The sequence below is a fragment of the Prionailurus bengalensis genome, chromosome A2 (genome assembly GCF_016509475.1).
Source record: "Prionailurus bengalensis isolate Pbe53 chromosome A2, Fcat_Pben_1.1_paternal_pri, whole genome shotgun sequence".
NCBI lineage: Eukaryota > Metazoa > Chordata > Mammalia > Carnivora > Felidae > Prionailurus > Prionailurus bengalensis.
This window is the reverse complement of record NC_057348.1, coordinates 141031736-141175914: the sequence shown is the minus strand read 5'-3', so window position 1 is coordinate 141175914 and position 144179 is coordinate 141031736. Positions and strand designations below refer to the sequence as shown.

The following is a 144179-nucleotide window of genomic DNA, read 5'->3' as shown; positions in this document are numbered from 1 at the left end:
ATGACATAATGCTTCACTGATCCAAATTAACTGGAGAATAGGAGATCTGAATAAATACAGACCTGAGGTGAGTATTCACTTATACAATTCAGGGCTGTATTAGAAATGGTTTTAGACAAGGCTTAATAGTCTAAAGCTCTAATTAAGCTAAAGTAGCCGTATACTCCATCTTAACTTACTCCTGCATACAAATTGCTTATAAGACCCACGTGTAAAACAATCCAACAATCAAGTTAAATTCTGTGAGATGACCTCTTTATATATTTTGACCAATATCTATTAAGCTAGTCATAAAGATTAAAAGCAAATAATATCACATACTAAGGCCTTCCTATAACGTCCTTAGGCATCATGCCAGAGAAGACAAAGTTATAATTAAAGAAAACCCCTTTAGAGCATCTAGATTGCACAAGACCTTATAATTATCATATTCTTTATTGACAAATGCCGGTATGGATTATGTTCACCCTGTTTTTATTTGGAATGTTCCAAGGCATCCTCCCACCATTTGCATAGCCTATCCAATAGGTCGTTTAATACTACCATGCTACCACCAAATTAAAGATTTTCCTTATTATCCTACTCTGGCTAACCTCTTGCTCCTCTCTCCTCTTGAACCGTAAAAGTATTCTCAATACATAAAATAGTGTGAAAGGGCGAAAAAGCTATTTTCTGAGCAGCTGGCACCACTATTTCTTCTGCGAACACTTTCTTGTTAAGGAAATCCTTTAATGCTTGAGAGAGAAAACGCAAGACTATAAGAATAAATATGTGAGGGACAAGGTAAACACAAAAATGAAGCAAAATTGGAGGTGTTGGCGAGGGGAGCCTGAAGAGAGGAGCAAAGAGACCCACAACATTGGAAGAGGCTGCTACTAATGGAAATGGCCTAGCAGATGCCTGAGACTGAATTTTTAGTCATCTTTGTGGCCATGATATAAACTTTTGTCTTCCCAAATATTAAGTGAGTCCTGCTATACATACAAAGGCCTGATGTAAGTGGTTTTCATGGAAATCAAATCAATGGAGGTCTGGGTCAAGGTTAAAGTAAAGCAGAGAGGAGGAAGGAACAACTAGCCATCAGAAGCTGGATGGAAGATTAAGAAGGGAGAAATTAGAGCCAGAGAGATCTGGGAGAAATGGTTCCCAGACATTGATCTTCCCAATGAATGAAGAATGTGGGGTCAACTAATCTTATACAGACCTTGAAAGGTAGGGTGACCCAAGTGGGAATTAGGTCTTATATTTGGTTACCATTTGATGTGATTATCTTATCCTTTTTTTTTCCACTATATTTTAAATTTCTGGTTGTCTTTTTTATCATTAATCATTTTTCTGCATAGTGTATTTTGCACAATGTAGGCTGTTATATATTTATTGAATTTGTGTTGTGTGTACACTAAAGTGAAAGTGTGGTGGATTGTGAATGAAAGTGTCCTAGATTTATGATCTTTAGGTTTTTCTATTGTGAACTCTTTTTTTTTTTTTTTTTTTTTTTTTTTTTTTTGGGAGAGAGAGAGAGAGAAAGAGCAAGCAGGGGAAAGGGGCTGAGGGAGAGAAAGAGAATCTTAAACAGGCTCCACGCTCAGTGAGGAGTCCCACAAGGGGCTCAATTCCATGACACTGGGATCATGACCTGAGCCAAAATCAAGAGTCAGATGCTCAACTGACTAAGCCACCCAGATGCTCCCTTTTTTCCCCTCTTATGGACTTTTAAGCTTCCAGGCTCTTAACTCTTGCAGGAATTCTTAGAAAATAACTTTTCCCCTGACTTTTTCTAGTAAATCTGGGCTATTTAATATTTCTATGGAATAAAATGGTCATTCTTTTAAAATAATGTCTATAAACTAGTTTTCTATGTGAAAATATATGATAGTTTAACTTCTTAAAGTTAGTTTAATTTCTCAGCAAGTATTTCAGACCTCTTATGTATTCTAAAGCTTATGATTATTTTAACTTTGTGAGTTAATCTGTGGCTAAACTCATTAAAGGTTTTTTGGATTATTATTTTTTTTCTCTTTGAAGTTGCATTTTATTTATTTATTTATTTATTTATTTATTTATTTATTTATTTTATTGTCAAATTGGTTTCCGTACAACACCCAGTGTTCATCCCAATAGGTGCCCTCCTCAATGCCCATCACCCACTTTCCCCTCTCCCCCACCCCCCATCAACCCTCAGTTTGTTCTCAGTATTTAAGAGTCTTTTATGGTTTGCTTCCTTTCCTCTCTGTAATTTTTTTTTTCGCCCTTCCCCTCCCCCTTGGTCTTCTGTTAAGTTTCTTAGGATCCACATATGAGTGAAAACATATGGTATTTCTCTGCCTGATTTATTTCACTTAACATAACACTCTCCAGTTCCATCCACATTGCTACAAATGGCCAGATTTCATTCTTTCTCATTGCCGAGTAGTATTCCATTGTGTACATAAACCACATCTTCTTCATCCATTTGTCAGTTGATGGACATTTAGGCTCTTTCCATAATTTGGCTATTGTTGAAAGTGCTGCTACAAACATTGGTGTACAAGTGCCCCTATGCATCAGCATTCCTGTATCCCTTGGGTAAATTCCTAGCAGGACTATTGCTGGGTCATAGGGTAGACCTATTTTTAATTTTTTGGGGAACCTCCACACTGTTTTCCACAGTGGCTGCACCAGTTTGCATGCCTACCAACAGTGCAAGAAGGTTGCCGTTTCTCCACATCCTCTCCAGCATCTCTAGTCTCCTGATTTGTTAATTTTAGCCACTCTGACCAGCGTGAAGTGGTATCTCAGTGTGGTTTTGATTTGTATTTCCCTGATGAGGAGTGACGTTAAGCTCATTAAATTTTTAATGCTGGAAGTATATTTATTTTCCCAAAAGGATTCTAAATATTTAGAGTAATTATACTTGGCAACTAGAATTTTGTTGGAGGATGCATTAGAAAATACTAGTTGGCACCACTTATGGATGAAGAAATCAAAGCATAAATAAGTGGGTATGGCACAGAATGACATTTTATCTTTGGAATTCTGCTCATAACTCTAACAGTAATTTCTGTGCCTGAGAAGTTCCCTTTAAATCTTTTTCATCTGCAAGAGAGCTATTTCGTTGATCTTATATATATAGTTCCATGGTTTATAACAAAGACTTGAAATAAGTTATATGCAAATAAGTCAGTGAGAATATATTTATGTTATGCTTTTATAACCAACCATCTTGTGTGGCAGGCAATGTTATTTCCACTTTATACATAAGTATGGTAGGCAGCTGTTGAGATGGACTCCAACGAGGCATCTGGGTGGCTTAGTCGATTACGTGACTTTGGCTCAGGTCACGATCTTGAGGTTGTGAGTTTGAGCCCTACAACAGGTTCTCTGCTGTCAACGCAGAGCCTGTTTCAGATCTTCTATCTCCCTCTCTTTCTGCCCTTCCCCTGCTCGTGCTTTCTCTCTCTGTCTCAAAAATAAATAAAATTTAAAAAAAAGATGGGGGTGCCTGGGTTGCTCAGTCAGTTGAGCATCTGACTTCGGCTCAGGTTATGATCTCACGGTTTGTGAGTTTGAGTCCCACATCGGGCTCTGTGCTGACAGCTCAGAGCCTGGAGCCTGCTTTGGATTCTGTCTCCCTCTTTCTCTGCTCCTCCCATGCTCATGCTCTGTCTCCCTCTGTCTCTCAATAATAAATAAATGTAAAAAAAAAAAAAGATGGACTCCAATGATCCATACTTCTCTCTCGATGTACCCGAGTGTGGGCAGGACCTCGTGGTTCGTTTCCTAAAGAACAGAATATGGCAAAGTGATTAAGATGTCACTTTCAAGATAAGCTTAAAAAGAGATTGTGGCTGCCATTCTCCATGGACTTCCTTCCCCTCTAAATGGCTTGCTCTGCAGGAAGTCAGCTACCATGTTGTGAGCTTCCCTATGGAAAGATCCATGTGACAAGGAACTAATATCTCCAGTCAGTAGTCAATGAGGACCCGAGGCTGTCAACAGCCAAATAGGTGTTTAAAAGTGTATTCACTGGAGGCTTGAAATGACTACATCCTGGCCTACACTTTGTGAGAAACTCTGAGCCAGAGGCACCTAGCTAAGCTGCACTCGGATTCCTGACTCACAGAAAAGAGACACTAAACATTCACTTTTTTAAGATGATACGTTGTGGGGGTAATTTGTTGTCTTGGTCCATTTCGGCTGCTATAGCATACTACCATGAGCTAGTAATAGTATCTTATAAATAACAAAATTTATTTTTCACAGTTCTGGAGGGGATTAAGAATTAAGAGCCAAACTTTTCTTTAGATTAATTTACAATTTTCATTTGCTTTTACCCTATGCAAACTTGACTGAAGTTAGGTTTTGTTCTCCTTTCATTATCCTTTTGATTAGATTTTTTGGGAGATAGGAGAGAACTCTCTTAACATTCCACATTTTACAATTGTTCTTTTCCTAAGATGGATAGGATAGGGATACATGTGTGCACATACACATACAGCTGAATTATGGCACAATTTATATTTAACATCATTGTGTTACTACAACATTTGTAAATAACATGCAGAGATCATGTACGTTTGGATTTGATTGAGATCCCCAAGGAGCAGAACGTTGGGACTTTTATTTTGAAATCCCCTATTTCTGCCTCATCAGCATTAACCTCCCTCCCATCTTCTTCCCAAAGGTAAATTGGAGTTTTTCACTCCTTACATCTATCTCACTCAGGGGCCTACAGTTGAACACATTCCAGGAGACCTCTTTGTATATGTAATTTTTTCATCAGTTTTATTTTGGAAAAAAAAAAGTAAAAGCTCATCTGGTAATTCTGAGTCTTTTCTATCTTAAAAGAAGAAATTATATGGTAAAATTTCAATAAGCAACAATAAAACATAACTCCCTTTTGATAAGTGTAATTGTCTTTTTTAGTTTCAGAAATTAAGTTTAACATCTATTCAATATAAATGGTATGAAACATTTGTTCTACAGAGTGTGACTCAAATTTCAAGTAAGACATCAGAAAGGCCCACAGATCAACTTCCTCAATAATAAATTCATGTAAACCATGGATTTTAAAAATAAATACATTCTTGGGGAATAAAATAAATGCTGTTTGAGAAGTTGCTGATTATTTATAGAAGACATCGATTATGTTAAATGCAGTTTAAGCAGTATTTTCCCAGCATATCCTAGCTAGGGTATCTCACCCTATTGACCACTTCTTTATCATCTCCTACATTTAATCCACCCCAAATGAATACCGGTCCTGCAAGGCTGGATCTAGCTACAGAATATGCATTGCATGCAGAAAATGTATGTTATTTTTCTTCTCTCAGATTTGAGACACTTTATATCATGATGAGAACTTGAATAAATCCCAAATGTCCTTAATTATAATACATTCCCACTTCAGAGTGGAAGCATCATAATTTATAAACTTCTAGGGAATAAAAAAGGGCCAAATACTCATTTGGTTGTGTGTTAATAAATAGACATATATTATTTGTGCATTTTCTCATTATACAAAAGCAAAGGAATTTTTTTCATTACTTTAGCACAGTTAATTTATTATTTTCAAGCTGGTGCCTAAATTTCTGGAACACAAAATTAATGGGCTCTTGGAAACCCTCTCTGAACTGCCCAAAGTCAATAGTGGTTCTTCCCATCTGTCATCTAAATTTGTAGTGTCTCCTAGGTGCATTAAAACAAAGACATACAGTAAACTTATTTCCATTCCCATTGGCACAAACAAAAAAAAAATAAGAGTAGTCATAAATGGATGCTTTACATGAAAACTCTAAACCTGAAAGCCCTGATTTAAAATAAACTTGGATGACACTCAGCTTTGCCAGCCAACTCTTTCAGATTGCAAATGACACATTTATTTATAGAGCTATTTAAATAATAATGGAGGAAGGTTTAATGACTTGTTTTCTAAACTAGCAACCAATGTCATCTCCATGGGTTTGATGACTGCTTATAAAATGATCTGTCTGCATCTGTTTTCTGTTGAAATAATTAAAATTGGAAGTGGTAAGAATATATTAATATTTAACATTACACCTGCTTTTGGTCATATTCTGAGAGAAGAGTATGTTTTAACCCAGAATTATGGCATTCAAATTCATTGAGAATGAAATAACTCATGGCTCCCATAGACCTTTCTCTGATGAGAGAATACTAGAAAAGTTGGGCAATTTCAGCATTTTCTGTTGTCTTATGTTGGAGTTGAACTCAGTTTAGTCTGGGCAAATTGTGGTTGAAAGGAAACCACATTTGGAGTAAAAAAACAACAACAGAAAAAAAACCGTACTACATAAAGCAAGACCAAAGAATAAGGCAAGGCAAAGAATGGGGAAAAAAGAAACAATGAAGTCAGAAAGCTGGAGAAAAACAGAAAAAGAAGAAAAAGAGAAAGTTGGAATGTGACTTAAGCAGCTGGGCCATTACAGTGGTTTACAAGTGAGGTCAATGGTATCTTCAGAGAGTGCCACACCAGTATTATTTTTGAAGTGATAGCAGCACATCAAAATGAGATTGGGGTTGTAAAATCACACATCTTTACAGTCATAGGGATTGTAAAAGCAAGATACAAACCTTCACTGTATCCACTCCTTACCCATCATTGTTGAAATTCTTTCAGTATTTATTTATTTTGGTACAGGAGAGCTGAAAGTTGAGTGACCATGCACCCAGGTTTCTATGACTGTCCTAGTCAGTGCCTACTTTGTGTATAGTTATGAATAACAACCTATTTTTACTCTGCTGAATGTCCCAGTCTGAGTGATAAAGTTTATGGTCACTTCAGTTAGGACTCAGCATGAGAATATAGGAGCACTTCAGTACTCACTGGATTATTAGATTATTACCCATTTTTTTTCAACCTAGAAAGCCTGTTGAAATCCATATAGAAAAGTAAGATTTGTTTGATTATTCCTTTTGTGGAGAATGGGAAAGGAATGAGATGTATTCTTGGAGAATTAAAAATAAAACTTTGTCAGAGAAATTTGCTTCTTATGTATTCAGGATATCAAAGATCCACAGAGTATTAAGAAAATGGATATAAAGATAAATTACTTATCTCCATTTCATTAAAGTTTTCTTCTCCTTCTGGGGTTTTATCTTATTTTTTTAGTTGGAACATTTTTATTCTATTCTATTCTATTCTATTCTATTCTATTCTATTCTATTCTATTCTATTCTATTCTATTCTATTCTATTCTATTTTTATTTTGCTCAACTCTGTGCTGGTTTCCGTGCATTAGGTAAAACAGCCACCTCTCTCAGTCTTGAAGGAGTGGCCTTGGTGGGGGGGGAGGTTGAATACGGTTCAACTCTGGTCTCCCTCCTGGTTGTCCCTCAAACCTTTGTGAATGTCCCAGGAGCCAGTTTTATCTTTAATGGCTCCCAGTGGTTGAGGATGTGCTAACACCTGTCAGTGACCTGAAGCGGATGATCTCAGCCAGCACCTGGATTCACGCTGATTGGAAGCCAGAGCTCAGGCAGCAGCTTTTAAAGTGTGCAAATATAGGGGCGCCTGGGTGGCTCAGTCCTTAAACCTCGACTCAGGTAATGATCTCCAGGTTTGTGGGTTTTAGCCTCCCACCCCAACCTGCTTCAGATTCTGTGTTTCCCTCTCTCTCTGCCCCGCCCCCGGCTCGCTCGCTCTCTCTCTCTCTCTCTCTCTCTCTCTCTCTCAGAAATAAATATTAAAACATTTTTAAATAGTAAAAAAATAAAGTATGCATATACAGAGCGTCAGTGGGGCTACAAGTAAGTCCTGCTGGCCACCAGTGCTAGGTGATCTACAGGGGTCCCCTGGGCTGCAGCTGCAAAAGCCCTGGCGCCAGACGTAAAAACCAGGCACAGGAGGCATGTAAAAGCTCCCCTCCAAAGACGAAGGCTGGGCGGTCTGCTGGCAGAAGGAAGCTGGATTGCGGCAGAGGGAGAACGCACAGATGGCGCCCACCAGGAAAAAAAGAAAAAGAAGGAAGAGGTCACCCGCTGGCAAGAGAGAGGCAAAGAGAGAGGTAAAGATGCCCACCAGCTAGCAGGCCTCTAGCTGTACGCTAAATTAGATGCCTGCATTTCAGGCCTACACTTTAAGCTTATTAAGCCTCTCAGCGGGCCACGTCTAGGCCAATCCCTGGAGCAGGTGAGTTCCATTCCTGAGCTATTTCTTGGGTCCTTAGAGCCCTGTGCGTCTTGACGAGGCGGAAACCCTGTGGGTTTCAAAGCTGGATGTTTGGGGGCCTCCTCTCTCAAGTGCAGGTCTTAAAAGTTTGGAGGTGCCTGACGTGGGTTCAAGCCCTTCAGTCCTCAGGGACGAGCCCCGGGATTTGAATGCCCTCCTGACTGTGAGTCCCCGCGGTGCCGTGGATGGGGTTTATGGTGAGACAGTGTCCCAGCCTCTCCTACCTGATTCTGTGTGAGCCTTCTGTTGTTGGGAGGCCTCCCAGTTGCTCAGATAACAGTTTTTAGGTGGTGGTTGTTGTTGTGTGTGTGTATTTCTTTTCCAGAGGAAGTTGTTCCCTATATAGCTAGAGACTGTGTGTGGGAGGAGATGAGCCGAGGCTCCTCTTATGTCACCATTTTGAACCAGAACTCATTGATATAAAGAAATACTGACATGCCTGGTAATTTTAAAAGGTTTAGTGGAACTCAGGGTCAGATGAAATGTAGCACAGGCCATAAATGAATCCTTAAGTGAGGGAATGTGAAATGGTTAAGTTAATTTTTCAATGTGGTCCTTTATTATGCATAGGATGTTTTTTATTCAAGGACTATTAATGCCAAAACACAGTTATCACTTAGATCTTGAAAAGGAGAATTCTTTAGGCTTAAAAGTAGATAGGAAAGTAAATCATTCATGGGGATTTGAATTTGAAAGTTGAAATTAATTTATCACTTCTCATTTCGTTATTCAGTGTGAAGTCCATATTCTAGGTGATTCTAAGACCTTTCTCAGAAAGTCACTTAACTGTTCAGCTAGTATGGGACTTTTGTGTGGACAGTGTGACCACAGAGGCATAAGGGAATCACTTGATCCCTTGGGTATTTAGCAAAGAAGTTAAAGTGGTTTACTGTGATCATTTCTGTAATTAGATGACAGCTGATTAGTAAGTGGAACTAATTTGGGAGGAATTAAAAGTTTGTGCATAGTGAAGTGTTAAATAGAACATTTGAGTTCTAAATTTATGTTTTTGTGAAAAACACGTGAGATTTCTTCTCTCTGGTCTTCCCTACTTTAATCTCTCCTCAATATCTAGACAGAGTGGTTTATACATACTCTTCACTTACTTCCCATTTTCTACTTAACCCATTGCAATCCGACCTTGCACCGGATACTCTACAGATACTCTGAAACTTCTTGCAAGTCATATTTTCAATGGTATATTGGACTTTTCTTTTGCATTTAACTCTAAGATCGTTTTCTCCTTGATATTCTATACTTCTTCCTATGTGTCCTAATACCACCTTCTCCTAGTTCTCTATGATTAGCTCTTGTTTGCTTCAAGGATTCCTCCTTTCTGGCATTCCCTACAACTTGGTTCCTGTCATGCTTCTCCTTTCAGTCTTTAAAAAAAAATTTTTTTAATGCTTATTTCATTTTTGAGAGAGAGAGAGAGAGAGACAGACCATGGGCAGAGGAGGAGCAGAGAGCGAGGGAGACACAGAATCTGAAGCAGGCTCCAGGCTCAGAGCTGTCAGCACAGAGCCCGATGCAGGGCTCAACCTGGGGCTCAAATCCACAAACGGTGAGATCATGATCTGAGCTGAAGTCAGATGCTTAACCAACTGAGCCACCCCGGCACCCCTCCTTTCAGTCTTTACATGCTTTTGCTCTCTTCTTAAACTCATGTATTTTCATGGCTCAAATTTCCACCTGTATGTTGAGAATCTATAGCTATCGAATTGATGTCTCTGAGGTTCAGCTTAATTTCCTCAGCTTCCTTCAGGATATCTCTGTACAAATGTCCACAGGCACCTGGCAATCTGCATACCTCACACTAAATTCATCATGTTATTTCTCAGACTTTGCTCTTCCCATGTCCTCTAACTCCATTCAAAAGAGAAAACAAACACAAAATTAGAAACATTGGAAACTTAAAAGACTCTAAGTCAGGTTATTGGTCTCTAATTAATGTTACATTTTTTAAAGAGGCAAAAGTACTTTGCTATGAAATACATAATCAAATGCCATGATAAAAATGAAAATCATTAAAGCTAGCTGTTTTTATTGCTTTAGGTTATATGGTTTGAAAATTAACTAGGAAAGTCATAAATATTAGGTCCTTGAATCTCTTGAACATGTAAGGAATATAAGGACACAAAAGCCAAATGACTTATCCTGATAACATAGACAATAACTTGGATATTCCAAATTCACATTCATTTAATTTCTCACTGCATTATTGGGCCAGCTGATATATAATAAACTGTTTCTAAAGAATAGTGTCTTTCAAATTTGGGGCCTTGAGACCCCTTTACACTCTTGAAAATTATTGAAAACCTCAATGAACTTCTGCCCATGTGGGTTTCCTACATTTCTTGATGTTTCCTATACAAAAAATTAAAACTAAGACATTACAAATACTTATATTTAATTTATTTAAAATTAACACACCTATTATATAGGTTAACACAACATATTGTTATGGAAAAATCTGTTCTTGAAAAAAATTAGCGGGAAGAGTGACATTGTGCAGATATCTTAATGTCTGATTTAATACAAGACCACTGGATTCTCATATCTCCTTCTGCATTCAAACTGTTGCACTATCATATGTCATGTATCCTCTGCAAAGTTCAATTGTACACATGAGAGGAGAGAAAAAAAATAGACAACTAATGTTTTCATATTAAAAGGAAGATAGCTTTGATCTCTTTAACTCCCTGAAAGTACCTGTGGGATTCCCAGAGTTCCAGGACTACCCTTTGAAATCTGCATGAAAACCAGGAAGTCCTATTTTTTCAAAGAACCATTGCATCCTGGTTCCACAGTAATGCTTAGTGAGCATTTTGGATGATTTAACTATTTGGGACCTCATTTTCTTTATAAATAATATCAGGATAATAATTGTTACAGCATAGATTTGTGATTAAAAACATGGACTCTAATACCAGAAGGCTTTGCCACTTGCCTGCAGGTGACACTATGGAAGTCACTTAATCTTTCTCTGCTCTATTGGAAAAATAGAGATAATAACAGACTCTATATAATTGTTAACAGGATCAAATGCATTAGTATTTGTAGAGTTCTCATATAACCACAAAGCAACAGTTGTATTTATTAAATAAAATAAAACAAATATTATATATAAAACAAATATATACATAAATATATTTTATTGGCTTGAGGATTAAAAATAATAGTTTACAAAGGAACAAGAAGAACACGTGGAATATAGTATGTGCTTGAACAGAGACTTAGGAATAATGATTTGTAAAATAAGTTTCCAGATATCATTAAAGGCCCAGAGTCTAATGAAAGGAGATAACAGAATTGGATGAGACTGATAATATTCCATGTATATTCCAATAATATTTAATATATTGACAGATGATACTATTGATGCATTGCAAAGCTCTATTCCTTTGAGGCTTAACACATTATTCATCCCGAATTTTCAACTCAGGGTAATGAGAGATGGTGCTGGTATAAATATGTGCTGTGTCTTACAATGAAAGTATGAACAAGTAACAAATGATTCTGGCTCTCTCTCTCTTTCCTTCTCATCTGCTAATTTTAGTCTTTGGGCCAAGACACCTCAGCGTCACAAACAAGAAAGCATTTCTTAACAGTGAATATCTCAATGTTTTGAGAACCTCATTTTTTAATTCAGTTTATATTATATCATCCAGTTTAAATACATAATATATATCACTTGGTAAAAATTACTGGTACCAAACTTGCAGCAACTTCTATTGGCTCTCAGTCTTTTCTTGAGTTCTAACTCCTGCCTCATCTTTTTGCTACATTTTGACTTTCATCCTATGTGGGTGTTGGAGCCAATCCATGGCTCTCTCCTCTTCTCCTAGTGGTTCTGGTTTCATACTGTTGCCTTTCCTATGAAAGCTCTGCTTAAAGAGTCATTCTTCCTGGGGAACCTGAGTGCCTCAGTTGGTCAAACATCTGACTCTTGGGTTTGCCTCAGGACATAATTTCAGGACTCCTGAGTTTGAGCCCCACATCAGGCTCTGTGTTGGCAGCCAGAGCCTTCTTGAGATTCCCTAACTCCCTCTCTCTCTGCCCCTCCTCTGCTTGCTCTCTCTGTCACCCTCTCTCTCAAAAATAAACATTAAAAAGTCATTTTTCCCACCCAGTGGGAAATATTTCTTGTGAAAATGTGACACCCAAATTCCGTTAACACTAGAGGATTGGTCTCTCTGAGTATACTTATTTAACCCCAAATTATAACCTTCTTCTTTCATGATTACAATGTCTCAGATAGGACCTGCCCATAGTGGGTGTTCAGTAAACTTTTATACTCTTTTCAAATACTCTGGGGATTATTCCTTATTGAAGATAAATATGAAGGAGATAATTATTTGTTTATGTTTATTTATTTATTTTGAGGAGAGAGAGAGTGGGGGAGGGGCAGAGAGAGAGAGGGAGAGAGAATCCCAAGCAGGTTCTATGCTGTCATGCAGACCTCAACGTGGGGCTCAAACTCAAACCGTGAGATCATGATCTGAGCTGAGATCAAGAGTAGGAGGCTTAACCAATGAGCCACTCAGGCACCCCTGAGGAAGATAATTCTATATCACTTTTTAGTATTCATCCGGGATGAGGTATTTGCCCATTGGTTTATCCCTGACCCTATGGGAGTATCCTGTTATTCCAGGAAACTTCTTTGCAAGTCAAAATTTGGAGACAGAGATTAGACACAGTCAAATACTTCTTCCATGTTGGCTCCTGAAAAAAATCTGTATATGACATTTTTAATATATTTATAAACAAGGAACTTCTCAAAGAGATTAAATGATTCTCCTAAAGTTAGTTAGGTGATACTTACAGATCACAGATCCACCTCAGGAGATCTGAATCCATGTCCTATCTACATTTCTCCCAAATTGCAATGTTTTATTGTAATAATGAATTTTTGGAGTTAGCACCTAAGTCTTAAAAGAGTTGCTTCCAAAGTTAAGCATTTCTGGGCTTTTAATTTAATATTCTGTAATTGGAGTTAGTTCAATATAAGCAAATCTGTAAGCTGGAAACTCTATTTCAAATCTATTATGATGAAAAATGAAATAAAACCAGCCTAATTAATTTACCTTATGGGCTCTAGCTAAGGAAGCATAAGCCCATATAATAAATCTCTCCAGGAGTTTGAGAATTTAGTTCAACATGAATAGCTAAATTATTATATTATATTATTTTTCCAATGTCTTTGATTTTTTGAGTATTGTATTAAACCATAAATAAATTACAGTTAAATCTGGAGAAGCAATTAGAAGAATGTATAAATTAATAGAAGCTTTTATGATGAAATGAGCAAAACTTGAAGACAGTAGAAAAGAGTGATACCAAATATCTATGAATAAATAAGGGTAGATCCTAGGGAGACCATGGATCAATTTTATGATTATTCATCTTAAAATAAGGGATTAATCAACTTAAAATTCTAGACAGAAAAATAATTTCTTCAAGTTTTGGTATAAAAACCTGATCATTTTAGGAAGGGTTGAGCAATAGAATAAGCTCTTAGAGAAGAGAAGGGAATCCTATAATGTGAAATCTTTGAAGTCAGGTTAATAGATGGATTAATATTTATGACATCAATCCTATAATGCAGGAGGGTTGCTTGACTGACTTGCTGGGGAATGTTACTGATTTAAATTACATTCATCTTCTTGGAAGTAATACTTTGGGGGAGTCTAGGTTCTAGAAGTATATTAATTCTTGCTTTTTCAAATCATCCAAATAAAAAGATGTTGCCAGAAACTCATCGAGTCAATCAGTCAACAGATGGAAAAAATTTGGTTCTGATTCTCTTAAATTCTCAAACTATATTTACTAAAATTGGATTCCCACCTTGATTTAAGTTGTAGAGACTTCTGAAATATTGTCCTGAGTTTTCTTTGTCAGTGTTTTATCAGTAATACTAAAGGATGGTTTTCATATTTGCTATTTTTTTGACCATAGATTCCTATTTCTTTTTTTTTTTAATTTTTTTAATGTTTATTTATTTATGAGACAGAGAGAGACAGAGCATGAGTGGGGAAGGGGCAGAGAGAGAGGGAGACACAGAATCCAAAGCAGGCTCCAGGCTCCTAGCTGTCAGCACTGAGCCCGATGTGGGGCTCGAACTCACAAACTGTGAGATCATGACCTGAGCCGAAGTCGGTCGCTCAATGGACTGAGCCACCCAGGTGCCCCTAGATTCCTATTTCTTATGTGAGATACATATATTAAAGAAGCATCAAAAATGTGATTTGCAGATCTAGACACATGTCTTTGTTCATGCAAAAGACAAATTTCTGAAAGAATGTTTACAAACTCAGTTTCTGACTTAAAATGGGGTCTTAGTATTCTTTCAGATTTACACCAAGTTACTTATGAAATCAAAGAAAAAGCTAAAAGGCCTGAGCTCTGTATATTGGACTTTTGAAACCATGTAATTAAAAAACCAACCAACCAACTAATCAACCAACAGTTTCAAACTTACAAGAATATTGTAAAGGTATTATAAAGAACACTCACATATCTTTTTTCCAGAGACTCACTTCAACCTTCTCGTGTTGTTTCAGTCATATCCACTATAGCAAAAAAATCCAATCTAGGATTAAATGTTTCACCTGGTTATGTCTTTTTAGTATCTCTTTTGGAAGACCAGTCTTTTCTTTATTTTCATGCCTTTGACATATTTTTTAAGCTTATAGGTCAAGTTGCTGTCTTTGTTATCCCCCAGTTTGAGTTTGTCTAATGTTTCCTTACAATTAGATGTAGATTATGTATTGGGCTGGAATGTCACAGAAGTGTTGCTGTGTTCTTTCCATTGCGTCTTTACTGGTAGCACATGATGTTGATGGTCAGTACTGGTGGTTATGGTTTTGATCACTTGATTAAGGAGGTGTATCTGTCAGGTTTTTTTCACAGTAAAGGTACTTCTTTTTCCCTCTTTAATTGAAGCTTTTTTGAGGGATAGATATTTTCAGACTATGCAAAAGTTCTATTTCTCATCCTGCTTTCACCACGAGTTTTAGCATCCATTGATATTTTATGCATCAATTAATTATTACTGTGATGATGCTAAATACTAACTTTCTGGTTTGCATCATTTCTACATTATTAGTTGGCGTTCTACTGTAAGGAAGGTTTGAAGGTTTTCTTTCCATTTATTTATTCATTTTTTGATTTATGTCAGTGTAGACTTATAGATTTCTATCTTTCCTTAAGGTGCTATGTTTCCCTTAATTATAAAATAAAATCAAAATTTAAAATAACTAAAAATGGAAAGTAAAATAAAATACATGGACCTAGATTTTTACCCAGCGTAAAAGTACATGGTAGGTCTGTACTTCTCTATTCCTCCACCTTCTTGAAACTATTCATGACCTTATGAATTTCTCTAGCCAATGCAGTGTTAGTGCAAATGATGAGTGTTGTTTCCAGGTGAAAACTTTCAATAAATGGTGCATGATTTACTACATTCTCTTTATCCTGCTGTGACAATTATGGAAACATTGTCTAAATAAGCACTAGCCAAATGACATATAATGTGAATCATATTTGTAATTTAAAATTTTTAGTAGTGAAATTCTAAAAGGAAAAGGAAAAAGGAGACATTAATTTTAATAATATATTTTATTTAACTTATATCTCTCAAATATTTCAACATGTAATCAATATAATAATTATAAATGGGATATTTTAATTTATTTTTAGCATTATGTCATCAGTGTCTGATATGTATTTCATATTTATAGCATATTTCAATTTGAACTAGCCACATTTCAAGAGTTCAGTAACACTGTGTGGCCTGTGGTTTCCCTGTGGCAAAATAGAGACTTAGACCAAATATTAGCCAACCTGAGTCCTTAACAGTTATAATGAACAGAGATCCCAGATGACCTGAATTGGACATAGAATTTATGAAAAATAAACTTCAGTGGGTTGAGACCATTGAAATTTGGGGGTTCTTTGTTAGCATGGTATAATGTTGCTTGTCCTGATACAATATGTATTTATAAGAATTACTTTATGGGGTGCCTGGGTGGCGCAGTCGGTTAAGCGTCCGACTTCAGCCAGGTCCCGATCTCGCGGTCCGTGAGTTCGAGCCCCACGTCAGGCTCTGGGCTGATGGCTCAGAGCCTGGAGCCTGTTTCCGATTCTGTGTCTCCCTCTCTCTCTGCCCCTCCCCCGTTCATGCTCTGTCTCTCTCTGTCCCAAAAATAAATAAACGTTGAAAAAAAAATTTTTAAGAATTACTTTAATAACAATGAAATATTTTATATATTCCTGTATTTTTCAAATTTTCTATGATAATTACATCAGTAGGTGAAGGAACAGTCAACAAAAGCTTTAAATACAAAATCTTGTTTTTCAGGAGATTTATATTTTATCAGATATTATTTTCAGGTTAGGATAAGAAGGATAAAATTAGAATAAGTAAAATAACTTTTGTGTTTGGAAATTCACTCACATGAATCTTGCTAGATGATGGCAGTTAGTATTATATTTAATAAAATAGTAACAATTTGAAATTTGTTTTCATTTTGAAATTTCAATTTGAAATTTCATTTCAAAATAGGAAATGAGCTAAGAGATTAAACAAAATCTGTGAGTTAAAAGTCCTTTTGTCTTCCATAAGAAACAATGATAAGAAAACACCATCTTCACTCTCCAGTGTGAAAAGGAAAGTCTCCTTTAGTGTTCTTGTTTGGTATGTGTATAATTTATTTAACAAAAATCCATATGACTAAACTAATAAGAAGCACCTTTATACTCCTGCATTTTACCTGGCAATGATTTGATAATTGACTGTGGTATTAGTTGTAAGGAAATGGAAAAAGAAATTAAGAACTACTTGTTTTGCTTTCAAAAAGATATGAGGTTATTGAGGTGATTTATACACACACACACATATAAAAATAACATATATGTATTTTCTTTCTATCGTGTGTTTATATATGTGTGTGTATATGTATATATGTGTGTATGTGTACATATGTGTACATGTATGTCCATATACCCACATACACAGTTTAGTTACTCAAAACCTAAACTGATAGTTATTAGCAAACTCGCCAGCCTCTCATCTTGAATGGGAATCTTAGTGTTTATATCTTGCTTCTATTAATGTCAACAATTATATATATTATGTGCACATAGTATGCATACATTTATTTGTATGTGATAATTATATATCAGGATAAAATGGGTGTATCATAATAAATAATATATATCAGGATAAAAAATAAAGGAGAAAATTATTGCAGAAAAAAGGAAAACAATAGGAATAAGAAACAAAATTACATGTAAGGTGAATGCACAAAAATGCATGCCATATCATCCTGTGCAACAATAGGTGTGAAGAAAATTTGTTTCCTAATTACCTCCTACTTATGAGCTCAATGAAGGAAACAAAATCATTAACATGTTTCATAATGTTAATAAAATGGAAGCAAACCATTTGTTTTGGATTAAACTGAAAAACATTTCTCTTATGAATCCTCATAAATGAAATATACTATAGTGAAGAATTTTTTAAGAGCTCTAAAATAAATATATCGGCAAAAATTTCATGCTTAGTTTCTTGTTGTATCATGAGAACTGATGGCAAAATATAAAATTGCTTTTGGTAAAACAATTCTATAATATACACAATTTTTTAGATTAATATAAGAAAAGTGCTCATATTAATATTCATGTTCAAGTTTGGTAGCTCATGAATTTGTCAGTGCTCTTCTGTTTAACTTTTGAGTGACTAAAATGCATTTTCAAAATACTGGATCTTCTCTCTTACAAATGAGAAGCAATGATTCAGCAAGGGCAAATCTTCCTTGGATTCCATCCAAAGGATTTTGTTATTGAATGTACCACTAGAAACTCATTACAATTGTGTTTCACCTGAATTGCTGATTGCTCTTCATCTCCTTTACCTTCACCACTACTTGCGTGCTCTGTTCTCTCCATGTTCCAGAATCAATTATTAGTTTATACAGTGAGAGCTCTTAGCTTTCCAGAGCCGTGTTATTAAATCTAGATTTGTCCTCATTTCTCTGCTTCTCCTTCACCAGTCAGCCTCTGGTACTGTTTTCCTCTAGGTGCTAAGGTCTTTCAGGGCATGGTCTAACATATGACCTTAATACATGCCTTTAAAACTACACTTTATTTAGTTCCTCACTGAGGTAATACATTTTAAATGGTGTTTGATGGGGGGAAACCCATTGTATTGGAAGAGATAATGGGGATAACGATTTATCAGTAGGGCCAATCTCTTGAGTGTTGAAGCCACAGAAGCTTTACTACTCACCTGGTGTCTGTAGACCCAGCCATTAGCTAAAACATTGTCCATGGCATGGAATTTTGAAAACCACTTGAGAACAGTGACTCAGAGTGTGGGTAACTATTTTTATTGGTGATTGAGTTGCTATATATTTATTTTATCTTAATCACTCCACTTAAAGATTATTGTTCAGTGCAATCAATGTCTTTTCAGAACATATAAAGCCACTTGTGGAATAAGTTAGCCATCCTTGTTTGAATTACTTAAAAGGGAGATTGTCTTTAAGTTTGTTTCATACAGAACCCTCCAATCCAGGGTTTATGCAGAACTGAGAAGAATATTGAATGTTTGCAAGAATAGAGAATTAAAATTCCTTATAAAAACAATGGAATGTGTTGAAATTATACTTTTTCCTCTTAGGCCATACAAGTTTGATGTTGAATTATTTAATTACAAGAAGTGCTAATTCATCAAAAGTTTAGAAAATTGTCAATATCACTCTTATTTAATTTGAAATTCATCTATCCCTAGTGGAAATCTAGTTTCCTGGATATCAAAAACCTTGGGGGGTGGGGGGGCGGGGATGGCGACAATGGGATGACATGACTTTAATATGCTCCCTAAACCATTTTATTTTTTTTCAACGTTTATTTATTTTTTGGGGGACAGAGAGAGACAGAGCATGAACGGGGGAGGGGCAGAGAGAGAGGGAGACACAGAATCGGAAACAGGCTCCAGGCTCCGAGCCATCAGCCCAGAGCCTGACGCGGGGCTCGAACTCACGGACCGCGAGATCGTGACCTGGCTGAAGTCCGACGTTTAACCGACTGCGCCACCCAGGCGCCCCCCCAAACCATTTTAAATACTAGTCTCTAGTACCAAAAGAGTTCTGATTTATTCTCATAGACTGTCTAATGCTACACAACCTAAGTGATGAGGATGGACTATCATAACCAAATGGCAAAACAATATTAATACGAATGAATATACAAATCAATGTTTAATACAATAAAAAATATAAGCTAATTTTTCTACCTTTCAAAATACTTTTGTACAGATACAGTTGTTGAAAATGTATGAGCTGGATGGGTTAGAGGTTAATTGATCCTGGTTCCTAGTGGATTTCTCATCTTGTCCTGTCGGATGAAGAGCTCTGCAAGATGCAGATTCTTTAACAGGGACAACCCTTCCTGCATGTCTCCATGATTACCATTAAATATGATGTCAGAATCATCTCTACCTCTTTCCACAAACGTCAAAAGTCCCTCAGCACTAAACACTCTTAGGATCAATGGACATTGTGGAGATTTTCTGAGTTGCAAGGCATGGAAGACTGTTTTGTGCCACCCACTAATTTTTGATGGCTTACAAGAGATGTGCCCCTATGCTTCATTCTTTTCAGCTGTCCTGCCTATTAGCATTACAAAGAAAGAGACCTGGGCAAAGCAGACAGGTATGTCTTAGAAAACTCTGGAAGCTTTCTAGCCAATTTAGTAAATTTAGCAGTTCTATTCCTGAGCTCTGCTGTCTGTAATGTAACTTTGTCTGAGGAAGACAAGACTTCCCCACCTGAGAGTTGAGTCACGTCCATGAATTAACAGAAATGACACTATGTCAGATGAAAAGGGCACAGCCTACTCTTTTTTAAATATCCTCCACCATAAAACCTTTTCCAGACTTGTGACCCCCTGAGAGGAAATGCTTTGCTTTGCCTTGTCCTGAATCTCACTTCATTTAATGTATTTTATTAGGGGTCAAAGCTAGTTGCCTTCTAGTTCTGACAGAGTAAAAATTGTGCTAAGCTAGGAACCTTTTAAAAGCCCTGGAGAGCTTTATACAGGACCCAGAGTAAATATATATTCACACAAACAGATACACACCTGCATGTACATATATAATATACACGTATACATGTGTGTACATATATGTATTCATCTCTATTATACATTACCATAAAAGCCCTGTTTTGCCACTATTTTACTGTGTGACCTTGGACATGTTGCTTAGCCTTTATGTCTTCAACTATAAAATAATGTGTTTATGAGACTAAGGTATAAAGTGTCTATTAAAGTGCCTGCTATCAAGAAGGTTTTCAGTAATGATAGCTGCTAACAGTACCTTGCTGAATTTATGCAGTAATGCCAGTGCGGCCTATCTCCGAGGGTTATCATGAGGCTGTGTGAGAGAATTTGTGTGGAAGTATTTTATATACAGGAAAGTGTCATGCAAATGAGATAAAACACTGTTATGGAAGGAGTGTATCAGATGGGGGCTAAAGAAGAATAAAATGAAGAAAACATGACGGGGATGGCACCAGTACTTAGTGTGAATGGGGAGGCGACAAAAGAAAGTCTTGACATCTGCTGCTGTAGTAACCGTTTACGTAATCTACACAGTTTCATGATCTTAGGAAATGATACAACTCCAGTAATGTCCAAAGTGGCAGGAGTAGTGGTTTCGAGCATTATGACATCAATGTGAAGGCAGTACATGCCACGTTATCAGCCGATGACCTTTTTTTTTTAACTTTGCCCCCTTTTCTCTTTCGCGATTAACCTAATGTCTATCACAGTGAAGAGGGATGCACTGTGGCAAGAGAAACTCAGATGGTTTTGTCACATGTGAAGTCAGACAAGTCTCTTCTAGTGAAAAAGGTTGTAAAACAGGCCTGGTAACCTATCATTTGGTGCTGGAGTCTTTTCATTTGATTTCTTATGTGTTATCTAGTATAGCTTTAGAATTGGATTAAAGGAAGATAAAATTGGAGATTATGTAGTAGTTTGGTGATTACAAACTCTCAGAGAGAAGAGAGCATTATAGTTTCCTAAAGGATTTCATTCAGACAGTCTAGTTTCTTAATTACTAAATGGAATACTTTTTGAAGATAAGAATAACCCAGTATGTAAATATATTGTGGTTATTCTGAATTAAAAATGAAAACAAAAAAATTACAAGTTCCTCTCTTACCCTTTACTTTTTCTTAGACTACCATCTTTTCATTTGAATTTGGTTAAATGGTTAAAAAATTTACATGGTCACATAGTTAAATGATTAAGCAGTTAAATGGTTAAAATTTCAATGAATGCCATTCATCTTACATAGTCACACTTAGTATGGTTGATAGTATCATTCAATGGTTTTGAAAACTTGCCGTATGCTAAGCACTGTGCTAAATGCTAAGCACTTAAGGATAAGAAAGATATGTTTCCCATCACTTCCAATGAGCATATGGAATGCTCTCTCAGAGAGAGAGGTAGGCAAATAGATTAAAACTTTAATACAACGTGATAAAAACTGATGTAACAAATGTAAACTCTATAATCAAAATTCTACCGGAGCACAGTCCAGGGGAATAAAAAGTTATTCTTTATAAATTTAATGGGAGTCCAACAAAGTGGTTATTCAGTCAAAGGAGGAGCATCACAGGCAGGTGGTAAAGAGAATTCTACACCGAGATTATCTGAAGCTGAAGGAACAGCAACAAAACGGAGGCATGAGTACACTATTGAGTGAGGAAGAAACAAGAAGTTCAGTGTGGTTAGGTTAGGATCTAGGGTGCCCTTGGAAAAGGAAATGGCAGGAACTGAGACTAGTGAGAACTGAAGAGTAGTAAATGCTTTTCTAGGAAATCTGGTCTTCTTTTGAAGGCAAGGATGGGAAGCCGTCACTGGAGGATTCAAAGCAGTAGTGACACCCACAGATTTTCATTAAGGAAGATTGCTCAAGTCGATATGCAGAGACAAGAGAAGTGGTTGAGAGCTGGATCACACGGTGTCCACTCAGTCACTGTAAGTGCTTCGGCTTTTATTCTGGCTGAGATGGAAAGTTTGAGCAAAGGAATGACATGATCTATATCATTTTCAAAGGATAATCCTACCTCCTTGTAGAGAATAAACCATGTAGGTAAGGACAGCAGGAATACCAGTTAGAGGACTAATGCACTTATCCAGGACAGAGGTATTGGTGACTTGGACAAGGGCGGTAGTGATGGTGGAGGTGAGAGGAATACTTGTTTCAGGATATACTTCGAATGCAGAGCTGCTGACTTTAACATGACTGAAAGAACAGGTCTAAGGTTTTTGCCCTGAGCAATTGGAAGAATGGAGTCCTTAGTCTCTGAGATGCTGAAGAGACCCTTTTAGGAAGTGGGATGGTGATATCAGGTATTCCACTGTGACTTTCAAGATGTCTATAAGCATCTAGGTGTTATGAGTAGAAATTATGAGCAGAAAATGGTTTTTATGAGACCATATTTGGAGGAGAAATCTGGGTTGGGGAAATATAGACTTGAGAATTGTCAGTATTAAACATTTTTTTTAATGTTTGTTTATTTTTTTGAGAGACAGAGAGCAACAGAACATGAGCAGGGGAGGGGCAGAGAGAGAGGGAGACACAGAATCTGAAGCAGGCTCCAGGCTCTGAGCTGTCAACACAGAGCCCGATGCGGGACTCAAACTCATGAACTATGAGATCATGACCTGAGCCAAAGTCAGTCCTCAATCAACTGAGCCACCCAGGTGCCGCTCAGCATTTTTAAACGGAGTAGATGGACCATTTTCCTTGGGAATGAGTGTATATTGAGCAGACGACTGACTCAAGGACTAAGTACTGTAGCATTCCAACATTTGGTGGTTGGAAATAAGAGGATCTGGCAAGGGAGCATGACAAGGAATTGCTAATGTTACTGGCAGGAGGAGAAACACATACTTCACAAATCAAAGAACATGTTTCAGAAAGGAAAGAGAAAAACTACTACGATAAATGCTATTGATATATGAGGAAGAGAAGAAATGAGAAAAAAAATTTGATCTTATACTTGTAGACTGTTTGTGACCTTGACCATGGCACTTTGATAATGTGGTGGGGACAACAGCCTGTTTGAAGTAGGTTCAGGAGAAAATTTAAAAAAAGAGGAAGAAGAGAGAATGTCAAAAGTAGTGGAAGGAGAGCTTTGCTCTTAAGAGAATAGGGACGTTGACTGGAGGAGATTCTAGTTTTTACAATGAAAGTAATAGAGCTTGCTTGTATGTTGATGGAAGTGATCCTTTCAAGAGGGCAAAGTTGATAATGCAATACATAAAGATGATCAAAACCTTTGAGTAATTGGAGAGTATAGGATCCATTGTAAAATGGAATCTGATGTTAGAAGCATAGACAAATTTATCCATTATAACAAGAGGGAAAATGTTCATGGGTACCGATGCACCTATGTTGGTATAGTTAAACAATTGCAATAGTCCAGGTGAGAAATGGTGGCCTACATCAAGTTAGTGCATGGAGGTGGAAGTGCACAGATTCAGAAGATAAGTAAAAAACAGTATGTCCAGGACTTAGCCCTTATTTTGGAGGGCCAAGTGAGAGAAGTCTCCTAAAACTATCTAGTAAATTAATCATCGAGTAAATTGCAATTCAGTTAGCCTAATCTTAGCAAAAGATAAATATTTCTGAGTCATTAACTATAGAAACTAAAGATAGACATAATGGGGGTTAGATTATATATTTTTTAACATGGGAGTTTCTTACATATATTGTATTCAGAAGCCTGAGTCGGTTGAAAGAAACAAAGTTCAGGGGACAAGTGAATGGATAATGGAGTAGAGAGAAGAAATTCTTTCAAAAGTTTGTTTTGAGAGCTCAGATGGATGGATGGATAGTATTTGAATAGAGGAAAGGAAGCCACTTTCTTCTGAGATTGCAGACTTTAGAGGTAGATACACACATATGTCTACTGGGGAGAGAAGAAAGAGCCTTAATGTAATTCTTGACTTATAGTTTCTACTCTGTTTATCACAGACCAGAGATGATTGGACAAAGACGTCCTGGGCAGTGAGAGGTGGATAAGTGCTTGGTATTATTTCTTTGGGAAATGGTAGAAGGAGCAAGCTGAGTAAAAATCAGCTACTATAAATTTCTAGTGATACCGGTCTGTCTATGTAACCATTTTTAGCAGGATTCACAGGCTAGGAATAAGAAAGGAAAACCTGATGGCAGGGAGAGAGGGCTCTTGTGGATATGGATTTTAAGGATAATTGACACATATGGGCATGTGGAACAGGACATGAGAGTTAACGTGTTACCTATTACTAACTTAAATTTCGTGATGCAACGAAGTTATGAGTATCTCACCAGAACTTAACACCCATTTCTGAGCTAGTAGTCATATTTCTGTAGTCATGCTTCTAGGATATAGCTTCATCCATTCCTGTCCTCAGCCAGTTGTTCAGAGGAAGATATCTGGTCCAGAGGGAACTGATCCATGGGCTAGGTAATTCAGAATAATTTCCACATCTCCAAGTCAACTGATAAGCAAATGTAATTACAAATTCAGGCTTAATTCTGTTTTATTATATGAAGTAACATATTCACAAGTTCCAGTGATTAGGGCATGGACATCTTTGGGGACCCTTATTTTGTTCACCACAACATCATAACATGACTACTAGTATACCTCAATATTTAAGATCTCATATAAGATTTAATAAAAACACTATTCCACAACGTGTGAATATTCTAATGTACTCTTTCTTTAAGATTCCTGCAGATTTTTGTACAACTTACATTTTAATGGTTTCTCTAGTGCTGAGTTCTATTTCTACTAAAATGCTTCTGAGTTCAACCCTTTGTGTTTCTATTCTGCATTATGCCAGACAAAATGGGAAATGCGAATTTTGGGATTGAGGGTGGGAGTAAAGGAGAGAGATGGTAGGTAAAATTAAACAAAAATGTCAGTCTCACAAAGCTTATGGGTATAGAAGACTTTACTAAAGATTCAGTAAAATTGAGGGGAAGAGGACATAATGGTGGCAATTATATAGTCAATATCAAATATTTTAAAATTGAACATCTTTAGTCTCAAAAGTTATTTCATTCACCCTATCCCCAGGGATTTTTAATTTTCTCTTTCTTTGTTCACTTGTTAATTTTTAAGAATTTTAACTCCAGTATAGTTAACATACAATGTTTCATTAATTTCAGGTGTACAATATAGTAATTCAAGAATTCTATACGTTACTCAGTGCTCATCATGATAAGTGTACTCTTAATCCCCTTCACCTATTTCATCCATCCTCCCACCCACCTCCTCTATGGTAACCATCAGTTTGTTCTCTATAGGTAAGAGCCTGGTTTTTTTTTGTTTGTTTGCTTGTTTTTGTTTTTGAATTTATATTTTATTTTTTACTTTTTAAAAATATGATTTATTGTCAAGTTGGCTAACATACAGTGTATACAGTATGATCTTGGTTTTGGGGGTAGATTCCTGAGATTCATCACTTAAAAACAACACCAAGTGCTCATCCCAACAAGTGCACTCCTCAATGCCCATCACCCATTTTCCCCTTTCCCTCAGCCCCCCACCAACCCTCAGTTTGTTCTCTGTATTTAAGAGTCTATTTTTTGATTTGTCTCTTTTTTGTTGTTGTTTATTTTATTTCTTAAATTCCACATGAGTGAAGTATGGTATTTGTCTTTCTCTAACTGACTTATTTCACTTAGCATTATACTCTCTAGGTCCATCTATGTTGTGAATGGCAAGATTTCATTCTTTTTTCTGGCTATGTAATATTCCATCACACACACTTGCATGTGCGAGCGTGTGCACACACACACACACACACACACACACCCCAAATCTTCTTTATGCATTCATCTACTGATGAACATTTAATTTGCTTTCATGTCTTGGCTACTATAAATAATGCTGCAATAAAAATATTGGTGCATATATCTTTTGAAATTTCTTTGAGTAAATATCCAGTAGTGGAATTACTGGATCATATGGTAATTCTATTTTTAATTTTTTGAAGAACATCCATACTGTGTTCCACAGTAGTTATACCAGTTTGCATTTTGCCAACAGTGCATGGGGGTTTCTTTTTCTTCACATCTTTGACAACACTTACTGTTTCTTGTGTTTTTGATTTTAGTTATTTGACAGCTGTAAGGTGATATCTTATTGTGGTTTTGATTTGCATTTCTCTGATGTGGAGCATTTTTTCATGTGTCTGTTGGCAATCTGGATGTCGTCTTTGGAGAAATGTCTGTTTGTGTCTTCTGCCCATTTTTTAATTGGATTATTTGTTTGTGTGTTGAGTTTTATCAGTTCTTTATATATTTAGGATACTAAACCTTTGGATATGTCATTTGGAAATGTCTCTTCCCATTAAATAGATTGTATTTTAGTTTTGTTGACTGATTCCTTTGCTGTGCAGAAACTTTTTATTTTCATGTAGTCCTAATAGTGTTTTGTTTGTTTGTTTTGTTTCCCTTACTTCAGGAGACATATCTAGAAAATGTTGCTACAGCCAGTGTCAGAGAAATTATTGCCTGTGCTCTCTTCTAGGATTTTTGTGTTTTCAGGTCTCACATTTAGGTCTTTAATCCATTTTGAGTTTATTTTTGTGTATAGTATAAAAATTGGCTTAGTTTCAGTCTTTTGCATGTAGCTGTCCAGTTTTCCCAACACTATTTGTTGAAGAGACTGTCTTTTCCCACTGCATATTTTTGCCTTCTTTGTCAAAGGTTAATTGACTATATAGTCACGGGTTTGTTTCCAGGCTATTTTGTTCCGTTGATCTATGTGTCTATTTTTGTGCCAGTACTATACTGTTTTGATTACTATAAATTTATAGTATATCTTGAAATCTGGGATTGTGATACTTCTAGTTTTGTTCTTTTTCAAGATTGCTTTGGCTATTATAGGTCTTTTGTGGTGCCATACAAATTGTAGGATTATTTGTTCTAGTTCTTTGAAAAAATGCTATTGGTATTTTGATAGGGATTGTATTAAATCTATAGATTACTTTGGGTAGTATGGTCATTTTAATAATATTTTTCTTCCAATTCATGAACATGGAATATCTTTGTGTCATCGTCACATTTTTTAACCAGTGTTTCATATTTTTCAGAATATAGGTCTTTCAGCTCTTTGGTTAAGTTTATTCCTATTTTATTATTTTTAGTGCAATTGTAAATGGGATTGGTTCCTTAATTTTTCTTTTTGCTACTTCATTTTTAGTGTAGAAATGCAATGGGTTTCTGTACATTGATTTTGTATCCTATGACGTAGTGAATTCATTTATCATTTCTAGTAGGTTTGTTTGTTTGTTTTGGTGGAGTCTTTAGGGTTTTCTATATAGTGTCATGTCATCAACATTCTTCCTTACTAATTTGGATGTCTTTTATTCCTTTTATTTTCTGATTTCTGTGGCTAGGATTTCCAATACTATGTTGAATAAAAGTGGTGAGAATGGAGATCCTGTCTTGTTCCTGATCTTTAGGGAAAATCTTTGTTTTTTACCAATGGAGTATGATATTAGCTGTGGGTTTTTCATATTTGATCTTTATTTTGTTGAGGTATGTTCCCTTTAAATCCACTTTGTTGAGGGTTTTTATCATAAATGGATGTTTACTTTGTCAAATGCTTTTTCTGCATCTATTGAAATGATCATATGGTTTTTATCCTTTCTGTTATTTATGTAATGTATCATGTTGATTGATTTGTGAATATTTTTTTTAAATTTTTTTTTCAACGTTTATTTATTTTTGGGACAGAGAGAGACAGAGCATGAACGGGGGAGGGGCAGAGAGAGAGGGAGACACAGAATCGGAAACAGGCTCCAGGCTCTGAGCCATCAGTCCAGAGCCTGACGCGGGGCTCGAACCCCCGGACCGCGAGATCGTGACCTGGCTGAAGTCGGACGCTTAACTGACTGCGCCACCCAGGCGCCCCTGATTTGTGAATATTGAACCACCTTTGCAGCCAGGCAATAAATCCTACTTGATCATTGTGAATGATCTTTTTAAATGTATTGTTGAATTCAGTTTGCTAATATTTTGTTGAGGATTTTTGCATCTATGTTTATCAAAGATATTGGCCTGTAGTTCTCTTTTTTTGTAGTGTTTTTTTAAATCTGGTTTTGGTATCAGGGTAATGCTGGCCTCATAGAATGAATTTGAATGTTTTCCTTCCTCTTCTATTTTTTGAAATAGTTTGAGAAGAATACATATTAACTCTTCTTTAAATTTTGGTAGAGGGGCACCTGGGTGGCTCAGTCTAACTTCAGCTCAGGTCATGATCTCACAATTTGTGGGTTCAAGCCCCAGGTTGAGCCTTGCATCAGGCTCTGTGCTACAGCTTAGAGCCTGGAGCCTGCATTGGATTCTGTTGTCTCCTTCTCTTTCTGCCCCTCCCCCACTCGCACTGTGTCTCTCTCTGTCTCTTGAAAATAAATAAATGTAAAAAAATTAAAATAAATGAGTAAATAAATAAATTTTTGTAGAATTCAACTGTGAAGACATCTGATTCTGGACTTTTGTTTGGAATGTTTTTTTTACTATGTATTTGATTTTATTGCTGGCAATTGGTCTGTTCAGATTTTGCATTTCTTCCTGATTCAGTTTTGGGAGGTTATATGTTTTTAGGAATTTATCCATTTTATTCTAGTTGGCCCAATTTGTTAACATATAATTTTTGTAACATTCTCTTATAACCCTTTTTGTTTCGGTGGTGTCAGTTGTTATTTCTCCTCTTTCATTTCTAATTTTGTTTATTTGAGCGCTTTTTTTGTTGTTTTTTTGTTTCTTTTTTTTATGAGTCTGGATACATTTTTTTTAAATTTTTTTTATCTTTTCAAGAAACCAGATTCTGGTTTCATTGATCTGTTCCATTGCTCTTTTAGTTTCTATTTTATTTGTTTCTGCTCTAATATTCATTATTTTCTTTATTCTGTTGGCTTTGGGGCTTTGTTTGTTCTTTTTCTACCTCCTTTATTTGTGAGGTTAGGTTGTTTATTTGTGATTTTTCTTGCTTCTTGAGGTAGACCTCTAGTGCTATAAACTTCCCACTTAGAACAGCTTTTGCTGCATCCTGAGGACTTTGGACCATTTTGTTTTCATTTTCACTTATTTCCGTATATCTTTTGATTTCCTCTTTGATTTTTTGGTTGACCCATTCATTGTTTGGTAGCATGATATTTAACCTCCATGTATTTTTACTCTTTCCAGATTTTTCTTGTTATAATTTCTAGTTTCATAACATCGTGTTCAGAAAAGATGCATGGTATGACATCAATCTTTTTGGCACTTGCAAAGAATCTGTATTCTGCTGTTTTAGGATGGAATGTTCTGAATATATCTGTTAGATCCATCTTATCCAAGGTGTTATTCAGAGCTACTGTTTCCTTTTTGATTTTCTGTTTGGATGATCGATCCATTGAAGAGAGTGGGGTGTTAAAATTCCCTACTATTATTGTATTACTATCAACTACTTCCTTTATGTTTGTTATTATTTGCTTTATATATTTGGGTGCTCCCATGTTGGATGCATAAATATTTATAATTGGTATAGCTTCTTGTTGGATTGTTCCCTTTATTTTTATGTAGTCCCCTTCTTCAACTCTTGTTACAGTCTTTGGTTTAAAATCTAGTTTGTCCAATATAAGTATTGCTACCCTAGCTTTCTTTTCACTTTCATTTTCATGGTAAGTGCTTTTCCATCTCTTACTTTCAATCTGCATATCTCTTTAGGTCTGAAATGAGTCTCTTGTAGGCAGTATATAGATGGGTCTTGCTTTTTAATCCATTACATCACCCTATGTCTTTTGATTGGAATGTTTAGTCTATTTATTTATTTATTTTTGTTGTTGTTTTGATTTGGTTTTGGTTTGGGGTTTTTGTTGTTGTTGCTGTTATTGTTGTTTGTTTTTCTTTTGACCAGATCTTTATTCAAAATTAGCTGTTCATAATAATTTGACTTCTACAGAAAAAACAAATGTAAGTTTTTATGCAGCAGGCTTCCTTTCTTCTATGGTGGGTTTCTTTTCAGCAGACTTCTTCTTAGCTGCTGGTTTCTCAGTAGCTGCAGCCTTTTTTCCTACTAAAGGTTTCTTCTGCTTCTTAACACCAACAGCCTTCTTTCCTTTCTTCTCTACCACAGACCTTTTGCCTGGAACCCCCTTCTCATCTGATTTGGCTCCTAAGGCTACTGCTGCCTTATCCATCCGGAGTTTGTGATTCTTGGCCGGGCGAAGAATGGTGTTATGTATAGTGCATGGTCTTTGCATATGGGTTTAGCTTCAATATGATTTTCAGGTTTTCTGTGGACTTCAGGACTCTGTGATGAATCTTCTTGCATGGTACTCAGAGGGCTCTTTCGATCTCTGAGCTTTTCAAGATTCTGCTAAGGTCTGTGTTAAGTGTCTTATGCATGGAAGTAGGCAGCCTTACACCAAGTGCCATACAGATCATCTAACTTGCAGAAAGCACTTTCCAAGTGCAGAAATGTCCTACGTGCCCACCAGGAGCAAGTTGCAAAATGTTCAGTTTGCTTGCATTAAGTAATTCCAGGGATGTTTCTGAAGGTCTTGATACTGTTGTCCTCATTATACATGATATAAGGTCCCCTGCACTGGATATGATGACAGTTTTTCATCTTGCCTTTGCCAGCTCTCATTTGCTGAGAGGCATAGACCTTTTTCATATCATTCCAGGCTTTAAGTTTCTTAAGAAGCAAAACAACCTCTTTGGTCTTCTTGTAGCCTTCACCTTTATCTTTAACCACCAAAGAAAGTTCAGGAACTTCCTTAGTACAATGACTTTTAGAATGACCAGTGCTGGTAAGGTTGAGGCAGCCATGGCAGAGCAGATGGCATATTGCTTCTGTGTTATGTTTACTCTGAGGTGCGAATGGTGGCCTAATTTGGTCGGTACAAACATGTGGCCCCCATGACACATATTTCCAGAAGCACCCTGGCTGCAACAGTGAGTCCCATGCCTCAAACTCTGGGAATTCAAACCATGGTTCTGCCAGTACTGGTTTGATGACCTGCTAATTCATTGACAGCATATGACTGTCTGTTGTTTTTGTGCAAGTTGGTGTGAACAAAGTTCACAATATCGGGTTTAATGGAAGCCTTGAATACAGCAGGCAAAGTAACATTTTTGCCAGATGACATTCCCTTTTCAGAATACACTGATGTCAATGGGCAAGCAGTTGTCATTCTGGGAAGAGGAGAGGGCCACACTCCTCTCAATCCCGAGGCTCCTATAGGAAAAGTGTTTGGTTTATTTAAATTCAAAGTAATTATTGACAGGTGGGTGCTTAAAGTGATTATCGATACGTGTGTGCTTACTGCCATTTTGTTACTTGTGTGGTTGTTTTTGTAGTTCTTCCTTTCTTCTCTTCCTCCCTATTCTTAGGGTTTGCTGGCTGTCTTTGGTGATATACTTGGATTCCTTCCTCTTTATTTTTTGCATATCTGTTACTGGTTTTTGATTTGTAGTTACCACTAGGTTTATATATAACATTTTATGCATATAGCTGTCTATATTGTTGATGGTCACTTAAGTTTGAACCCATTCTTTACTCTCCCCCCTCCCCATTTTAGGTATATGGTGCTATACTTTATATCCTTTTGTAAATTCCTTGACTGATTTCTATAGGTTTACTTAATTTTAGTACTTTCGTGTTTCCTACTTTTCTTACTTCTGCTTATGGTCTTTCCTTTTCACTCAGAGTCCTCTTATTTTTAAAACATTTTTTTTTAACGTTTATTCATTTTTGAGAGACAGAGAGAAACACTGTGAGCAGGGGTGGGGCAGAGAGAGAGGGAGACACAGAATCGGAAGCAGACTCCAAGTTCTGAGCTGTCAGCACAGAGCCCGATGCAGGGCTTGAAGCCATGAACTGTGAGATCATGATCGCTGAGAGTTCTGGTAGCACTAGTTTAGTGGTTATGAATTCCTTTAACTTTTGTTTGTCTGAGAAACTTCTTCTCTCTCCTCTTCTGAATGATATCCTTGCTGAGTCAAGTATTCTTGGCTGCAGGTTTTTTCTATCATCACTTTGAATATATCATGCCACTCCTGTCTGGGCTGCAGTTTCTGCTAAAAAATCTGCTGATAGCCTTATGGGGATTCCCTTGTATATAATTATTTTCTTTTCTCTTGCTACTTTTAAAATTCTACCCTTATCACTACTTTTTACCATTTTAATTACTGTGTGACTTGGTGTGGACCTCCATGGGTTGATTTTACTGGAGGCTTCCTAGATGTGGATTTCTGTTCTCTTGCCCAGCTTTGGGAACTTTTCAGCTATTATTTCTTTAAGTAAATTTTCTGCTCCCTTTTCTCTCTCTTCTCTGTCTGGAATCACTTTAATGTGAATTTTGTTACACTTGCTGGTGTTGCTGAGTTCCCCAAGTCTATTTTTACTTACTTATTGTTATTTTTTGTTCTCTGTCTTGTTCAGCTTGATTGATTTCCAATAGTCTCTCCTCCTCAGGTTGCTGATCCATTCTTCTGCTTCTCCAAGTCTACTTTTTATTCCATCTAATGTATTTTTAACTTCACTTCTTAAGTTTTTCATCTCTGATTGGTTCTTTGGTTCTTTTTTTTAATGTTTTCTATCTCTTTGTTGAGGGTCTCACTGAGGTCTTCCACTTTTTTCTCAAGTCCAGTGAGAATCTTTATGACCATTACCTTAAATTCTCTATCAGACATATTACTTACTTCCATTTTGTTTAGCTCTATTGGTGTGATTTTGTCCTATTCTTTCATTTGGGATGTGTTCCTTGTCTCCTCATTTTGTCTAGCTATCTGTGTCTCTTTCTGTGTGTTAGGAAAGTTAGCAGTGTCTCCTACTCTTGAAAGTAGTGGCTTTATGAAGAAGTCCTGTAGTGCCCTACAGTGCAGTGTTCCCTGTTCACCGGAACCTTGTGCTTCAGGGATGTCTCCTGTGTGTGTTGCATGCACCCTATTGTTGTGGACGAGCTGCATTTACCTTTAGTTCAGTCATCTGCAATTGCTCTCTTTGTTGTGGGCAGGGTTTGGTCTCTGTATTGGTAGCTGGCCAATCTTCCCAGAGCTGTTTTCTATTGGCAGTGTCATGGTATAAGGTTTCTTGGCTTCTGGCAATCTACTAGGGCTTTCCCTTCCCTCTTGTTCCTCCCACCTATTTCATTATCATGAAGAAACAAAAAGAGAAGAGAGAAGGACTATTTTTTCTCTGCTTTTCTTTATACATTTCATTCTGAGGCTAGTTGTCTTATACCCAAATTAGAAAATATTGTTGAAGTGATTCTTAGGGATTATGGTCAAGTTTGAAATCTATCTATCCCATTTGAATAAGAATAAATTTTTGCAGTTCTAGAAGTCTCCAGTTCTCAGTTAACTTGCTGCTAGCATAGTAACCTTCATAAGGTGAACTGTTGTTGATCAATTTCAGTATAATAATTATAGAAGATCTTCTGGAAATATTTAAGAAAAAGGATAATTTCATTTTATTTTATTCCTGTGCAGTGTGCTAGACACTATATTAGCTTTATGTATAATAGACTTATTGTACCTTCTGTGTTCTTTAGTAATACAACAAAAATTGCATCTTCCTAAAGCATTTCATATTACAAAAATAAAAATGTAATTTAAAAAATGACATTAAATATGTTAGGTATAGAAGGCAGTGTTTTGAAGAAACAGTTTTATCTTTGTAAAACTTTCCCCATAATGAAATATTTATATGGTTTGAACATTATAACTTCCATGTCAAGAAACATAGTTAATGAAAGTCAAGTGGAAAAAAATGCAAAGTAATTATTATTCAAAATGTCAGAGTAAATTTATATGCAAAACTAAAATATTTAGGATTAAAATTAATCTTTAAATTGGATTCTAAGTATAAATAAGATTCATATATTATGAACTGCAGTGGGTTAGTAGGGAGAAGTATAAATGATCACAATCTTAGATAATTACCTCAGTAGCGCATACAGTCCTTTTCAGTAACTCAACACTGATACTCCTTTCAATTGTTAAGAAACTCTCTTTGATACATTTATGTTGTTTGGTATTTCTAGGGAATCCTGTCACGTTGTTTAGATCTTTATAAGAACTTTGAGATGTCGTTATTAGTAAGAGAACTATATAGCAGTAAATTTTAAGCATAAACAATATTCCCAGAACTTCATGAAGATTAGAATCAGGCTTCCCAGTAGCCATTCACAGGACTAGACCTAAATGAAACTGTCCTGGGCAACAGTGAGACACTGCAAGTTTGTCTTTGCCATCCAACTTTTTCTTCTTCCCAGGACCCCTACAGACCTGGTTTATTTGAGCCTGTGGCCCCAGAAAGCATCCCACATTGCAGAACTACCACACTTTACCATAGATTCTTGAGTCATACCTCCAGAGCCACCTCAATATAAAACTTCTGCTTTTTCCATGTGTATTTGTGTCTAGAATGGAATTAAGATTTAGGCACACCCAATTGATTTGCTTTCAGTAGTCTGTAAAAACTAATTTGGCCAAGATACAAATAGGTTTGGTGAGTTTCTGCAGCATTGACCATTTTTTCTGCCACTTGTGCCTTTCTTCTTCTTTTTTTTTCTTTTGGAAACAGTTTTATTGAGACAGAAGATAAACCATCCCGCATCCCCTTTCTATTCTGATACCACAAGTTGTAATGAAATATTGGCAATAGGAGGAGCAGTTGGGAATTGTAGTGAATGCCCTGAAGTTTACTTCCAAAGTTACTCAAAATCGTGTTGCACATACATGCCATTCATGAAAACACAATGTGTCCTACTAGAGTGTAAATATGTAATATTCACCCCACTGTATCTTACATTTCTTTTAAGATCACGGTGTCTTGCTTAGTCATCTAATATTTAATACTGGTGTTTTAGAGTAATTCTTCCCAAGAGATTTAAACTATCACTCTTGGGGCACCTGGGTAGCTCAGTTAGTCAAGCATCCGATTTCAGATCAGGCCCATGATCTCACCACTCGTGGGTTTGAGCCCTGTGTCGGCTCTGTACTAACAGCTCAGAACCTGGAGCCCACTTCAGATTCTGTGTCTCCCTCTCTCTGCCCCTCCCCCACCTTTCTCTCTCTCTCTCTCTCTCTCTCTCTCAAAAATAAATAAACATTAAAATTTTTTTTTAAATTGTTGCTCTCAATTTTCCTAGTGAAATCGCCTCTCACCATTCCCTATTCAGATGGCTAATTCTCCCACAGAGGCGTTATATAATTACTTGTAATTTTTACTGATGTTTGTTTTTAACTGTAGTTTAATATATGACCTATACATTTTTAATAATTATGGTGACTTGCATTTATACTCCATCGTTCACCTTGAAAGATCCCAAAGCACCTTTCCAAACTATACACTTCTCACATAAATAAATGCCAGGAAACATTAAGGATGATGGAAACAGCCAGTCACACAATTAACATGCTGTTTACCTAACTCCTGAAAAATATAGATGCTTCCCAAGACCCAAGCTAATATCAATCATAGGAGATGCTTCACTGAACACCATGCCACAGGCTGATATCATCTCTATTGACATAAGCCACTTTTTTATTAATTTATTTTTTAATTTACATCCAAGGTAGTTAGCATATAGTGCTATAATGATTTCAGGAATAGATTCCAGTGATTCATCCCCTATGTATAACACCCAGTGCTCATCCCAACAAGTGTCTTCCTTAATGCCACTTACCCATTTAGCCTCTCCCCCACCCCCAGAAACCCTCAGTTTGTTTTCTGTATTTAAGTCTCTTATGTTTTGTCCCCCTCCTTGTTTTTAGATTTTTTTGCTTCCCTTCCCTTATGTTCATCTGTTTTGTATATTAAAGTCCTCATATGGGTGATGTCATATGATATTTGTCTTTCCCTGATTAGCTAATTTCGCTTAGCATAATACCCTGTAGTTCCATCTAGATGCAAATGACAGGATTTCATTCTTTTTGATTACTGAGTAATACTCCATTGTGTTGTGTGTGTGTGTGTGTGTGCGCGTGTGTGTGTATTGGGAAGACACACCATGGCTTCTTTATCCATTCATCCGTCGATGACATTTGGGTTCATTCCATACTTTAGATATTGTCAATAGTGCTGCTATACACATTGGAGTGCATGTGCCCCTTTGAAACAGCACACCTGTATCCCTTAGATAAATACCTAGTAGTGCAATTGCTGGGTCATAGGGTAATTCTATTTTTAATTTTTTGAGGAACCTCCATACTGTTTTCCAGAGTGGCTGCACCAGCTTGCATTCCCACCAACAGTGCAAAAAGAGGTCCTCTTTCTCTACATTGTCACCAACATCTGTTATTGCCTGAGTTATTTATTTAAGCCATTCTGACTGGTGTGAGGTGGTGTGTCATTGTGGTTTTAACTTGTATTTAACTTGTATTTCATGATGAGTGATGTTGACCTTTTCTCATGTGTCAGTTGGCCATCTGGATGTCTTCTTTGGAGAAATGTCTATTTATGTCTTTTGCCCATTTCTTCACTGGATAATTTGTTTTTTGAGTGTTGGGTTTGATAAGTTCTTTATAGATTTTGGATACTAACGCTGTATCTGAAGGGTCACTTGCAAATATCTTCTCCCATTCTGTTGATTGCCTTTTAGTTTTGCCGATGGTTTCATTCACTGTGCAGAAGCTTTTTATCTTGATGAGGTCCCAGTAGTTCATCTTTTGTTTCCCTTGCCTCTGGAGATGCGTTGAGTAAGAAGTTGCTGTGGCCAAGGTCAAAGAGGTTTTTGCCTGCTTCCTCTTCTAGGATTTTGATGGCTTCCCATCTTATGTTTAGGTCTTTCATCCTTTTGGGTTTATTTTTGTGTATGGTGTAAGAAAGTGGTCCAGGTTCATTCTTCTGCATGTCGCTGTCCAGTTTTCCCTGAACCATTTGCTGAAGAGACTCTCTTTATTCAATTGAATATTCTTTCCTGCCTTGTCAAAGATTAGTTGGCCATACATTTGTGGGTCCATTTCTGGATTCCCTGTTCTGTTCCATTGATCTGAGTGTCTGTTTTTGTGTGAGTACCAAACTGTCTTGATGATTACAGCTTTGTAATACATCTTGAAGTCTGTGATTGTGATGCCTTCCACTTTGGTTTTCTTTTTCAGGATTGCGTTAGCTATTTTGGTCTTATTTTGGTTACATACAAATTTTAGGATTATTTCTTCTAGCTCTGTGAAGAATTCTGGTGTTATTTTGATAGGTGTTGCATTGAATATGTACATTGCTTTGGGTAGCATTGACATTTTTACAATATTTGTTCTTCGAATCCATAAGCATGGAATATTTTTCCTTTTTTTTTTGGAGTTGTCTTCAATTTCTTTCATAAGCTTTCTATAGTTTTCAGTGTATAGATTTTTCAACTCTTTGGTTGGATTTATTCCTAGGTATTTTATGGGTTTTGGTGCAATAGTAAATGGGATTGATTCCTTGATTTCTCTTTCTGTTGCTTCATTATTGGTGTATAGGAATGCAACCAATTTCTGTGCATTGATGTTATACCCTGCGACTTTGCCGAATTCAGTTCTAGCAGTTTTTTGGTGGAATCTTTTGGGTTTTCCATATAGAGTATCATGTCGTCTATGAAGAGTGAAAGTTTGACTTCCTCTTTGCTGATTTGGATGCCTTTTATCCCTTTGTGTTATCTGATTGCTGAGGCTATGACTTCTAATACTATGTTGAATAACCTTGGCGAGAGTGGACATCCCTTCATGTCTTGACCTTAGGGGGAAAGCCCTCAGTTTTTCCCCATTGAGGATGATATTAGCAGTGAGTCTTTCATATATGGCTTTTATGATCTTGAGGTATAATCCTTCTATCTCTACATTCTTGAGGGTTTTTATCAAGAAGGATGCTGTATTTTGTCAAATGCTTTCTCTGTAAATATTGAGAGGATCATGTGGTTCTTGTCCTTTCTTTTATTGATGTGATGTATCACATTGATTGTTTTGCCGGTATTGAACCAGCCCTGCATCCCAGATATAAATCCCACTTGGAATAATTCTTTTAATGTATTGTTGGATCTGGTTAGGTAATATCTTCTTGAGCATTTTTACATCCGTGTTCATCAGGGAAATTGGTCGTTAGTTCTCCTTTTTAGTCGGGTCTTTGTCTGGTTTTGGAATCAAGGTAATGCTGGCTTTATAGAATGAGTTTGGAAGTTTTCCTTCCATTTCTATTTCCTGGAACAGCTTCAAAAGAATTGGTCTTAACTCTTCTTTAATCTTTTGTAGAATTCCCCTGGAAAGCTATCTGGCCCTGGATTCTTGTTTTTGGGAGATTTTTGATTACTAATTTGATTTCTTTACTGATTATGGATGTATTCAACTTTTCAATTTCCTGTTTCAGTTTTGGTAGTTTATATGTTGCTAGGAATTTGTCCATTTCTCACAGATTGCCCATTTTATTGGTGTATAATTCCTCATAATTTTCTCTTATTATTGTTTGCATTTCTTCTGTGTTGGTTGTGACCTCTCCTCTTTCATTCTTGATTTTATTTATTTGGGTCCTTTCCTTTTCCCTTTTGATCAAACTCACTAGGGGTTTATCAATTTTGTTAATTCTTTCAAAGAACCAGCTTCCGGTTTCATGGATCTGTTCTACTGTTTTTTGTTTGTTTGTTTCGATAGCATTGATTTCTGCTCTAATCTTTATTATTTCCTGTCTTCTGCTGGTTTTGGGTTTTATTTGCTGTTCTTTTTCTAGCTCTTTGAGGTGTAAGGTTAGGTTGTGTATCTGAGACCTTTCTTCCTTCTTTAGGAAGGCCTGGATTGCTATATAGTTTCCTCTTGTGACTGCCTTTGCTGAGTCCCAGAGGTTTTGGGTTGTGGTGTTATCATTTTCACTGACTTCCATATATTTTTTAATTTTTTTAACTTCTTGTTTAGCCCATTCATTCTTTAGCAGGATGTTCTTTCGTTTCCAAGTATTTGTTATCATTCCAAATGTTTTCTTGTGGTTGATCTCGAGTTTCATAGTGTTGTGGTCTGAAAATATGCATGGTATGATCTTGATTTTTTTGTACTTGTTGAGGGATGATTTGTGTCCCAAAATGTGATATATTCTGGAGAAATTCCATGTGCACTTTAGAAGAATGTATATTCTGCTGCTTTAGGATGAAACATTCTAAATATACCTATTAAGTCCATCTGGTCCAGTGTGTCATTCAAAGCCATTGTTTCCTTGCTGATTTTCTGTTTAGATTATCTGTCCATTGCTGTAAGTGAGGTGTTGAAGTCCCCTACTATTATGGTATTGTTATCAATGAGTTTCTGTATGTTTGTGAATAATTGATTTATATATTTGGGTTATTCCACATTTGGAGAATAAATGTTTACAATTGTTAGATCTCTTTGGATAAACTACTTAATTATGATATAATGCCCTTCTTCATCTCTTGTTACAGTCTTTATTTTAAAGTCTAGATTGTCTGATATAAGTATGGCTACTCCGGCTTTCTTTTGGTGATCATTAGCATGATAGATGGTTCTCCATCCCCTCACTTTCAATCTGAAGGTGAGTTTAGGTCTAAAATGGGTCTCTTGTAAACAGCATATAGATGGATCTTGTTTTCTTATCCATTCTGTTACCCTATGTCTTTTGATTGGAGCATTGAGTCCATTGACATTTAGAGTGAGTACTGAAAGATATGAATTTATTGCCATTATATTCCCTATAGAGTTGGAGTTTCTGGTGCTGTTCTCTGGTTCTTTCTAGTCATTGTTGCTTTTGGTGTTTGTTTGTTTGTTTGTTTGTTTTCATCTTTTCTCCCCTCAGAGAGTCCCCCTTAAAATTTCTTGCAGGGCTGGTTTAGTGGTCATGAACTCCTTTAGTTTTTGTTTGGGAAAATTTGTATCTGTTGTTCTATTTTGAATGACAGTCTTGCTGGATAAAGAATTCTTGCTGCATATTTTTCCAATTCAGCACATTGAATATATCCTGCCACTTCTTTCTGGCCTGCCAAGTTTCTGTGGACAGATCTGCTACAACATTATGTGTCTACCCTTGTAGGTTAAGGACTTTTTTCCCCCTTGCTGCTTTCATTCTTTCCTTGCCTGAGTATTTTGTGAATTTGACAGTGATATGCCTTGTTGATGGTAGGTTTTTGTTGAATCTAGTGGGAGTTCTCTGTGTTTCCTGGATTTTGATGTCTGTGTCTCTTCTCAGGTTAGGAAAGTTTTCCTCTATGATTTGCTCACATAAAACAGCTACCCTTTTCTCTCTCTTCATCTTCTGGGACTCTTATGATTCGGATGTTATTCCTTTTTTATGAGTCACTGAGTTCTCTAATTCTTATATCGTGCTCTTTTGCTTTAGTTTCCCTCTTTTCTTCTGCTTTATTATTCTCTGTAAGTTTGTCCTCTGTGTTGTTGATTTGATGCTCTGCTTCATCTATCCTTGCTGCTGCAGCAGCCAATCGAGATTGCAGCTCAGGTATAGCATTTTTAATTGTGTCCTGGATAGATTTTACTTCCTTTATCTCCGCAGAAAGGGTGTCTGTGCTTTTTTCAACCCCAGCTAGTATTCTTATTATCATGATGCTAAATTCTGGTTCAGACATCTTGCTTGTATCTGTGTTGATTAAGCCCCTGGCTGTCATTTCTTCCTGTTCTTTCTTTTGGGGTGAATTTCTTCATTTTGTCATTTTGAAGGAAGAAAGAGTTAATCAAATTAAAAAAATTAAAAAATAAAAGTTAAAAACTTAAAACAACACAAAAAATCAAATAAAGGATGCTAGCTCCTAGGTGTATTTTGGTCTGGTTGTTCAAAGAAGCTTGATAGAATAGAGAAAAAAGTGAAAGAAAATAAAAGAAAGGGAAAAAAAAGGAAAATGTTTAGAAGTTTAAAAAGATGAATACAATGAAATGATGAAAGTAAAATAGAATTTAAAAATTTATGAGAAAATAAAAAATGTACAAAAAAAACAAAAATCTTTTAATAAAAATGGAAAATAAAAATAATTTTTTTCTCTTTCTGTATTCAAGAATAAGAAAAGAAAAAGAAAAAATAAAATAAATAGATGGACCAGGAACAGAATGAAATATAATTGTAATTACATCCAGTTTCCCTTAGAAGTCAAACTATGAAGCACTTTATAATCCATAAGCTAAGCAGGCAGAGAAATTTGTGGTGTTCCACTAGAACGTGGTGACCTAGTTGGGCAGATCTTGTGTAGTGGCTCTGTTCTCCACTAGATGGCGCAGCTAGTGGAGATAGCACTAGCACTGGGGTGGATAGTTGTGGCATGTGTATGTGTGTATGCGCATGCATGGGAGGGGTGAAAATGGTGTCACCCAGCTACCCAGTTTCTAGTATCAGAACTCTGTGCTCTCACCAACTGGCAGCAACCAAGCACCCCTCCTTTGTCTCTCTCTTCCATTCACTTCCTGTTTTTACACTGTCTGTGACCAAGCCATCAGCCTGCCAGGTGGCACCTCCCTCCCGAGATTTATCTCAGATGGAGCCGCATTTTCCAACCCTTCACTTCTGAGGGCCCTGCGGCTTTGACCTGCTCATAACCTCTGGGGGAGGGTCTCTCTGAGCAATGGCTGGGTACCAGCCCGCCCCCTGGAACATTCCACGACTGTGCTGCTGCAGATGCCCAGAGACTGCAGCTGCATGCCGATCTGCCCCAGAAAAAGATTTCGAGATTGTGTAGCAGCCGTGTTTCATGGATTATGATAAATCACAACACCCATCTGGCTCCAGGCTTCAGTGAACCCTTAACGTCCTTGTTCCAACATTTGAGGATGTGGCTGTTCTCTGGGGTCTACTGGGACCTTTGCCTGTGGGGAGGCACGCAGCCTGTACCAAATGTCCTCCCAGTAGGGAAACCACCTCTCCCCGTGTGGCCTGAGGACCCCTCAATCTTGCTGTCTACTCCTGGGGATTTGCCTTTCCCACCAGAGCACCACCAGGTGTTGAGCTATGGGGTTTCAGACTCTGCGCTCCCCCTGTTTATACAGTCTTAACGGAATTTAAACCCTCTCGTTCTCTCCTTTCTCCCTTTTTTTGTTCAGTCCTTTGCAGTCCTTTTCTCCTTTCTCCCTTTTCTGTTCAATCCACCCTTTCTCTTTCTCTTTCTCTCTAGCTGCTCTCAGGGTGTAGTGCTTTTCTTGTATTCTCCCTGCCCCTTTACCCCCCCCCCCCCATCTCCATCCTCTCTTTGCAAGCAAAAACAGTTACCTAGGAGCGCCTGGGTGGCTCAGTTGGTTAAGCATCTGACTTTGGCCCAGGTCATGATCTCATGGCTTATGAGTTCGAGCCCTGCATCAGGCTCTGTGTGGACAGCTCAGAGCCTGGAGCCTCTTCAGATTCTGTCTTTCTCTCTCTCTTTGCCTCTCCCCCACTCACACTCTGTCTCTGTCTCTCAAAAATTAATAAACATTAAAAAAAGTTTAAAAAAAACCAGCTCCCTACCCTCCACAGCTTCTCTCTCCCCCAGTTCACCTCTCCATGCCACACACCTGTGGTTCTGTGGTTCAAGTTGTGCAGATTGTTGTGTTAATCCTCAGATCAATTTGCTATGTGTGCAAGATGGTTTGATGTTGATCTAGCTACATTTCAGGGATGAGACACGCAAAAAAAAGTTCCATTCTGCTCTACCATTTTGGCCCTTCACTTGTGCCTTTCTAAAGACTATGAGAAAGATAGAGAAATTCCCTATACTCTGTTACTAGTAACTAAAATGTCACCTCTAAGAAAATAAATAGAAATAAGAATATGTACTTTTATGGCAACTGAAAGAAAACAAGAGACTGAAACTAATATATATTGGATAGTTAGCATGTGTGAGATACCACATCTATCTTATGATAGATGCTATTTAGATTAGGAATCTGAAAATTTGTCTGATTAAATTATTGGCCCAAGGATGGACCATGGTGTTTTGCATAGTTTAAGGCTAGCCCTAGCAAAGCTTCTTTTACTTTGCTCACACCCCTACTCTACTTCTGTTCTTCTGAGATATTTTCAAATATTGAATAAAAATTAAAAGTGAGTAGAATACCATATTTAACTTTAAATTTACAATAATGATTTTAAACTGACAATAACTTATTTTTGCAAATAAGAACTTTTTCTTTTCTCAAACAAGTAGGTCATTCCAGTTCACTGGCTTGAGCATCAAAGTGCTTTAAATAAACGTACATCAACTTAAATGTTTTAAACACGTTCTTGATGTTTTTGTCTGTTTTTGCATTTTGTTTTTGCTTTAGACCACTTTGAGGAACTAGAAAATGGTAGGGACACTCCTGAGAAAAATACCCATTTGCCCAAAATGTGTTTATATATCCCCTAGACCCTTTCCTTATACCCAAATTTTAAAATCTCTGAAAAGAGAAGACTGTGGTAAAAGGGAGATCTAAATAATATCACAAGCATTTGTTTAAAAGAAATCATGGGTTAATTTCTCAGAAAACAGAGTTTTAAAAGTAGCATGAATTGTTGACAATTACTACTGATAGAAGCACACATTGCAAGAGACTTTAAGTATTGATAAATGATGACAAGATTCAATGTAAATATTATGCTGCTTAGGACAGATATAAAATTTTTTTTCAGTAAGGAAATACAGCACATTTGCATTAGAAATTTTATCATGCTGAATTCTTAAGTATATATATGTGAAATCTCCATAGGTAATAATTTTTAATTCTTTGTAAAAGTTGTATTTGTGCTATGCAATGATTTTATTATTCTCTTTTTTCTTCTTTCCTGCAATGTCTGGTTAACGCTTAAATCCCTCTAGACTTCAATTTCTGCTGATGGTAGGCAGCCTTTCTACCAAAAGAATAAGAGTAAATAATAGGAACAGAACAAATAAGCTTCATTTGTCAGTGTTCATTGGTCTTTATTAATCCTCTGGGCCACACTCTATGTCTCCACAGCTAACTGTGCTGTTTTCCTGGATGTGTGAAAATAGTCTTTAATCAAAAGTATGCCAAGTCATCTCTGGGAACAACGCTTCCCATTTGGATGAGGATAACCAGCTGGACATTGGGTGCTATTTAAGTTTGAATAGTAGTTAAAGAAAAACAAACTAATTTGTTCAAGAGCAGCATGAAAGACTCGAGGGAAATTGCTTACTGCTCTTGGCATTAGAAGTATTTAAAACCAATTGTGCCTTGAGTTCAGGGACCATATCGACTAGAAAGCATTAAAATTCCATGCAGTCAGCCCTGGACATGCTTGGAAGGATTCAGGATCCTTCTTCAACAGGATGAGATTTGGAGAGTATAAATATTTTTATTGGATTCAGTTTGAGTTCCCCTCTCAGTAACGTCAGCCAACAAGTAAGTACTTTATAAGTGCATACTAGAATTATTATTCCCTTTGTATTTTTGTTGAATTTTACCAGAAGAAAGAACTGATAAATAACTAATAAACAAGCCAGTCACTCTTTTGAAGTGCCTAGATAAGATTTATTCTACTCATCTGTCAGTGTTTGGATTTTTTCCTGAATGCAATCTGTATTTCCCAAAATATAAAGGAGCAATGTCTACATTTTCTAAAGAAATCCGGGGTATACCTTTTATTTTTAAATTGTCTACTAACTCATGGATACAAAGTTTTTGTATTTGAGAGAAAGAGGAGTATAGAACTTTCTGGGTGTGTTGAATTTACTCAAGTAGATTTCTTTACAAGTAGAACAAATATGTGAAAACTCAGAATCCTTTTAATGTGCAGCTATATTTGGTTAATAACACAATGAAATTTTATATTATCTTTTATGTTAATCTCAGCATGAGTTTATTTAGTCAATTTTAAATTCTATCTGTAAGTTACCTTTCCATTCATTTCTGCTTTTTTTGTTTTTTAAGTAAAACTTTCAGAGGTCAATAGTACACCGGTTTTCTGATGTCATTTTAATTATGTACCTCCCCCTTAATTTGGTCTGGCATATAAGATGTTTGGAGGTCACCACTGTCTAAATAACAAGTAAAAAGCTGAAGAAACTAAAAAAGAAACAACTTTTAGATTCATAACAAAGAGAGGTCATAGGGGAAACTGCTGCCCCCAACACTGGACGAACAGGTGAACAGAGAACTTACTAGAGCAGAACTCATAGGCCAAAATCTCTGTAGGAATCAGTGCCAGGGAAGGAAACTCTGAATTGTAACTGGCAAATTGGTAAAGGGTCATTGTGGACAACTCTGAGACTTAGAAACACCAGGGGCACCCAGTTGTATGGGCCTACACTACTGAGTTCATCACCAGGAATTCCACATAGTTCTCATAGTGATAACTAGAGAAAAAAACTCCTTTCTGATTCCTGCAGAGGGAGGGTAAAGAAACCATTTTGAAATATACCAGAACATTCTGTTCTTGAAAATGTTTGTCCTCAGGAGAAGCGAATTAGCCAGAATCTAGTGTGCTGTGGTCTTACCAGAGCCTTACTGAACGGGGGGAAAGGAAATACCCAACTCCAGTCTATTTAGCCATTCTGTACCCCTAACAGGGGAGGTGAGAACTGAGAAACGTTTGTGTAGTTCACAGTCCAGAGTCCTAATGTCACTAAAAGACTGAGGCCTAATTATAGAACTATAGAATGCTTCCCCTCCCCCAGCATTGTCACTGCCTTACTAAAGGCCTGTTTGTAGCAGTTCCTGTTACCTAGCATGAGACAAACTAAAAGGCCAAAAACAGGATGAAGAGACAGAGCAAGCATCAGACCCAGACTCAGATATGGCAAGCGTGTTGGAATTTTTAGACCAGGAATTTAAAACAACTGTTCTTTTTTAACGCTTTTAAAAAATATTTATTTATTTTTGGGAGAGTGTATGCAAGTAGGGGAGGGGCAGAGAGAGAAGGAGAGAGGGGATCCTAAGCAGGCTCTTTGGTAGCAGGCTCTGTGCTGACAGCAGAGAGCCTGACATGGGGCTCAAACCCACAAACTGTAAAATCATGACCTGAGCCGAAGTAGGATGCTTAACTGACTGAGCCACCCAGGTGCCCCTCTTTTTTGTATTCTTTATTGATCTAAAAAATAATAGTTTATTCAAAATAATAATAGCAATGTATTTGGCTATGTCCATATATATTATGTATATATGTGTATGTTTATCCAAGCTTATATATGCCTATATGTGCTTAGATATAAGTGAAATGAATGACATCGGTGATATAATGGATAGGAGAGAGGAATTAAGATCATTTTGTTATTATAAGGTGTTATACTGATGAAGTGATAGAGTATTATTGGAAGTGGACTTGGAGTACTTATAAATATATATTGAAAACTTTAAAGCAACCACTAAAAAAAGTAAAAAAAAAAAAGTGAAGTAAACCAGACACACTAAGAGTGGAGAGAAAATGGAATTACATAAAATGCACAATTAAAGGCACAAAAGGAAAAGAGTAGAAGACAAGAACAGGAACAAAGAACAAGAGCAACAAATAATAAACAGCAACTGATATGGTAGATATTAGTCCAACTATATCAATAATCACTTTAAACATCAGGGGTCTAAATGCACCAATTAAAAGATAAAAATTGATAGAATGGATCAAAAAATGAGACCTAACCACATGTCTACAAGAAACCCACATAAATATAAAATGCATATAGATTAAAAGTCAGTGAATGGAGAAAGATATACCATGCTAACACTAATCGAAAGAAGGCAGGACTAGCTATATTAATTTTGGTAGAGTAGACTTCAGAGAAAAGGAAGTTATCAGGGATAAAGAGCTACATATCATAACGAGAAAGGGGCCAGTATTATAAGAAGACATAATAATCTTTGACATGTATGTGCCTAACAACAGAGTCAAAGTACATGAGGCTAAACCTGATAGAATTGCAAAGAGAAATAGATGAATCCACTATTTTATTATTTTTTATTTTTTTAATTTATTTTTTATTTTTTATTATTATTTTTTTTAATATATGAAATTTATTGTCAAATTGGTTTTCATACAACACCCAGTGCTCATCCCAAAAGATGCCCTCTTCAGTACCCATCACCCACCCTCCCCTCCCTCCCACCCCCCGTCAACCCTCAGTTTGTTCTCAGTTTTTAAGAGTCTCTTATGCTTTGGCTCTCTCCCACTCTAACCTCTTTTTTTTTCCTTCCCCTCCCCCATGGGTTCCTGTTAAGTTTCTCAGGATCCACATAAGTGTGAAAACATATGGTATCTGTCTTTCTCTGTATGGCTTATTTCACTTAGCATCACACTCTCCAGTTCCATCCACGTTGCTACAAAGGGCCATATTTCATTCTTTCTCGTTGCCACGTAGTACTCCATTGTGTATATAAACCACAATTTCTTTATCCATTCATCAGTTGATGGACATTTAGGCTCTTTCCATAATTTGGCTATTGTTGAGGGCGCTGCTATAAACATTGGGGTACAAGTGCCCCTATGCATCAGTACTCCTGTATCCCTTGGGTAAATTCCTAGCAGTGCTACTTCTGGGTCATAGGGTAGGTCTATTTTTAATTTTTTGAGGAACCTTCACACTGTTTTCCAGAGCGGCTGCACCAATTTGCATTCCCACCAATAGTGAAAGAGGGTTCCCGTTTCTCCACATCCTCTCCAGCATCTATAGTCAGTCTCCTGTGAATCCACTATTTTAATTGGAGATGTCAACACCCTTCTATCAGATACGGACAGATCTAGCAGGTAGAAAGTCAGAAAACACATAGTTGAACTCAACAACACCATCAAGCAACTGGATATAGTGAATGTCTATAGACTATTTGTCTAACAACAGCAGAATATACTTTCATTTCCAGCTCACATGGAATATTTATCAGGATAAACCACATTCTGGGCCATAAAAAAGACCTTAAGAAATATAAAAGAATAGAAATCATACAAAGTCTGATTTCAGACCACAGTTAAATTAAACTATAAATCAATAACAGAAAGACAGCTGGAAAATCCAAGATACTTGGAGATGAAGCAACACACTTCCATAAAACACATGAGACAAGTAAAAGAAATAAATGTAGAGACATCACTATAGATCCCATGGATATTAAGAGAATAACAAAAGAATACCAAGAACAAGTCTATGCTCATAAATTTGATAACATAGATGAAATGAACCAATTCCTTGAAAGACATAATCTGCCAAAACTCATGCAAAAAGAAATAGATATTCCAGTGGCGCAGTCGGTTAAGCGTCCGACTTCAGCCAGGTCACGATCTCGCGGTCCGGGAGTTCGAGCCCCGCGTCAGGCTCTGGGCTGATGGCTCAGAGCCTGGAGCCTGTTTCCGATTCTGTGTCTCCCTCTCTCTCGGCCCCTCCCCCGTTCATGCTCTGTCTCTCTCTGTCCCAAAAATAAATAAATGTTGAAAAAAAATTTATAGAAATAGATATTCTGAATAGGCGTATATCTAATAAAGAAATTGGATCAGTAATTAATAACCTTTCAAAACAGAAAACATCAGGTCCAAATGGATTCACTGGTGAATTCTAACAGACACTGAAGGGGGAATTACACCAATTCTCTATAATCTCTTTCAGAAGATAGAAGCTGAGGGAATACTTCCTCAGATTGGCAGTTTCTTATAAAACTAAGCATAGTTTGGCCATATGATCCAGCAATCACACTCCTTAGTATTTATCCAAATAAACTGAAAACTCACATCCACACAAAAACTTGCACACACGTATTTATAGCAGTCTTTTTCATAATTGCCAAAACTTAAAAGCAACCAAGATGTCCTTCAGTATGTGAATGGGTAAGTAAACTGTGATATATCCAGACTACAGAGTATTATTCAATTTTACTCAAAAAAAAATGAGCTATTAAGCTATGAATAGACATGGAGGAAACTTCAATGCATATTCCTAAGTGAAAGAAGCCAATCTGAAAAGGCTTCATACTGTTTAATTCCAATATATGACCTTCTGGAAAAGGCAAAACTGGGGGATATAAAAGGATCAGTGGTTACTAAGGGTTAGTGGGAAGAAAGAATGAATAGGTGGAGCACAGAGGATATTTAAGGCAGTGAAACTTGTGTGTATGATACTATAATGGTGGATACATGGGAAATTTAATAAGATAGTGCATAAACTATGGAATGTACAACACTAAGAATGAACCCTACTGTAAACTACGGATTACAAAACCTGTGGATTTCCTAAGTGACCTTGGACAACTTATTACTTGTACAAATTATTATCTCTGAGCCTTAGTTTCCTCCTCTGTTAAATAAATATAACTGTATAGAAGTCAAAGTCACTTTTTTGGGGGGGGGGGGGATGATAATGATGTGTCAGTGTAGGCTTATTAATTGTAACAAATGTCCAGTCTGGTGAGGGATGTTGATAATAGCTATGCGTGTGTGGAGGCAAGGAGGTGTGGGAAATCTCTGTACCTTTCACTCAGTTGTGCTATGATCCTAAAATTGCGCTAAAATATAAAGTCTATTTAAAAAGATCCACATTTTCTAATTATAAGTGACATTAATATAGAAGTTTTTTTAGAACATGTTTTATATGGGCATATATATTTCATACTACTTTCAAATTAATTTATGAGGTGAGTACAAGCTTTTTTAAAAGAGGAAGATATTGAAATCTTTCCAAATTGTTATATTTAATATGCGCACCTGACAGTTTTTAGCTTTCTGAACCTAAGTGCACATAAAATATACAAATATTTTATAATCTTACCAATGAAAAAAATTAAACATTCATATGAAATACCTTACAATGCAAGTTGTCATATGTTTTTAGTTACCTTAGTACTTATTAGTTGCTTAATGTTAAATTGGATTTTAACCTATTCCAAAAAAGCAATGCACATATTGAGGTAGGCAAAGTATGGATATCAGTGAGGAAAACGTACCCAGGTCTTAATGGCTGAGAGCTTACTGATCTAATCTTCTAGAGAACTAAGAGTATTTTCCTTCATTGTTGCTCATTTTCTTTATATCTAATGACACATAATGGCTCTAAACACAAAATGTTCTACTTGAAATGAAAAAGATAAGGTAGTTGCTTACCAGTTTTGGGTCTTATTTTTTCAAAAGTTATCTTTTTAAAACGTTCTATGAGTTTACAAAGAAGCAGAGTTTTGTAATCAAAAGATTTATTCAATCATACATTTATACATTCATTCCTTCATACAGCATGTATGTGTTCATTCATCCAACCTATACTTATTGAACACTCCCTCCATGCCAGACACAACACAAAGAAAGCATCAAGAATGTAAAATGAACTACTCACAGCTACGGTCAATAAGGGTCTAACAGAGCAATAGATAAGAACGTCTGGCAAATAGGGAATCAGTAAACATTGTAGCAAGTGCAGTAAGAGGGATATGCATTTTCATACCTTTAAGAAAAGTGTACCGAATTTAGATTGGGGAAGATTCCTCAATTAGGAATCAAAAATCTATATTCTATTCTTAGATTTTCCACTGAGAAAACCTGTGGGTTTCTTAAGTGACTTGGACAATTTATTTACTCACTCTGAACCTTCATTTCCTCTTCTGCAATGTACAATAAAGTCAGAGTCACTTTTTAAAGACATTCTTTTTTAAATTTTATTTCAATTCCAGTATAACTAACATACTGTGTTATATTATTTTCAGTTGTACATTCCGAGTTATTTTTGAGAATAAAATGAACAAGTCTATGTCCATGTGCTCCAGTGCTCTTCAGAACGCTAGTTTTGATTAAAAAAAAAAGACCCAGGGGCGCCTGGGTGGCGCAGTCGGTTAAGCGTCCGGCTTCAGCCAGGTCACGATCTCGCGGTCCGGGAGTTCGAGCCCCGCGTCAGGCTCTGGGCTGATGGCTTGGAGCCTGGAGCCTGTTTCCCATTCTGTGTCTCCCTCTCTCTCTGCCCCTCCCCCATTCATGCTCTGTCTCTCTCTGTCCCCCCCAAAAAATAAATAAACGTTGAAAAAGGTTTAAAAAAAAAAAAAAGACCCAGAAAACCAAAAACACAGCAAATTACCTCCTTGACCAAATTAAATCTGGCTGTTTCTCCTCTTATAGGGTCACAGTGCACCTTAACATAATCCCCATTAATTCTACAGAAAAGAACGTTCTTAATTTAATTGAATCCAGAGTTTCCCTAATTTATTTAGTCTCTGATTTTGCTCATAAAAGTACTGCTAAACATATCTTGGGTATTCTGTTCTTTGTAGTAACATTATTAAAATTTAAAGTACTCTATGGTTGGCAACCATAGAAGTATATAATCTGTTTTATGTTATTTCTTCTATATTTAAATATGTAATATGTAATAATTTATTATTATTAATGCATATATCTTTACTCTTTTAAATTATAAACTCTTTCAGCTGGCACATTCTTTACTATTTATATTCCCCAGAGTTTGGCTTTTAATGTTTACCGAATAAATGTGTGAGTAAGAGTATATAAGAATTTATACATTTTTCTTGTTTAAATTACAAACGCAGGGGTGCTTGGGTGGCTCAGTCGGTTAAGCATCCGACTTCGGCTCAGGTCGTGATCTCACGGTCCGTGAGTTTGAGCCCCGTGCTGGGCTCCGTGCTGACAGCTCAGAGCCTGGAGCCTGTTTCAGATTCTGTGTCTCCCTCTCTCTGACCCTCCCCCGTTCATGCTCTGTCTCTCTCTGTCTCAAAAATAAATAAAAGTTAAAAAAAAAATTAAAAAAATTACAAACAACTGAATTGTGTAGGTGAATATATGATTTTTGTCAGTTTCTTTAAATAATTTTCGTATTGTCTAATGCTCTTTTAACCAGCATTTATTAAGTACCTACTATGTGCTGGCACTATTGTGGACACTGTAGATTCACCAGAAAATAAAACATCCCAAAACACCAGCCCCCATGGAGCCTCCACTCTTACGGACAGAGAAAGACAACTAAAAATAAATAAGTAAATTGAATAGTATGTTAGGAATTAGTAAGTGTTATGAAGAATGTAGGTGGGGAAATGGAAGAGGGGGTGTCAGGCACTGTGGTTTGCAATTTCAAATAGTTGAGCCAGGGAATGGCACACAGGGAAGGGGACACTTGAACAAAGACTACAAGAGAGTGAGAGTGAGCATTTTAGGCTGAGAGAACAAGAATTGCAAAGGCCCTGAGGCATGAGTGTGCCAGGAGTCTTCCAGGAACAACAAGGGAGCAGTTGTACTTGGAGTGAGTCAGAGAGATGATGAGAAACCTGATCATGTAAGGTCTGGTTGGCTGTTGTAAGAATTTTGACTTTTACTATGAGTGAGATGGGAAGCATTGGAGGGTTTGAACCAAGAAACGACATAATCTGAGCTACATTGTAAACAGGATCACTTTGCTTATAATGTTAGTACAGATTGTGGTGGGGCGAGGTGGAAGCAGGGAGACCAGTTAGGCAGGAGATGATGGTGACCTGGATTAAGCGGGTAGGAGTTGTTGTCATGAGATGTGGTCAGTATTTGGGTATAATTTGAGTTAAAGCCAGTATTTGGTTTACTTATGGAAAGTGTGCCAACGACAGGAATCAAGGGTGATAACAAGGTTTTCTAAACTGTACAAATGGAAGGATTGAGTTGCCACTGAGAGGCAAAGGTTGATGTGTAGAGTAGAAGCTCTTTGTAGAAAGGTTGTCAGAGAAGCCTGCTAAACATCTAAGAGGAGAAATCACGTAGGGAATTGGGTCTTTGATCATGAGGTTAGCAGGACAATGTTTTTTTTTTTTTTTTTTTTTTTAATAGGCTTCACATCCAGCACAGGGCCCAGTGTGGGCTCTGAGATCAAGACCTGAGCTGAGTTCAAGAGTCGAACACTTAACTGACTGAGCCACCCAGGCTCTCCAGGACAGTCTTGATTAGAGACATGAATGTGAGAGTCATTAGTGTGTGGATGGTGTTTATGGTCCTGAAATGGAAAAGTGCACCCAGGGAATGCGTGTAGTTGGGAAAGACTGGAGATTCAATGTTTGTGGAATCCAAAGTGTATGAATGTGGGAGTGTGTGTGTGTGTGTGTGTGTGTGTGTGTGTGTGTTAAGGAAGTGAAATGGAAGTATGCTTGTATGTTGATGGAATGGTACAAAGAATCCTTGTCTAGAGAAAGACTTACTAGAGCAAAGTCCTAGAGAGACAATTAGGGTTGGAATCCAGTTTACTGGTGGAGGGATCCAGTCTGTTCCACTTACCATGCTGGGGGCTTTCCCAGGATCTTTGCCTAGTAAATGTTGCTCTAATAGTTTTACAAAAGAGAATACTGAGACTTATAGAATTTAAGTAATTTGCAAATGTAACATTACCAGTCAGTAGCAGAGCTGAAATTCGAGTTGTATTCTACTCCAAATCCAGTGCTCTTTCTACTTTCTCACAGCTGGAGAGCCATTAAAATGGTGACTTTATGAGATATTTAACTTTGTGCATATAACTGGAGAAAAAGTGAAAAAACAAAAGTGCTATGTTAGGTAAATGTATTGCTTACTAATTATCTAGGGTTCAATTTGTACACTGTGTTCTCCATATTTTTCTTATTTATACTCTCTACCTCTTGACCTCCAAAGCACATTTGCCTCCACATAAAGGGGTGGGTGTGATTGGACAGAAGCATGATATAAAATGTACTTTAAAAAACAAAGATTTACTGTGGGAGGAGATCCAAATTACAGTTTTTTTTCTCCTAAATGGGCATTTTTAGACTTTATCAACAGATCTAACATCTTCTCTAATAGAAAAGAGATATTTGAAAATGGATTCTATTTTAACTATAAGTCAGCTTCATAAGTCCTGTAAAATTAAAAGTAATAATGGGATGCTCAATTGGTTGAGCATCTCACTCTTGATTTCAGCTCAGGTCATGATGTCAGGGTCATGGAATCCAGCCCCACATCAGGTTCCATACCGAGCATGGAGCCTGCATAAGATTCTCTCCCTCTCCCTCTCTCCCCCTCCCTCTGCCCCTCTCCCCTGCTTGTGCACCCCCTGCACCCCTCTCTCTCTCTCTAAAACAATTAAAAAAGGATTAAAAGTAATGATATAAAACATGATATTCTCGCAGATAGATTTTAATGAAGACAGCATTAGGACCTTACTTCCCATGTGAGCCACTGAGCTTTGTTGTGATCCTTCTGAACCCATGACTGCTATATTTTCAGAGTTTGGTCATTGGTCAGATGATCTCCGGGTGAGAGGATAGGAATGACTCAGCATAAACTCAGCTCTATGACAGTCAAAGAGGGCACAGAGTGGGGCCCATTGTTGGCTGTGTGGTAACTCCTTTCCATATAGAAAGATAAACATTTTATCATTCTAAAATGTTTTCTAGCATATTGGAGAAAAGTCAGCATAGCAGAACTTGAGTGGTCTTATTTCTTAGAGATGGATTAGTACCAAGAGTGATTTAATATTATTTAATTCGTTAACTTTTTAAATTTACTGAGAACCTTTTATATGCTATTTAGTTCTCCACTGGAGAGGTATCAGTGCACAGAACTATTTTTATGTTTTTTTTTAATCCTCTGCTTTTGTGAAGGTTATATCATCTAGTAGAGACAGACACACAATGGGCAATAAAGATAACTAACAAGTAAATGATATGGTATGTTACAAGCAAATGAGTGCTATGGAAAAAAATACATCAGGCTAAGGGGAATTGAAGATAGGGGGAATTATATTAGTTATAAATCTTCTCTTTGATGCTAACACTTTTAATAAGGACATGAATATTCTCAAAGCAGAGAATGACTCCAAATCAGCAGAAAGAATTTTCTCATGTGTTAGGTATAATATTTTCTGCTTTTAGTCTATAGACAGTAGTACTGAATTTTGATGGCACAGCAGTTATGTGGGAATTGGATGAACTTAACTGTCACCCTTTGAAATCCTGGTTTCTGACAGGTCAAATATTTCAAAATCTCTTGTTAAGAACATTTTGAGCATGTTCCTTTCTTGGGGACATTTTCATCTTTAATAATAACCAACTTAGAGAAAGTAGGACAGAGCAACTAGGATATTTTGAAGACAACAAAAGAAATAGATGCTTCATTGATAATCGCTTGGCACTCTGTAAGTCTAAGTGTTTAAAAAGCATCAGTTGTAGTTCTAAAATTTGAATAAGGTCACAAGCTAACAATACCATTCTGTAAAACTCTGATAATAAAACTAATGAAATTGGAAACTAGTGATATTTTATAAGGCAGTAAAAGGAGGAAAGAAGATCGGATAATTATTTTTGTGTTTCCCCATCCCCCACACTTGTCAATGAGAAGCTCTAGGGGAAAGACTATCTTAGATTATTTCTGCATTTCCAAAGCTGAGCACGGGACCTAACATAAAGTTCATTTGTTATCAGATACTAAGGTTCATTTTTTTAACGTTTACTTCTTTTTGAGAGAGAGACACAGAGTGCGAGTGGGGGAGGTACAGACAGAGAGGGAAACACAGAATCTGAAACAGGCTCCAGGCTCTGAACTGTCAGCACAGAGCCAGATGCATGGGCTCTAACTCACCAGCTGTGAGATCATGACCGGGGCTGAAGTCCAACACTTAATCGACTGAGCCACCCAGGAGCCCCTAGATACTAAAGGTCTCATGAATCACCTGGGATACTTAAATATATAATCTTGAGCTCCATTCTATGGAATATACTTATACTAACTTATACTAACAAAATGTCATTTATGAAATTCACATTTAAATTTGGCAACCCTAAGACATGGTTAAAATTAAAAAGGAGTATCCTATCTGTCTAAGGAGCCTCAGGAGAGTTCATTTTGTTGAAAATTTTGTGTAAAATCAAGGTGGCTTGCTTCTCTAATTCCAGAAAACAGAGTTTCTGACTTCTAGACCCTCTTTTAAAGGGCTCGTCAGATTACGTGAGGCTCACCCAGGGTAATTTCCCTTTTGATTAACTTAAAGTTCACTAATTGGGGACCTGAATTACATCTGCAGGATCCCTTTACCACATAATGTAATGTTACCACAAGAGTGACATCCCATCTCCACAACCTAATGGTTGGAAGCAAGTGTCTCCACCACACAAACTAGAGAGGATTATACAAGGGCTTGGGTCATTGAGGGTTCTTAGAAATCTACCAACTATTTTGCTTATAAAATTAGCATTCAGATGTCAGCAACTTGGGAAAGAAGTGACATAAAAAGAGAATTAAACTTCTCTCTATGAGATATAAATACATAATTAGAGAACTAGCGAGCAAAGAGAAAACGAGGTCAAAAAAGAAAGAAAAGGGAACCTTGACATTATGGTTTCAATAAAAAAAAGATTATAAGTGAAAATTCAGAGTCCAGAGTGTTTAATAAATTTTATGATAAGTACCATCTAAAATTCAATGTAAAATTATTTGCTCACTTGTGTGGAATGATCTGCTCATTTATATGTGGAATCGAAAAATGAGGCAAAACAAGCTCATAGATACACAGAACAGATTGGTGGTTGCCAGAGGCAGGGTCTTGGGGGTAGACAAATGGATGAAGGGTTCAAAAGGCACAAACTTCCAAGTATAAAATAAATAAGTCATGGATGTAATGTGCAGTGTGGTGACTGTAGTTAATAATACTGCATTGCATGTTTGAAAGTTGCTAAGGAAGCAGATCTTAAAAGTTTTCATCAGAAGGAAAAAAATTGTGTATACTGATGTGTGGTGACAGGTGCCAACTAGACTTACTGTGGCAATCATCTGGCAATATGTACAAATAGTGAGTCATTTTGTTGCACACCTGAAACTAATGTTATATGTCAATTATACTTCAATAAGAAAAAAATTACTTGCCATAATGTTTTGGAATATAACTTCCCACAGAGCATCAGAATCTCAGAAAGGTTTGCTGCATGTAGGTTACAGATAGAGACTGAGAAGTGAGTGAAAATATAAACTTGAAGTTATAGAAAATTATGATGCCTTAGATATATCATTAGTACTCTGGGTTTTCTACCATTTATGTGAGCAGGATTTGAGCCCACCTCTATTTGATATTAAAGAACAAGTTGATAGCAGCAAACTGGAAGTCTTGGGAACTTTTAAAAAGTTAACTTATGGGTTCCATATGTTTCTGTCTAAGAGGGGAATAATAAGAAGAAATTATCTTAGAATATATAGGGATGCCTGGGTGGCTTAGTCAGTTAAGCGTCTGGCTACAGCTCAGGTCATGATCTTGTGGTTTGTGAGTTTGAGCCCTGTCTCGGGCTCCATGCTGACAGCTCAGAGCCTGGAGCCCACTTCAGATTCTGTGTCTCCCTCTCTTTCTGCCCCTCCTGCACGCGCGCGCTCTCTCTCTCTCTCTCCCTCTTTCAAAAATAAATAAACATTAAAAAAAATAAATTATCTTAAAATATATAGTCAAACTTATGTCAACGTAGGCCAGGAGAATATGGTTCATTCTGAAAAGAGGGCAATTAAGTAAACTTCAGGGTTACAAAATAAATAAATACTTAAATCTCTGGAAAGAACTTAGGAATGTTTTCACTGTGTTCGCAAGTGGTTGATGTTATATAGTCTTTACAACCTGCTAGCACAATTGTAGATACTACTTACAGCAGCAGAGTGCTGCTGGTCAGACAGATGACGGTTGATTAGATTTTTTAAAATTGCACTTTTCATGATAAAACCACCTCAGGGTTTAAGTACAAAAGAAATGACACTTGTGTATATGAGATTGACTCATAGATTAGAGGATGTGAAATATTAATGTTATTTACAACATGCAACACCTGCTGAATATGAATTTACACAAAGTCAGCATAAAATTCCTTCTCTTTGTGAGAGGATTAGAATCAGACAATAAGAGTTTAATGTATCAAAATTAGGAAAATTTTTGGTGTTCAACCTGGTTTCCAGGTTGGTTGAGTATGGAGGCTACGAGAAGCAATATGTGGAAAGAACCAAAGGTTCTGGATTTGGAAAAAGTTCTTTCTTCCAATCCTCTCTATGTGGCTGTGTGTCATTGGATGAATTATTTAATATATAGGACTTCTGGTTTCTCTTCAGTAAGATGGGGACAGGCTCAGAAGATGAATGCTGAACGTTTAAGGGAGTTGCAAGTTATAAATGACCCTAATAACTTGTGTTATTATTTTCCAATCATTCCAAGCTAGCTACCATCCAAGTATTTACTTCGTAGGGAAGAGGCAGGTTGAAATTGGCTCCAACAGTCAAATCACAGTATGGGATGTGGTAATAGGTTGCAGCAAAAAAAAAAAAAACAAAAAAAGAGTATTTACCAGATGCAATCTGGGATCTCTGAAGTTCCCATTTTGCATTTGTATTTGTTCTCACTTCAGCTATACTCAGTCACAGGAGGTATCTGTCTGTGGGAAATCACTTCATCAGCCTAAATCTTTGTTCTGCATGAAGTAAGGTAAAAACAAACAAAAAACCAAACAAACAAACAAATAGGCTAAAGGATCTCTATTTACTTTGTGTTCTAATGTTTTGCATTGAATAGTACTTTAAAGTGAGGCAGCTTAGATGTTACCCCAATTATACAAAGAAGGAGCTGAACTGTCTTCCAGAAACTTGCTGGCAAGATATTTCTAATGCACAAGATGAAAGGCCAAGGTAGAGACAGAGCCAGTTTCTAGTAGAAATTAGGCTTCACTGCATCACAACACATCACAATCCTTGCATTTTTCCCCCTAGCACCAGTCTCTTTCTCTCCTCTCTCATTTTTAATTTATATATAGAAAAGTTAAGTGAAAGAGTTTTGGCTAAATAAGAGAAAATGATACTAAGAAACACTGCATATAAAACAGAGACTAAAAAGATGCTTTTTGGATTTCTCTCAGAATCTTCAAGAAAATTAGAGTCACTGTAAAAAGACCTAACTCCGTTTGGGAGAGACCTATTTACTTAGTGGCATCAAAACACACATTAATGACAAGAGAATGAGGTAGGGTTTGTGCTTTGGCCAATTATGGCCTCTATTAATAGATTTTAGAGGGCAATTTCAGCAGTCATTTTTATGATTTAGTGTGTCAAAATCCATAATTACTCTATAAATAACATTGTAGAAAAAGTCATTATTGGGATCCCTACAAACATCCCTTCTGCTTAGGTCTTTCACTTTGCATTCTACTCTCCACTGCTGCTAGAACTCTGTTTCTTAAATAATTTATCTAATCATGTTATTTGCTTTTGTTTAAACATCTCTCTGAACTCCAGAGAGCCTTCAGTATAATAAACACTAAAGCCTCTGGCTTGACATTCAATGCCTCTTCTGACGTGGCCAGAAATTACCCCTTTGACCTTATTTTTGCACATGCACCTTAACTCCAGATACTCACACATGGGACTCTATTCTAGTTATTCATGTCTCACTCTTCAATAAATCTTCCATACCATTTCATGAGACTAAGTTGTTGCAAATGCTGTCTCTGTTTAGAACATTATTCCTCCTCTTACGCCTCCAAATTCTTCTAGGATTAAGAATCAAGTGTAACTTTATGTGTAAACTCTCTCTTGTATCCCATGGGTAGGCAACCTTGCTTCCTCTGAGTTCCAGGAGATAATCTTAACTCTATTATACCATGTGCTACGTTGCATTGCAACGTCATTCCATTTCTGGCTTCTCTGTGGACTAGAAGTTCATCTGATACCAGGACTGTTTAACTTATTATTAATTCCACAGCACATGGTATAGTGCTTGTTAAGACCAGCAGATAATCAATAAATGTTTGCCAAAGTAAATCAAGGCTCTAGAAGCTCTATTCTTTGCATTGCAAAAATGGCTTGGATTGATTCCTTTTTCAAAAAAATTCCTTATTTAATTTTACAAATGTTTTAAGAATCTTGATTTCATGTTCTAAGCAGGATATACTAGGTAACAGCAGGCTAGTACTACCCTGTAGCAATGTGAAAAAAGTGGATAAATTACAAAAATCATACTTTTTAAGTTTTGAGAAATCTATGGAATCAATAAGGACTAGATGAAATAAAATCACAGAGGGAAACTCTATACAAATGAGCTTTGAATCACCAGTTCTTTTTTCTTGCAGAGGAACTGCCAATTCTGGTTTGAGCTGAGGGTCAGGGTTAGCCTATGTACAGAACCTTTGCTGGGGAGAGGGAAGACCTTTTGTCATTGTGTAGGTCTGGAGCAACAAATTAGAATCTTGAGAACCTCAAACATAAACAATGAGTAAAAACAATTTAAGTTCGCATGGAATATTTACTAACATCAACCATCTGGTGGGCCATAAAGAATCTTCAGAAATTTGAAAAGACTGGAATAGTTTTGAATTCATTCTCTGATCACAATGCAATAACTAAGAAGTGAGTAATGAGATAACAAGAAAAGCCTCACTGTCTGGATATTAAATAACACATCTCTAAGTCATACGTGAATAATTAAGAAATCAAAATGAGAGGCACCTGGCTGGTTCAGTTGGTAGAGCATGAGACATCTCAGGGCCATGAGTTCAAGCCCCACATTGGGCATAGAGCCTACTTAAAAAATAAAAGAAAAAATAAAGAAATAAGAAAGAAATCAAGATGAGAATTAGTTTGAACTGAATCATAATAAAGATAAAACATATTTAAACTTGCATGATGCAAGTAAAGCATAGTGAAATACATGTTTATAGGGACATGTATATATATTAGAAAAAAGGGGTTAAAATCAAAAAAGCTAAAAAAGAGCAATATATCAATTTTATGAAAAAGAAAAGAAAAGGAAAGAAAAAGAAAAATAAGAGCAGAAACCAGTGGAATAGAATGAGAATAGCAACTGAGATAAAATCTTGTAGAAAAAATTAATAACATTCTGGCAGAATGTTTAACAAAAATAGGGAAAAAGTAAATTACCTTACCAGAAACCTGAAATCCATTATTAAAAACCTTCTCACAAAGAAAGTGCTTTACCAGAGAATTGTTCCAAATATTTAATGAAGAAATTAACATCTAGTTTATGCAATTTCTCCCAGATAATAAAAACAGAGGAAACATTTACCAGCTTTCTTTTCTTTTCTTTTCTTTTCTTTTTCTTTCTTTCTTTCTTTCTTTCTTTCTTTCTTTCTTTCTTTCTTTCTTTCTTTCTTTCGGATGCTCCTTTCTCTAACTAGTTTGCTAAGAGTCTTATCAAGAATGGATATTTAGAAGGGAACATCCTTAATCTGGTAAAGAATATTTACCAAACCACTACAGCAAACATTATGCTCAATGGTAAAATAGAACCGGGAGTTCTATTCAATGCAATAAGATACAAAAAAGAAATAAAATATATCTGACAAAAACCCATATCTGGAACGTGTAAAGAGATCGTAAATATCAATAAGAAAAAGATCATACACTGAAAAACAAATGAGCAAAATGTTGAACATATCTGTAACAAAAAGAGAAATCCAAATAAACATATAGAGACAGGCTCAAGTTTATTATTCAGTTGAGAAATCCAAATTGAAACTATAACACAGTAATTGTACATATATACCAGGAGGCTAAAATCTAAATGAGAGAAAATGCTTAGTGTTGGTGACAGTGTGGATCAGCTGGTATCCTCATATGATGTGGCTGGGAGAATAAATTGGTACACCCTGGAAATCTGTTTGCAGTAATTCCTAAAGCTGAACATAGGTGAACACTTCGACCCAGCAATTCTGTGTGTGTTCACTTAAAGATGTGTGCTAAAATGTTCGTAATCACACTATTTATATTAACTAAGGTTTTAAAACTACAATACTCATCAATAGTGTATTGATATCAGTATGAACCATGTGCAGATTGTTGGTTGTATATGTGAGATAGTTCAAATATTGGTAGCAGTATATTTTTTCAATCTGTCTATTGTGATAAATCAACACAGTGAATACTATATAGCAATGAGAATAAAGATTCATAACCACATGGAACAACATAGATGAAACATATAAACATGAGGTTTAGCCAAAAAAAAAAAAAGCCAGACATGAAAGTACATATTGAATAATCCCATTTAAATAAAATTGTTTTTAATTTAAAACTAAAGTATGCCATTAGAAGTAAAGATAGTAACTATGTTATTCTTGCTGAGAGAGAGTAATGGAAGGAGATATGAGTGAGGCTTTTTGGGTTGTAGGGTTCTGGTACTGTGTTGGTACTTGATACGTATTCTGTTTGCACAGATATGATCAGTTTGTAAAAACTTATTGAGTGATACAATTATGATTATTTATTTTACTTCAATAAAAATTTTTCAAATTAAATCAAGAAGAAGATGCAAGAAAATATGAAAATTACCATTCATGTAGTATTCTGTATATAATGGCATTAGAAAGTTATGTCATGAATGTATTATGTCATTTAACCTCACAATAACTATATGAGGTAGGTATTATTATTTCCTGTCCACTTTTATAGATGTGGAAATTGAAGGTCAGAGAAGGTGCATAGGAAGCCTCAGGTCTTGAAAATAGTCACATGATCCCTCCCAGCCCTGTTGACTCATTAGATGTGCCAGGACTACCCTGATCCCCACGCAAATTCAGCATAATTCAAGCTGGGACCCTGATACCCATGGCTTTACAGAATGATATCTACTTCTCGTTCAGACCACAGACTCCTGGAGGCTGTCGGAGTGGGGAAAGTGCCAATGAGCAGGACAGGAATCAGCCAACACATCTCCCGGTGGGGGCAATGTACTCTGCTCCTGTAAGATACTCAACAAGTGAAAGATGAGAGTTGAACAGAGCAGAAAGATATATCGGCAGAAAGAATAGGAAGAGGAAAAGTGTGGAGTCTGGGAAGCAGAATCTCTTTCCTGGAGAGTAGAGAGTATGGCTGAAGTCAAGTTGGTGGGGTATTCTGGCTAGAGAGCTGGGGAGTGTGGAATTAGAGTGAGCCTTGAGTGCTACCATGAAGGGTGAGTTTGAGGGGGAGAGGAGTCCACACTCATAAAGTCCTGCTCAGGTTGCCCAGAAAGTGTGGCCATTGGATCCCAAACACTAGTAGAAATTGCCTGCATTGAGATTTGCCTGTTTGAGCCATCAGGGGAGCAGATGCTCAGTGTGTAAGAATCGTGAGTGAATCCATCAGAAACACCAGGCTGAACCACTGGGAGGCCTTTGTCTTCATTTGAAGCTTCTCTCTGCATATCTCAGCAGATTGGAGTAGTGTGTCAGTCCATCGGTGGCAGGTGACAGAAAATCCAGCTTAAACCTGCATAAGGGGGTGTTTATGAACTTGGGAAATTGAATGTACAGGCATAGAATTGGCTTCAGGCCTGTGTTAAATAATGTGGGGGTCTTATCTCTCTCAGTCTCCCCACTTAAAAAAAATCAACCACTGACAGGTATTGATCCTGTCTACCATAAACACCCAGTGGGGTTGAGGCCTTTTCAAAACTTTTTCAAAAGATTTTTAATGTTTCCATTTCCATTAAGACATCTTCCAAGGTCTATTTTTGAAATCTGTGAAATGTTGTGCCCAAGAGAAACAAAATGGACTTTAGTATCTGATTAGTTCAACTACTGAGTGAACTTGTCTAGAAGACAGATGGGGAGAAGTGAACATTCCAAGTCCGGTTCTATAAGTTAAGAGTCTCTAAACCATTGGCCCAGGATGTGATGTTCTCTCCTGCTCTAAGACATGCTTCATTGTTTGTCCACAGGGACTTGGAGAGTGATGCTATCAAAGGGCCCCCAGGGAATGCTAATGGCTCCGGAAACTTTGGTACAGTCATTTTGCTATAACACTTGCTTTGAAAACACAAATTTATTCCAGTGTTATTGATATATTGGGGACCAATTTGAGCATAATGCAAATTTCAGATTTTATGTTGGCTTTTGTGCAATTTCATCTGGGTTACACACTAGGTAAGAGCAGAAAACTACAAGCAGCTGAAGTAAGCTATGTTCAAATACAGAAAACCCACATATGCACACATATCATTTCTCAGTTCTCTTTGTGCTATGAGACACAGCCATCCACATCTGCTATTACATTTCCTTTCCAAGTTCAGATAATACTCTTTATGTCACTTCATAAAAATTTACAGGCCGGGAACCCTCCAGTTTCCACAAGTAAACTTCAGATAACTTTCAAAGTAAAGTATCGTATCTATTATGCTACTTATGAATTTCCTAATCATTTAGATTTATTTTTTTTACGTTTATTTATTTTTGAGACAGAGAGAGACAGAGCATGAATGGGGGAGGGGCAGAGAGAGAGGGAGACACAGAATCAGAAGCAGGCTCCAGGCTCCGAGCCATCAGCCCAGAGCCCGACGTGGGGCTCGAACTCACGGACCACGAGATCGTGACCTGAGCCGAAGTCAGACAGTCAACCGACTGAGCCACCCAGGCGCCCCCTAATCATTTAATATACATGAAAACTGTTACCCCTTTTATAAGACTCCCGTTTTTTCATATATGTGTCACTGGTAAAGTTGGTGAATGTTGTGCTCTTAAATCACCACCCCCCCATAAGCCCTGTGGTTTTTATTGTGAGATTTTTGCATAATGTAAGAATTTTCGGGAATGTATATATTGTATTATAGCAAAACTGCACATAAAACTCACTAAAAATCAATCAAGGCTTTTGTGTGAAAAATTTATCTCAAGAAGTTGAAATAAAGTGTGGCTTTGCTTCATATTAGAAATAAAATTAGAAGCTAGAAGTTGCTAGGTATATGGCTCTGAGCTCACATTCACATGTATTCAGGGATTCTTTTACTCTCTGAATATGCTTTTGCCATGTGTAGCACTGCACTTTGCATAAAACATTATAAAGCTTAAAACAATTTAAGCTTTCTACGTGTCTTTCCAGTGGACATAGTAATTGTAAATACAGAATTGTGTTAAATACATTGAACTTAAATTAGTCGTCATGTCACTTCTCACAAGACCTTCCCCTTCCCTTTGCTGATAACAGTGTCACAGCCTGTACTGAAGTGTGTTAACACGGATGTTAGTAAGAGGGATTTCGAGCTGCCTGAAATGCAATAATACAAATAAAGAATATGCTCTCATAGGAGCAAAATGATAGTTTTAAGGCAGTGGTGCAAAACTTGACTGCTCTGGGATGGGTAGATATATGTTTTTAATTAGGTATTTGAAAAATACTCATTCGGAAGAATGAGTTCTCTAAGAGACAAACTCTTACATGTCATCTGATGAGAATATGATGATGAAGAACAGCATTTTTTAGAACAGGCATTATATAACATTGATTGCCACAAAAGGCTTGTCTTGCAAAAAACATAGTATCTGCACCCAAACTTCCTTAGCATTACACAAACGACAGTAATAATTGGATACAGAGTTGAAAAAAGAGCTTGAGGAGCCCTGGTGTCTTATGCATCTAATTACTGCGATGTCACCAGAGATCTGATAGTGTGGGAAAGAGGGAGGTGGGGAGCACTGATGAGATGGCAGTACCCAAAACAAAGAATAAGATTGTCTCTTTGTGTCTGGATCACTGTCCTCTGAGTCATGAGGGAATCTGCAGTGCACATTAACCCTTTGCCGGGTTGTTCCAAGAGGCAAAGTGAGGCTGCTATGTTAGGCATCATCACTTGATGCTTGAGGTGAATGAGACAAATTATTTTTATCTTGTTTTGTTTTGGTTCAGGTTTTAGTGTTCATGAAAACATATTTTAAATTTCAAACCACTTGATTCAGCTTGCTGAAATTTCTACCTGTTCTTTCTGGATACAAATAGGAATGGTGGGACCAAGTTTTATCTTCTCACTCATCTGGCTAACACAAGAACAGAGTCATACAACTGTGGCAAGCACAGGCGGTTTCGCTCCCCGCAATGTGGCCAGGTTCTAGTTCTCCTAAGAATCCAATAGAGGTTCTCAGAACCACCTTTGGGAACCTTTGGTAGGCTGGCTTTTGTTTCCAGGGGAAAAGAGTCAATTAAACAGGCTTTGAAAAAAATGAGCCCTGTATTAAAGGGATCCAGAAATGCCGTAGAATGCTTTGGTAAATCTCCATGGGGATGAAAGAATAGGGTTCTACAGAGTCTCCTCATGTTGCACTATGCAGCTTTGAATTGGCTGCTGAGGTATGCCAACAGAGAGGCAGGTCTGATTTTCCTCCCTGCCCCTAGCAAACCTTAAAAGGTTGGAACTTGAAAAGGTTGGAAGTGAGATTAATATGGGGAGACCTAAGTAGAGTTTCCAAATTACCTCTTTACTCATACATCATTCATACATTATTTATTAACTCTTCTGTGTGCTGAGAGCTGGGATAAGCATGGGAGAGCAAAGGCAAGAATGATGTAGATCCTGTTCTAGTGGAGGATGACAGGCAGGAAAGCAAGTAAGGGCCATAAAGTGTTATGGGGACTCTGAAGAAGACAGTGGTGGAGAGAGTAGTCAAGTTTACCTAGAACATGGGTCATTAAACATTTTTGTTCTTTGAACACATTTGGCCATGAGCGAGATTTAATTCCCCATGCTTCCAATTTCAAGCAAATGCTCAACACAATATATATTGAATGTGAAAGTATTTATACCATAAGTTAAATTACAGAGCTACAGTTACTGCTAGTCTGTGAATATATGAAAAGGAAATTAATTATAATCAAAGTTCTGAGTTACTCTGAAAATACCAAGAAGAAGAGGAAAAAAATCCCAGAACACCAGTTATTGCCTTAGCTTTGCAACTAACTAGTTGTGTGATCTTGCCAAATCACTTAATTTTAGCCTCAGTTTCCTTACACATAAAATGAGAAATTCCCCTATTCTAGATTGTAATGATTACAGAAAAACTCAAAGGCTAAAAATAGAAAAAATCAAGAGTGTAGATTCTTAATAGTATTTTTCCATGTATAAACAGACTTTAAAGAGCAACTGAATGATTTTGGACCTCTGCTGAAATTCAAACCAAATTAGAAGCCAGACGGTTGTTACCCATAATCCCCACATGAGATGAATCCCAGGAAGCCCATCTGCTTGAATTCCCCATTTCCACATGGAAGTTAGGATCTCCAGCTATTCATAATCTGGTGAGTCATTTCATCTTTTTTCTTTTCTCATGTGTGCCAAAGAAAATTTCTGCTGAGGAATATAAGGAATCTAAATTCTGACTGGTGTCTATGGAGCATATAGTAAATGGTCCTTATCATGAATATCTGTAGAAAACTCAGAAGGGTAGAACATAATATTGTGCATGTTATAAACTAAATTCTATTCTCAACTATAGCTACTCAGGACTTCTAATCCTGACTGTTAAAATCAACTTCCCACTTCTAGTCTCCTCCCCTGTCCCATCCCATCCATGCACTACCAGATTAATCTTTCAAAGTAGCTCTGTCCCATAGAATGAACCATAATAATGGAAATGTTATATGTCTATCTTTCCTGTTCAATACAGAAGTTACCAGGTATCGAACCTTGTTGAGAAGTTGAAATATGGCTAATGCAATTGAGAGCTGAAGTTTTCATTTTATTTAATTTTGATTAAGTTAAATTTGAACTTAGGTAACTGCATGTGCTGCTGGCTTCAGCACCGAATATTACAGTTCTCAAGCACGTCCTTGACCATGTCCCCTCTCTGCTCAAAACATTTAAATAGCTTTGCTCTGCCTAAAATGTACCGTTAAAATACCTTAAACTAGTATTCAAGAAATTCCGTGAACTATTCTCAAACTTCACTTTTCATACAAAATCAGTATTTCATTCAAAGGGAAATATTTACTGTTCTCAAACTTGTCTCCTGTTTTCTAGCAGCCTCATTTATTCCTGTAGTTTTTTGAATGAGAATGACCATTTAATTATATTTATTTAGTTATATCTGATATTGAAATATCCTCACTTAAATTTTCCCACCTCTATAAGGTGTTATCTCATTTACAGCAATCAATGACTTGTGCTCATGAAATCCCATAACCCTTTCTTAAGACATTTAGTACGTTGTACTGTACATCTTCACTGTTTATGTATATACGTTAAGTCCACTACTTGATTGTAATCTTTCTGAGACTGTTGTCCATGTCTAATTTAACTTTCTGTATGTCCTGGCTCTTCTCACAAGGAAATACAAACTAAGCATTAAGCAGACACCAACAGCATTGTATTGAAACCCTAGTCACTTGAATTACTACCTGTGTAATTGATTAGCACAATGCCAAGCACATAGCAAGTGCTCAGCAAATGCTAGCTAATTTGTAAGTGCTAATGATACAAGTTCAGGATTTTCATAGGTGGACTGTCGTAAATACTTTTGAAACACAATCAAAAGGCCATATTGTTTTACTGAAAGAAGATGAGCCAATATTCTCCAAGACCGTTACAGAAAGAAACTTGTTCTCTCTCACTGCAGGAATTCTTGATCTATATTCACCTCTCTCTCCATTGATGAAAAATGGAGTTTGGGGCAGAATGTCAAAAAAGAAGCCTTGAAAGTTAGTCCCAGGCAGGACCAACAGCAGGTCTTCCTGAAAGCTATTTCTTGGTAAAGACAGCCCCACATCCGCAAAGCAGGTGGTTTCCTGCCCTCCTGCCATCTACTGTGTTCCCATGCCAGAACCCACTGTTTGCAGCACCAGGCTTGAATGGCTTATTTTCTTTGGTCCTGGGCTTGAAAGGAATTATAAAGATACGTAGGTGAAAATGGAAGAGCACAGACTGAAAGGGAAGCCTCCCTTTTCACATTTGAGGGAATTCTTTGTCCTTTGTTTTTGAATACTGATCTTCAGGTTGATTATTTAGGCTGATTTTTTGCCCCCAGTGATTGAAATCAAATGCTTTCCAAACTATATGTAGAGAATTTTAAAGATTTTGCTCAAAGATATAAAATTCTGCTAAAATATTGGTGATTATGTTTAAATTACCAAATTCCTGACTTTAAAATATTTATGAGAAAATGGCATTATTTTTATTTGCAAAACTCATGTGAACTAACTTCTAACCCACTTTAAGCTGGTGACAGTGGCTGATCTTTAATGAACTCATATATAAATCATCTGGGCTTGAATTCTAGTTTGCTCTTACTCACTATATGGATGATTTTCTTACCGGTTACAGTTAACTCCTCCTAGGTTTGAATGTGAGCTGGTCCACTTAAAAACTTTCCAGTCTCTCACAAGTTACTTGACTTCTCTGAGCCTACGTTTCCTCATTACGAAATATGCTATAAAATGATGATAATTCTCACCTCATAAGAACATGGTTAAATTTGAAATGAATGATATAATAAAGCATTTTGCATTGTACCTGGCATGTAAAAGGCAATGTATTTAACTACCTTCCTGTGTGGTTTGTACTAAAATAAATTTAAGGAATAAATTATTAAGGAACACGTCCTTCTCTTACTGGACTATTTATAACCCCTCCATATAACCTTGACTATAGTATTAGTTAATCTTTTATTTGGAAATAATTTCTAGCTTACTGAAAAGTTGCAATATTAGTACAAAGAATTCCCATATGCCTTTTGCCCAGAATCACTAATTTTTAAAATATTTTGCTCCATTTGCTTTATTATATGTGCTCTCTCCCTGTAATACATACCCATATGTATATTATGTGTATGTACGTATGTGCATATAGTATTATATTGAATAATTAGAGTAGATATTTCAGTGTATATTTTCAAAGAACAAGGACATTCTTTAAGATAACTACAGAGCAGTTATTAACCTCAGAAAATTTGACACTGGTACATTTACCTAATCTACAATCCATACTCCCGTTTTGTCAACTGATCTAATTATATCTCTATAGTACTTTTTTCCATTTGGTACAGGATCTCATCCAAGCTCACGTACTGCATTTAGTTGTCATGCCTCATTAGTCTCCTTTAATCTGAAAACCTTCCTCAGCCTTTTGTCATTTCTTGTAACGTAATGTAGGTGAAAACCTTCTTACAGCGATTTGAACCTAGAATTGAACTCTGTGGGAGGCAGGAGGCGGGTACTTAGATGGTTCTCAATGATTCCTAGTATCTGTGCCCTGTTGTGGCACAAACATGAACTTTGTGACTTGCTTTTGACAAACAGAATATGACTAAAGTGATAAGCTGTCACTCCCAAGATTATGTTACAAACATCCAACTGGCTTCATAAATATGCCAATTCTCAGTATAAAGACACTTGAGATTTAGTTTTGTCCTCCTAAAATATCCAAGGCCCAAATAGCAGTAAAACATTCTCTGAAAATTTCCAAAACCTTCATATCAACTCATCTTAGTTTTAGAATCATGTTAGGTCTTTTCTGCTTTACCATTGTATGTGGCCGATTCTCATCTCAGCTCTTGACTATTAAATAGTAAATTTTATATATATATGCATATATATATATGCATATATATATAACTACCAAACTGAAACTCATGATTATAAAACAGTTCTTCCCCTTTACAAGGTTCTGTCAATGGTATAAAAGTTTTTTTGAGAAGCTGGAATTCATCTTTCTCCATATATCTAGTCGATTCTCAATTCTGGTTAATATGCTATCAAAATTCTTTTTTTTTCCGAAACTCTTTTTGAAATGTCTGCATAATGATCCTTTTCTCTATATTTTTGCTGGGCTCTTAGGCTTGGCTTTTAAAACCACATGTTCAGCTGCCCGCAATAGCAGAAGTTTTTTTTTCCATTCTTGTTATTTATTATTAGTGAAAATATGTGACTATCTTTTATAAACACAAAACCTTAAAACTTTGTAAAAACTCCATGCTTTCAGATATTCCATAATCTGTTTATCCAACATACTATCTGTATATTAAAAACAGAACACCTCAGAACACCCAGAGTGAAGTTTCCCCCTCAGAAAGTGATGGGAGGGCTTAGAGCAGCAGCTTGTAAACTTTTTAGTTTCATGGCCCTGATAACATCTTACAAATTACTGAGTATCTCATAGAGCTTTTGTTTAGATTTGTTATAGATATCAATATTTACTGTATTAGAAATTACACTGAGAAAATTTTGAAATAATATTAAACTCATTACATATTAACATAAGTAACATACTTTTAATGAAGAATAGTAACTATGTTTTCCAAGAACAAAATTATTGGTGGGAAGAATTGTGTTATTTTACTTTTAATTTCATTAATATATGGCTTATTAGATGCTGGTTAGAGTTTTATGCTGTTTTGCTTGAAGAATAAAAAAGAAATCCAGCCATCTGCAGACATGATATTGGAAAGAGAAGTACATTAACTGTCCTTTCAGATAATTCCTCTTTAAAACTATAGCAAAACTCAGTAGGTGACAGTTTCTTAAAGGTTAATTGCAATGTGGATTTGAAGCCCTACTTTTTAATCCACTTTTTATACTCTGTCAATAAACTTTTCTTACTCTATTACTTTTAAATCTATTGGCTTCTTTTGCACTTAAAATGGATCTTTTACCCATGCATGCATGATTTTATAACATCACTCATCGGTCATTTGAAAAAATTGGCTCACTGAGTTTTGCAGACCTTCTAAGCATTAAAACATTTCATAAACATCAAAAAACACATTTCTTAATATCCCCACTAATCTTCATAGAAAAAATCCAACACTGAGAAGCCGTTAAGCAGCACATAAATGTTTTTTAAATTTTAGTTTTTGCTTGGAAGTTTTAATTGTATCACTGGCAACAAATACTGTTGGTTGTTTTCTTTAAAGTGACAGGCTCACTTCATTCATTTTTGAGAAAATGTCTGCCAAATACTCACCTCTTTTCCAACCAGTATTATTGAGATACAATTCACATACGATAAAAGTTACCAATTTAAAATTTTTAAAGGATTTTTTTGCCACCATTAGTGTTTTTGTACAAAAATTTTTAAAGTTTATTTATTTATTTTGAGAGAGACAGAGACAGCACAAGTGGGGATGGGGCAGAGAGAGAGAGACAGAGAATCCCAAGCAGGCTCTGTGCTGGCAAGACCCCAATGGCTCGAAACCATGAGATCGTGACCTGAGCCGAAACCTGAGTCAAAACCAGTCAGACGCCTAACTGCCTGAGCCACCCAGGCTCCCCAATCAATTTAAATTTTAAAATTCAGTGGTTTGCAATACATTCATAGAAGTGAGCAACTACCACTACCGTAAATTTTGGACCATTTCATCAGTCCCTCCCCATTTCAGCACAAATCCTAGATAATCACTAATCTGATTTCTGTCTCTATGAATTTATCTATTCTGAACATTTCATATAAATGGAATCATATAATATGTTGTCTTTTGTAACTGGTTTCTTTCATGGAGCATGATGTTTTCAAGATTCATCAATGTTGTAATATATCCAGTATGTCCTTGAAAAATTTTTTTAATGTTTATTTTTGAGAGAGCCTGAGCAGGGGAGGGGCAGAGTGAGTGAGAGGGACACACAGAATCTGAAGCAGGATCCAGGGTCTGACCTGTCAGCACAGAGCCGGATGTGGGGCTGGAAACCATGGACTGCGAGATCACGACCTGAACCCAACTTGGACTTTCAGCCGACTGAGCCACCCAGGCACCCCTCCAGTATGTCATTTTTTATGGCTGAATAATACTTCATTGTATGGATATTTCATATTTTGTTTATCCATCAATTGAAAGACAATTGGCTGTTCCCACTTTGGGCTACTATGAATAATGCTGCTTTGAACATTCTTGTACATTTTTGTGTGCGCAGACAGACATTTTCAATTATCTTGGGCACACAACTAGGAATGGAAGGCTGAATGTTATACCAATTGAATATTTAAAATATGAGGGACTGGGGCGCCTGGGTGGCTCAGTCGGTTAAGCGTCCGACTTCAACTCAGGTCATGATCTCGCGGTCCGTGAGTTCGAGCCCCGCGTCGGGCTCTGGGCTGATGGCTCAGAGCCTGGAGCCTCCTTCAGATTCTGTGTCTCCCTCTCTCTCTGCCCCTCCCCTGTTCATGCTCTGTCTCTCTCTGTCTCAAAAATAAATAAACGTTAAAAAAAATTTTTTTTTTAATTAAAAAAATAAAAGGGCCCATCCCTTTAAAAAAATAAAATATGAGGGACTGTCCAGATGTTTTCCGCAGTGTCTGTGCCATTTAACATTCTATTCCTAAAGTGAGAAGGTTCAATTTCCTTGCCAACAGTTGTTATTGCCTATCTTTTATTGTAGCTATTATAGTATGTGTGAAGTGAGATCCCATTGTAGTTTTGGTCTGAATTTCCCTAATGGACACTATTGGCATCTACATATCTTCTTTTGAGATATGTCTAATCAGAAGCTTTGCCCTTTTTAAAAATGGGGTGGTTGTCTTTTTGTTGTTTAGTTTTAAGAATTCTTTATATACTCTGGGTACTACATCCTTTTTAGATACATGATTTGCAAATATTTACTCCATTCTGTGAGCTCTCTTTTCACTTTTTTATATGATATCCTCTAAAGCACAACTTTTTTTTTTTTCTAATTTTAATGAAGCTTGGTTTATCTACTTTTTCTTTTGTTAGTTGTGCTTTCGGTGTCATATCTAAGAAACCTTTCCTAACCTATGGTCACAAAGATATACTGCTATAGTTTATTTCAAGTATATTTCAGCTTTAGCTTTTACATTTAAACATATGAACCATTTCAAGCTAACTTTTGTATGTGATATGAGACCCAGTTCCAGATCCAATCTTTTGTATCTGGATACCCAGTTCTCCCAGTACCATTTGTTGAAAAGATCCTTCTTCCTCTGTGACACCCTTGTCGAAATCAAATGACCATGGTTTCTCAGTTCTGTGTCATTGCCCTATATGTTTGCCCTTCTGCCAGAACCATACTGCTTTGATGACTGTAAATTTGTGGTAAGTTTTGAAATCAAGTAGTGTGAATCCTCCAACTTTGTCATTTTTCCAAATTGTTTTCATTCTTCAAATATCTACTTCGGAATAATTGTAGTTTGTTGGTTCGTGGTTTTTCAGGTAAAAATTGTGTCCTGTGATAAAAGTGTCTTGTTTTGGTCTCAACTCAATCACACAACTACTTTTCTCAAGACAGCCATTGTATTTTATAGCATATAAGCAGAAATGCTTTAGACTTACTTCTCATTTTATCATGCAGAATATTAAAGGATGTATACTCAAGGGTCAAGTATTAATATAATTAATACTGCCGTATTAGGACATTCTTTAGAGACTCTGGCTTTTTTGGGTTGTTGGTGTTAAGTGTATGTGTTAGTGAAGAACACAGCTACTGGTACATTGGCCTAAGCTACTTAGATCTTGATTCCTAAGACACCAGCATTTTGCCCACCACTGATTTTGCACAATTGGTACAAACATCAAAACAGTAAAAAAGTAAAAAAATTTTCTGCATATATTTGGTAATCTCAAGTCTGCTATAAAAAAACCCTGCGATGAGTAAACTTTCAAATGCCATTTTACTGGCCTCATAACTTCAGAAAAAAAAATCAACATGTTTTATCACATATATTTTAAAACTATGTACAATAAAAATAATTGTTGAAGTAATCTTGTCATTGTTAGAAATATTTGCCTCTGGTAGAAAATGTGGTTGTTATTATAAATGCTATTATTACTTGGATAAGGATGTTTTAAAGTCTTTTAAAATAATTCCTTGATCCAGAGCAGTCTGATTGTGTAATAAAATATTTTCTATAAGCAATGTAATTTGTGGCTTTTGCATTTCAGATAGCACAAAATATTTTAGACAAAGTGTTCTTTCGGTGAAATTTACAATTTTTCTACTACTAATTACCAAATGTCAGAATTAATTTTCCTCAGATGATTATTCCTCTAGCACAGTTGACAATCCCAGGCATTTAACTCATTCATTAAAATGCAATATGATTTCTCCAATGGTTTTCATGACCAGTAATGACATGCATTATCATGCATCACTAATTTCCATGAAGAACAATGAGATATTATTTTATTGGCATTTACATTTACAGGACTTTACTAGTAGTATGTTTGTGAAGAAAAGGACAAAAGAACCCAAGACAAATTAATCTCATTTTTTTCCCTTATGATTAAACAACCTGCTATATTAGTGTTTGATGTCAGAATTGCTACTGAGCATTTTTATTATTGTGTAGTTTTTGTCAATAATTAGAATAAATATATGGCTAAGAAGAACAATAGTTATATTATTAAAATAAATATACAGTTATAATTATGAGTAAACTTGGAATTAAAATACTTAAAATATTTCAAACTCCAATTTTGAAGAAAATATTTGGATTAAATGTTCCAAAATTTTTTTCTTTAAGGTTTTGCGTTTGTATTTGTTTTCATTACTTTCTCCAGTTATGAAGCATTTAGTAATTTGAAAACAAGTCAATTAACTTACTGAACTATCTACACATACCTCCTTTTTTTAAAATTTTTTTTAACGTTTATTTATTTTTGAGACAGAGAGAGACAGAGCACGAACGGGGGAGGGGCAGAGAGAGAGGGAGACACAGAATCTGAAGCAGGCTCCAGGCTCTGAGCCATCAGCCCAGAGCCCGACGCGGGGTTCGAACTCACGGACCGCCAGATCGTGACCTGAGCTGAAGTCGGACTCCCAACCGACTGAGCCACCCAGGCGCCCCTCAGACATACCTCCTTTTAATGCCCTTCACTTTCTTGCACTTCATAGATATTTTGTTTTTTTTACAAATTGACAGCTTGTGGCAACCCTGTGTCAAGCAAGTCTATCACTGCCATTTTTTTCCAACATTTGCTTACTCTGTGTCTCTGCCTCGGATTTTGGTAATTCTTGCAATATTTCAAACCTTTTCGTTATTATTACTGTATTCCTTATGGTGATCTGTGATCAGTGATCTTTGATGTTACCGTTGTCATTGTTTGGGGGTGCCACAAGCTGTGCCCACAGAAGGCAGTGAACTGAATCGATGAATGTTGTGTTCTGACTGCTCCACTGACCAGCCATTCCCTGTCTCTCTCCCTCTCCTCGGGCCTCCCTATTCCCTGAGACACAACAATATTGAAACTAGCTTAATTAATTACCCTACAATGGCCTCTAAGTGTTTAAATGAAAGAGTCACGTGTCTCTCACTTTAAATCAAAAGCTGTGAGTGATTAAGCTTAGTATGGAAGGCATGTCCAAAGCTGAAAGATAAACTGAAAGCTAGTCCTGTTGAGCTAAACAGTTAGCCAAGGTGTGAATGCAAAGGACAATTCTTGAAGGAAATTAAAAGTGCTACTCCAGTGAACACACAAATGATAAGAAAGCAAAACAGCCTTGTTGCCGATGTGGAAAAAATATTAGTGGTCTGGATAGAAGATCAAACCAGCCACAACATTCCCTTAAGTCAAAGCCTAATCCAGAGCAAGGCCCTAATTCTCATCAATTCTATGAAGGCTGAGAGACTTAAGGAAGCTGCGGACGAAAAGTTTGAAGCTAGCAGAGTTTGGCTCATGAGGTTCAAGGAAAGAAGCTGTGTTGATAATATCCAAGGGCTGATGTACAAGCTACAATGAGTTATCCTGACAATCTAGCTAAGATAGTCACAGATGACTTGGAGAGGTTCAAGACTTCAGTGGAGGAAGAAACTGCAAATATGATGGAAACAGCAAGAGGACTAGAGTTAGAAGTGGAAGCCTGAAGATGGGACAAAACAACTACCCTCTGGATAATAAATAGATGTAATTTCACAATAACACCTGAAGGGGTGAGGAGGTACTTCTTGTGGATGAACGAAGGTGTCTTCAGATGGAATCTACTCTTGGTAAAGATGCTGTGAAGACCGTTGAAATGATAAAGTGTTTATAATATACGAACTAGTTGATAAAGCAGGGGCAGGGTTTGAAAGGATTGACTCCAATTTGAAAGAAGTTCTCCTGTGGGTAAGATGCTATCAAACAGCATTGGATGCTACAGAGAAATCGTTAGTGAAAGGAAGAGTCAACTGATGTGGCAAACTTCCTTGTTGTCTTATTTTTAAGAAATTGCCATGGTCACCCCAACTTCAGCAACCACCACCCTGATCAGTCAGCTACCATTAGCATCCTTCACCAGCAAGATTTTGACTCCCTGAGAGCTCATATGATGGTTAGCGTTTTTTTAGCAATGAAGTATTTTTAAATTCAGGTATGTATATTTTTTAGACCTAATGTCATTGCACACTTAATAGGCTATGGTATGGTGTAAACATAACTCGTATATGCTCTGGGAAACTAAAAATTCAGTTGACATGCTGGGTTTTGGTAGTCTGGAACCAAACCTGCAATATGTCCGAGGCATGCCTATGCCATGCATGCCTTTTTGTGTTAAAGGTTAAGTGTTTTGTGGTGCTAGTATTTCAGTGTTTACATTAGTATTTACTAAAATAACAGTTACTTTTTGACGAAGGTTAATTTCTGACTTGAGCCACTAAAGCAAAACAATTCCAGCTTTTCTCAGGTTTGTCTAGAAAAATCATCTTTAGTTTTATAAAATAAAAAATGTAGTCGGGACGCCTGGGTGGCTCAGTCGGTTAAGAGTCCGACTTCAGCTCAGGTCACAATCTCGCGGTCCATGAGTTCGAGCCCCGCGTCGGGCTCTGGGCTGATGGCTCAGAGCCTGGAGCCTGCTTCCGATTCTGTGTCTCCCTCTCTCTCTGCCCCTCCCCTGTTCATGCTCTGTCTCTCTCTGTCTCAAAAATAAATAAACGTTAAAAAAATTTTTTTTAAAAATGTAGGATTAATATAGTAATCAGAGTTTATATCTGATGGACAATGTATGAAAATGTCCGCATATGCTCATTGACTAAAACAGTTATTCAGTTGGAAATATTTCATCTGTTAAGGTGAACTTCACTAAAAATGATATGATTTCTCTTTAAAATGATGGCTTCTCATTGCAAAGACATGTTATTTTCACCCTATTTGTATGAAGCAACAGTGACATGCAGGGACTGATTAGCTTAAATCACAGATGTGTTTGCCTTCGGGAACTACCAGTAGCCTAGTTTTGCCCATAAAGATAATAGCCAGAATTCAGATAATTTCCAATCCAGAGCCACAACTGTCCCAATTCTCGTATTTCGTTAAACACTATGTTAAATTGGAACATAGTAGAGAAAAAGAAGGTTGAGCCTGCTAACATTTAATGTCTATATGATTTTATCTAAGGCTAAAAATATAATTCTGTGTATTACTAGGGATTTGCTCTCACTAGGCTAACATCAGTAGGCATCTCATTTGTGGAGCACTTGAAAAATTCATTTGCATCCGTCATCAACACATGGATGCATAATGAGGGTGGGTATTTTTCAGGAAGAGAACACACATTTAATTTGACATTTTCTTGTTGAACTTGAGGCAGCCAGCTTCCCTGGCTTTACTCCATCTTTTCATCCCACCAAACTTTCCCTCCTACTCATCAAATAATCACAGCATTCTTCCCCATAAAACATAGGCAGATGGATTCCTGTGTCATTATTTGTAATCCGACTGAAAAGATCTGTTTTTGCTTCTCCTGGCCCTCATTCCGTAGTTCTCTAAAATCAACATTCAGTTCCTTAAATTCACAATCTTTCTTTTTCTTAGCAAAGAAATGAAACTTACCAATAGCATTTTTTCAACTTTTTCATGTACTTTCTAGTCACGCATAATCTGTGGGTGAGAGCTATTCATATAAAATGTTGGAAACCCTTTTCTCAATTCAATAACAACAGCACACTTTTAAAACGAAAAGTATCAAATAAGTATTATCTGATAACAATTTTATTGAAGTCATCTACCCTTTCCTGTAAATGTAAATGTTTCATTATTTAAGCATGCATTCAAGGACCATTATCATGAGTTCTGTTTATTCATTACCATTTATTCTGAATTACATCGTAATTGGATTATTTCTCGTTTTCTTTTAATAACTGCTTGAAGCAGCATCTGAAAAGCACTAAGTGTTAAGAGGTCATTCCTTTAAAGTGGCTGTTGGAATGTCTTGGAATGATTGTCCTGGGTTTCCAGGTTACATTTTTCTTTCTCCATTAGTATGCCTCAAATTCTCTGTTGAACAGGGAAGGATATATAATATTATGTCTTTAAACTGCCCAATCAATATTTTGTACCCATATCCTTGAATTTTTTTAACCTATAAAGAACTATATAAATCTAATGTGTAAAAAAATAAAAGAGCAAGCCCTACTGATGACATCTGAAATATGGAAAAGTACAGTAAAAATAAATAGTTTAAATACTGAGTTTTGAAACAACGTTTTGCCAAAAGGCATTTTCCCAGTCTATGAATTCATAAAAAAAAACACCCTGCTTTGTATCCTGGGGAAAGTGAGGCTGACTTCAAAGCTCATGGCAATTGATTAGACATAGTTAAATCTTTGCATAAGGAATATGAGCATCTGAATTTTTAGCTTTATTAAGGTAAAATTTCATATTCTGTATTTAGTAAGCACTCCTACCTGATTTAATCACAAACTGTAGAAATATCTCAGCAGGGGAAGGGAAGGGGAGAGAGGAAAAGAGAAGGAGAGGGAAGGAAAAGGGAGGGGAGGGGAGGGCTGGCAATTATATGAGAGAACCGGTTCCCCAACTCTTTCACTTGTCCTCTTCATCCTGAATCCATCATCTTCTTTGTTTCTATCTTGCCAACCCACTCATAAACATACTTTAAAAAGAGTGCCTTATAGGAAATACAAAATTGTAGAGACAGGCAACAAAGAGATTAACATTGATCAGTTTGTGATTTTCACCAAAGGACAAATACCCATTCACTCTCTTTCAGTCACATAAACAAAATGCTTGTTATTATATTTGAAGCTGCCTAATGCATCCAGAGCTCAATGTTCATTATTAAGAAAAATTAATTCTGGAAAGGTAAAATTCTTTGCTTCAGAGAGTTTACATCCTAAAAACAACTTGACACAAGCTATTTCTGATAGATAAGTGATAAAAAAAAATGAGGTACGAATGTTATAAAGATTTCTACTCAACTGATAGATTCTTCTTTAAAAGGATTATTATCTAGCATCATGTAGTGAAAAATTCATCATAGTGAGGATTAGGAAATTGTGCTGATTTGGGCTCTGGCTTGTTTGGGTATGACCTTGGTTATGTTATTGAACATCTCTGAGCCTCAAATTTACTGTCCAAAGAAAACAAAATTGATTGAACAATCTAATTCATACTACTCTGTATTAGTTTATATGAAGAAAAATGTTCTCTTTAGTGACTGGTGTTTTCAGTGTTCTCTGTTAATGTCTTTAAAGTCTCGTTTTCTATCATATCTTTTGAATTTCTGTCTGGTGCTTAAGATCCTCATATATATTTCTGTATATCCCCAATACATATATATGCATGTTTCTTTGTTTATAAAATGAACATTGATTTTTTTTTCACATGGTAAAGCACAGATATTAATACAATTATGCTCACTTTCCAGGTAAAGACTTGGAAACAGTGAGATTCAGTTGCTAACCTAGGGTCACATTGACAGTAAATGGGCAACTGAGATCTAAGCCCAAACTGTCCAACTCTGGGGCCACTCCCTGTATCACTTTCTGGCATTGCTGGCTTTGTACTACTCTACATTTTTTCAAGTACTTCTTTTTCTAGACGGATCAATTTTCTAAACGGAAGCCTATGTGCGTGACCCTGACCGCCTCTTTTCATCTTGTCCACCATCTTGATTGACACAGAGTTTCAGGCAGCCATTGTGTCAGTGGATCAGAGTTGACATCTGAGAAGAATCTGTGCATCATCATATGTATATGTAATGGCTCCCAAAACTTTAAGCCTTGACTGTTCTTCTGAGCACCTGTACTGTGCTGTAGACTCCTCAGCTAACATCTTATTTCCCCCAAATTTGCAGTGCCTCTCTATTAGCTTATAGTTAAATTTATCACCAAGTGTCTCCAAGCAGGAGGAACTCTAGATTACTCCCTCTCCCTCATCATCTGCATCCAGTCTTTGCAACCTACTATTTTTGCTTCCTTCATGTCTCTCAAGTCCAATTCTTCGTCTCCATTCTCATAGCCATTGCCCTAAATCATCATCACTTCTTATCTGGTTTATCACAATAGCCTCCTTATCTGCTTCCTATATCTCCTGCCACATCCTATTCCAGTTCATCCAGCATAAATCTGGCACAGTGACCTTGAAAAAAGGTTAATCCTTCAGTTTTTCCCTATCACTTTAAGCAAAAAATCAAAACTCTTTATCATAATTACTAAGGCTTTTCTTGACCTGCCTCTCTACCTCTCTTATATCTTCTGGTAATCTTCACCTCAGATGAGAGAGGTTCAGCCACTCTCCCTATATCTCCAGCCCCTGCTTTGTATTCCTCCATTAGAATTAATAAGTGGGATCACGTCCCCTTGTGCTCAGAGCCCCACCCAGGTAGACAGTTTAATATAATACTTAAAAACTCAGACTTTGAAGCTATACAGACCTGGTTTGAATTCTTGACCCACCACTTACTAGCTTATTTGGGTGAAGTTGGATAAGTAATGTGACCTCCTTGAGTCTTAGTTTCTTTATCTGTAAAATGGGCATAATAAAAGGCCAATCCCACAGAATTATTAGGATTAAATAGATAACTAGGTAAAGCCCTTATTATGATGCCTGGCATATAGTAATTGCTTAATGGATGTTGATACTACAACTAATACATTGCATAAAATCAAAAGAATGAAATAATAATGAAATTTTTAAATGAAAGAAAATGAATGAATAAATGAACACAGTATATACAATTAAATCTATGGAGGAGAGATAAATGCTCTGGTTCAATGATGGAGAGGTTCAGGATGAGGTCAAGTAAATAGGCATTTCAGATTTGTCAGTTTTCTGCCTTAAAATTTGTTTCATGGTTGATAGTATGTTAATACAAAAAAAAAAAAAAAAACCACCACCAACAATCAAAGGCTTGTTGGTCAGGCTTTCATTTTATATTTCCACTGCCATGTTCTTCTTGTCACTTGAGAGGTACTTTGTTACTACTTCCAAAATTGTAGTCTTTGTGAATCTTTAATGAATCAGAATCAGCACAATGCACTTTCTATTGATAGAGCCATCTGAGGTTCCTGGCCTAGAGGGGCGCGGATGAAGGAAAGCTGGTGTCAGCACATTTAGGGCACATCAGAGAACAATTGAGCAGTGTGCAGATTCTGTGCAATCACTCGCTCTCATTAGATACTTCTTAAATGTTTGCATGCTTGCCAGTGGCAAAGAGGGCAAACTTCAAGTAATTGATTGCGAACAAAATTTGTATTGTCCCCCACAGTTCTATAAAAACTGGTGTTTTATGTGTTATTCTTTTTTTATGAATGGCTTTCCACTTAAAACCCTTGGTCAAGAGTCAATGTCTGTCTATGGGTCAGTATCTGGGGTCCTTAACAGATGGAATGACAGGGATTAACAGGCATTTCTGTAGGTGGTAAAGTGTGAACAGCAAGATTATCGTAGCTAACATATTCCAACTCTTTAAAATTTACCCTGTGACTCCCGTATGTGATCTCACTTGGGCTTTTTTCTCATATACGCTCTCATATGGGGAGGGGAAGTATTTTTATTAGCTCTCCTTTACAGTTGAGAAAAACTGAGGGTAATTGACTGTTAGTTGTTCAAATTCACTTGTTAGTAAGCAGTATTATTAGGGTCATTTATAATGAACCACACATCCTTCCCCACTTAACTCCAAATCATTTTGGAGGCTGTTTTTATATAAATCCATAAGTTGAAGTGGTAAGAAATATTTGCGACCACTGGGAGAACAGAAATATGGCAGATGTACTTCACTAGGCAAATTTAAGAAATTTAAGGAAGTGTGTACTATGGGGTGATGTAGTTCATCCAAACAGTTGCTACTTGGAGAAGGTGGAAGGCAAGAAAATTAGGTGGAAAAAGTAACTATAATGAAAACTTTCTCCTATTTTTGCTTCATCCACCATTGTAACTTACCAGCCACAGCCACAGTGTTAACTGATTTGTTAGTGAGACGTTTGAACTTGCCCTGGGATCTATTTTACGTGCTCTGACATTAGTTCCCATCCAAAGGAGAAGGATCTCCCAGAGCAAACAACCTTCACTTAAAACTCATGTCATAGCCTTAATTACTAATACCTTAAAATACTTACATTATTCCTAGATTTTTAAACTATGGCTTCTAACCATTATTTTTAAATCTTTATTGGGACACTCTCAAAGTCTCTCCTATGTTTGAGTGTCATTATTTTCTGAAGTCTTGGCATGAGTAGTTGTGGTTCTCTGAATTCTTCACATCTTACTTCTTTTTCACTTTCAGGGATTTATTCAATAAATAATTTTGGCAGCATCTACAAAGCACTAAAGGCAAAAAGGTGAATGCATAATGTTCTCTCACCTCACCTGTGGTTGAGAGAAATATCAATGTTGTTTCTAAAATAGGGAGGTAAATATATTAATAGTTATGTCAATCCAGATCATTGCTGACTCCTTCTAAGGAAACTTGAGCCTCTCCATCCACTAGAAACAGGGATTTCCTCTGGTAAGCAAGGCCACAGCTGATGATGCAAAAGCCTTCGTACTCCCTATGCCTACACTCCACCTACCAATAGACTGCAGAAATCATTTTTCTTGGAAAGCCTGTGGTTAATTTAACCCACTAGGATTCATATTATTCTTATCTCTGGTCACCACCCAGTATATAGACCCCTCCAGTCATCTCCTGTTTCTTGCATTCTCACTTTTGGAACATTTTTGGCTTCCCGCCCCAGATTTGTCCTTAAGTGACTCCTCTTAGCACTGTCTCCCAGACCTGATCACTATATTCTACTCTGAAACTCTCTGATCATAGTTAAAAAGTTTTCCTATGCTTCTTCCAACTGATGGCCTTAATTGAAACTGAGACTTTCCTTATGAAAACCCTTCTCCCATTTAAGTGGGAAAATCTATCAGGAAGGAGGCATTTGCAAGAGCTTGTATGGATTTATGGCTTACCTACAAGAATTCTCAAAAATAGTTGTTTGCTTTGCTGTTGCTTTTAGAAGCCATGAAGTGAGAGCTCCCCAGACGTGTTCCCAGGATCTTGAAGTCTATCAGTAGTAAGGACCTGAAACTTGGCTGGATCTTCAAGTACCTGAGAAAATAAGAGCATAAGAATAAACCACTTAGTCAGGTCCAAGCTGGTTTATGCAATCAAGTTTTGTTTCTCGGACCAAGGATGTGTCCATCCTGCCTTAAAATCACCTCAGTTAAAATATATATATTTCAAATAGCCTTGGCTCCTAGCACAATGTATTTTTTTCTTTTATGCATGAACTTTTCTATATTTTAAAATTTAATTATTTTTTTATAATCTATTTTTCACTTTTATCGCTTGAAGTAGAGTTTGGAATGTTTGCTTTCTGATGGGTAAAGTGCTACAAGAAATTTTGTGTTATTTTGTATAATTGAGTAATGGTTACAAAAAAAGTCAAACTAAAACACATTCAAGAAATAAAGGCATGATAAAATATATCTAATAAGAGTCCTGTTCTAAGCCTAATTTATACTTTTTGGGGATAACTTGGAAGGCAATTCCAGATCACGCAGAAACCTCAAGGACAACATGGCTTATTGTGATAAACATGAAGAAGTGTTAGTTAACAGAGTTTTCAGATCCTCTGAGAAATATGCTTTAACTTTAAATGTAAAAAAAAAAATGTTAATGTGAAGGGCTCTATAAATAGAATTATATGTGAAGTTCCTGAGAAAATGATAGAAGTAAAAGTCTCAAGGTCATTTTCTTGAACTCCAGAAACTTCTTGCAAAGAATATATCACTAATCTACTTTATAAATTTCATTATCTTTTTTCAAAATCATATTCATATTTTTGCCTATGCCAGTAATTTTGTCTACTTCCACCGCCTACATGCCAACAAGATACAACATTTAAGTAAAAGGAGGCATTGGAGTCACAAACCTAGGAATGAAGTCCTCTTACCAGCTTTGTGACCAAGGGTAACTTAAAAACAGTTCTTTAAAACATATCTTGGTTTTAGTTTCCTAATCTGTAAAACGGAGTTAATTTTTAGCACATTAAGCTCTTGTGAGAACTGTTCCTGACACATACTCTGTACTCAGCAAATGTTTTCTATTAACAACTATCACTTTGTATCTTTAAAATTAGTAGTTCATAGGTGAGGTCCTATTATTTTAAGCTTTAGCGAACACATCTTTGTTAACTTGAAACGGACCATATCATCTTCTAATAGCTGTTTTTCCAGATGGAAGAGGCCTAATCCCTTTAATCTGTGCTTATCACCAATGTCATGGTGCCTGTGGCCTCTGGCAGCTGAGGGCATGATGAAATATTGTGGAGATAGAGGTAGAATTCAGTAGGATACTAGCCTCTCAATCTGAAAGTTTGCTTTCAAGAGTGAAGGGAAGTCAGCTTTTCTAGATCTTTCTTTCAATTTTTCTGTTGCTGGTCTTGGGCTGCATAGAATGTGTAGTCATTCGCATGATTGGACATATCTTTTAATTTAAAATAGGCATTGTATTGCATATAAAGCTTCTCTTTTTCATTTCAACGTTTTCAATTCCTACAATCTTTCCTGATAACTGTTTTTCTAAACATTTATCATCCTGGTGACTATCCTTTGTTCATAGCATCTGAAGGCATTTTTAGCACAGAACATGCTGTTCGAGATATTGAAAAGAATTATGGGATTTGCCTTTTTGTGGACACTGTTTCTATTAATGCAGCATAAGACCATATTTATTTTGGGAAAGCCTTGCTATCCTGTTGGCTACTGGTGTTGGACACCATGACAGTATATGAGTTTTTTTATTGGAACAATTTGCTGTTACAGCAAGTTGTAGGTTTCCTCGTCATACAGTTGTGCTGATGTATGTTAAATCTAATTCCAGGACTTCATATTTTTATCTGTCAAATTTTATTAGTTTCAACTCATTGCTCCAGTATATTGAAAACTGTAAATCAGTATTATATATCAGTATTTGATCTTGGCATTCTGGCATCTGAAAATTTGATAAGTATACTTTAGGATACAACATATAATAATGAAAACCTTATTGATAAAGAGGTAGATTGAGACAAAGCCTAACATGCAAGGGGTTAACATGCTGCACACCTCTATTCAGGTTGTAAGTGATCTAGTAATCAATATACCTTAGTCACTAGCATTTTTTTTTATCTCTCTTATAATTGATAATTACACTCATAAGGTGATTTATTGAATGAGTCTGCAGATTCCTTCATCATGCTAGAGGTACAGTAGTCCCCCTTTATCTCCAGTTTCACTTTCCAGGGTTTCAGTTACCCATGGTCAACTGTGGTCAGGAAGCAGATGATCCTGCATATGATCCTCCTTCTAACATATGGTCGATTCATCTCATCATGTAGGCATTTTATCATCTCACATCATCCCAAGAAGAATAAAGATGAGTACAACAGAATATGGTGTTTCCAAAGAGAAAGATAATATTCAGATAACGTTTTTTTTTAATTCAGGTTAGTTAACATACGGTATAGTCTTGGCTTTAGGAGTAGAACCCAGTGATTCATCTCTTACATATGATACCCAGGGCTCATAACTTTTATTATAATCTATTTTTATAATTGTTCTATTTTATTATCATTGTTGTTAATTTCTTAACATTCCTTGGTTTATAAATTAAACTTTATCATAGGTATGTGCGTATAGGCAAAAAATAGTATATATAGAGTTTGGTCTGGCATCCTTTAGGGGATCTTGGAATGTATCCGCTACCAATAAGGGGGTCTACCATAAATCATTAGGACTGGAATGCCAAACTCAGTTAAAGCATGTATGTATTCTCTATTTCCACATCTTTCCTCAACATCAAAGTTTTGTTCTGTGTGTACATGCATGCACATGCAAATCTTATATAAGATTGAGATAATGTGAAATAATCTATCTTACTCTACTTTTTTTAGCACTTCCCAAAGTCAAGAAATAATGTAAGAGAAAATGAACTTTAATAGCTGCATGATTTTACATAAAATAGACTCAGCATAATTTATGTAACAAATTCCTAGATTAAATATATATCCAAATTTTGGCTATTGTGAATAATCTCATGATAAAAATAATTATAGCCAAGTAATTCTCAACACCTCTGATAATTTCTTCTGGATGAATGCCTAGAAGATATTAATTAAACAGTCATAAATTTACATATACATACATATATATCCATATTTATAGTTCTTTTTCAAAAGGTATATTTTTATTTTAGAAAATATGTACAATACAAAGAAAGATTTAAAACTTAAAAAAATATTGCACATGACTCAGGAAAAGTTATTAGTTTAGTATGTGTGCATATATTTCATGTATTTTTATATACTCACTAAAATACCAAAAGGGAGTTAAATTGTATATGCTATCTTTTAGAATTTTTTTGGAATTAAAAATAGGTGATAGTCATTATTCCATATCACTTATTGCTTTTGTACAATATAATTTTATTTTTTTCAATATATGACATTTATTGTCAAATTGGTTTCCATACAACACCCAGTGCTCATCCCAAAAGGTACCCTCCTCAATACCTATCCCCCAACCTCCCTTCCCTCCCACCCCCCATCAACCCTCAGTTTGTTCTCAGTTTTTAAGAGTCTCTTATGCTTTGGCTCTCTTCCAATTTAACCTCTTTTTTTTTCTTCCCCTCCCCCATGCGTTTCTGTTAAGTTTCTCAGGATCCACATAAGAGTGAAAACATATGGTATCTGTCTTTCTCTGTATGGCTTATTTCATTTAGCATCACACTCTCCAGTTCCATCCACGTTGCTACAAAGGGCCATATTTTGTTATTTCTCATTGTCCTGTAGTACTCCATTGTGTACATAAACCACAATTTCTTTATCCATTCATCAGTGGATGGACATTTAGGCTCTTTCCATAATTTGGCTATTGTTGAGAGTGCTGCTATAAACATTGGGGTACAAGTGCCCCTATGCGTCAGTACTCCTGTATCCCTTGGGTAAATTCCTAGCAGTGCTACTGCTGGGCCATAGGGTAGGTCTATTTTTAATTTTCTGAGGAACCTCCACACTGTTTTCCAGAGCAGCTGCACCAGTTTGCATTCCCACCAACAGTGCAAGAGGGTTCCCGTTTCTCCACATCCTCGCCAGCATCTATAGTCTCCTGATTTGTTCATTTTGGCCACTCTGACTGGCGTGAGGTGATATCTGAGTGTGGTTTTGATTTGTATATCCCTGATAAGGAGCCACATTGAAGCATCTTTTCATGTGCCTGTTGGCCATCCGGATGTCTTCTTTAGAGAAGTGTCTATTCATGTTTTCTGCCCATTTCTTCACTGGATTATTTGTTTTTCGGGTGTGGAGTTTGGTGAGCTCTTTATAGATTTTGGATACTAGCCCTTTGTCCGATATGTCATTTGCAAATATCTTTTCCCATTCCGTTGGTTGCCTTTTAGTTTTGTTGGTTGTTTCCTTTGCTGTGCAGAAGCTTTTTATCTTCATGAGGTCCCAGTAGTTCATTTTTGCTTTTAATTCCCTTGCCTTTGGGGATGTGTCAAGTAAGAGATTGCTACGGCTGAGGTCAGAGAGGTCTTTTCCTGCTTTCTCCTCTAGGGTTTTGATGGTTTCCTGTCTCACATTCAGGTCCTTTATCCATTTTGAGTTTATTTTTGTGGATGGTGTGAGAAAGTGGTCTAGTTTGAACCTTCTGCATGTTGCTGTCCAGTTCTCCCAGCACCATTTGTTAAAGAGACTGTCTTTTTTCCATTGGATGTTCTTTCCTGCTTTGTCAAAGATGAGTTGGCCATACGTTTGTGGGTCTAGTTCTGGGGTTTCTATTCTATTCCATTGGTCTATGTGTCTGTTTTTGTGCCAATACCATGCTGTCTTGATGATGACAGCTTTGTAGTAGAGGCTAAAGTCTGGGATTGTGATGCCTCCTGCTTTGGTCTTCTTCTTCAAAATTCCTTTGGCTATTCGGGGCCTTTTGTGGTTCCATATGAATTTTAGGATGGCTTGTTCTAGTTTCGAGAAGAATGCTGGTGCAATTTTGATTGGGATTGCATTGAATGTGTAGATAGCTTTGGGTAGTATTGACATTTTGACAATATTTATTCTTCCAATCTATGAGCAGGGAATGTCTTTCCATTTCTTTATATCTTCTTCAATTACCTTCATAAGCTTTCTATAGTTTTCAGCATACAGATCTTTTACATCTTTGGTTAGATTTATTCCTAGGTATTTTATGCTTCTTAGTGCAATTGTGAATGGGATCAGTTTCTTTATTTGTCTTTCTGTTGCTTCATTGTTAGTGTATAAGAATGCAACTGATTTCTGTACATTGATTTTGTATCCTGCAACTTTGTTGAATTCCTGTATCAGTTCTAGCAGACTTTTGGTGGAGTCTATCGGATTTTCCATGTATAGTATCATGTCATCTGCAAAAAGCGAAAGCTTGACTTCATCCTTGCCAATTTTGATGCATTTGATTTCCTTTTGTTGTCTGATCGCTGATGCTAGAACTTCAAACACTATGTTCAACAACAGCGGTGAGAGTGGGCATCCCTGTCGTGTTCCTGATCTCAGGGAAAAAGCTCTCAGTTTTTCCCCGTTGAGGATGATGGTAACTGTGGGCTTTTCATAAATGGCTTTTATGATGTTTAAGTATGTTCCTTCTATCCCGACTTTCTCAAGGTTGTTTACTAAGAAAGGATGCTGGATTTTGTCAAAGGTCTTTTCTGCATCGATTGACAGGATCATATAGTTCTTATCTTTTCTTTTATTAATGTGATGTATCACGTTGATTGATTGGCAAATATTGAACCAGCCCTGCATCCCAGGAATGAATCCCACTTGATCATGGTGAATAATTCTTTTTATATGCCATTGAATTCGATTTGCTAGTATCTTATTGAGAATTTTTGCATCCATATTCATCAGGGATATTGGCCGGTAGTTCTCTTTTTTTACTGGGTCTCTGTCTGGTTTAGGAATCAAAGTAATACTGGCTTCATAGAATGAGTCTGGAAGTTTTCCTTCCCTTTCTGTTTCTTGGAATAGCTTGAGAAGGATAGGTATTATCTCTGCTTTAAACATCTGGTAGAACTCCCCTGGGAAGATATCTGGTCCTGGACTCTTATTTGTTGGGAGATTTTTGATAACCAATTCAATTTCTTTGCTGGTTATGGGTCTGTTCAAGCTTTCTACTTTCTCCTGATTGAGTTTTGGAAGGTGTGGGTGTTTAGGAATTTGTCCATTTCTTCCAGGTTCTCCAATTTGCTGCCATATAATTTTTCATAGTATTCCCTGATAATTGTTTGTATCTCTGAGGGATTGGTTGTAATAATTCCATATTCATTCATGATTTTATGTATTTGGGTCATCTCCCTTTTCTTTTTGAGAAGCCTGGCTAGAGGTTTGTTAATTTTGTTTATTTTTTCAAACAACCAACTCTTGGTTTCATTCATCTGCTCTACAGTTTTTTAAGATTCTATATTGTTTATTTCTGCTCTGATCTTTATTATTTCTCTTCTTCTGCTGGGTTTGGGGTGTCTTTGCTGTTCTGCTTCTATTTCCTTTAGGTGTGCTGTTAGATTTTGTTTTGGGGGTTTTTCTTGTTCCTTGAGATAGTCCTGGGTTGCAATATATTTTCCTCTCAGGACTGCCTTCGCTGCATCCCAAAGCGTTTGGATTGTTGTATTTTCATTTTCGTTTGTTTCCATATATTTTTAATTTCTTCTCTAATTGCCTGGTTGACCCATTCATTCTTTAGAATGGTGTTCTTTAACCTCCATGCTTTTGGAGGTTTTCCAGACTTTTTCCTGTGGTTGATTTCAAGCTTCATAGCATTGTGGTCTGAAAGTATGCATGGTATAATTTCAATTCTTGTATATTTATGAAGGGCTGTTTTGTGACCCAGTATATGATCTATCTTGGAGAATGTTCCATGTGCACTCGAGAAAAAAGTATATTCTGTTGCTTTGCCGCCCCTCTGCCCCGGCTCCCTCCCGCCAGTCTGTGGAGCGCGCACAGCCTCGCCGCCCTTCCTACCCTCTTCCGTGGGCCTCTTGTCTGCGCTTGGCTCCAGAGACTCCGTTCTGCTAGTCTTCTGGCGGTTTCTCTATATAATTTTAATATCCATACAGCATTCCTTTGCATGGATTTAATTTTAAAAAAGAAATTTCTTATTATTCGTTAATTATGTCATTTCTATATTCTTAGGTATGTAGACTGTGATGAATATACTTGATGATAATCTTTACATATGTTCACAGTGACCTTCTTAGGACAAAGTCTTAAAGGTAGAATTGATTGTCAAAGAGTATACACAGTTCTAAAGATTTTTATGGAGGTTGTTCATTTGTTCCTTGAAAAATGTACACAAGGGGCGCCTGGGTGGCGCAGTCGGTTAAGCGTCCGACTTCAGCCAGGTCACGATCTCGCAGTCCGGGAGTTCGAGCCCCGCGTCAGGCTCTGGGCTGATGGCCCAGAGCCTGGAGCCTGTTTCCGATTCTGTGTCTCCCTCTCTCTCTGCCCCTCCCCCGTTCATGCTCTGTCTCTCTCTGTCCCAAAAATAAATAAACGTTGAAAAAAAAAGAAAAAGAAAAATGTACACAAATTTTCCCTCCCAGTGGCATAAAATCACATTTTACCAGATTCTTACCAACAGCACTTAGACATTTTGACCTTGTTTTGAGTAAAGGTTATGTGTGTCATGGTTCATAATTGGCATTTCTTTCTTTGTCAGTAAAATTTTATGTTTGACTGTGTGTGGATTGTGTGGTGTGTGCGTGAGTGTGTGTGTGTGTGTGCATGTGTGTGTGAAAAAGAGAGAGAGAATGTCAATTTGTGTGAATTTCCTCTTGAGTCTTTTTTGTTTCCTATGGATGTGTTTTGTATTGATTTAATTTAAAAATATATTTGCTATTAATGAAATTAAACATTTATCTTTGAATAACTAACAAACATATTTTCAACTTTAGAAATGTTGTTTCCTATTCTCCAATATTGTAAAATATCCAGTACATTACTGTTAGTACTGGAATGTTTTCTTAACATTTCAGTATTTTCACCTGTAAAATATTTCTGTGTAAGTTATGAAGTAAGAATATGGCTTACTTTTTCTTTCAAAATTATTAATCAGTCCTTCTAGCACTATTTAAAGAACAGTTATTAATCTTCCTACTGATTTGAAGTAATAAAAGCAAAATATAATTAATTCAGATACATATATGTAAGAGCTGTTTTTACTCTATTTGCCAATTTCCCTATTCTATTTTTAGTTGAAAATTTTGTTTATATTTATATAGCACAAGTAAATGTATATGATTTTCAGTGAGTCTTAATATGATTTGGCATTTGGATGTTTTGAGATTAAATCATATATTTATCACATATGCTTTCTTTTAAGTAAAATCTTTGAATTCAATTTTGAACTTACTTTCATAATTTTTTTACACTGATTCCTATGCTAGATTCAAAGCTTGTTGTAGTTTTGGTATCTTCCCATCTCGGTTATTTGGAATATAGGGTTTTTGTTTTGTTTTTTTAATCCAAGTTAGTTAACATATAGTGTAATAATGATTTCAGGAATAGAATTTAGTGATTCATCACTTACATATAACAACACTTAGTGCTCTTCCCAACAGGTGCCCTCCTCAATGCCCATCACCTATTTAGCCCATCCCCCCACCCAACATCTCTCTAGCAACCCTCAATTTATTCTCTGTATTTAAGAGTCTCCTATGGTTTGCCTCCCTCTCTGTTTTTATTTTTCTTTCTCTTCCCCTATGTTCATCTGTTTTGTTTCTTAAATTTCACATATGAGTGAAATCATATGATACTAGTCTTTCTCTGACTGACTTATTTTGCTTAGCATAATACTCTAGTTCCATCCACATTGCTGCAAATGGCAAAATTTCTTTCTTTTTGATTGCCAAGTAATAGTCCATTGTATGTATATACCACTCCTGTATCCATTCATCAGTTGATGGAAATTTGTGCTCTTTCCATACTTTGGCTATTGTCGGTAGTACTGCTATAAACATTGGGGTGCAGGTGCCCCTTCGGATCAGCGTTTTTGTATCCTTTGGATAAATACCTAGTAGTACAATTGCTGGGTCGTAGGGTAGTTCTATTTTCGATTTTTTGAAAAACCTCCATACTGTTTTCCAGAGTGGCTGTACCAGTTTGCCTTCCCACCAGAAGTTTCTCCACATCCTTGCCAACATCTGTTGTTGCCTGACTTGTTAATTTTAGCCATTCTGACAGGTGTGAGATGGCACCTCCTTGTGATTTTGATTTGTGTTTCCCTGATGATGGGGATGTTGAACATCTTTTCATGTGTCTGTTTGCCATCTGGATGTCTTCTTTGGAAAAGTGTCTATTCATGTCTTTTGCCCATTTCTTCACTGGATTATTTGTTTTTTGGGTGTTGAGTTTGATAAGTATTTTTATAGATTCTGGATACTAACCCTTTATCTGATAGGCCATTTGCAAATATTTTCTCCCATTCTGTCAGCTGCCATTTAGTTTTGCTGATTGTTTCCTTCACCGTGCACAAGCTTTTCATCTTGATGGGGGCCCAATAGTTCATTTTTGCTTTTGTTTCCCTTGCCTCTAGAGACATGTCAAGTAAGAAGTTGCTGTGGCTGAGGTCGAAGAGGTCGTTGCCTGTTTTCTCCTCTAGGATTTTGATGGCTTCCTGTCTTATCTTTAGGTCTTTCATCCATTTTGAATTTATTTATTTTTGTGTATGGTGTAAGTAGGTGGTCCAGGTTCGTGTTTCTGCATGTTGCTGTCCAGTTTTCCCAGCAACGTTTGCTGAAGAGACTCTCTTCCATTGGATATTCTACCCTGCTTTGCCAAAGATTAGTTGGCCATACATTTGTGGGCCCATTTCTGGGTTCTGGGTTCTGGGCTCTTTTCCTTAAATCTATGTGTCTGCTTTTGTGCCAGTACCATACTGTCTTGGTTACAGCTTTGTAATATAGCATGACGTCCAGAATTGTGATGCCTCCAGATATGGTTTTCTTTTTCAACATTGCTTTGGCTGTTTGGGGTCTTTTCTCATTCCATACAAATTTTAGAATTGTTTTTTCTAGCTCTGTGAAGAATGCTGGTGTGATTTTGATAGGGATTGCGTTGGATATGTAGATTGCTTTGGGTAGTATCGACATTTTAACAATATTTGTTCTTCCAATCCATGAGCATGGAGAGTTTTTCCATTTCTTTGAGTCTTCAGTTATTTGTAATGCAGTTTAAATATCTTTCTTTCCAAATGGAACATGCAAGCAGTATTATTTTCTGAAATATTTTATGCCTGTGAAATGGCCCTCTTTATTTCATTCATTAAAGACAACCTAGATTGTTTTAAATTTCTTAAAGGTCATTTTTTTATTCCCTCTGAATCTACAGGAATGATGTTTGGTTCCCCTGTTTTTTCTTAGACACCTGATATTTTACTTTTCTCTTTTCTCAATTCTTTGCAGATTTTTCCCACAGTCCCTCAGCTCTGTCTTCTTTCTTCCTGGGGTGAATGCTGAATCTCTTCCTTAGATCCATGACTAGAGCCTGGGAAGAGATGCATGGCAGACCCATTTCCCATGTCTGAAAAACACTAATCTACTGATTTTAAACTTTCTCCTACTCTGTAGCCTGGTTCTTTGAGACTCTGAACCAATGAGTTATATTAACAATTTATAATTCTTAACATACATTTCCTCAAAGCTCTTCTTAATTATTCCCCTTTCTTGAAGGTTTTGCTCATGATTTCACTTAAAAGCCATAATTTCAGCTTTTAAAGTCTTCTACAATATATGCCTTTGGGAAAAATATTTGAATTTCTATCTGCCTTTTAAAAAATCTAACTTCTGTTTAATGTTCAGATGTACCTTTAGTTTTATTTTGATAATAAAAAAAACCTACACATTTTTTCTCTCCTTTTATTATCACAAAGTGCCTTCTATTTACACTCCAAGGCTTATGTGGTTTTATGTGGTCCAGTTTAATTTCTCTGTATTTGTGGCTCTTATATATCCTACACTGCTTTCAAAGGTAGCTGAATATCCCTTGGGTCTCTACTAAAGGGTTGGGTTAGGTAACAAATGAATCCTTCTCCCTTTGATTCTTCACCCATAACTACTGAATGAGGTGGTTTACCAGGGAAACAACACCCATAATTTTATTCAATGTTTAATGCTTCTGATTTTGTCTATTTTGCATGAATGTGTATGTGAACCATGATTTAATGACTATTCTAGACAGTGGCTCTATAGCTGAGATATGGCTAGAGTTTGCAGTCTAATGGCAAAGACAGATATCAAAGACAATCAGGTAAGGTTGGAGGGTTCTTTGAAGAAATGGATAAGCAGGAAAAAAAAGGACCTCTGACACTGACATTTTACTAATCTGTAACGAAACAGCCTAATGACTTTAAATTTTTGCCTGCCACACAGAAGTTCCAGACCTATCTTTGGTGCTCTTTTGTTGTATGCATGTGGCCTTCTAGATTCCCTAGTATATGTGGGGAGGCATTCAAAGCCTTTATTCCCCCAAATATCTCATTCCACAGCTTTTCTTGATAGACTTTGCAACATCTTATTATTTGCCCCAAATGATATCCTCTGCCTCAAGTGGCAGTAGCTAGTGTATTTTCCTTTCAGTGTTTTTGAGGAATTCCCTTGCATAATGGACTCTCTGTCCTGAGACTTACGAGTTAAGTAACAGGAAAGTAAGCCCTTTGCACTAGTCCTTCCGGGAGCTCCCAGGGTGGTCAAAATAGACCAACACAATTTTTTGAGAACCAGGTCTTCTCTGCTCCCTCCAGAACCAGAACCAATACCAGGAATGTGGGTTGCCAAGCTGGGGAAGGAGGTGGGATAGGTCAAAACACCAGAAAAGTCTACTGTGCTTCAGACATTGATTTCCTGATGAAGCATTAACCTGGTTACTGTAAATCTCTGACAATGTCCTAGATTTCCAATAAGGTTGATTCTGACCATTTTGTCAGATTTTTCTGTGTTTCTAGGGGAGGATGGGCCCCCGGAGTTCTCCACTCTGCCATTTTCACCAATGTTACTCTCAGCTTACATTTTTTACATGAAAATGCATGTCTGAGTGTTCTTTCATATCAATACATAAAAGTTTCTTCATTCTTTTATATCAGTAGTGTTCTATTGTATAGATCTATAAGTACTTAATGAATCTCCTATTGCTATGCATCTATCTTGTTATAAACATTTTGCTATTACCAATGAGATGTAGTGAATAGCCTCTAAGTAGGTTATTTCACATCTCTGCATGCATATTTCCATAACAAATTACGAATGCATTGGTGTGCCAATGGGTATGAACATCTATAATTTTGAAAATATTGCCAAATTATGTTGCATATGCTGTTACCAGTTTACAAATTTACTAACAATGTATGAGAACCCATGATTTACTATAGTCTTTCCACTACAATGCTTCATCAATTTTTTTCATCCTCTCTAATTTGATGAGGTATAGTTTTTATTTACATTTCTCTAGTTATTAATGAAGTTGAGTATCTTTAAATAAATTTGAGACCTTTTATTTTAATTTATATGAAGCCTTTGTTTATTCATTTCTTACTTTTATTGACTTTTGTTAGTAATGTTATTAATGACTTTTGTTATTAATATATTGGGGCAGCACCTATAGTATTTCTGTAAATATTATTACTTTTTGACTTTTTTTATGTTTTAAATTCACCAATACAGAGTAAGCCTGTGAAACCCTAGGCCCGTACCCTGGACCCCTGTAAAAGCAGAACCCCAGGCCCATGCTCTTCCCCTCAGCCCCTGCGACCTCACTGTGTGGTCCCAGGTATGCTGTGTAGTTTCCAGTTTCTATAAGTAATAAACCTTGTCTCTTTCACAGTTTTCTGACGGCTATTGCTGTGTGCATCCCACACTCATAATAAGAACCAACAAGTGATGGTCCAGCCACCACACTGGTTATTGATAAACTGAGACCTACACAACAGGAGGTTTGGATCCAGATTTAATTTCTCCAAATTAGGTTCCACTGGAACCCAGTAGGCCTAACACCTCTTACTGAATAGCCCATTCCTTTCTCCTTGCCACCCCACACACCATTTGAAGCGCCAAATTTATGATTACACCTCATTTCTGTACATATTTGTATATAAACTAAATTTTTTTAAGGGATTTTTTTCCTACAAGTTCTAACAACTGAGATTGCCTCCTATCATTAGCAGAGTGTTTGTGGACCACCTTCCCTCCTGTTTAACTTTAATTTTCTCTTTAATAATCTTTGATAATCTTCTTTTATGGCAGCCCCCAGAGAATGTAGATACATGGTTCAGAAATGTTGCAGACTTACCTATAATTAGCTCTGGCTTTTTATGTTTATATTGGCCAAAATGGTAGAGCAAGTTGCCAAGTATGTCACATCATGAGACAAGTTAACCAGGTATATCAATGCATACATTCTCTTGGATGGAACATGCTCCACCGTATATATCTGCTTTAACTTGCATTTTGAGCTGTAAAGATAAGTTGCCCAATATGTGATGTTGTTCCGGATAGGTGGTGGTTAGTGTCATGTATCTATGAGAAACCTAAATTTTGGGGTATTTGTAGGTCCCTATTCAGGGATTTACACTTTGTAATTTACAGTTCTCTCAGGAAAATTCTTCTCTAAAGCATGAAAGAAAGATGGCTACCTTCATATCCATTTTTTAAAAAGTGAGATTTCTGATGAACTTTAAGGCTCCTAAACCTGACAAACATATTCTAATGATTTTGATTGTATTATCTGTTAAGCTAGTTATAAGTAATGTTTACAGGTGAACTAAGTTTAATGAGCATTGCTTTCCTTAACACGTACCTTTTCTTGGGGATGTACATTTACATTTTATTATCATTTAGCAAATAATGACATTAAAATTTGACTTCTAGATCAATGTTCTTACATATATTTTTCCATGACTCAGATTATTTCAATATACGTGCTCAAGAAAATGAGTAGATTTTCTAAAATATTAGTTACATGCTTTTATTTGATATGTAGTTCTGTTGTATTTAAAGAGTTGTAGTTAAAAATGTGGGATTATGAAAACTAATGGATAATAATTGAGAATTTGTGCATTTGTAGTGTTGAAACATATATTAGGAATATTTTTTTTTAAGTTCTCATATATCTATTACTGAACCAACCTATGCTACAGAAGTATAGTATCAGAGAAAAAACATTTCCCTGATAAAACATGTCTATTGCTTAGGTAGTAGTGATGTTTACAGAGTGATAGGATACAAACATGTGGCCTTAATGCTACATAAATATGTGTGCCATCTCATGCGCCATCCCTTATAGACCCATCCTGGTTCTTCTCCGATGCCTCCTCTTGGATTGTACCTGATTTTATTACCAGTTTTCATCTGAATCCACTGGGGAATGGGATGATTCTGCCTTTGTTTCTTGGCCAGTAATCACTTGATCCTGAAAGTCTTATGAGAAGACATGGTGAGGAACCTTCAACCACACACACCATGATGGAGGGGCAAAGGAGGTATTAGGAGTATTTTTTTTAACAATAAAAGGAGAGAAAAGGCAAGGATAAGTATGATTATGAACAAATAAGTAAGCTTGAAGAGGTGTGATATAAGATTATGGGTTTCACTACTTACTTATATTAATTAACTTATGATCAGACCTCCAGAGAAAAACATTTTTTCTCTTGTATGAATCTTCAATGACACTGGACATGCATTAACTATATTGCTGTGTGATTTACAAATCAAGATGATAAAATTTTAGTACTTCCATACTAGAGATAAAAGAAAGCAATTATAAGGAAATGAAAATTAATAAGACTTCTAAAAACTTGAGAAACATAATTGCCTATCAAAGTGAATAAAATTAACCTTTATATGTAGGACATGAATGCAAATTCTAAGAAACATTTTGTGTCTCTTACTTGCTAAAAAAACATATTCTAACTTTAATGCTGAGCATAACATCCAGACTTATCTTTGAAACACAACTACCCAAAAATATTTTTAAAATAAACTCTTAAGTACTCTGAGATCAAGTATTAAAATTATATAAATTATAGGCCAGTGCACACTCACCATGCTTCCACTAAGCATTTAATTTTGAGATATTATTTTTTAAATTCACAAAATTTCTATGGGTTGCTTAGGCATATTTATTAATTACCCAAGATTTTTGGAAATGGAGACTCAATTTCATATTATAAATGAGAAAGTACTCTCTCTTAGATACAAAAGTCTTTCAATTAATGCCAAAACCCACATAATTGTTTTTGACATCCAATTTACTCTTTACGGTTTTTGATGATTATTTGTTGAGATCACTCAGCTTTACTTTACCCTTCTCTCTTCAAATATAATCCAACTTATTTTTTAGCCCCATTTGAAAGATTTCCTTAGGCCAATAGAAACATTTTTAAATCAAGCTGGAGATACATAGAAGAGGAAGTATGTATTTTTTCTGCTAAATCATTTATTGCAGAGTTTCTGAGTTACAACCAGTACCTAAGTAAATAAGCTAGCGTGCAGGAATGTGGTTTCTGAAGATGGAAAAGACCCCAAGGAAATTGCATGTATTTCTTATTCAGTTGACAGAGATTCAGTTTGATGAAAGCAAGCCACTCTAAATGTTGGATATACCACTTTTCCAAAAATCAGTGGCTTAAGACAAAAGCATTTATTTAGGCCACACATCTCTAGGTTAGCTGGGAGGATTTTCTGGTCTTGGATAGTGCCTACGCTTTCCCACATGTGAGGGGTGGACTGGATTTGGGGTGATCTTGAATGGCCTTGACTGGGATACATCATCTCTTTTACGTGTACCTCATCTTCCAGCATGGCCTTCTCGTGGATGGTAGAGAGCAAGAGAGCAAGCCCAACTGGACAAGTGACTTCTAGCCTGTTTGTCTGAGCAAGTGCCTTGTCTGACCCCAGAGTCAGAGTGGAAGGACCCTACAAGGCTATTTGGCAAACAGCATGAACGCAGACACAGGAAGGGGTGGAAGATTAGAGCCGTTTTGCAATTTACAACTGTGGTCGTTTGGGGGTCATGTTCGCTATAGCAGAATATGTGTATGCAGATACTCTGCTGCTTCCAGAGAGAAGAACTACTTCAAAACTGGGAAAACCTCACAGGGGAGTCCAGAGTTAAAGCTGTACTACCTTATGGCACCTTGTCGTATAAACACTGTACTCAAATACTCAAAGCTCATATTGTTGACTAATAATAGGAAAGATGCCATTTGGGAACATTATTCTGATACTAAGGTCTGCTGAAACTTCAACAACAATGCAATTCATATTTTCCTGGATTTATCTCTTAGGAGAAATAAGGAAAACACAATTAAATGTTGAATTATTGCTCTCAGGCAACCCATTTGTAAAGGATAATGATCTTACCTAGAAGATAAAAGTTTTCCTATGATTAGGTTCTTCAGTCTAGGAAGCATTATCAAACACCTGAGAGTAATATGTAAAAGACCTTCCTTCACTTCTTGGGCTAATTAAGAGGAATGGTGTCTCTAAGGAGTCTTCATGTACAGATCTTCCTCCAGTGCCTCACCTCTGGTGTTTTCAGTTACAAGTTGTGACTCACAGCTGCTGGGTTTTGTTCCAAATCATGCAGTTTATTTTCAAGATGTAGTATGAATTTTTTTTTTTTTTTTTGGTTAGGCTCCATTTGCAAGTAAACACCCTCATTATTCAGCTCATAAATTGTGCAACACAGTTGCAAACATTTTTTAATATTTTCATTTTCTTCTATCCCGTGAAAAGTCTAATTGTTAAAAGTTCCGTTTATGATTTGCCATTAGGTGGATTTTGAAATTTTATAGTCTTGTGATAAGTACTCTGTGTTTCATGAAATTCTAGATTTTCTTCAATTCAATATGGTAATCTCACTATAAATAAAAATACTGTGAGATATCTAATTAGTAATAATAATAGTTAAGATTTATTGGGCACTTATCAGGACTTGAGAGTGTATCAATATACATCTGTCTAATACAGTGTAATTTTTGCAACAGTTCTAAACAAGGGTATTTGTCAGGAAATTGAAGCTCGGAGGAATCAGATTTCTTAGAGATCACTTCTTGTAGCTGAAGGAAAAGATTGTGCTTATTTTGTGATTGTACTTATTTAGGGAACCCCTTCCTGCACTGTAGTCTGGAAGTTGCCTCCAGATAGAAAACCAGGAGGATTGTAGGACTCACTTCCTTTGTTACCCTTTCCCTCGGGTATCACTGTCTTGCTCTACCTCTTGTCCAATGTCTGAAAACTGCTGTTTTATGTACTGTTTTCAGTTTTCAGTTGGTGTATCACAAGAAAATAAGTCGAGCACCAGTTATTTGGATACCATAGGAGCAGAATTCCTCTGGAATATTGTTTTATAGCTGTCCAACTTTTCCAAATAGAAGGAAGATGTAAGGGAATTTGAAAGAGCCAACCCACAGTATCTCTGTCATGCATTTTCACTGTGATTCTGAAAACTGTCTGTTGGATCACCATTGTCTAAACATCCCACAGCCTTTGGGGCACTCTCAAAGCATTCTGGGCTCATAGAATCCTAGTCCAGATCTTATACATAGGATGACTTGGGGCAGTTATTCTTTATCTGCCTGTTAACTACCTCCAGACAACTGCAATTTAAAATTTTGCTTTCTTGTCCCTTGTTAGTTTTCAATCTCAGGTCATCAAACTATTACCAGTTCTTTGGAATCATTCTGAACCTTCTTTTCTGAGATGTAGGTGGGTTTTGTTAATCTGTTAATTTAGACATCCTTTCAACTCAAGGATTTTTGTTAATAAATCATTTTCCTGTTCAATTGGTTGGATTCTGTCTTAAGAGCACCAGTTATCTTCATGTTAGTTCTTTTTTGCCTTGCCTCAGTGTCTATTTTTTCCCTTCAAATTGCTGTGATTGCGTAGTCTTTTTGTCTGCAGTCACTGTAATTATCTCATCATTCTTCCGTGTTATTATGTTATTATCTCAATTATAAAGCATATTTATTCTCTACTTTATTTCTGATTTTCTTTTACTTCTGTAATAGTATTATTTCGACCCTCAATTCATTTTGTTGACTCTTTTTTTTTTTTATCTCACTCTGTTGTTGTATCATCTTGTGTTTGAGTTTGTTTATATATTAAATCCTTATTCTCATTAATTTATCCTATGATGTAAAACACTAGTAGGAACATTTTCTCTGTTTTGGAGCTAACATATTTTTCCAAACTGCTCTGTCTTTCATATGTTATATTTCTTTCTGAGAAGGGTGGTGTAGTGTTTTGGGATGCCTGTGAGACCATTTCATTTAATCTCACTGGATCTAGAGAGTTCATTTCACCTAAAATATTGTGGATGACTTCTTAACTCTCCTTCCCACATTGACTCTGGCATGTCTGTGTTTCTGGCCAAATTCCATTTTGGGGCTTCAGGTTTGTTCTGTTGCCTGTTTAGGAGACATCAACTAGAGCTGCATGCAGTCTTTGTTAGGGAGAAAGGGCTCTTTTGAGAATTTCAGTACTCCTGTACAAACGTTTCCTTTACCTGGTAAAGACTAGGAGTCCTACTTTCACAGCGGAGCTGGTAGGAATTTGGAGAAGGGGGGGTGTACTCACCTCAGAATTTTAGATCGTTTTTTTCATTTTATGGAGGATACCTGGAATCAATGTGTTGTTCACTGAGACCTGTTTTCACTTATTCACTCTACTCCCACTTACTATTCTCCATCATTCAAATTAAAAGATAAAATAAAATAAAATTGGTAGTATTTGTGAGAATTGTCAATATTTAATCAATTCCTGGTACCATTAATATAAAGTAGGGTTGTGGTTAAAGTCCACACTACATTTGTGCCCTTTCCTTGTTCGTAGATTGATAAATGAATCTTTTTCTTTTGCTTTTTATTTCTTACTCATTTCATTACATATTGAAGGAGGGAGAAATCTATCATTTTTACCTGGAAGCCTGGTGCTGATATTTAATTAAAGGTTAAGTTTAAATTCTATGGTAACAAAGTGTCTATTTTTCCAGATGAGTTGAACTATTTTCCATTATTATTTAATTAGATTTATGTCACATTTATTGCCAAGGATTTTAATGTAGCAGCTCTCCTCAGCCTAGTTTTTTGGTATAAGTATGTACTCCCAGTTCGCATAACATAATTTAACGACTCTGATTTTATTTCAGTGTCAGTGGTTCTATGCACTTTTGCTTTTGACTGTAAGCCACCTCACATTCTATTTGGAATTAGGTAAAGTATGTAATCTAGAAACAAAGTCACTCCTTTGGAAATAGGATGATCTACTGTAAGTCTGTGCTATAGCAACTGCTTCTATGCCAGAATATGCCAGGAATATGTCAGAATATTCCCTCCCCTCCCATCAAAAAGGGTATAAAAATATTTTAGTTCTATGGCTTTTTGAAGCTAAACGTGGTTAAATTCAAAATGAAAATATATACACATGTTAGTTTTCACTCAGCCAAGTGGTCACTATTGTATAGAATTTTTCAAATGGAGGGGCGCCTGGGTGGCGCAGTCGGTTGAGCGTCCGACTTCAGCCAGGTCACGATCTCGCGGTCCGTGAGTTCGAGCCCCGCGTCAGGCTCTGGGCTGATGGCTCGGAGCCTGGAGCCTGTTTCCGATTCTGTGTCTCCCTCTCTCTCTGCCCCTCCCCCATTCATGCTCTGTCTCTCTCTGTCCCAAAAATAAACAAATAAATTAGAAAAAATTTAAAAAAAAAAAAAAAGAATTTTTCAAATGGAAATTTATCTTACAAATAAGGACCCATTAATGTGTTTTTGAAGGTTATTTAATCTTGCCATTAGGCACTTGGTCTACATGCAGAGACTATAATAAATAGCTGTGTCGGAATAAATTACAGGGATGTCGTTGGAGACGAAATCCACTTCAGCAACCTGACTTGTCTTCCTGAAAAATCCAGGGAAGAACGTTTCCTCAAGTCATAGTAGCTAGAAAAAGTGAACTATAGCATTATTATTTTAATCCTAAGAATTGGTACTCACAGGTATTGGGAATTGCAGTTTATTTCCCTTTCTGGCTTGGCTATTCGGAAACTCCAAACACTGGGACTTAACATCTCTTAACTACTGTATGGGATCTTATGCCATGTATTCAGCCATTTGTCTTCCTCTGCCTCTGTTGCCTTTTTCATTTCTCATTTTTAATTACTTTTTCAACTAAAAGCTCTAATACTCATAATACTCTAATACATACTCATAAAATATTTGGAGTTGTGTTAGGCATAATAAATTTAATTAAATATTTAATCATTCATTCCATCACTGCTGAGTTGTATTTAGATATGCAGTAACTGAATGAATATAATTATAAAGTCACTAAGTTCAAACTAAAACTTTAATATATGTATATTAATCTCAGCCCCATTTAGGATACCAAAAAAGGAAACATCCAAATATACAACAATGAAGGAGTTGTTAAATACATTATTGTTTATGTACATGATCTCTTCCAAATAATATTAAATAAAGGCAAGTGTTCATTGCAAAGCATTATTCAAATAGTGGGATGCAAAACAATATTATATATTACAATATGATCTTAATTTAGTTGATATGACATGAATAGAAAATGTCTTCAAGTGCATATATCAAATGTTAAATGTTACTCATGAGTGTTCATTATACATGATTTTTATTTTGTCTTGTGTCAACAGTTTTCATGCACTCTACAATGAGCGTTACTTTTATTAACAGAAACGTATACTATTTCAAGTTAACTTTTATTTTTCAGCTTACTCCCATAATATTAACATATATTTTATAGAGAGATATAACGGTATTATTTTGCTAATCCAATATAGTGACTTAAATCCCACTTCCATCCACACCTTGTTAAGCTTACTAAAGGACACTAAGACCTTACCTTCTACAGAAATTGTGTTTTTTCTTCTAAAATTATCCAGAGATGGTTCTCCATTTTGCCAAAATTATTGATATTTTTATCATAAAGGTGAACATCCGAAGTGTCAAAGTCATATGTACAGGTATTCAAAATGATCATTTGTACCTAGAAATTTTCTATAACTTGTGAAATAAGTAAAGTTGACAGAAATTTCAATGATAGAGACCTCCTGTTTCATAAACCAGACTTATTCTGTAGCATACCAATTCTAAAGGAATTGAACCTTTCTACACTATTTAATTTTACATTTGTACTCTCCTTCAATGTCTTTTATATTCTGAAAAAATAGTGTGGAAAATCTGGTAGTGCAAGATATACCATGATTAGAGTTTTCTATTTTCCTCCATGCATAATTATGCTGCTTCCATTGTCATATTATTCTCTATTGACAGAGTATCATTCCCCACATGTTGAGAACATATAGAGTGTATTTTATTTCAAAGGAGATAAAAACAAGAAATAGATTGTAATTGCTCATGTTGAGTTATGAGTGACTTTCCCTCCTCAACAAAATGCATACTATTTTAGTACAGCCTCCAGTTCATTGAACACTTGGTAATTTCTTTTTTTTTCCGTCTTAATCTTTTTTTCACAATAAAAATTCCCTCTTTAGTGTTGGGATAAATGTGCTTTATTCCATTTCTTGTCTAGTCTACATTCGTAGCTAAAATTATTGCTTTTGGGAGATTTTGTTTTAACTCCGTGCATGTGTGTGCGCGAGCGTGTGCGCACGCGCGCGTGTGTGTGTGTTAGAAAATAAAGGATGGTGGGGCGCCTGGGTGGCGCAGTCGGTTAAGCGTCCGACTTCAGCCAGGTCACGATTTCGCGGTCCGTGAGTTCGAGCCCCGCGTCGGGCTCTGGGCTGATGGCTCAGAGCCTGGAGCCTGTTTCCAATTCTGTGTCTCCCTCTCTCTCTGCCCCTCCCCCGTTCATGCTCTGTCTCTCTCTGTCCCAAAAATAAATAAACGTTGAAAAAAAAAATTAAAAAAAAAAAAAAAGAAAAGAAAGGATGGAAAAATTCTAACCAAAATGTATGTGGCTATATCTAATTATTTTAATATTTTCAATAGTATAAGTCAACAATTTAAAAAGATTTCTTCTTTAATCTATAATATTAAGTTGTTCTATATTCCCTGACATTGTCAGTGTCTTTGAACTTGCAGACACACACAGTGAGAAGAATTCTTTTAGTTAACATTTTTTGGCTAGGATTTAGTAACAGCTATAGGTGGTATTACTTAGTTATTACTTTTCTCTCCTTTGCTTGTTATCAAAAGTATTATTTAATTTCCATAATAATACCATGAGAATCTTCAGATTCTTTTCCCAGAGAAGATTTTATTTCATTAAAATATATACCCAAAATAGGTTATCCTTTTAAGTTTTGTGAAAACTTCCAAAAATGAAAACATTTATTTAACTGAGATTTGGCTTGCATTTTCCCCCCCAGAGTGACTTATACAAAACATACATAAATGTGAGGGAATTTCAATATCCTTGGACTTTATATTGTACTTAAAACACTAGTGTCAATATTTTTGTCTCTTAAGATTCATTTAAGGATTTGGGTTTTGTTTCTAGTATTTTGTAAACATAGAAAGAAGAAGCTTAGTGTGTTTGAAAGAAGATCATTTCGTGTTTATGGACAATAAAGTACTGTTCTTGCAATTACACCAACCATTAGTCCTAAAAAATAATGCTTCCCTGGCCTAAAAATAGGCTTTCAAAGATTATATTATCTTGTGTTTCTATTTGGCACATAGATTCTCCAATAAATTGCCTTTAAAAAAATGAATTCTCTAATGCCCACAAATAGAGGAAAATCCATCTTATTTCACCCATTGAGAAAGAAAAAAAAAGAAAATTTGGTAGTCCTTTCTTTTTTGTTTTCCTTCATATCAAGACTCTTCAGGGGCGCCTGGGTGGCGCAGTCGGTTAAGCGTCCGACTTCAGCCAGGTCACGATCTCGCGGTCCGTGAGTTCGAGCCCCGCGTCGGGCTCTGGGCTGATGGCTCGGAGCCTGGAGCCTGCTTCCGATTCTGTGTCTCCCTCTCTCTCTGCCCCTCCCCCGTTCATGCTCTGTCTCTCTCTGTCCCAAAATAAATAAACATTGAAAAAAAAAAAAAAGACTCTTCAAAAAGTTTTTCTACCCGCAGGCTCTGATTTTTCTCCTTTTATTCTTTCTAGACCGTTCCAACTAGCTTTTATCTCCACCACTCCACTAGAGCTACTTTTGTTGTCACCAGTGATCTCTATGTAGTTAAAGCCAGTGCCATCTCTCAATCTTCAACACGGTTGACATATTAGCAGCTTTTGACATAACTGATCCTTCCTTTCTTAAGAAACTGTTTTTGGCTTCCAGAACTTTCTCTCCTCAATCCCTTTTGCTAGCTCCTTCTCATTTTTTCAACCACTAAATAGTGGAGTGATTGACACTCAGTCTTTGAACTTCTCTCTCTCTCTGTTTTCCTTTTACAACTTCATCTAGTCTCATTGACCAAAATCCCTCCTATAACCATCAATGCCCAAATGTACGCATCTTGTCTGAAACTCCTTTGAACACCAAACTTATTTATATTACCCATTTCCTAGTGTATATCTTCCTTGGACATCTAACTGACATCTCAAACTTAATGTCTAAACCTGCCCCTCCTATAATCAATCTTTCCCATCTCAGTTAATGGCCACTCCATCCTTCCAGCTGATGAAGCCAAGAAAGCGTGGAATCAAACTTTAACTCTCATATTTCCCATTCACTTCAACAGCACATCCTGTAGGATCGATCTTTTTTAAGATACATGCAGTGCTATTGACCTGATCCAATCTGCCATCATCTTTCAGCTAGATTATTATATGATAGCCTTCCAAGTAGTCTTTCTTTTTCCCTTGCCCCTTATTTTGCACAATGCCTCTGGTGAACTTGTTAAAATATAAGTGAAATCATTTTACCCCTGCACTCAAAACTCTCTAATAACCTCTTATTTTGACCTCAGTCTCTAGGGTATGGCTGCTCTGACTTTTGTCCATATAGTATTTCTCACTCTCCTCCAGCCACACTGGCCTCATGGATTTTCTGTGAATACTCCAGGTGTGTTCTTGCCCCAGGGCCTTCACACTTGCGTTTCCCTTTGTTTGGAATGTTTTCTTCACGAGTGTCCACAAAGCTCACTTTCCCACCTCCCTCAGGTTTTTACTTAAAGGTCACATTTTCATTTAAAATTGCACCTCCACATGTGCTCCACCCTATTTCAGTCAATACCATCTTACATACTACATATTTTCTTAATTTAACTTGTTTGTTGCCAGTGTCTCCCAAAACAAGAATGTAAGATTGAGTTTTAATTCTTCTGTTCAGAACTGTATCAGCAAAACTTAAAACAGAGGCTGAAATATATTGGGTACACAATAAATATTTGTAGAGTACATTAATGAACACAACAAAACGGTGACTAAGGTAGCATGCTTTTAACTTTGGAGTGAATTATGTTATTTTGCATAACAGATTTAATCTTCAAAAATATTTTGCATATGCTAATATCAAATTCAGATTTATTACATGGAATGTCCATTACCCTACACAAAATAGACCCGTTAAAATATTGCGTTAATACAATTTTTGCATGCATATAAGTGAAGAGATAGGCTAGGAGACATGAACAAAGTGAGAATAATCAGGCTAGGATTTTAAAATGTATTATATAACTAACACTGAGATAGCTGAGTCAAATTAATACGTGAGATAGTGAATACAAAATTTGTAAGATCCTCTTTCTTAGACAATAAAATAGAATTGTTGTAGAGCTTTGTTTAGAGACTTCTTGAGAACTCTAAGTGGCACTGAGATGACATACTGAGAATGATTTTCTTTGTAGTGTCATGCTGCCTTGATTGAGGCCATTTTCTAGGCAGAATACCAGACTTACCTCTAAGTTGAGATATACATTTTAGTTTATCTATTTTTAGAAGAAATGCATTTTTTTTCTGTAAGAGGAGCGTGAACTAATGCCAAAAATATTTCCCTGCTATGTTCCCTGAGCCAGGATTCTGCCTTCTCTAGGCTGTCTGGTTGGTATCATTCTGGATTTGTGGTAAGAAGACCTGGCAAGGAGTCTGGAGACAGGAGTTGTAGTTTCGAGTCTGTTTATCCCTCCCTTCTTTCACCTACCACCCATATACAGTGTTCGACCATAACAGTCTGTTAATGACACATTTAAATGTTGTGGAATAAAATCCATTGTGTATGTAAAAAAGCTTCTCAGTGTTTTACCAGGAAACTATAATATGATTATTTGCCAGGGGTATTATTGAAAAGATTCTTAATTTGTGTGAGAAGTTGGGTAGACGTCCTCCAAGTTCTATTTTAAGTTTCTAGATTTGATCATCTTTAAAAGTTATCTATTTACATACCGCATTGTAGCATTTATGCAGGGAAATGGAATTTCATTCCTGGGCCTTATTTATAGTTTCTCTTTATTGGAAAACTGTAGTTGAAAAAAACATTCTTTACTCTATGAATTTTGCATGAATCAATAATAAAGGCTGGAAGCACTTGGTAAATACTTTCTATAAGAAAATGATAGCTCTTGAATATTTTAACCATAAATGACACGTTACAGAAATGTATTTAAGACAGAAAACTGGCTCTAATCGAAGAGCAATATAATATATCAGTTGGCCAAGTCTGTCTCCTTGTAAGAGAGAAGGTGGCAGAATATGAATTGTTCTCTGGAAATGTAGATTAAAAACTAAGAAGTATTTTGATGTGCACATACATCAACAGCCTTGCTAATAAAAATGGGCATCTGGCATTTGTTCCCCTTAAAAAAATAACATACCATATAGTATTTTAGCCAGAGTATAATAAATATAAAATAAAAGTTTTTATAAATCAGTTTGTGAACATCAAACAAATTTTGAATCAGAGTATGTTTAAATTTTTTGTAGACACCGTATAAAATTAATAATAAACTTTGGGCATCAAGGCAACACTGGATCAAGAATTACTATGTTTGATTAAAAAGTATATTTGGAAACTTCAGTTTTAGGTCCAGCATATTAGGAGTTTAAAAGCCACCACTGAATCTTAACAAATAAAAAGCTGAATACAACAAACAAACAAACAGACAAAAAAATATCCAAAACCCCCCAAAATCAGTAACTCTTCTTAGATCCAAAAAGGTGAGTCACAGGGAAAAAACTGCTATCCTCAGAACTAGAGAGACAGTCAGGTAAATATAGAGAATCAGACTTACTGCAGTAGAAACCCACAAGCAGGCACCTCTGTAGGCATCAGTACTGGAGTAGAAAAATCTGAACTGTAGTTGATGAATTGCTAGAGGTTTAGTGCGGACAAATCTAAAAATTAAAAACTCCAGGACAAATCTAAAAGTTAAAAACTAGTCATTAGAGAGCCTCAAGACTTCTGTGAATTTTACTTACAGGAACAGTGAGTATCAGAGGAAAATTTTCTTGTACGTGTGTCAGAGGAGAGGAAAAAGAACGATTTTGATGTTTGCCTGACCATTCTAGTTTTCTTAGGTAGGATAAGTTTCTCCAGCTTTCAGAAGAAGCTATTTTACCAGGGGCTAATATACTATGACTTATCAGAGCCTAACCTACATAGGGGAGGGGAAATCTACAACTCCAGCACTCGCTAGCCATCTGGTCCCATGTAAAGAAGGAAAAATTCTGAGACGCACCAACGAAATTTACCTTTCAGCCTCACAGGCTTACTAAAAGACTGAGACCTAACTACCGGACTATAGAACACATCCTTTCCCTGCAAACCTTACATCACAACAGGCCTATTCAACACAAATCCCTTTTCTCAGTACATAATGCCCACCTTTTCACAAGAAAATTATAAGACATACTAAAAGGCAAAAATTACAGTTTGAAGGGATAGAACAAGCATCATAACCAGAGTCTGATATGGCAGGAATGTTGGAATTATTAGACAAGGAATTAAAAAAATTATGATTGATATGCTAAGGGTATCAATGGAAAAAGTAGACAACATGCAAGAACAGATGGATAATGTCATGATACAGGTGGAGATCCAAAGAAAAGTTTTTTTTAATTTTTTTTTTCAACGTTTTTATTTATTTTTGGGACAGAGAGAGACAGAGCATGAACGGGGGAGGGGCAGAGAGAGAGGGGACACAGAATCGGAAACAGGCTCCAGGCTCCGAGCCATCAGCCCAGAGCCCGATGCAGGGCTCGAACTCACAGACCGCGAGATCGTGACCTGGCTGAAGTCGGATGCTTAACCGACTGCGCCACCCAGGCGCCCCAAGAAAAGTTTTTTTTAATTATTAGAGATTAAAAACATTGCATCAGAAATGAAGAATGCCTTTAATGGATTCATTAGTAGACTAGACATGGCAGAGGACTGAATCTCTAAGCTTGAGGATATCTCAATAAAAATCTCTAAAACTGAGAAGAAAAGAGAAAAAAAAGACTGAAAAATGCAAAACAAAATATCCAAAAATAAGAGATGACTACAAAAGATACATACCACCTTATATTCTTTCAAGCCTGATTCCCTGATACAAAATTCAAGTAAGCACAGCCAGGAAAAAAAAGTGTCTATAAAACCCATTCACTTAAGGAAATATGCACAGATGTAATAACCATGAGGAATGGTTGCACCAAAAGAAGAGCCCCGCCTCCAGTGGATGAAACATAGAACACACTTGTGACTCCAGTCTTGTTCTATCTCTTCATGCAAGTAATCCGCAAGCGCCAATCTCTTCTCTTCTTTCTCCTTTCGCTTTAGTATTCTGAGGGTTAGCTATTAGAAACTATGTAATGCCCCACCAATATATTTAATTGTCTGCCTTGTACACCAAAGCTCTCTCACATCACTCAGGCCTGTTCTACTCCTTTGTGTTCTTTTGGAACACGTAATTACCCCTACAACATAGATCCCTTCCACAGCAACAAGAAAGACACAAAGAAACACTCAAGGAAGCGCATTATTTTCATTTTGCTCCATTGCCTTTGGGTGAAACTGTCTCCACAAGATTCTCATTGATGTCAGAACAGTAGAGCTTTAACCCTGGCCGATATTATGTGGCCGGGCTTCTATCCGGCGAAGAATAGATACCACCAAAGATTCAAACAACTTTTCAAACAGCATCAGCTTCTAAATCTTTAAACACTTTTTATTGAATATCTCCCCAACCCAGTCCTTAGGAAAATGTATGTATATGTTTGCATTTGATGCACGAATGACAAATGTACCTCATCAGTGGAATTAAAAGCTATTTGATCCATTGAACATATTAGGAGGTTTTTAATTTAAGTTTTTGGTTCTTGAATTTTGATTTATATTTGCTTGAACTCTATAAATCATTTCAAATACATGTATTAGTGCATGCCTGACATGACTAGAAAATGACTTTGGTAATATGGTCATAGCTAATCACTACTAGAAAAAACAAAGTAAAATTTACTGCAGGGTACAGTCAGTCTAGCACATATTCTGTTTAACATGACTGAAATGTGTGGAAAATAACTGAGGAAAAGAAAAATGATTTTTTAGGCCCCTTAAATAAGTCTTTTAAGAAGACATTAGGGAGGTAAAAAATCATTCCATTAACCCATAAAAGGAGAAAGTCTATTGTTATAGGTAAAATTCTAAGATGGTCCCCAAGTTTCCCAGCTTATGATGTATATATTCTATGTTCTTCCCTTCCCTTATATTTGGGCAGATCTATGAATATGATGGAATAATCACTCACTTGGTTAGATTATATTATATCATAAATGTGAAAGAATTTTGAAGATATAGTTAAGGTCCTAAATCAGCTGGCTTTGAGATAATCAAAACAGAGATTATTCTACAAGGAAGGAAATAACAATGGTAAGAGCAGAAATAAATGAAATAGAAGTTAAAAAGACAGTAGAAAGCATCAATGAAAGTAAGAGTGATTTTTTTAGCAACCAAAATTGAAAAATCTTTAGACTTAGAAGAAAAAAAGAGAGGTGACCCACATAAATAAAATCATAAATAAAAGGGGAAACACTACAACTGATAGAAATATTAAGAGTCATAAGAAACTACTATGAACAATTATATTCCAGCAAATTAGGTAATGTGGAAAAAAATAGATACATTCCTAGAAACATACAGCATACTAAGATTGAATCATGAAGAAATAGAAAATCTGAATGGGCCAATCCCTAGTAATTGAATCAGTAATTGAATCAATAATCAAAAGTCTCCCAAGAAAGACATGTGCAGGACCAGATGGCTTCACTGGTGAATTCTTCCAAACATTTAAAGAAGAATTAACGTAGGGGCACTGGTATGGCTCAGTTGGTTAAGTGTTGACTTTGGCTCAGGTAATGATCTTGCAGTTCATGGGTTCAAGTCCCATGTCAGGCTCCGTGCTGACAGCTCAGAGCCTGGAGCCTGCTTCGGATTCTGTGTCTTTCTCTCTGCGCCTCCCCCACTCACACTCTGTCTCTCTTTCTCTCTCAAAAATAAACATTTTTTAAAAGTTTAAAGAAGAATTAATGCCAAACCTTCTCAACCTCTCCCCAAAAATTGAGGAGCAGGGAGCACTTCCAAACTCATTTTATAAGGCCAGCATTATCCTGATACCAAAACCAGAGAAGGACACTATAAAAAAAGAAAAATGCAGGCAATATACCTGACAAATGGAGATGCAAAAATCCTCATCAAAATATTAGCAAACCAAATTCTACACTACATCAAAAGGATCCTACACTGTAACCAAATGGGATTTATTCCAGGAGTGCAAGAATGGTTCAATATTCACAAGTCAATCAATGTGATACACCTCATTAACAAGATGAAGGATAAAAGCCATATGACTTTATATCATCTCAGTTGGTGCAGAAAAAAATATTTGACAAAATTCAAAAAACTTTCATGATATTCAGCATACTGAGTGTAGAAAGAATGTACCTCAACATAATAAAGGTCACATACAACAGCTAATATCCTCAATGTTGAAAAGCTGAAAGCTTTTCCTCTAAGATCAGAAACAATGAAAGGGTGCCCATTCTCACCGCTTTTATTTAACACAGTACTAGAAGTCTTAGCCAGAGCAGTTAGGCAAGAAAAAGAATTAAAGGGCACCCATATCTGAAAGGAAAGTGTAAAATTATCTCTGTTTGCAGATGGCATGATATTATATATAGAAAACCCTAATGATTCCATCAAAATACTGTTAGAATACTAATAAATTCAGTAAAGTTGCAGGATACAAAATCAGCAAAGAAAAGTTTGCTACATTTCTATACACTAACAATGAACTATGGAAAGAGAAATGACGAAAAGAACACCATTTACAATAACATCGAAAACAATAAAATACTTAGGAATACACTTAAGCAAAAGGGCTGTATACTAAAAAACTGTAAGATGTTGATGAAAGAAATTAAACAAGACACCAATAAATATATATTTTATGCTCATAGATTGCACAAATTAATATTGTTAAAATGTTTGTATTTCCTAAAGCAATCTACAGTTCTGATACAATCCCTATCAAAATTCTAATGGCATTTTTCATAGGTATAGAAGAAAACAATCCTAAAATTCACGTGGACCACAAAAGATGCCATATAGCCATGGTAATCTTGAGAAAGAACACAGCTGGAAATATTGTGCTTCCATTTCAAACTATATTACAAAACTAGAGTAATCAAAACAGTATGGTATTGGCATAAAAACAGACATACAGATAAATGGAATAGAAAAGAGAGTCCATAACTAAATCCAGACATGTATGGTCAATCAATTTTTGACAAGAGAGTCAATGTACTATAAATGACCCACGTCTATACCATGGAGAAAAGATCACCTCCTTAATAAATGGTGTTGAGAAAACTGGATACCACAGGTGAAAGAGTGAAACTGACTCCTATCTTACACCACACACCATACACAAAAGTCAACTCAAAATGGATTACAGACTTAAATGGAAGACCTGAAACCATAAATCTCCTAGACAACAACAAAGGGGTAATTTTAAAAATGGTCAGAGGATGTGGATATTTTTCCAAAGAAGATATCCATATGGCCAAAAATATGTGAAAAGGTGCATGACATCATTAATCAGAGAAATGCAAATGAAATATCACCTCACGTTTATTAGAATGTCTGTTATCAAAAAGACAAGAGATAATAAATGTTGGCGAGGCTGTGGAGAAAAGGAAACACTTATATACTGTTGGTAGGACTGTAAACTGGTACAGCCACTATGTAAAACAGTATGGAGGCTCCTTAAGAAATTAAAAACAGAATTATCATGTGATCTAGCAATCCCATATCTGGGTATACATCCAAAGGAGAGGAAATCATTATCACTAATGTCTCAAAGAGAGATCTGTACTTTCTTGTTCACTGAAGCATTTATTCACAATAGCTAAGATATGGAAACAAACTGTCAATAAATGAATGGACAAAGTAAATGGATATATATATATACATATATGTATATATATACATATGTATATGTATATATATATAAAACCTTTTATATATATTTTTAAAATTTAATATCTATTTAATTTTAGTATTTATATTATTAAATCTGTATTATATGATAATATATAAAATATATGTCATATATATATATACATATATATATATAGAATAGAATAGAATATTTTTCAGCCTTAAAAAAGGAAGTAAATCTTGCCATTTGCAACAACATGGATGAACTAGAAGGGCATTATGCCAAGTGAAATAAGACAGACAGGGAAAGATGGTATCACTTCCATGTGGAATCTAAAAGCAAAAACAAAACAAAACAAAAAACCCAAAAGTCAAAGTCATAGAATAGAGGGTAAAATGGTGGTTGCCAATGACTGGGAAGTAGGGAAAGTGGGGACAAGTTGGTAAAAGAGTATAAGCTCTCACTTGTAAGATGAATAATTTAAGGACCTAATGTATAACATTAGACTGGTGACCACAGTTGATAATACCGTGTTGCATAATTGAAATTTACTATGAGAATACAACTGAAATGTTTACACCCCAAAAAACAAAAAAAGATAACTATGTGAGGTGATGGCTGTTAATTAACTTTATGGTGGGGGATCCTGTCACAACATGCAAGTATACCAAATCATCACGTTGTTTCCTTTTTTTTATGTTGTATACTTTAAATACATAACAATTTTATTTGTCAGTTACACCTCGGTAAAGCTGAGGAAAATGATTATCCTGAGTGGGCCTGATCTAATTAGGTGAGTTTTTAAAAGGAATTGAGTTCTTCCTGACGAAAGTGACTCAAAGCATGAGAGAAATTCTGCTGTTGTCCTTGAGGAAGTAAGTTTCCATGGTGTGAGAGAGCCTACGGAGGGGGCTGCATGGCAGGAACCTGAGAGCAGCCTTGGGAGCTGAGAGTGATTCCAGCCAAAAGCCAGCAAGAAAACATCACACAGTTATACATGCAGGAAATGAATTCTGCCAACAACCTTAGGGAGTGTGGAAGTGATGTTTCCCTGGTTGAGCTTCAGATAAAAATGAACCTAGCTGACTCATTGATTTCAGCCTGGCACAGAAGATCCAACAAAAATATGCTGGATTCCTGACCTATGGAAACTGCAAAATAATATTTGTGTTTGTTTAAGTTGCTGAGTTTCTGGTAGTCTGTTACACAGCAAAGAACACATAGTCTATGAAGCTGATATGTTTCATACTCCAAGGAGTCTTACCTCTTCTCTGTCTCCAGAACCTAGTCAGTAGTCCTTGGTACAGATTTTTTATGAGGAGGTCACAACTTGCTTTCGTAGCCTCCTTGTTTTCTGCTTTTCCTTCAACACAAAGCTTTCCCTTCAAGTATATTGAATGTCTCGCTGTGCCCCAAGTAAGACACACTCTTATTCCTGAACCTTACTACACACTTTGCTTTCTGCATGGAATGCCCTCCCCACCTACCCATAGTTCAAATTCCAGCTCAAATGTCACTTCTCTTATGAAGACTTCCCATGTCTCCCTTGTTATAATCATTCCATTATGCTATCATAATTAATAAAAGTTTTTATAAGTCTTCTGTAGCGGAGAAGTGTTTGATGTCTTCGCATCAGCAAACACAGTAACTGGCACATATTGGATTTTAAGCTACTGGCAAGTGTTTGCTTCATAAACAATATTGAATGAATTATTTATTGAATAAATTAGTGAATAAATAGATATAGATCAGGGCCAAGATTAATCACAGAGTAAAAATGAAGGTTGCTTTATGAAACTATTGAAATAGGTGTAGTGCTGGTTTTCTTTTTCTATCTCATAACATAAGGAATTTCATTCTGTCTGTAAAGCAGTCATTACAAGTATGGCTTGTATGGCTTCAGCATCACCAGTAAGTTAAGATTGAAAGAATTTAATGTCCAAAATTGTTCTAATTGTAAACTTCGGTTCCTTTCACAGCTTAGAGTGCTGATAATTGTAATAGTACTACCACTAATAATAATGATAAAAACTAACACATATACTGCATGTGATTTAAGCACTTTGTATGTATTAACTTAGTCTTTACAATAACCCTGATCATAACCCTTTAATGTAGATCCCATATATTACAGATGAGGAAACGGAGGCACAAAGAGACTGAATCATTCTGATAGTAAGAAGTAGATCTAGGGGCGCCTGGGTGGCGCAGTCGGTTAAGCGTCCGACTTCAGCCAGGTCACGATGTCGCGGTCCGTGAGTTCGAGCCCCACGTGGGGCTCTGGGCTGATGGCTCTGGGCTGATGGCTCTGGGCTGATGGCTCGGAGCCTGGAGCCTGCTTCCGATTCTGTGTCTCCCTCTCTCTCTGCCCCTCCCCCGTTCATGCTCTGTCTCTCTCTGTCCCAAAAATAAATAAAAAATGTTGAAAAAAAATTAAAAAAAAAGAAGTAGATCTAGAATTTGAATCCACGCAGTCTGACTCTTGTTTCTGTGCTCTTGGATACCTTGGATTACTATGACATGTTACCTCTTTAATGATGAAAGCAATGGTGATGGTAACAGTGCATTGGTTTCTTGCACATACTGATTGGGTGTGTGGGTGGGGGGGCAGAATGAGTGCAGAAGATTCCATAGACTTTTCTCCACTCAAACGTACTTTCCCTGGCATCAGCCTGCTTTCTCAGGGCACCGTCAGAGCCCGTCTGACCTTAGAATTGAGAATATTCCTATATTCCCATCAAGACTTGCAAACACCCGGTCGAAGCTTCCTGTGCTTTTTTATTTCTGCCGTATAAAACAAGTTTGTAAAAAGCTGCTGTTTGTTGAAAACTTACTCATTTAGACATGACAATTTTAAAATTACTTGTAAGGGCCCTGATTATGTCTCTCAGCACTTCCTAGCTGAGGGGAAAGGAATGCAGATTTGTGTGTAGTATTTTTAGAGCCAGAAATATTTAAATCCTTTCATGGAGTGAACAGTTGAGGGAGAAACAAGGCAATGGGTTCTCAGAGCTGCTTCCCAAGGCCCTGGATCAGCAGGTGGAGTGATTTTTCAAACACAGATTATCATTTTTTCCTACCCTTCTGAACCCCTTGACAGTTCTCTTGTGAGACAGAGATAAATGGTTTAGAGCCATATCTGATCTCTTTTCTATTTTCTATCTTTATATTTTATATTTTTTCCATAAAATTTGGGAGAGTGATGGATGTCAGGGGCCAGAGGTTGCAAGACTGGAAAAAAATTTTTTTTCATAGGCAAAGGACAATCTTAATTAGTAAAAATAATTTCATTTCATCTCTGACAGTTTCAAAAGCATACTTTTGGGAGGAACCCATAGAATAAACTGTTCTGTTGTTTTCTCACCTTTGATAAAGCTCAAGGTGATTTTTATTGTCCTTTTTTGGTGCTCCTCCCACCCTGGTCTGCAATTCGTAGGAAAATCAATGAGCTGCTTTTGCATTTAGTTCACATGCAGAGATGTATTATGTATTGCACAGAATTGGCAAGATTTTTAGTATTTCAGAACAATGCAATCATTACAAGTATTGAAAGGAGGGTGTTATGCTATGGTGATGACTTGCAGCAGTATAGGCAACACAAATTCTCTTAAACCCAGTGCAAAAAGTGAATTTGCACAAATTATAAATTCATGTCAAAGGGCAACACTCTAAGAATAACAAAGACCATATTCAAATAGAACAGGAAGAGGGACTTGTCCTAACAGATACAGGCTCACTCTAAATCGGTAATAATCGTGACAGTATGGTACTGGTGCAGAGAGAGGGAAACAGAGCAGTCGGATGGAATTAAGAATCCCACGGGGCGCCTGGGTGGCACAGTCGGTTAAGCGTCCGACTTCAGCCAGGTCACGATCTCGCGGTCCGTGAGTTCGAGCCCCGCTTCGGGCTCTGGGCTGATGGCTCGGAGCCTGGAGCCTGTTTCCGATTCTGTGTCTCCCTCTCTTTCTGCCCCTCCCCCGTTCATGCTCTGTCTCTCTCTGTCCCAAAAATAAATAAACGTTGGAAAAAAAAAAAAAAAAAAAAAAAGAATCCCAAACACAGTCAAGCAAAAATGGAAACTAGATTTATGATTGAGGGGGCATGACAAATCAGTGAGGGAAACTGGGTTATTTTTTTAAGTGAGAATAATAAAATTGTTTTTATATGAAAAAATAAAAGTATATCTTTAAGCTCACTATTCACACACCAAACATACCCCCCAAGTGGATTAAAATCTTAAATATAAAAGTTGACGTAAGAGAATATCTCTATGTCAAATGAGAGAAGTGTTTCATGATAATGAATAAGAAAGTACAACTGTTTATTTTTATTAAAAAATTTTTTTAATGTTTTTATTTTTTGAGACAGAGAGAGACAGAGCATGAGCAGGGGAGGGGCAGAGAGAGAGAGCGAGACACAGAATCTGAAGTAGGCTCCAGGCTCTTAGCTGTCAGCACAGAGCTGGTTGTGGGGCTCAAACTCACAAACCACGAGATCATGACCTGAGCCAAAGTCAGATGCTTAACAGACTGAGCCACCCAAGTGCCCCCAAAACTGTTTATTTTTAATGAGTTTTAAAAGTTCTAGTGAAGTGTAATAGCATATAATAAACTGCGTATAATAAAGTGTACAATAAATAGAAATATATATATATATATCTGTGAGAACATCACCATAGTCAAGACAATAAACATCTCCTCCAAAAGTTTATTAATGCCCCTTCATAATCTTGCGTCATCACACTCCACACACGGCACCCATATGACCACGCATTAGCTTTCTGTCACTACATATAGTGTCACTGAACAAGCAAGCTTGTGCCACAGAAACATGTGGCAGATAAAACTATATGTAAACATACACATACAGAAAACAATGGGTACTGAGATACTGAGCCAGATTTTACTGGGTAGCACTCATCTAACAGGCTCAAGGCCAATCTAAAAACAACGTACTCAGGGCTCCTGGGTGGTTCAGTCTAAGCGTCTGACTCTTGGTCTCAGGTGAGGTCATGATCTCACAGTTTATGAGTTCCAGCCCCATGTCGGGCTCCATGCTGACTGTGGAGCCTGCTTGGGATTCTCTTTCCCTTTCTCTCTGCCCCTCTCCTCGCCCCCACCCCCGGTCTCTTTCACAAAATAAATAAATGAACTTAAAATTTTGTTTAAGAATAAAAACAACACGGGATGCCTGGGTGGCTCAGTCAGTTGATCATCCGACTTCGCTCAGGTCATGATCTCGCGGTTCGTGAGTCTGAGCCCCGCGTCAGGCTCTGTGCTGACAGCTCGGAGCCTGGAGCCTGCTTTGGATTCTGTGTCTCGCTCTCTCTGCCCCTCCCCTGTTCGTGCTCTGTCTCAAAAATAAATAAAACATTAAAAAAAATTTAAGAAATGCATTCAATTGATTATGCATAATTACATTCCTAATTTGAATTGAAAAAAAAAAAATCCAACTGGCACCTAAGAAGCACTTTCATAGGTAAGCCCAGCGGATTGTTAAGACTTTTAACTGGGTATTTTATATCTCAAATCCTGTGCTTGGGAACAACACATGCCCTCAGCCTCCCCATTTGGCAAACAACAAATAGCTTTAATTCATCAGCTAATGGCTCATTTCTCCACTTTCTTTGGCCTAATCAGACATAGTGCTGTATGTCTATGGGCTAATGCTGTTTGTGAAATTGATTTTGTAATTTTGGTGTCAGAACTTATAGGATATTCATTTGCTATTCAAGAAGCCATTAAGCTTTGTTACCAGGTCTGATTTGTTTGCAAACATCTGACTCCAGTTGACTTAGCTAACATTCCACTCGTCTGTATGTTATTTGAGAAGGGGCATCAAATCTTATTCATCTTTGAATGTCCTACAACATTAAGTCAGTTCTTTGCAGATAATTGGTTATTTAATCACTATTTATTAAGTTGAATTAAATAAAATTGAGTAGATCATTTAATAAGCCATGGAAACCTTCTTTTAATGCAATTCTATCTGTTGCCTTAAGCCCAAAATGAGCATAAGAAGCAAAGATTCTAGTCTCTGACAATGTAAGAGAAGCCAAAGAATTTAATTGAATTTTTTTTTTATTTTAGAGAGAGAACAGGGGAGAGGGGCAGAGGGAGAACGAGAGAGAATCTTTAGAAGGCTCCACACTCAGCATGGAGCCTGACATGGGGTTCGATCCCACTATCCTGGGATCATGACCTGAGCCAAAATCACGAGTCAGACGCTCAACTAACTGAGCAACCCAAGTGCCCCTGAATTGCTTATTTTTAAAAGAAGACTCTTTTTTTTTTTAAAGCAAGCTCTACCCTCAGTGTGGGGCTTGAACTCACGACCCTGAGATCAGGAGTCACATGCTCTACCAACCAAGCCAGCCAGGCACCCCTAAAAGAAAGCTTTTGAACTGTTAGCCATTCCTTACATTTTCCTTCCTACTTCCTTTTGGATCACTGGTTCTCAAAATGCGTTGCACATTAGAATTGTTCGGGGGAATTTTGAAAGGTTTTTATGCCCAGCCCACAACGAGATCAATTAAATGAGAATTTGGGGGATGATACTCAATCATCAGTAATATTTAGAACTCTAGGTGATTCCAATATTCAGTCAGTATCAAGAACATTGCTTCAGATGGAGACGAAGAGTAACTTGACAATCATTCTTCCCCCATCTTTCTTCCTTGTGTCCTGAAACAACCACCAGCCCTCTCATAGCTTGAGATGGTTAGGAAAGTATCTGTTTTGACATGACACTGAACAGAAACCACTGTATTTCCAAAAGTAAAAATGTGGTCCAGACCACTGGTGGCAGTTGTCCAAAACTGGAGAATGCTTGGTACTATAACTTTAAGCAAAACTTTAAAAAATTCCAGCAGATTGTGTCGCAAATTAATTAAACCTTTATCAGCATATGGATGTTATAATTTAGAGCTTCCTTTTCCTTCCGTCTCCCCTCCTTACCCCTTCTGTTCACACATTTACTTGAAGTGAGAGATATCAATTTACAATGGTTTTTCATAAATTATCTTTCAGTTATCATTATTTTGGGCTTGATAACAGCATTTAAATATTTATTTGGTTTTAACAATATAATGCAAAACAGTTCTTTCAAAGAGGATGAAGGAATTTGCCAGAAATAGTACTATCTCCTCTAGGTCAGAAGAGTTCCCTCTTATCATGTTCAAGATAAGAAATCAGTAGACATTACAGATACAAATTATTCATCCTGTGATTCTTATACTGTTTTCATCTTTCATCAAAACCAGTGCATTTATGAGATCCTTCTTCACTGGAAACCTTGACACTAATCAAAATGTTTCAAATCATTTTTTTAAAAGAAGCTAAAATGCTTCTGACTCATGACAAAGCAGTTTTCTTTTTTAAACCACAAGCTAACTTGTAGTACATTTTATGCTAACTTTCTCCCCCCAATTTATCTTGGATATTTTTATATCTCTCTGAAATGAGAATTGATTATAGACCATTTTGCTTTGCTATGATATGGTTGAGGAAGTAGGTTCTGTGTAATCTAGTCTGTAGTCACCCAAAAATGTAATTAAGAATAGTTTTTGGTTTTGATTTCAGGATAAATATCCTTAAGGAAATTCTTTTTAAAGGGCACTGCTTATAATTTGTAAGCGAGCATTAAGTGTTTTTAGATCAACGATTCTAAATATGGCTGTATTAACACCTAGATATTTTTTCACTTGTGTATTTCATAAGCATTTGCTAAGCATCTACATTATTCCAGGCACTTCCTCTTGAAGATACAAGTTTTGAGTATTAGAGTCTCTTTCCTAAATCTACAGAACAGCACAATAAACGTTGTCCTGGTGAGGCCTCACTAGACTCATGTTCATGTGGGTGACAGGGTTCTTCTGTAAGATTATACACAATAATTTTTATTTTGTTTTTGTGCATATAAAAATGCTTGAAAACGGAATATAAGTTTCATAAATCATGTCTTATATGTATAAGAAACTATTACCAGTTTGTTTTATTACGATAAAGATAGTGCCTTTAAAAAAAAGCATTAGGGGTGCCTGGGTGGCTCCATTAGTTAAGCAACTGACTTCGTCTCAGGTCATGATTTCAAGGTCTGTGAGTTCGACCCCTGCATTGGACTCTGTGCTAACAGCTCGGAGACTGGAGCCTGCTTTGGATTCTGAGTCCCTCTCTCTCTCTCTGCCCCTCCCCCCCCCACTCACTCTCTGTGTCTTCCCTCAAAAATGAATAAACATTAAAGAAATGTTAAAAGCATTAAAAAAAACCCTATACTTTTGCATGGCTCTGGATGGCAGAATCTGCATATAATAATCTCTCTCTGGAACTTCATCAATGGCAACAATATTGTTCCAATACAAGAACACTTTGTTTTTCTATATAGCACATCAACAGGCATAGTTTAAAACAAACAACAAACCAAAAACTTGGAATATTACTTTCTAAGGTGGTCTGATAACATAAATGTTTAAAAGCAGTGATTCAGAAGAAACTTCTAAGCAGCTAATATAGACACACTCTGTGAGGATAACAAAGACTTAACCTTAATCTCAACCCTGGTGTAGGTTAATGGAGAAGGTGATGCTTGTTATCACAGAGAAGAGATGAAGATCTGAAGGGGCTTTTACTAATAATACAGTTTTATTCAATTGTATGTAGCTCAGGGAAGCTCACCTCTCAAGGCAGAATTCAAAGTAGGATAGTATTCACTTGAAAGAGTTAAATCCTCTGGTCTCTTTGTCTGCTCCCTCACAGGAACAATGAGACTTGTCATTTTCCTAGGATCGAAGGATCCCCTGCAGGCTTTACTGACACCTTGTACATCATACAATGTTGGCCCACTATGTCCAGATGCAAAATCAACAAGGGGTCTTTGGATGAGCCAAGACCACGCACATGCCGGGGGTTGCCAGAGAATCCGTGTCTCAAGGAGTCAAATTTTCTGGGTTAGACTCTTCCTTCTGTGAATGACATGAAAATATATGATGACTATAAGCAGCTTGGAACTTTTGATCAACTCCTAACCAGTTAGCAAAGTGATGGAACAGGTGAAGAAAAACAGGAATAGCTAATAACTTACACAATGAAGAATATATGCCAAGCACTACTCTAAGTGCTTTTATGTCTTAGCTGATTGCATCTTAAACACAATCCTGTGAGTTTGGTACTATTATTATATTCATTTTATAGTTGAGGAGACTGAGGCAAAGAAAGGTCTTGCTTATCCAAGACTTGTTTATGTTGTCCATCTAATAAATGGGGAAACAGGGAATCAAACTTAGAGAGTCTGACTCCAGAGTGTATGCGATTAACCACCCTGAAATGCTGTCTGTCATACAAAATACAGCTAACATCAATCTACTTCAAACCTAAAAATAAACTGTTTACATTATAGTTTCAGGGAATTGTGGACAAGAATAATAGTCAAACATAAGTAGGAGGAGGTAAAGAGGGAGAGAAAAGAGAGTGAATGAATTAATAAATACATTATGCCCCAAGGGAAATATAAACTATAGAATAAGTTACTTAATGCTAGAACCCTCACAAAAGGATGACACATAACTTTAAAACAAATGTCGTCCATGGGGCGCCTGGGTGGCTCAGCTGGGTAAGCATCTGACTTTGGCTCAGGTCATGATCTCACAGTTTGGTTCATGGGTTCGAGCCCAGCGTAGGACTCTGTGCTGACAGCTCAAAACCTGGGGTGTGCTTTGGATTCTGTGTCTCCCTCTCTCTTTCTGCCCTTCCCCTGCTTGCACTCTGTCTTTCTCAAAAAATAAATAAACATTAAAAAATAACTTAAATAAATAACAAAGCAAATGTCTCTGCGGAACTTTGAGAATGTATAGAGTGTCATACAACTCAGTGAAAGGGCATTATAGCTCCAAAAGTTTAGAAATCATTTACTTTGGGGATATATGTATTTATTTTCTCGATCTTGATATTTCTTTAAAAGTTAGTACATCTCACAGTGGATGAGGAAATGGTTTGGGGACAAAGAAATAGATTTTGACAGTAATGGAGGCTTCACTCAGGGTTTGTCTTCCAGTTTGTGGAAATTCCCTGCTGTCTTCACTACAACATGAACTTTATATCCAGCAGAAGGAAGTCAGACCCTGAAACTGTCTTTATTTTGTCAGGTGATGTTTCCTTGTGATTCACGGAATCACAATGTTTCCTTGTGGTTCAGATTCTCCATATGTTAAATGGGGTCAAAGGATCTTGTATACTTTCTTGCAAAATGTTTTGAAATGGATATATTTTAAGACTTTTAAAAGAATGATGGTAGAAAACCCGTGACAGTAACATGATTACTGAGAGATTTTAGAATGATTTAGACTTATTTAAATATTTTTAAGCTTTGAGTTTTTATTTGATTACGCTATATTTTGACATTACTCAGTTTCTGACATAATAGAAAACTGACATTATAAAATATGTTTTCCAGCCCTTCTGCATGAATTAACCTTTGGGGGCTGTTATTCCTGGTTATCTTTTTGGGGTCTTTCTCTTTTTCTCCAGGGCGTTTCTACCCTGTTTACGCAGCAGAGTTTTTCAACAGGAACACAAGTCATTTCCTGCAAAATGTACCATCTATTTCTCATCTCTTGCTTATTCCTATGCTTATTCCTATATACTAAAATTGGAAAGCCAGAATGTAACTTTCCGTCCTTCCTCCTATTGTCAAGAGTAAAACTCATGGTAAAACTCTCCCACTACATATTGTGTGCCAGGCCTCAATGAAAGAAAAACATTTACACACAGCTCTCACCCTTTCAGGTGATAAATGGTGGCAAATGCAAGGCTAGTGAGGAAGACAAACTTCCTTGCTAGACAGTGACCATGGGCTTCAAGCAAGTCCTGTCAGTACAATCAGGATACATCTTTTTCAGTAAAGAGAGGGGAAACTCAGATTATTCTAGGATGGAAACTATTGAGTGTGGAATGTTGAGAAGTATGGGAGCAATAGATTTATTCAGATCATTCAGACTTCAATAAAGTTAGAAGACAGCAAGGGAGACCTGGGTGGCTCAGTTGGTTGAGTGTCCCGCTTTGGCTCAGGTCATGATCTCACGTTTCTTGAGTTCAAGGCCTGCATTGGGTTCTGTGCTGTCAACCCTGAGCCCACTTCAGGTCCTCTGTCGCCTTCCCTCGCTGCCCCTCCCCTGCTCACACTCTCTTTCTCAAAAATAAATAAACATTTTAAAAAAAGAAAGAAAGAAAGAAAAGTAGTAAAAGTCCAGGCTTCTAGTGATTTTAGTTATTTTGTATTCTGTATTCTTCTTCCAAAATCTTTCTGTTTAACCCCAGTATATTTTCACTGAACCCACCCCAGTACACCAATGCATCATATACTGCAGAGCTCCATGCAGGTGTAGGGGCCAAGGCCAGGCCATCCCAAGATAGGCCACATTGGCATGAAGATTCTTTTAAGTTAAAAAAGCAGTCAAAACCTACCAGGTTCAGGAAAGGCTCTTTACCTCCACCACAACTGCCTAAAGCCAATTTAGAAAAAGGACTTGCTCTAGGAAGAGAGCTATCGCCATAGATAACTACATTATGCTATGAATTGGCCCCATAGAGAGGGAAGCACTTAGCAAGCCTGTTTGATCAGTCATCTGTGTCTCGTTGTTCCTGAGTGGCCCACCAAACATGTGTTTACCAAACATTTACTCTCTTTCATCTTCCTGTGAATTACATTCCTTCTCTCTGAGGTCTCAGACCCCTACCCCTTTCGCCTTAGTTTAGGATGACATATAGACCTCATTTTGTCTGTCTTTGGAACTTCCATGTCTGTGTGGATTCCCGGGACCTAGAAAATTGAATTTGATTTTCTCCTGTTAATCTGCCTCATGTCAATTTGATTCTTAGTCAAGTTCTAGAAAGACTTGGAAGGGGACAGGAGATTCTTGCTCCATGACAGAGGTTTATATTTTTTAATCCGCTATGGTTCTGAGTTTAATTATTTCTCCTAAAGCTTTCTGTTAAAATTATCTTCATCTTATACTATTTTGTTGTTTAGATGTGGTCATTTAACCAATTCATTAGTCTTTCTTTTTCAGTAAGCCTGTTCCTTTTCCCCTTCTCCACCTCCTCCCCTTTTTTCTTCTTCTCGTCCTTGTCTTTCTTTCCTTCCTTCTTTCTTTCCTTCCTTCCTTCCTTCCTTCCTTCCTTCCTTCCTTCCTTCCTTCCGTCTTCTTCCTCCTTCTCATTCACTTCCTCTTTTTTCTTCTCCCTCATCTTCTTCCTTCTCTGAGCCAAATGCCCTTTTGAATGAGTGGACTAAATGAAATATCCTTATCTGTCTGGTTTTCTGACATTTTCTATCATATTCATCACACAAGTTAAAACATAAAAAAAAAGAAGTATTTTTAGGAGGTTGCTTCTTTATACTCTTTTGTAGAATACATAATTGGTGGAAATCATAATTTCATAGCTTTAACATTCTTGAAAAGATCTTCTTTTGATTAATTTTATTTATTTATTTATTTATTGTACTCTTTAAAAATACTGGTTGATGAAGTTTGGGAAGACACAAATCTGCGCTGAGACAAATGTAGTGTAATGATGGAAATCAGGGGTTTTCCTTCCACTGAAGACTCTTATCTAGGTTGACTTCTGGCTTCTCTGGACATCCTTTTATTTTATTTAAAAAAATTTTTTTAACGTTTATTTATTTTTGAGACAGAGAGAGACAGAGCATGAACGGGGGAGGGTCAGAGAGAGGGAGACACAGAATCTGAAACAGGCTCCAGGCTCTGAGCTATCAGCACAGAGCCCGACGTGGGGCTCGAACTCACGGACCGCGAGATCATGACCTGAGCCGAAGTCGGCCACTTAACCGACTGAGCCACCCAGGCGCCCCTGGACATCCTTTTAAAAAGGCAATCATATTTGTAGGTTTTACTTGTTAGAATCTAGTATTTTTTGGTTTCTATTTTTTATGTTTATCTACCTTCTTTAATTGGGTTTTAAGGTAAAGGGTTTTACTTTTTGCTTCAGTTGTATCTTCCACAGTAGTGAAAAAAAGAAGTAGCTCAATAATTGTTGATTGACCAGCATTTCCCGTTTTTAATGTCTTCATATGCCGTATTTTTCAGTCATTTACACATGATTGTGTCTATTCATCAGTTTACCAACACAAAAATATAACTAATACTACTCATAGATCCAATATATTATTTGCATTTTAAAAAACACCTTTTCTTCTAGAAGGATTTTTGATTTTTTTTAACATTTATTATTTTTTGAGACAGAAAGAGACAGAGCATGAGCAGGGGAGGAACAGAGAGAGAGGAAAACACAGAATCTGAAGCAGTCTCCAGGCTCCAAGCCAGTCAGCACAGAGCTCGACGCAGGGCTCGAACTCACAAACAGTGAGATAATGACCTGAGCCGAAGTTGGACACAACTGACTGAACCACCCAGGGCCCCCCAGAAGGATTTTTGAATTTGGCATTCTTTCTCGCGGTCCTCCATGAATGCAAAAGATAATGTTTCTTTTTCAACTGCAAAGACATCCTTTTGATCAGCTAATTAGGTCCTGTTGGTTTTCCTTTGAGGCCTATCAGTCATCCATGTCAGAAGTTAAAGAATGTTTTGTTCTCATTTGTTCTACCAGGTTCTCCTTCATTAGTTTAATTTTGGATGCATTCTTGAAGTGAAACTCTGATCTTTAGTCATGGTTTATTAAGTCTCTCTTCTGAAATGCACCATCCTCTTATCTTATATATCACGGTGCCATTCCAAACCGTGCATGCCTTTCAAGATCCATGTCAAATGTTATGTACTTCATGACACCACTCACAATTCATTTCTGTCTCTCTCTTGTACTTCCTCAGTGCTCTGATTTCACCTGTACTGTTGAACATTGCATTTTGCTTTTCATTCATTAAAATTCATTGAGCACCTTTCACTTGTCGGGCACTGTACATACCATTAGAGACACAAAGATGAATGACTCAGGGTCTTTACCCTCAAAGATGTTGCCACTGGTGGGGGAGACAAAACATTATGTGGTAGGTTCAATAATGAACTAGCCACGATAGTACAGGAGGCCAGAGGGGGGGGAGTCTTCTGGGCCCCAGAAAAGTCTATCCAATAAGCTGACATCTAAACCAAGCCTTAAAAAGTGAGTATAGGGGTGCCTGGGTGGCGAGTCAGTTGAGTGTCCGACTTCAACTTAGGTCATGATCTTGCAGTTTGTGAGTTCAAGCCCAGCATTGGGCTCTGTGGAGACCACTCAGAGCCTGGAGCCTGCTTCTGATTCTGTGCCTCCCTCTCTCCCTGCCCCTCCCCCACTCATGCTCTATCTCTCTCACTCTCAAAAATAAATAAACATTAATAAAAGTGAGTATAGAGTTGGAAAACGTGATTAGAAGTATTTCACATAGTAGGGAACACTTAGAGGAAACAGAGAGAAGTAGTTCTGAATGATGACAGACCCGAGATGTGTTCTGGAGTAAGGAGCTAATGTACATAGAAGCTGCATTGGAATTTTGGTCTAAGGATGTTTGAGGTCTGCTCACTTAGGATGATTACAAGATTTAAGATAGAGAAGGCGTCTGCTAGGGTGTACCGTTAGCTTGAAATATATATATTTTTTCTCAAATGATCCCTCCTTACAGTTTGGGACAGGACTTGTATTCATTTTATAGTTTAACATACTAAGAATTATTGCATGGAATGAAGCCTTAGGGAGCATTTAGTAATACATTGTAGTAAACAGATTTCTGTTACTATGCTGTGATTACCATATTCTTAATTGAATCTACTAATCAATATTATGGAGGCTACTGGAATGGAGCCAGGTAACCTTAACATAAAAGTATTAGTTATTATCTGATTTATACACTCAAATTTGGTAAATGACAGTACTGTGTGATAAATTGCTGAGTCTAGACAATGGATGCATTGGACTATTTTCATTTGAACCATTAATGAATCATGTATAAGTTTTTATTCATTATTCTCCATGTCCTGTTGAATTTTTTATAATAAACTATATAAGAAAGTTATCAAATATATTTCAGTATAAGAATTTTATGTTCTACCTCTCTTCAAATTTCTACCTAGAGGATTACTGGTAGGTAGTACCAGTTCTTTAAAGTCAAGTCTGTTATACAGCTTGGTGGTTGTCAGGTCAGCTTCCCTAATTCTGTTCAATATGTTGTGAATTGCTTGATACTCTAATGAGTTCATACCTATGTCTGAATAAGCCTAAAGAGAATAAATATTATATTGGATGAAAAGAAATAAAAGAGATTATATTAAGAAAAATATGGAGGAATGTAATCAGGGTTAAAAATATCATACTGATACTGTGTTTAGGAAAGGTCAACTCTGATAGTAGTTATTGTAATTGTAAAAAAAAAAGATCTTAGTTGTCTATAAGCTCAGTGTGAACAAAAAAAATTATGATTAGTTGCTAAAACAAGGTAATACACATTAATTTATTATTAAGCCGCAAGAGGAGGAGGGCAGTATTTGAATCAATGAAATCAATAGACCCATTTTCCCATTGTTCACAGCCATTGTCAGGCCACTTGTGGACTATTCAAGTGGAGATAGTTCACCTAACGTTTAAAAGATGGTAAAGAACTTAGAAATTATGAAATATGAAAGATGAGGAAATTTTGGATGCTCAACCTAGAAAAGAATTAACAGAAACATGATACGAGTTTTTTAAGAGGAATTATTTGTACCATTTGTTACTTAGAGGCTAATAGAACAAAAAAAGACATGTTACAAAGACAAATTTCATCTTCATGGGGAGGTTTATCCAAAATTAGAATAAGGAACGGGTTTTATAAAGAGTTCTGTTCTCAATCACTTAAAGGTTTTTAATAATCTAAATGAAGTTCTGGTAGGGATTTATTTGTGATGAGATTGGACCAAATGACCAATAGTACCGCCTTCAGTGTTCAGGTTTGGGAAATAGCACTCCCATAAAGCAAATAAGATGTATTCCTGATATTCTAATGCAGGTTTTTTGAGGCTATGCCCTTAGATTTGTCCTCACCTCTAAGACAGTAAAAGGTGATAGATTTGTTATAAGAACATTAATTATATTGAACTTGTTATATTTTATTTTTACTATCACTTATTATTATTTATTTTGTACCCAAAGAAATGTGCTTTACATTTTCTAAGTATTATAATATATCCAAACAACATATCTACAAGGTACAAATTATTAGTTTCATTTAGGATTAAAGAAAATTGGCTTAAAGAAGTTTATATAAATTGCTTAAAGTCACACAGCTAGTAAATAACACAGAGATGTTATTCCATACAAATCAATAAAAGATAAACTTGGAAGTGATATAGAATTATGATTTCAAGTAAGGGTACCTGGGGCTTAATCATTACTTTGAAGACCCCAAAGACTTCCTCTTCCAGTACCCACGGTTGGCCAGATCAGATTCACATTTCACTGAGGCAGACTCCAGAAAGCCAGATTATGGATAAATAAATAACTGTACATACATTCTGGGAATATTCACAATAATAGTCCCTGCTCTTAGGAAAAAAACCTGCCATTTTATCTATTTACCAAGAGAAATCACAGTCATGAGGTGTGGAAATATGGGACAATCAATACATTCTCTCATGCTACATTGTTAGTTGTCTATGATGAGTGATGAATAAAAAAGAACTGAAGATATATCAACATGGAAATCATGGACATGCTTAGATGAGGAAGAAGGGTTAGATAACTCAAGGTTTTAATGGTATTACTTTAAGATACCCATGCTTTTATTCTGATTGACAAACTATCTTATATAGATATTAACATACTTAATTTACTTACCAAAAAGTATTGTGGTCAGGTCTTCAGTTTTTTCATTTAAGTCATTGACAACCCATGTTCTAACCAATAGTGTTTATATTACATTGTAAATCTCAGAAGACAAATATATAATCCCAATTTTCTAGTTAGTACAGCTTCTAAGTACTGATCAGAGAATCAAAGTTTATCTGGCTCCAAAACCCAGTGAAAGCCATGTGAGTCAGGGATAATGTCATTATAAACTATTTGTGCAGAATTAAAGACTATTTACTTTGGGTGCAACCATAAATTCTTAAACTGACGATTTCAAGGGGAAAATAGAAACCTCTAAGTCACTAATGTGACAATAAGAATGAACTTGGATGATCAGATTGGGGAATCAAAAAAAAAAAAAAGAAGAAGAAAGGAAGGAAGGAAGGAAGGAAGGAAGGAAGGAAGGAAGAAAGAAAGAAAGAAAGAAAGAAAGAAAGAAAGAAAGAAAGAAAGAAAGAAAGAAAGAAAGAAAGAAAAGCAGGTCTTTTAGAAACACCATAAATTATGTTGTTAAATTATGGCTGGATTCTAATGCCAATCTAGGCTACCCAGGCATAAAAGACAGTGACAATTGGCAAACACTGTATTATTTTTTTCTCGATAAGCTATCTATCAAACTCTTCTTTCCCAATGAAATGCACCCATGTACCATGGAGAAAAAGAAATTGGTAGTGATGGAGTGTAACCCTGGGAACTTCTCTGAACTTTAGTAGAATCAAATGAATATCAAAGTCCTCTGTAAATTCACAGTTGCTTGCTTGTATAAACCAAATGAGAGGGAGAGATTCATTTGGTTGCTAAGCAGAGAAAGTGGTTCCTGAAATGTTTCATGATCTGTTTGATGAGCCTGTCAGGTGCCTTCCCTGAATCCACTGCCATAAAGCACACCAGCTTAAACCTCAGAGTCACAGAAATGGCAACTCATCATGAAAATTGCCAATTCTTTCCAATCTCAAAAGAAGAAAAAAACTGCATGGAGATACCATATTTTTAAAATTTTTTTTTTCACGTTTATTTATTATTGAGAGACAGAGAGACACAGAGCATGAGCAGGGGAGGGGTAGAGAGAGGGGAAGACTCAGAATCTGAAACAGGTTCCAGGATCTGAGCTGTCAGCACAGAGCCTGACGCAGGGCTCGAACTCATGAACTGTAAGATCATGACCTGAGCCGAAGTCAGTCGCCTGACCAACTGAGCCACCCAGGCGCCCTGAGATACCATATTTTGTAGGTACTTGAGCCTACTAATCAATAGTAGGATTTTTCCAAAGTCTGGAGCAGAAGAATTTGGAAATGTTATCATTTCCAGTCAGAGAACTTCAGGTTTATATGTTATTCCAAAAAAAGAAAAAAAAGAAAAGCTCATTTATTCATCATGATTTTATTTAATAATCAACAGAAGATTTAGGAGAGGTACAAAGTACAAATCTTAATCAACAATCTTGAAGATGCAAGAAATGTATCATTATTTTCTTTAAATCAAAGTGCTCTAATTGGAACCTCAATTCAGATATCTGATGGAAATGTAAGTAAATTTGAGAGTTATTACCCTCTCTTTACCCCCATCATAACCTATGGATCCAGAATTACCTGGTACCAGGGGAGTAGGCATGTGGTCTTCACATGAGCCTCTTATGATGGCTACTGGTTTAATAATTACCCACGTCTGTACAGAGTCACCCGGAGGTTGTTGTGCTTCTATGTTCTTGTAATGTTGCCAAGCTTGGAATTAAGAATCTTGGTTGGAGCTGAGAATTTCAGCGCCTTGCAATCACCCTTGAGGAAAGGGAACATCATCACTCCATATAAAGGATGTACACCCTGAAGAGAAAAAACACCACCTGGTATATCAAAAAACACAGTGAAAACCAAACACAAATAGATGTATCAGTACATTATTCCTACAACTGAAGTCTTGTCTAAAATTTTTGCTTGAGGCCCAGAATTTTTTTTTAATTTTTATTTAAGATAATTTTTAAATTTACAGAAATGCTGCAAGTGAATAGTTTCCATTTGCCCTTTACCCAGCCTCCCCTAATGTTAATATCCTTTATAACACAGCAAAATGATCAAAACCAGGAGATTAATATTGGTACACTACTGTTAATTAAAATACAGACCTTATTCAACCTTCAGCAGGTTTTCCACATTGTATTTAGTTTTTCTGTCTCTTTTGTCCAATCTGTCACTATTCTTCAGTGTTTATCTTTCAGGACATTGCCACTTTTGAAGAGTGTCGGTCACTTAATTTATAGAATATCCCTCATTTGGTTTATCTGATGTTATTTGCATGAGGTTATACATGTTAAGACACAGAAGTGATTTTTTCAGGGCATCGCAGAGGGTACGTAATGTCAATAAGTCTTATTATTAGTAATATTACTAGTGAGCACTTGGCTAAGGTTCTGTCCCTGGGTATTGAGTTTCTCAAGTAACTAAGTTACTCTTTGCCCATTCGTAGTTAATAAATATCTTGAGGAAAATATTTGAGAGTATGCAAATATTCAATTCCCCCTCAAAGTTTTACTCTCAAATTTTAGCATCCATTGGTGTGGATCATGTCTGCAACAATTATTGTTATTATGGTATTTGTCCAATGCTAATTTTTTTCCTTTATTCTTTCTGCATTTATTAATTGGAATTTTTCAATAAGGAAATCTGTTTCTTCTTATTGATTTGTTTATTCCATTCATATCAGTATGGACTTACAGATATTTATTTTATTTATGGGTTATAATCCAATAACATCAGGGATTCTGAAATTTAAACCGTAATAATACTCTATTTCTTTCTTTGAGCTCCGCATGTTTCCTCTTCTACTGTGACTATAATTGTCTCTGGTTCATTACAACATGTCTGTTTATTTCGTTCTTCTTTTACTGTTTCCTTTGATTTTCCTTCTCAGTCTTATTCCTCCCTTTTAAAATTTTATCTAAAATATTCTGTCATCCTTCATTAAAAACTTATTATTGCCCCCCAACATTGTCATTTTTCCCCATTACCCTCACCCTGCACCCCCTTTATTTCTATTTACTTTATGTATAGGGGCTGATGGACAGAGATATTTTGTCCTGTATGAACAAAGATAAATTGCCTATTCCCATCTTTTGAAAATAGTCCACTCGTTCTTTTGACTTTCAAGATGAATGTGAGTAAATTAAAGGAGTCATTCTCTATTTTGGCCATCAATTTTCCGTAGGCACTGAGTAAGGTGACTGCTAATGATACTGGTAATGGGTTATACTTCTTTTTGTTGTATTATTGTAGTTGACTTCAGAGAAGGATTGACAGTACTTTTTGAACAACTCCTGATTCCATCAATCTTTGAACTAAAAATAATTTAAAATAACACATATTTTCCTGTAAGAAAATTAAAGCAAAATTTTGTCCTTTGTATCTCGGTATGACAGTTGCTTAAACCACCCATATATTTTTATAGTTAGATCCACATCAAATATATAAACTTTCCCTATTCTAGCCAGAGGTTATAAATCTGACTTTTTCAGGTGTGTCAAAATATATGCCCATGACATATATTTTATTGTGTTGGAGAAGAGAAATCTTGAAAGGAAATTAACAGAAAGATAAACTCTTTCTGTATTCCTTGGAAATTTCTAATGAAAGCTTATTCAGAATATTTTTTCTTATTGTGAATTGCTAAAAATATCTTTATAAGGATGGGCAAAGGGAATTATACTTCAGTGAGACAGCAACCAGTTAAACATATCCAATTGTATCTAAAGAATTTAGGGGAGCCTGGGTGGCGCAGTCGGTTAAGCGTCCGACTTCAGCCAGGTCAGGATCTCGCGGTCCCTGAGTTAGAGCCCTCAGGCTCTGGGCTGATGGCTCAGAGCCTGGAGCCTGTTTCCAATTCTGTGTCTCCCTCTCTCTCTGCCCCTCCCCCATTCATGCTCTGTCTCTCTCTGTCCCAAAAATAAATAAAAAACGTTGAAAAAAAAATTAAAAAAAAAATAAAAGAATTTAGAGAATAGGCTTAGATCTTTGAGATGCTAAATGGTTCATTACAACCAACAATAATTAGGAAGCAGAGATCTTTCAAACAGTTACTAAAGATTTTAGAAGTGGATAATTTTAAAAGTAAGAATGTCATTTAAAAGTGCCTATATTATTAAATAAAGATAAAATATATGCATTTCAAAAGTATAATTAATATTTACTTTATTAAACATTAATTAAAATTCCCTAAATGTAAAAATCCTGAGGCCATCCATTTAAATACTAACAACCCAGAAAATATATGCTTTGAGATTCTTTCCTATAAAAAAAAAAAGAATCAGTAATTATAATTAAAAACAATTTTCATTCCCAAGAGTGGAAATAGGAATAGCAAATAATAACCTAAGAAAGAAATGTGAAGAGCTTCTGGGAAAGAGACAAGGTTTAGCTTGTGACTATTAATGACTCTTTAATAAATAAATACATGGATGTCATAATCCTTGTGACAATAGGATAACAATATGGCAAAGTCATGATAGCTACCTCAAGTGAATCTACATATTTAAACACATTTGAAGCCAAATCTTAAAAGATATAGCTTGAACTTGACAAAATGATCACAAAATTCATGTAGGAAGGAAAAACTACACAGATTTTAATTTGAGTAAAGAAATATAAAATACAAGGGGTGGAGACGTGCCTGATAATTTTTAAACTGCATTTTATTTATTTTTTTGTTTTAAATGTTGATTTATATTGAGAGAGAGAGGGTACAAGCTCACGGGTGCTGATGGGGCGGTGTGGAGGTGGGGTGGGGAGCACCGGAGCTGAGAAAGAGGAGGAGAGTGACAAAGGGAGAGAAAATCCCAAACTGACTCCATCAGCCCAGAGCCCAACGCAAGGCTCAATCTCAAGAATATGAGATCATGACCTGAGCCAAAACCAAGAGTCAGATGCTTAACAGGCTGAGCCACATAGGCACCCCTTAAGCTGCATTTTAAAGTCACACTACATCCAGTTCTCTTACATGTGTTTCTATAAGAAATAGGTATTTGACCCATGTTGGGATGTTTAGAATTCAAATATATAATAGACTGGATGTGTGCAGTAAAGACAATTACTTAGAACTTGCTTCTTATTCCCCTACCGGTATCAAAGGATACATCACCACAGAGAGAGAAAGCACTGTGAGCAAAACAAAGTGACCATCCATGAGAAAAATACAAAACACCACTTATATATGTAAGCAGGTTTTTTCTACTCTTTTCAAACACTCATCCCTAAGACATATTATTTAGTTTGAAGGAAAAGCCTTCTTTCAAATAGCCTAGGTAGTATAGGTGAATGATGTTGGTTAACTGGAAAAATGTTCAGATCACCCACATTTTTCAATGTATATTGGTTAAAACTCAAAAGTAAAACTGTAACATAATTTATTTCACATTTGGCACTCCTTTTCAATAAGCTATGTCAAACTATCTTGTAAAAAGGAAATATTTATACCAATTACTGGTGATCCTGAGTTTATTTCATGTTATAAAATGTTTACTATTATCTACTCCTATTAACGAAAGATAAAACTACATGCCAGTTCCCAGACTGTTTGCATTTTGGCAATATGTTTTTTTTCTCTTTCTCCTTTTTTTTTTTTTTGGCATACAGGAAATGTTTGATCATGGTAACTAATGAACTCAATTGAATTATGTCTAATAGTTATATTTGATTCACATTTAATTATTTCCCAAAGCTGAAGTCCAAAGCTTATTGTGCACACAGTGATGGACTGGATTATTACTCCCATTCTGCCTTCCTTCCTGTATTCATGTTCCTAGCCATGCAGCTGTGCGGAATGCTCTCTCTATGACCTGGCATGATTCCCTACTCCTCGGTGTGGTTTTGTGACATGCTTTGACCAATAAAATGACACACAGTAGGCCAATTTCTAGCATAAGCTACAAGAGGCTTAGGTGTTTAAAAACACTTGTTCTTTTTTGATTTTGCCATCACCTTGTGAAGGACATGCCCAGGCTAAACTGCTCATTTTAGATAAAACAGTTGAGAGACATATGCTAAAAAGCTGGGCCACTCCTATGAACCCAGCCTATATCAGCCTACTCAGAAACAAATTGGGGACCCTTGCTAAGAATAGAAGAGCCACCCAGTCCAGGCTAGCCTAGATTGGCTGACAATAGAAATAAATGTAAGAAATAAATATTTATTGTTATAGGACACTAATGCTATCTGGCTGGTTATTTTGCAACCATATTGTATCAACAGCTAACTTCTAAATCCTCATACATAGGGAAGGATCTCCTAATCTTATCCTGTTCCTCCCGCTTTATAAAGAATTTACAGTTTTAGCTGAATATTCCACTAAATTATTACAAATTAAGTAATAAGCAGTGGCTTAATGATTTATTACATTATTGTCATAACATATTAATTATTCACGATTGACATCATTTTAATCCTCATGACTGCTTATGGCAATCTCTTTATATATAATCTGTTTCCTCAAAGCTTTTAATAACACCTGAATAATGAATTGATACATTTGTTTGAATTGAAACATGAAGGCAAAATTTTTCTGACAGAATGTAAGTCTGATTAGCTTGGGGATACTATGCAGATTAGTTTATAGGACAGACATTCTCCATAATTTAATAGGTTAATTCTATAATGCTAAAGTACTGATAAAACATACTTAAAGAATATAATAGTATAAAAAGAATTTAATCCAAACATACTGTGTTAAAAAGAGTGTAGTAACATTTTGATTTTTTTTTCTATCCCTTTTGGGCGTGTTGGATTGAATAAGATGCCTATAAATAAGAGAGCAACTGGTATAATTTATGGTCAGAAGGTTTCCAATTCTTTGCTTTTGCCAATTTGAAATGAGAATTAAAAATGACTAAAATAATTTTCGGTTATATATCATTGAGATGTATATATATATACATATATATATATATATAACATGAGCCTTCAAAGATGTGTCAAACAGTCTATAATTAAAAATAATTTTTCATAATAGATCACTGACTTTTGGCATTTAAGGAATTGAGTGACACTTCGATGAAAAAAGATATCAAACTTCCTTCCATTCTTGTCTACTGATTTCTGTGAAAATAATTTCTCCTGTTCACATCTATAAAAACAAGACAAATCGGAATACAGTTTATGCAGAACTCTGTCCACTTTAGCAGCTTCCTATTCATTCACAGACAAGAGCTAATTGAAAGAAAAATCACTAATCTCAATAAGAAACATTAAAATTTTACTTTTAATGTTTAATAATTATATGTTGACACTATATTTATTATGCACAGTGATAATACTGATGGCGTCAGCCTGAAAACATTTTTGAATGCTTATAACCCTTCAAAGAAATTTTGCACTTACTATGTGTATGTTTTCTTTACAAAGAGTAAAGGTGGGATTATCAATAAAAGTCTTTCAAGAATAAAAAGTAGATTATATTAGGATAAAATTGTATGGTTAAAATGGAATTGAAATATGAATTCAAAGGAGAATAAAAACAAAAGATGTAAAGTTCCTGAATGTCTGGGAAAAAAAATTGTTGATGTATTGTTTGGCATCATTTTGATTATTTAAATTTCACTGGATATTTAAGAGTACTAGACCCCTGTTTCTTATCAAATTCCAGGAATTATTTCCATTTAAACTCATTATGAGAAATCTTAGATGTGAAGTTAAAAATGTGCAAGAGGATATATAGATTTCCAAATATTATTTTAGGAAATACTAGATAACCATTGATTCAGGCTTTGAGAGCCTCTGGGAGACTCTTGCCACTCTGCAAGCAAGCATCCAAATCTTTTTCTCTCTCATTATTGCCAGGATTCTGTTTGAATCGTTTATTTATGCTTTAGGCAAGAAAAGAGACCCTTGGGTTGCCAGTGAGAAAACAAAGTATGGATAATAAATAGAAAATAAATAGGCCACTACTTAAAGATAAAACCCTGCTGATGAAGTTTTGGGGTGATATGGGGTTTGAGGGGTCCAGAGCTGATGGCCAAGAAAGAATTCTTGAAGATGTCTTTGGTGCAAAAAGGTGATTTTATTAAAGCATGGGGACAGGACCCACGGGCAGGAAGAGCTGCACTGAGGTTGTGACGAATAACTCATTATATACCATGAGGTTGGAAGGGGATCAGGGATAGAGTAAGTCTCTAGGGTATTTTGAACCTTGAGGGGCTAGCTGTTGCTAGGCAAATGCCACTTATTATCATTTAATAAAACCTCAGTCATGAGACCCTTCAGATGTATATGGGGGGGGGAGCATAAGCTTGGAGTATGATTGCAGGATATATCTTGGGGCAGTTGAGATCAAGGAAGTAAATTTACAGGATCCTGAAGGTTGGGATAACGTTAAGCTAAGGTTCCCTTTTGCCCGTAGCAAAATGTCATCATCGAGGCACCTGAGCTTCTAGAGGGAGATTACTCTGCCGGTTTCAAGGACTTGTCAATGGGCTGTAGCTGGTAAAGGAATCTAATTTTTCATTTGCCTTAGTTTCCCACATTACCATGGCAAACACTTAAACCCCTTGCCTTTGTTCTTGGGCAGCCAGAAGTGTCCAAGGAATACCGTACATATTCCACCTGTGGGAGGTAGTGTGCGAGCCTGTATTTTGCCCTCAGCTTGCTCCACGCTCCCTCATCACGTGCTACATTACATTTATGGATAGTGGCTAATTTTTCCTGAGAATTTATCATATTGCAAGTTCTATCTACATTTAATAACTCCTTTAATCTTCATGCCTACTACATGAAGTAGACACAATTGTTAGCCCCATTTTACAGACTAAAACTGGGACTCAGAGAGGCTAACTAACACACGCACCATTATATAGCTGGTTTGAATAAGATAGTCACAGATACACAGGCGATCTCAAGTAATATCCCTGTAGGAACTGCCTCAGGCTTCCCCCTCACTCCCTCCCCATGACCCCTTTGCTAATGCCTTCCCACCACTCACTTCACTCCATGCCCATAAAGAAAAGACAGGAAGAATGTACACCGAAGATTAACACTGATGATCTCTGGAGGATAGTTCAACCGGTAATTTTTATTTTTGTCTGTCTTAATTTCTGACGTGTTGTAAATTATGGGGTGGAAGGAGATGTGCCAGATTAGCTCGTTGTTCCACAAATAGTCATTCTCTTTCCCCCATCTCAGTGAAGAGGCAAACATTTCTGTAGAGTTGGAGCTGGGCTTGCCAGAGGAATGTGGAAAGACAGGATTGTGGTTTCGATACCAGCCCCCTTCTGACTGGTGTGAGGGGATAGCTCACTGTGGTGTTGATTTACATTTTGCGGATGGTGAGTGATGCCGGGCATCTTTTCATTCAGGTCCTCTGCCCATTTTTTAAATCAGCATTTTTTGGTTTTTGTTTGTTTGTTTGATTTTTGATTTTTTTGGTGTTGGGTGGTAGGAGCCCTTTATATATTCTGGATTAACCCCTTTTCAGATGTAGTATTTGCAAATATCTTCTGCTAGTCCATAGATTGCCTTTTTCATTTTGTTAATGGTTTCCTTCACTGTGCAAAAGCTTCTCAGTTGGATATAATCCTAATAGTTTATTTTTGCTTTTGTTTACCTTGCCTGAGAAGACACTCCCTCATGCACTGTTAGTGGGAGTGTAAATTTATGCAACCACTATGGAAAACAGTATGGAGCATCCTCAGAAAAATAAAAATAGAAATACCGTATGATCCAGTAATTCTACTACTGGGTATTTACCCAAAGAAAATGAAAAAACTAATTTCAAAAGATATATGCACCCCTATGTTTATTGCAGCATTATTCACAATAGCCAAGATATGGAAGCAACCTTAATGCCTGTCTCTAGATGAATGGATAAGGAAGATGTAGTATACATATGAAATGGAATGTTACTTAGTCAATGTTGTTGCTATTTGCAACAACATGGATGGACCTAGCAAGTATTATACTAACTGAAATAAATCGGACGGAGAAAGACAAACACCATATGATTTCACTTATATGTACAATCTAAACAACAAATGAACAAACAAGCAAACAAATAAATAAACAAAAAACAAAGATTCATAAATACAGAGAACAAACTGGTAGTTGCCAGAGGGGCGGTGAGGGGATGAGCAACAAGCAGATTAAGAGGGGAATTAGGGGATTAAGGAGTATAAACTTTTGGTTATAAAATAAGTAAATCACAGTGTTGAAGAGTAGGGAATATAGTCAGTAATGCAAAGTAGGGAATATAATCAGTAATACTGTGATAATGATGTATGGCAACAGTTGGTGACATTTATTGTATTAAGCATTGAGTAATGTATAGAATTGTTGAATCACTATGTTGTACACCTGAAACTAGTATAACATTAAATACTAACTGTATTTTAATAAACAAAAGTTTAAGTAAACAAAAAAAGTGATTATACGCCAGAGTCCCAAGCCAAGGCTTCAGGTGGCATCTCTCATTTGTGCCTATTCATCTAGGAGCTTCTGTCCTCTGGCAAGAGAAGATGCCTCAGATAAGAAGATGCCCACCCCCAGACTCTAGCCAGAAGCAGAGATATACCCCAGTCCACCTGTAAATATATGAGAAAGAAAGACATGCTAGTTGTATTTGGGAGTTGAGTTTTGCAGAACAAAATTGAGTAATATAATACATGCCTACTGCATTTAAACTCTCTTCTTGAATTACGAATCATATAAATTTATTCCCCTCCAAAAATAACAAACTTATAAACTGTCCCTCATAATACTTCAAAGCTCTTTGTCATTGATTGACATTGCTCATTGATCTCCAATGTTTTTTGTTCTGTAGGCATCTAATTCATTCATGGGTGTTTGATTTTACATGTAAATTAGATGTCGATTCAACAAAGAAAAGCTTGAATTAGAGCTCATTTCCTAAAGCACTTACACTCTGCACTCTACCTTTGCACAGCCCTTTCCTTACCCCATGGGGAGAAGCTGGCTGTGCAACTCCATTCTGTCTGCACTTAACACAACCACGGGATGCCAGGAGAAGTCCTGCTGGCTGCAAACGGTGAGGTGAGATTTCAACTTTCTGGCAGTTAGATGCACTTGGTTAATAACCCTGCACACCATGATACGTTTTTCAGTGTGCCTCCAATAGGAGTAAAATCCAGGCTTAAAAAATATATATATCTTGATTTGTTATCTGTACAACTTACGAGATTTGTCACATCTCCAACTCCTGTCAGGTGGTCATTTTCCTCAATGGGGTGCAGTCCAAGATCTGCCTGTCTTTTGTAAGAATAAGGCCGTGACTTGTGTGTTTGTGAATGAGAATCAAACTGTAACAGAAGGTTGTTTGTTTGTTTTCTCCTTTGCTCATTATCCTGGCCTATTTATACAAGTAGTTTCAAAAAAAGAGCAGAGATACCCATGATGAATCTGAATTAACCAAAGAAGCCACCTACAACTTCAGACAGCAGGAGTCAACTTGACTGATACAGAGAGTGGGAATGACAAAGGGTTGCTAACAGATGCTTTCCTAACAGAGACCTGGCAGATTGGGCTATGTCCAGACTTAAGTTTCTACTCTATTACTCATGTTATGTCCCAGTTTGCTTGACAAACCACCATTGGAGATTGTCTATCACTGAGAGTCCATGGTAAATCTTCTGTGAGGTTGCCTTCTGTTATTCAAAGAGAAAACACTTTATCACAAAGACATTTAAGTGGAAAATATCCCTTCTTAAAAAGGAGTCTGTGCCTTTAATTACCTCACTTGGTAGGTAGTCTTTATAGTTAAAATATAGATCAATTGATCTCTCTACCTATCTAAAACAATCAATCAATCAACAATAACAAAACCTCACCTACAGTTGTTCCAAGTTGGGAGATATTTATATATAGATATAGACATAGATATAGATATCTATCTACATCTATCTCTATATCTGTCTCTATATCTATCTATATATATATCTTAATTTTAGAGACTGCCTACCAAATAAGATAATTAAAGGCATACATATGTGCATATGAAAAGGCATATATATTTACATATATATAAAAGTATGTATATATGTATCA

The 144179-nt window shown here is 36.5% G+C and overlaps 1 pseudogene; it reads right to left on the bottom strand.

The window, feature by feature from the left end:
* Positions 1-30214: 30214 nt before the first annotated feature.
* LOC122486475 lies at positions 30215-31468 on the bottom strand (annotated as a pseudogene).
* Between the last annotated feature and the right edge of the window lie 112711 nt (positions 31469-144179).